Raw genomic sequence first — 144179 nt, forward strand, 5'->3', positions numbered from 1 at the left:
AAGTGTTGGTTCTGACTGTAAAATATTCACAATATTTGATGTGTTTGCTTTACAGTAGTTTGGTCCATGGTTCAAATGCCTATTAGTTTTTGTGGTACATCAGGCACAATCCTAATGCCCGTCTTCTGGCTTAGAGTCAACAGAAGGAAATCCATTGTATTTGACACGAGACCTATAATGTTAAGCAGAGCATGGTGTTGGGATGATAAGAAAATTTGTTTTGAAAGTATACTGATGATGTGAACTAAAACACAAATATAGACATTCCTTAGTTTCTGGTCTACTCTTCCAAACATAATGTTATGTGGAATAACTCATTTTTCATTAGTGCTTTATCTTTTTTGTCTCTAGTTTGGATTTTCTTTTTAAAAATAATTATTTTGATAATTTAATTTTGGAAAATTCAGAATTACACACAAAATATCATTTGAGCACCCCCATAATGATAATAACTTTTTCAATATTCAAACTGCTTTAATATAAACTCATAGCACAGATTTAAGGGAGGAAAAAAACCCTGACTTATGTTAGAGTCACCTGGATCAAGATGTAACATAAACCCTAAATTTACCTTAGTTAGGATAAAGAATCACAGGAAAAACAATTGGACCAGGAAGAATATAGGAAGGAGAAGCCATCAGTGAACTGATGAAAGGAATAGGATTTTACCTTAAGAATTTGTTAGCAGTTGTACAATTTTATGATGAACTATTGCTATTTTTTTCAGACCTATTGCAATACAACAATTTATTTGAAAATTATTTTTTACTATATCCTGTGCGGGAAATAATGTTTTCATTTATATAAAATGTTGTTTTAATCAATGTAAATTAAAATATGATACTGGTAAAGTGTCTAATATTTATCTAGTGATCTTATTCATCTGCTCTCTGAGGGCACAGAGAGATATCAGATTTGTAATTACTACTTGATATGTTTTTTCATGAAGAGTGGAATGTTCTTATATAATTTTATTTTATTATTTTTAATAGCACAATCTGACAAATAAGCAGTCTGCAGCTATGAAGTCTCCTTTACATAGGGTGTTTGCTACCAGGAGTAATATCCATGTCATTGGAAATAATTCTTTGGGCCAAACCTTTGGAAAAAAAATATTCATAACAGTGGTTCACTGAATTATAGTCTGCACAATGAAAATCAATGAAACAAATCTAATTTAGTCTACACTTTTTATCTGAAATATGGCAGACTAGAAGAATATACAGAAAAAATTAAAAAACACCACACCTAGAAAACAGATAGTTTTAGAGCTAGATTTTCTTGTCTTCTTTATGTATAGTTGGAAGTGTATATGAACCATGAATCCACTAACACATTTTATGAACATACAGTTTTGAAATGTATCAGCACATTCATATGTTGTAGAATGATTTGACAGATGATACTAATTGACAGATTAATCAGTTCTCCACCAAAGTTCTTCTCATCAATGGGTAACTCAGCTTTACTCTCATTTCAGGATGCAGTGGAGACAGCTGAATGGAACTTCTGAAAGGAGCTGACTAAAACTGATGATTTATCAGTTTAATGTTTGAAATGAAGTGACAATTAAAAAAACCAACAACAATATATCAAACAGCAACTGATTTTTTTAAAATTGGGGAATAAGAAAACAAAATACTAGAAATGTTTTAAAAAATATTTTTGTTAACCTTTGTTTCCTTTGTATGGAGAGAAAAAAAAGGGATCATAATGGATTCTGTTCTGGTTGCAGATATAAGAGGGACCTCATTTGCATAGGACTAAAAAGTTATCTAAGTGGCAATCATAAATCTTATTACCATTATAGTATGAGCCACAGTTATGACTCTGTTCATGTTTGTGAACACGATGCATGTTAATGTATTTCACTCTAGAATAGAAATTATTATATGTTTATTTCTTTTTAATAAAAGTATTTAAAATATTTTTTTTCAGAACAAAACCACCTTTTTTTGCAAATGCTCCATACAGTTTGACACAGTCTCATATTCCAGTGAAAAACTATTTTGGTATTAGAAGTGGTCAAGTTTGGATAAGAATGGAAAGTAAATGCATTTTCTTTGTTGGGCAGTTTGCTTAAAAACAAAACACACATAAAATTAGGTAGATTTTCTGGTCTAATGAGGCTTGGTTACAATCTGTGAGAAAAAAAATTTAAGAATGTACAATCTAATGAATTTACACAATTTGTTTTGAACCTTACTCAGTATACAAGTTTACTCCCTTTTATTCTCAAAATTTCCACATAGTCTGAGTTAGTTGCATCCACAAAGAAAAAAAAGAAAAAACAAAACCTCAAAAAACATCACCACCCCAAAAGAACAACCACCACCAAAAACCCCACCAAAAAAAAAAAAAAAAAAAAATCCTATGGAATATATCTTTCAATATATTTTCTTGATTGTCAGTCAATTCCATACGAATATTCTGTTCAACTTTAGTTTCATAAGAAGGACTATCATTGTGCAAATGCTGTAAGTAAAACATTAACATCAATATATAGATAATGGTTTTGTTTCTTCAGTCTTCAAGTATGTTCATTTCACAGATAATATATTTCTTAATTAAACATCGGTTATTCAGAAAAGCCCACTTTCTTCCTTCAAGATGGATTTTGTGAATAAAGTGTATAGAAAAGAATTACATTGGGGGGGGGTTGATATATTAATAGTATTGAGTCATTTCTGGCTTGTTCTTTAGAAGTTATGTGGACCTTCTTTATTTTCAGAATTTACAGTGCCCTTACTGGAATGTTATTAGATCATAAACTTGAATTTGATGCAATGAAAACCAGGAACACTTAAAGATATTATGTGTCAAGTTTTATCTACCTGGTGGTATCACAGTGTATTAAGTGAAGATCTGACCTGCAGATTTCCGTCTGAAGAGCTACCTTTTTATGTTTCAAACTGCGTGTCTATTCTTTCTGCAAAACAAATTTCCATCAAAAATAATTATTTTCCTGTAGAACACTGGAAAGAACAGGACAGTGAAACAACTACTCAGGTTCGGGGAATAACCAAATTGGGGTCTTAATTTTGCCTTTGGATGTTTGATTGTAATCCCCATTATACCAGTTGAAACTGAATTTACTAGTCTGAGGGAAACATTAGCCCCATGTGATTAATATGTCTGGCAAACTAAATTAGCTGTAGAATCATTCAATTTGTTTCCTTGCTTCTAGTGATCATATTACTGCATATGTCACTCATCATCAGCCCTTTTCTCCCAGTCCTTTTCCATAAAACTGAATTTGGTAACTTATTAACATGGATATTATTTTTCTTTTCCTGGATATATATTATATTATTGACATTATAAAAGAGGTTCAGTCTTGTTTAATTTAATTTTATAATGTGGAGAAGAAAACAAAGGCATCATATCATGCAAATTAGTCTTAATAAGCCAAATGGATGTCAAGGTGTAGTGTTCAGCGCTACTGCCTCCTACAATTATTGTGATAAAGACCAATAAAGAAGGTGTGTGTGTGGCCTCAGGGAGGCATTATCTCTTCAGGAGGTGAGGACCATACCATCATTCATATACTCTCTTTAGATGAAACTTTAATCTATGAGGAGTTCCTGCCACCCTTAAAATATAGCAATAATTATTATGCAGGGTATGTGCCATTGCCTGGTCTAATTATTAAGGTCATTGAAAGCTTTATAACTGGCTTCACAGCTTGCAGAAATAGTCTTTTTAAAAATACTACTGGACTGAAACTTATTATTAACAGGACACAAGACACAGCTAGACTGCCTGTCTTAGGTCTTAAATAAGTCTGTGCTTGGGGCAAAACTAGTCATCTTCTCCAGGTATTGTAAGGAGGGACTGAACCCAGCAAACATAAACCCATGTGAGATCTAGGTATATCCAATATTCCAGGCATGCAGCAATAGTATTTTATAAGAATAATGATAAAAGGACATAGGAAGATCGAGCTAAGAGGGGCCCCCACAGCCTTTAAATCCAGTTGCCTGCTAACATAGGCACCCATCTCGCACCTTGTCACTTGCAGTTACAGGGAGTTTGGTGTCTTTTACACCTAAGGCTGCTGCAGAACCTGGAGCTGGAATGGTCAGGTCAACCTCTTCTCAAAAGTAGACCTTGAATTAGATGATGTTTCCTTAGCACTTCTTTGATCTTGGTCACATTTGAAATCATCCTTGTGTAACATGAACACTGAGAACTATACAGAACATTCAGCTCATGATCTCTCCATAGGTTTGCTTACTCATACTATTACTAAATGTTACTGTATTTGCCTTTTCTATAATTATATCACAGTGGCAGATCATAGCCATGCTACAAAAAAGTATTACAGCCACATCTTTCTGCCATTGAGTCTTTTCTAACTCACAGGTTCTTGCTTATAGATGTTTTGTTCTTTGTAGGTTCTCTTATATCCATCCCTATATACATGACACTGTATTTTGTGTTATTGAATTTTATGTGACAGATGAGAGGTTTGAGAAGGCAGTGGTCTATAGCTCCTAGTCCAAACTGATGGACTTGACTCAAGGAGTACAAAAGATTCATGTATTCATAGGACAAAACTTACCATGTAGTCACAAATTTAAAATGCCCATCACTTTTTTCTCTCACCTACAGATGGTAGAAAAGAAACTGTGGTATATTCTTTTAAGTTTAAAGGTATGCAGAAGGAAGAACATGTGAAAAATCACAGAAGTTTACAGATCACTGTTTTATAACATTTCACTCTAAGAAAGCTGTTTTCCAAAATGGAATATGCAGAAGTGTGCTTTAAATGTATTAAGCTATGTTAAATTGTGGTGTTTGCTTTCAGCATGAATAGGTATAAGCATTTTGTATGTATTTTATGATGTATGTATTTTGGAAGTAAGAAAGTTATTTGCTCTTCCAGCAGTAGGTGTCCTATATAACAGCACAGGTTAGGATTTGTTATCCAATTTACCCATTTTGAAATGAGTTAGTCATTACCTTTTAAAAAAGAAATCATATAACAGAAAACATCTATAAAACTCTCACTTCATTTCCTCTGATCAGTTAGCTTTTTCAGTGGAATTACAAAATGCTAAATGGCTCATGAGGGTGAACCATAGCAAATAGAATCCTGATGTTCACTTTCTTATTATGCAACATGACTGTGAAAACGTCCCAATAGGTGTAACAGGGAAATGGAATGAGGTGATAAATAATTTATAACTAGAGAAAACTAATCAGAACTCTTCAATTCCCATTGTCCCCATACAGGTGCTCAATTACTTCCTCGAAGAGGCCAAGAGACCAATAACCTGACGTCTGGGATATAAATGAATTTTATTATTAAGGAAGATATTAAAACTTATATAAGTACACTAAAGTAGCTAATCTAAATTCTGTACGGATTTTCTAACAACCTTTCATGTCCCCTTCCTGATGGGGCTTGCATAGTGGTGAGACTTGCTAGAGCAGTCTGCTGATCTTATGTAAAAATCAGTGATTTCACCTTTACTACAGTAAATTTTCATGTAGTCTCTGGTTTTTACAATTTTTTTTTCAAAATATATTTACTTCAGTCCTTTAAAAAACAAAATTTTCTCTCTATATAAAGAATATATATACATAAAGAAAAGCAAACAAGAAAGTATCAGAATGTTTCATACAAGTCCATCTTCAGAGTTCACTATTCCAACTACAACAGCATATGCAAGAATAACCATGCACAATTTACAATGTGGAGTGTGCATTTAACATCTGTATATCAGATGTAGAGTTGATTTATTTGTAATATGATGAAGGATCTGAAAGAAATGTTTGATTAGAGCCAGCAAGGCTGGTTAGAGTATTTTCGTTAAACATTTTTCTACTTTTTTTTTACCAATAATACAAATTAATTGTAACTATCTTCCTCATGTTTTGTGAAGTCATTCTTTATTCCCTCAACCTCCATCAGTATACAATATACTGATGCTATTTAGGGTCAATTTTCTCACCAAAAAGCACAGTTTCCTAGCTGAATTGTGACTGGTCATTCTCAATGCTCCCCACCTTCCTCGCCCTTCTAAAATTCACTTAAAGTGTTTTGCAGTCAAACAAGTGTAAGAAACATTATATGTTTATCTTATTGAGGTGTATGCAAAGTGAAGACAAGGTCTACAATAGCATGTTGGTAAGTTGTACAGATACTGTGTGCTGGGTAACAATTTTTTTAGGAGAGTAGATGAGAAGTTATTATAAATATGAGTAAAAACCCAACAACAAATAGTTGTCTTCTTACATACCCAAGCATGAACAAGCAGAACTTACTCCACATTAGATGAGTATAAAGATCAAATTGCCTATGTGATTCCCAGGTTTTTGAAAGTAAAATAAACTTATAATGGTAAATCAAGCTTGCCAACAAACATTGCTCTTCAGAAACCTCAGCGGAAGTATTTGCTGAATATTTCCTGAATATGGTCTGTGTTCTGTGGTCCTCCATTCTGGTTTCCTAATGTATTAGTATTTTCTGTGTTTCATTTCAACCACTGCAATCTCTTCTCAAAATACTGCTCTCAAAATCACGTGAGTTTACCCACGTGTTTCACAAAAAGGATATAATCAAAAGTCAGAAGTACTCTCACTGAATTCACACTCAGTGAAATGCAGTAGATCGCTAAAGTTCTTGCAGATTCTCCTCCCACCTCAATGTCTTCTACTATTTCTTCCTAGAAAATTTTCAGCTTTATCCAAGAGAACTTGTAGTTTATAACAATTCAATGACTCAATTTATTTCCTCCTTTCAGTCCTGTCTTACCTTTATGCAGTCCCTGATCTGATTTTATTTCAGATATTCAATTTCATATCCAAAAGACTCAATTAATTTATTATTTTAGTGCTGATAACAATTACTCTGTACTAAGAAATTATACATGTAAAATAATAAAATGTATATTGGTTTCTTAACATAGCACTTTCTATACTTTTAAATAGATGTAGAATGGTCCATCTGGCAGGCAACAGAAGTCCTTCCTGGAGGAGGCACTACATAACACTTTTTTTTATTACCTACTGATGACCAAATGGACACTGCTTTAAACAGTATTCATTTCCAGTAAAACATAATTTTGGTGTAGCATATTGATGCATAGATCTTTTATGCTACATTCTCAGACAAGGACAAAATGATACCAATACCTTAGGACTTTCAGAGGTATAATTTTCCATTGTAAGTATTTGTATAGGCATAAGGCATCATGGGTCCCATCCCAAACAAGAGCATTCCCATCTGTTGTTTCTTTCCAAGTTTGTGAGATCTACTCAACTCATCCAAATACTTTAGCCCTGAGACGTTTAGCCTGCCAAAAATTGCTCATTTCAGCCATGAGTGTTGAGCATATACGTATCATTTAAACAAAAGGGAAAATAAATACGGAACAATCCAGCAATTTAATGTAGAACACACATTTTTACAAATTATTTCAAAGCTTTAATATCTTTCTCTCCCAGTTTTGAGATCAGCCTTAATTCCTTGCCCTTGAGAAAAAACAAAAAAATAAGCACATGCATCTCCAACAATGTTCCATGGCTTAGATGCTAACAATCAGGCTCGATTGAACTGTATAATCTTAAAATAAAACCAAAATGTCACTGTTATTTTCACCCTGCTTTACAGATACACTTGGGAGGACAATATGAGGGTATCTGTGCCAATTTATTTCTATATTGTTTTACCTTTTCATTGCTCTTAAAACCCGAACACTGTCAGGCCTTTAAAGTCTCTGCTTTGTGTTCTGGAGAAAGCTATGAAGAACAGCGTAACAAATCACTGATTGGTATCAGAATTCAAAGCCTAGTTTGAAGAAATTAAATTTTTCTTACTAGCATAGCTACTAAATGTTTCAGCCTTACTCTGTCCTTAATTGAATATGCTCCAAATCTTCCTGCTTTCAAATATTTTGAGACCTTATTCACACAGAGAAACATTAGCTATGCTACAACATCTACCTTGTCACACCGCAAACAAGATGCACACGAAACAAATCAAACGACTAATATCCAGTTATGCTTTTTTTTAAAAAATATTTTCTGTTGTGCTTCTTTCACTCTTCACTGCACATTTTCTGTGTGCCTCACAACTCCTACTGATTGCAAAAGTACTGATAACCGAGTTCTTTGGTTTGGGTTTTGTTGTTTTGTTTTGTGGTTTTTGGGTGGGTTTTTTTAACCCAGAAAATATCTGTTGTTTTTCACTAGCCTGTAAGTATTCATACTTGTGAGATAATTTTGTCATGATTTCCTAAAGGCTTGTATTTCTCAAACTATTACTAACTTTAGGAAATCTTTCTGGAGTGGGAGGAAACTTTCTGGTAACAGTCTCAAATGAGTAAAACTCATAGTCATGCTACTTTGATGAGCAAATGAACTCCAGCTGAAAGCAGGATGTTCTCTTGTAAATGAGATGCATAAACTCTTGCAAATTCAGGGTGTGTGAGCACCAGTGACTTTAACAAGCCCAAGAGCAGCAGGAGATTCCCTAGTATCTCTCCACAAGTTGGAATAAATCACACTGCTCATTTTTAGAAGCTGAATTTTCTAAATAGAAGCTGTTTTGGTCATTAGACCTTGAGTTTGAAGTACAGATACCACAAGAACATCAGAAACAGCTAGAAGTACTCTGCATGACCTAGAAATACATGTAAGATGAATTATCTAACATATTAATGAAGAACCAAGTTACATATCAGCCCCAAAAACACATTATAAGCATAGATGTTCTGTTTATGCTTTGATCAGTCTTAAACTGAATAAAATTGTTATCCCTATTTGTCCTTAAATTGGCATTAACCTACAACAGCCTTTCTCTCCTGCTCCCTGTGAAAATGAAGCAAAGGTACCCCACCCACCCCATAATCTTGTGTGGAGAACTACATCAATTAAATAATAAGTGAATTCTGCAGTTAAATCATAATTATATACAGTTAATCTTTCTGCTGCATACTATTGGCAACAACGATGGACAAACCTAAACATGCAGGTGATCTGTTTTTCAGAGAACAAAACATCACAAGCTCATGTCCTATTTTCCTTCTTGTTCCTTTACCTTCTTCCCTCCAATCTCTTCCCAGCCCAGGAAACCTCCGCTCTCTGGTAGTCAGCAGTCACAAGAAAACTATGTGTGTATAAAACCAGAAAGGGGAAGAAAAAAAAAGAAAGCTATAATGGCCAAAAGGCATACATAATTAATTTGGGAAACAACAATACTAAAATAATAGTATTGTATATGAACAATAAATAAAGCACCCTCTCCAGCACTGACTTGGTTATTTCATCTGCCTGGCAAATATCTCATTAGCACTTTTCATCCCTCTTTAGTGTCCAACCTTTGATATGCTTTGAAAACCAGTCCTGCAAACCCATTGCTGAGTAAAGATTACCATAGTTTAAATGAGGTGTTTGTTCATCCCACTGTTATTTGCCTTCATTCAACCTTTATATGTTTGCTCTGAAATAAACACGAATCTCCTTTTTCCTCCATGAACATTATTCCTTCTATGAACATTAATTGTGAACATGAATAAGCAGTCATATATATGCACGTTGTATGACAATATGCATATGTATGTCTGTACACATATGTATACATACACATGTATGACAATTATAATGCAGATGTTCAGTTTCTCCTGACACCCATTATGTTGGGACAGCACCTTGCAATGGTTCATTTTTGTAGTGTCTCACTGAAAAACTTGAAGTTAATCCATGGTGATGGATCTGGAGTGACTCCAAAATTCAGCTGTGGTAAATTCTGTTGGTTGATGGAGACTCCCTTGCACACATTAGGAGGAGGAAGAAGGCTCAGCTCAAATGCGTTTGGCCTTACTTTTTCCCCATTTCTGTCCAGTTTAACTTCTCAGTTATGCAACTGGTTAGGTTGTGATGGTTTTTTTTTTCACCCCTCAGATCATGGTGTTTAATCAAAAAAGAGAATTTTACCACGCCTCCTCCAACTTGATTTTAAAAGAATTTTAATTAAAAAGAACAAAGTGCCCCAGAGACGGTGTGAGAGAGAAGATATGAAGGATACACATTAAGGAAACCTCCTCACCTGTGTTGTGTCTCCTTCAATTTACCAGTAGATAGAAGCAGAGAAACCCTTCCCCCATGATCTGCAGATAACTGAGTTCAGTTTTCCTTTTAAGGAAATGCTCATTGAACAATCAAATGTGTGAACAGTATTATCTGATACAGAGTTACATTACATTACACAGAAGAAAAGGTACTTTTTGATTTGAATTTTTTCTTCTGGAGTGTATTCAATATTTCAAAATGATCATTATTTCTTTCTATGCTATTGAACAGTTTTCAGAAAATCAACATTCATCACTCCAAGTACTTACAGTACTAAAAATAAATGCTTACAATTAATCATAGTTATAAGTAAATCCCAAACCAGATATGAGGCATTGCTGATTGACATTAGTAGGGCAGAATTTCATTTCATGTGCTGGTGTAGTGACCCTATTGGTTATGTGGAGTAAACCCAAATTCTCCTTTGTGGGGCATTCAGCTATCACACAAACAAACACATACTAAATTTTCATGTCCAAGCTGCAAAAAATAACCTAAAATAAAATCAGAATAACCTAGCAGCATATCTGCCACATTAATAAAACAAACTTTTTGCTTGACCTACACTCTCCTAAATCTAGAGAAATAATCAAGTGAATCTAACGTTATCAAGTTCCTGTCAAGAAATAAATTCCACAGATAAATTTCCTCATGCTCTATTCCTTTGAATATTCAGGATATTATCTGCATTTATTGCAATTATGGTATTAAGGAATATTTGCATCCAGACGAACAGGTTGAATGTGGTATAATGTAAAACACTGATGGCATAGTATTAGCTTCTTCCTTTGAAAAGAACATTGTCCATTCAGATTTCTGAAAGATACCATCTAAGGCAAAGTGTTCTCGAATGTGAACTATATTATAGGTTAAGAGCATCCTCTGTTTTATTTTTCTTCCTCAATTTGAAAATATAAGCTTTCAACTGTCTGATACTTGGCTTTGTTGTCAGTATGACATTAGGATGAAAAGTAGTCTTCAACCACGTTGGAGCTGTTATTCTGGCCCATCTGGGAACAGAGTAAACAGTATATAAGCACACTGATTTATAGAATTAAAGCTCTTTATGAAAGCAGAAGAGCTAGAGACTTTACTTTCTTTAACAGAAGCTCACCTTTTACAGAAGTCAGCAAAATATGGAGAAAGAACCTCAGGGATCTCACATTGCTTTAATGTGCAGTGAATCAGTGCTGTAACTCATATTAACCCTAATATATTGTGCATCACTAAAAGAACAGAGTCCTAAATTTTTTGGACTAGTCTTTTTCATATGTCAGGACACAGCATTATCCTTTGGGCCAGGTCATAACTGCCTAATTCTCTAAAATTTTATGCATTCCTGTAGCATTTCTGCACCTTCTGAATAAAGTCAATTGCATTAATAATTGCATGTATTTCCAATAGATAAAAATTCTGCTTACTTTTAAAAAGACACTGTCTAGCAGTATGAACGTATGGAGGGGAAAAATAAATGGATAATTTAATATGAAAATTTTTAGTAGGCAGTCATTTACATGGGTTTTGGCAACTTTATTTTGATAGTATGAAGCTAATACAAATCCTTTACTTGAACTATATTGAATAAAATCCAGTATCTCCTTCCTTTTCTAAAACTGAGAGATTCACTAAGTCATAACAAGAACAAAAGAACTCTAGATTATTATGTCTTTACGCTTGTGTCTATGCCATCAACTGACAAGAAGTTTAAGTACTTGTTCTAAGTTTGCTGTCTTACTATTTAAGGTGTCAGGGCTGACACATGATTTCAGAAAACAGTACAGCCTCCAACATGAGGTATTTTCCATTCAAAGACTTCTGTTGGAGCAACAGAAGAAGGAAAACATAAATTATCCTTAATCATCCTGAGATATAGTTTGCATCTTCTGCAACACAGGTGATTTCTGAAGTGAGTGGAAAGTGAGGTTACTTGCAGATTCTTAAATACCTGGGCATATAATCACAGATATTGTTCACATATTTCATCTGAAACTGTGTTAAACAAAGTAAATAAAACCACATAGTCATTTCAAAAGAGAATGTGGAATATAGAAATAAACTGTAAGAAGTTTTGGGATCAACAATTTTTTCAAGCTTATTCTCAGAAATATAGTTCTTGGATCATAATGAATAGTCCTTATGCTTGTTTTTTCCAAGCTTATTTTCAGAAATATGGTTCTTGAATCACAATGAATGGCCCTCATGCTTGTTGGAAATAAGTGGTCATCCTTCATGATTTTGTCCATCACTCCCTGAGCATGAATTAATACTGAGATCTTTGATTTATGGATAGACATATTCTTCTTTACTTTTCTAGTTAGAAAGAATATTGTTGAACACAATAAAGTCTTTTTGATGACTTTAGATCTTTCTGAAAAGTATTTGGTCTCAATATATCTGCTAGCTATGGTTCTTTATTATGGGAATTGAGAAAATAGTAGGACTTTCCGTTCAGTGGCAGAGAAGGGAAGGGAAGATTCTCATCTTGGGCTGTGAATTTTAGCTTCTACTCATTTTCATACACAGTTATTGTCAACTTTAATGAGAACTGGGTATTTAGATTCCTGTTACAAGTTGCAAAATCTTAAACTGAAGTTCCCCTTTAATTGTATTACCCCAGTTTGATACTTTGTCAAATGAGATCAAGGTTCTTTAAATATCAGAATGCCAAGATACCAAGTACAGATATAAAGGAAACACATATGGTGTGAAGTAGGAGCTGGGCATATGGAAACCCTAATTAACCCAGGCAAGTGAAAAAGCAACAGCTAGAGGAACAGAAATAAGATCAGTACAGTTTCTTGGGAAACTGGATTTCACATCCAGTTGGATAAAGGAAGGACTGGACCTGGGCTTCCTATTGCCATTAAGACAGTCCTCAAAACTGCATCAGTAAATAAAAGTTGATTGCCTCATCCTTATTTCTATGAAACAAATATGAAATTTTATTTTATGATTTACATCAAAACTATTTTGCACATTCCATCTGAGTGCCTGGGTAGTTAAGTGATGACTAAAACATGCAAATTTGATGCTGGGAAAAAACAAGAAGAGAGGGTCATATTCAACAACAATAAAGCCACAAATGTAGTCACTGCAAAAGAAAATGAAAAGTAACTAATGTGTCATTTCTAGGAACTATTCAAAATTTGAGAAACTTACCTAATTATGTCATCTACACGTTTTCACAAATCCTTTTTAAACATTTTAAATTTTGTAACAAACATATTACTTTGGTAGTAAATAAAAAATATTCATGACTTTTTTCAGAACTTCTTGCCTTACAAAAGCTGTAGTAAGTTTATCATCAACATGCTGAAGTACTTAAAAGTCAAGATGAAGTACTTTATTGATATAGCTCATATAATTTGTTCCTTCTGGTTGCTTCTCAAGTGTTTACAAACAAATGTGTTGAATTACTCATATTTATGTTAGTGGGATATGATAAATACTGTACATGTACACATGACTAAAACTTTTTCATATATTGAAATGTACTCTAGAGACTTCTGGGAGTTAATTATCCTTTTACTATTTTTCAATTTTAATATCATTGAATATTGATATCAAAGCAATATAAGGAAAGATGTGTCACAAAATGTTTTAGTTACATAATCTAATAAAAACCTGCAACATCAACTTTCTCCAGTATTCCTTAAGTTCCTAATGCTTAAATTCCTTAAGCTTCCTAATGCTACCAAACTGATGTATACCTAAACATAAACCCACCATCTGAATTCCAGTTGTTTCATTTGATTCGTTCCAATTAGCTATAAAATATTTGAAAGAGATAATAACAAGTATTTTCAGTACGTATTTACCCATGGTTGAATAAATTATCCTTCTTAGAAAAAAGTTGTCCTCTAAAACTACCTTCAGGAAAAGTAAGCAGTCCTTTATTTATTTAATTTTCAAAGTGCTTTTTTCTTCCTTTGAAGGTTTTGGATTCTTGTATCCTATTCTTACTTTTGAAAAAATTATCTCCTTCAGTATATGGATGTTTACAATTTGCCATTTCACTTTACCGCAAGACTAACTCTTAGTAATGTTTCTATTTGTGTAAAAAACTTCCTGCAGTGACCATCTGAATTTGCTGCTTTTGTTCTTTCAAATTCTTTCTTGTTTTAATTTGTTTTGTTTTCAAGGAGGTGTTTCTTGTCAAGATAGGGAAAAACCTGGAAACTGTCAGAATTTTTTCTGCATAATAAGAACTTAAAAGTAACAAAATAAAATGAACTATATTATATATTCAGTGAAACTAAGAAAATAATTTACAAGTAACCAAATAGGCAATACTTGTTTGCTTTTAGGTTTTTAAACTTATTCAAATAAAACTGCAAATGTTGAAAATTAAAGTATTTTCTCTCTGATCCTTCTTCTGGATACCATTAGAAAAATTGTCTCATAAACAAGTATGCAGAAAATATATTTACAGAATACATTATATCCATTACTTTTTTTTGGACTCTCTTGCTTTTGTCTTGCAAGGCAAGGAGCTCGATAAGGATCTTTTCCCCACTGATTCCTGACATAGAACTATAATGTAGGCTCTGGAATGTAAATCAAGTAAAACTGATGTGCTGTGGAAGGCCTGAGGCCTGACCAAATTAACAGCACAGCTGGATCTTTTACAAGTTCTAAGAAAACTGGATGACACATTGCATATGCACCATATCTTGATTCCCCCCTGGTAGGGCACAAGTAAACTCTGCAGCTCTTCACTGGATGCCTTCCAAGTTCAGAAGCATACTGGGGAGAGCCTAGTGGCACTGACAGAGGGAAGCATTTCTGGGTGGAAAGGCAATGCAAAGTAAGGCTAAGAGGTTTTTAAAAAATGTAAATGATCGCTAAAGGATAATATCACTGGGAAATGACAGCATGCCACTCTTAGCTCTCTCTGCTGAGAGTGCACCAAGGTATTTTCTGCTTCTTTTCTTGCTTTTTTAGAGCACAGTTATGATTAATTTGAATATTCAGAATAAATCACTGATGAACTATTTGCAGAAATGGATGGCAGAATGATTCGAGCCTTTAGCTTGAAATATGTAGACTCTGTAAACCAAATGATCCGTCTCCTAGGGTAAATTAAAAATTAATACTAAAAATTACATTATGTAGTGATGTTATAGAAATTCTTTCATATAGGATGGAGGTCCAAGAACTCTATACAGACTAGGCATTCTACAGGTATTTTGTCTTCTGACAAAATAATTTTTCTTTAAGTATTTTCTCTCTGAATTTTTGCTACTTATCTGAAATCTTCACTCATATTGAAAATATCAAAATATTTCATAGAGCAATATTAGTCCCTTTTATTTCAAGGTTGGATTTTTATTTTATAGATTTTATTAGAAATATAAGACCAAGTCTTCACTTAAATAACATAGCGACAGAGATTTTCAAATAGATATTCAAACTTATTTTCATACCACAAGAAAGTCAGCTCTGTATGTATTTTTCTATATATGAACTTCTTGAAGTATGTCAATATGTTACTGATTTCTAGATGTTGTAGTAAGGGCATGGATAAATAACTGGGATAAAATAATACAATTTTAAAATAATAGCTGATTGAAGAAGATATTCTCAATAATTTACTCATTACTATTTAGTATAAACTCAAAACACTATTCTTCATGTTCACAAACATTAAGTATTCCCAAATTAAGTACTCAAATACTTTCAACACCTTTCAATACAAGCTAGAATGTGGAGAAATAAATTAGGGGGTTTTCCTGGTTTATGTTTTTATTTTTGCTTTCTTTTCAGAAAACTGAAGAAATATTTTATACTGATGTTCCTTTTGATGCTTGTATTGAATATTTGATGATACTTAGAGACTTACAATTTTCCTTGATAGTAAAGAAGTCAGTGGGGTGGAAACTGGCTATATTATAAGCATGATGCTCTTGGAATAAAGCTAATTTAACAGAAACTAGATAATCCTTTCTCCATCAATATCAGTCTACTATTAGTGGACACTACAATGTTTCTGATTCAAGTATTGACTCCACCTAAAATCCAGAGAAGATAATAAACCTCTCTGCCATTCACTTGTGTTCCTCTAAAAGGGAGATATTAAGATAATCATCAGTGTCTGAAACCTATAGCACTTAAAACAGAATAATAAATAATATCGAAAAGAGAGCAATGCAAGGAAAGCCTTCAGCTTTTCAGAATCTCTGAAAGTTTCTAAGTACCTCTGAAAAGTCAAGACACCCTTTTATATACCCTCAGTCTCACACTGATTTTGTCTCAAAGGCTTTTATTTAATATGCCTCTCTACCTTCTTTCCTTACAGCCATAGAGTTCATTGTTGCCTACATTTTTGAATGCCTGAAACAAATCTGACATTGTGAAATAAAAACTGAGGCCTTATTAGACTATGTCCGGATGATCCGATTTTATTACAGAGGTTATTAATGAGACAAAAAGCTTGATCAGAATCAGCCTTGGGGTGAAATATCCATGACATTATACAGAATGAACTGTGGCATATGGAATAGGATAATGGTTGGACTATAGATAATTTTCAAGGTCTTTTTCAACCTAGATGACTCTGTGATTCTGTGATTCTGTCTAGCATCACTTATAGCTATCTGAGAAGGATTTTTAAGGATGCTTTTATTTTTCTCTGACACAGTGAGGTTAACACCTAACCCCAAGATACATTTAGCTATATAGAATAATGTATAGGATTTTATGTTGGAATAACATCTCTTGAGCGCTAAATTTATTATAACTTACACTGTTAGTTTAAATTAAGGTTCCAGAAGAAAAAAAAATAAAAAATCAAAGCTTTAGCTAGGCTTCATGAGTTAAAATGTTTTGTTTTACTTTAAGTTATATCAGATATTAGTAAAACAAACCAGTTACATTCCAGTGAAAACTGCAAACTGAAAAAGTATTTTCAGACATGTAATACATTCAGAAGATAAATATTTAGATAAATATAAAATTGGCATTTGCATTCATCTACTGTACATGTGCACATATGTGCAGAAACATAAATGTAGAAGCAGAACTTTCATGCTCTTACTTACATAAACATAAACAGTGGAATCTGCAACTGGTAGATAAGAGAAAGAAAGGGAACCTCAGTATGTCAAAATACAACTCAGACCTGCAAGTTGTTAAGGAGGGTAATGAATGCTGTAATTCATTGGCAATAAAATATAAGAAAGCCTGTTAAAATGTAGATTGGTACTATATAATTGCATCATAAACTGTATTGGTGATTTGACATACACCAAAAGACTTAAGATCAGATGAAATGACATGTATGTTTCTGTAAGGTCCACCAAATTTCTGTTTAAAGTTAGAAGATATATCTGTCACCTGTATTTGTTTCATTTAATGCTCATTTACAGTAGGAGTTTTATTCCATTTGGTATTTGGGTATTTATTGAGGGTCAGTTCCAATAGATGAGGGTAATTTGCACTCACAATTAAATTCCTAATGACCTAACATTGTTCAAGATACTGATTCACTTGCTCAAAAATAAGGATGTAAATGTCAAGTACCATTTGAAATACTTTACAGTATGTAAGACTGCCATGAAGCTACCGGATACTACACAGGACTTGTAGGAGACCCGTGTCCCTCTGGCTCAGATGCTGGAGGATTGGTAACATGCCCTCACTGCTAACATTAATCTCAAGATACATTAATGACCCATCTTAAAGCAACTGAATCAAGTCTACAGTGTCTGAATTTCTTTTATAATTAAAGAAGAGAGAAAAGTAACTTTGAAGGTCTAAAGAGGAAATTTGTCCTCTTAATTTAGTGGCCAAATCTTAGCTAACAAATTTTCCTTTTGGAAGTATTCAGACACATATTTATATCCACTGACTGCACCAGAACTTAGAAATTCTGTAGACATAAATTAAATGTCTAGGTAATGCAGAGTGGATCTCAACCTGTGCATTTCCAAAGGAAGACTGTAAACTATATCACTTTTCATTTTACATTGTGCCATTATCATCTCCAATTGCAAAATAATTGGATACAATCCTTTCTCTCTCAATAACTCTTTTCCTCAAATAAAGAAATATTTTACTGAGTTTTGCTTTGAGCAGAAATTTTCTGCAGTCTCTTTAATATCATATCTGTGGGACAATCAGTAAAGAAAATGTCAACAACAATAAAGTAACAATAAATTTCCCCCAAAAAATGCTAACTCTTCCCAGTTGAAAAGGCTAGGTAATTTCTTTTGACAGATTTCAGAGCAGAACATGACATGTAAGCTTTAGCATTTTGGGAGTAGTCCCTGGAAAGAGTCTTAGAGACATCTGCTTGAATAATACATTAAGCTGTGCCAGAGAAGTATCGTTTTGGTATTGTAGTGGATTATGAATCTTTATTATTTTCTTCACCACATATCTGCTTCATAACTGAATTACTGAGGACAATTGCATTATTTCTCTTATATGTATATATGAGATACACTAGATCACCTAGTCTAACCATTAACCTAATATTGACAGTTCCCACCTACACCATATACCTCAGCACTATGTCAACCCGACTCTTAAACCCCTCCAGGGATGGGGACTCCACCACTGCCCTGGGCAGCCCATTCCAACACCTAACAAACCATTCTGTAAAGAAATGCTTCCTAATATCCAGTCTAAACCTTCCCTGGAGCAACTTGAAGCCATTTCCTCTTGTTCTATCACTTGTTACTCGGTTAAAGAGACTCATCCCCAGTTCTCTGCAACCTCCTTTCAGGTAGCTGTAGAGGGCGATGAGGTCTCCCCTCAGCCTCCTCTTCTCCAGACTAAACACCCCCAGTTCCCTCAGCCACTCCTCGTACGACCTGTGCTCCAGACCCTGCACCAGCTTCGTTGCCCTTCTCTGGACACGCTCAAGTCATTCAATGTCCTTTTTGTAGTGAGGGGCCCAAAACTGAACACAGGAATCGAGGGGCGGCCTCACCAGTGCCAGTACAGGGGTCAGATCCCTTCCCTGTCCCTGCTGGCCACGCCATTGCTGACACAAGCCAGGATGCCATTGGCCTTCTTGGCCACCTGGACACACTGCTGGCTCCTGTTCAGTTGGCTGTCAGTCAACACCCCCAGGTCCCTCTCTGACTGGCAGCTCTCCAGCCACTCCTCCCCAAGCCTGTAGCGCTGCTGGGGGTTGTTGTGGCCCAAGGGCAGCCCCTGGCATTTGCCCTTATTGAAACTCCTCCAGTTGGCCTCAGCCCATGGCTCCAGCCTGTCCAGGTCTCTCTGCAGAGCCTCCCTGCCCTCGAGCAGATCAACACTCCCACCCAACTGGGTGTCCTCTGCAAACTGTCTGAGGGTGCACTCAATCCCCTCGTCTAGATCATCAGTAAAGATGTTAAACAGGAGTGCCCCAACACAGAGCCCTAGGGGACACCACTTGTGACAGGCCACCAACCGCATTTAACTCCATTCACCACAACACCTTGGGCCCAAACATTCAGACAGTTGTTTACCCAGCAAAGCGTGTGCCCATCCAAGCCACAAGCAGCCAATTTTGACAGAAGAATGGTCTGGGAAACGGTGTCAAAGGCCTTGCTAAAGTCAAAGTAGACAACATCCACAGCCTTTCCCTCATCCAATAAGCAGGTCGTCCTGTCGTAGAAGGAGATCAGGTTTGTCCAGCAGGACCTGCCTTCCATAAACCCATGCTGACTGGGCCTGAGCATCTGTTTGTCCCTCATGTGTTGCATGATGGTGTTTAGGATGAGCTGCTCCATCAGCTTCCCGAGCACCAAAGTCAAGCTGACAGGCCTGTAATTTCCTGGATCATCCTTCCAATCCTTCTTATAGATGGGCGTCACACTGACCAACTTCCAATCTGTCCGGACCTCCCTGCTCAGCCAGGACTGCTGGTAAATGATGGAAAGTGGCCTGGCGAGCACCCCAGCCAGCTCCTCCAGCACCCTCGGGTGTATCCTGTCTGGTCCCATAGACTTGTGTGTGTCTGTGTGATGCAGCAGGTCACTGAATGTGTCCTCCTGGATTGTGGGGAGGTCATTCTCCCAGTCTCTGTATTCTGGCTGAGGAGTCTGGATTCACTCAGTAATACTAGTCTTGTTATTAAAGACTGAGGCAAAGAAGTCATTAAGCACCTCAGCCTTTTCCTCATCACTCGTTACTGTGTTTCCCCCTGAGTCTAACAGGGGATAAAGGCTCTCTCTGATCTTTCTTTTGCTGCTCACATACTTATAGAAACAGTTGTTGTTGTCCTTGATTCCTGAAGCCAGATTAATTTCCAGCTGGGCTTTAGACCTCCTGCTTTCTGCCCTGCATAGCCTCACATCATCTTTGTAACCAAGGCTAGCCCCTTCTTCCCAAATCTGTAAACTCCTTTTCTCCCTAAGTTGCAGCCAAAACCCTGTTTAGCCAATATGGTCTTCTCTGTTGCTGTCTTCTCTCACAGCACCTGGGGCTGCCTGCTCCTGAGCCATTAACTTCCTTCTTAAATAGTGCCCAGACGTTCCTGGACACCTATATACTTCAGGTCCATCTTCCAAGGGATCCTGTCAAGCAGGTGCCCAAATAAGACAAAGTCAGCCCTTTGGAAGTCCAGGATGTCAGTTCTGTTTAGCCCTCTCCCGGCCTCTCTAAGACTAGAGAACTCTACTATTTCATGATCGCTGTGCCCTAGTTGGTTTCCAAGTGCCACATCATCCACCAGTCCTTCTCTGATCACAAAGAGGGGGTCCAGCAGAGCACCTTCTCTTCTCCGTTCACTCACCAGCTGTGTCATGAATGTATCTCCTACACTTTCCAGGAATCTCCGGGACTGGTCCCGTTCTGCTGTGTTGTATTTCCAGCAGATGTCTGGGAATTGAGTGTCCCCCACAAGAACAAGGGCAAGTGATCGTGAGATTTCACCTAAATGCCTATAGAATATTTCATCCACCTCTCTGTCCTGGGTGGGTGACCTATAGTAGACTACTACTATGACATCTGCCCTGTTGGCCTTCCCCCTGATTCTAACACAAAGACACTCCACCCTGTCTCCGCTACAGTTTTACTCAAAGCAATCATAACTGTCCCCAACATACAGCGCCACCCCACCACCTCTCTTTCCTTATATATCCCTTTTAAAGAGATTGTCGCCATCGACTGGCACTCTCCAGTCATGGGGGACATCCCACCATGTTTCTGTAATAGCCATGACATCGTAATTTAACTATTTCATTATGTCTTCAAGCTCCTCCTGTTTGTTACCCATGCTGTGTGCATTGGTAAACATGCACTTCAGATGGCCAATGTTTTGCCCCCTTCTCCCTTCAAATCTAGTTTAAAGCTCTGTCAGTGAGACCATCTAACTCCTGCCCCAAGGTCCTCTTCCCCCTTTGGACAGGTGCATCCCATCTAATGCCAAAAGTTCTGGTGTCTTGTATACCAAAAAAAAATCCGAAGCCCTGACGGTAACACCAGTCTTGGAGCCACAGGTTCATCTGTTGAGTACTCCTGTATTCTTCTTCATCCATTCTCACAACTGAAGGGATGGAGGAGAACACAGTTTGTGACCCTGAACCCTTAATCAGCTTCCCCAAGGGCCTGAAATCTCTCTTAATTTCTTTAGGTCTTCTCCTGGTAATGTCGTCGCTACCTACCTCATAAACCAAGAGGCTGTAGTAGTCCTTGAGTCTCACTAGAGCAGGGAATTTTGCCTTGACTCAGGTCCCAGGGAGGCAACAGACTTCCTTATGAAGTGGGTCCGGTCTGCATATTGGGCCTTTGACACCTCTCAGAACGGAGTCACCCACTACAATGACTCCTCTGCGGTTCATCTTCCTCCTTGTTCGACTCATTTTCTTCATCCTTCTCTACTTCATTCAAAAGTTCCAGGGCCTTGTTCTGAAGGGGCACCATGGAGGGTGAGGGAGGTCAGGAGAGGATTTTCCTGCCTCCCTGAGCAGGGACCTGTTTCCAGTCTCATCCATCTCTTAGGTCCCCTGGCAGCAAGAGGATGAGGGGACTACCTGCCTCGTTTGGAGCCTCCATTTTCTCCTTTTGCTTCAGGGGTGCCAAGGTATTTCTCCACCGATAAATTTCCCTTTCACAGTCCCTAATACTTCTTAATCTTTCAACCTCTTCTTTGAGTTCCGCCACCAGGCTGAGCAGATCATCCAGCTGATCGCAGCACACACAGGGGCTGTCACTGCTGCCCTCGGCAGGATTGACAGGCTCAGGCACTCCCTGCAGACTGGGACCTGGACGGCTGCATGTCTGCATGACAGCTCCGTTTGGGTTGCCATGTTCTTTCTTGGTGGTGGTTTTGATGTGAGTGGAGACCACGTTTCAGTCCACTCGTGGAGGACGGTAAGATGAAACTAGCTCAGAGAAGTTCTAGACGCAGATGGACTACTCCCTCTCTGCTCGCCCTGCCTGTATGAACTGCTGCACCTTACCTTTCTGACATGTTTGCCCACCCTGTTCACCATGCTCCTGGTCACTCGCGCTCTCTGTGGGCTGCTCTTGTACATGAGGGGCATGGGGCATCATTAGTCCAGTCTCTGCCCACACTGAGTCCCTGTTGTCCTCATTAGCAGCGGCTCACTCTTCCTGCTCAGGGGGGAGGTGACTTGAGGCTCTCCCTCTTCCCTGGGCCTTTGCCTTCTTGACTTGTGGTTTTGCCGCAGGGTTTTGCCGCTTTCAGAATTTACCACAGCAAGAGCCCTTTTTGAGAATATGTTCTCTCAGATGTCAGTGTTTTTCCACAATATAATTCTACAGATGTTAACATAATTGACACAGTAAAAGTCATGCAGGATAGGTGGACCTACAAAAATAAATTTAAAATAAGCATGTCTAATACAGACTAATTAGTCTGACAAGTCAAAGAGTTAAGACTCTTCTTGATGTCAGCTGTGACGTGGAAGTACACATTATCTTTATTGACTAAGTGTCTCATAGCCAATGAAGGAAAAAGCCCAGATCATTCACTTCTGTCTGTAAAGTTTGGTCAACAATATTTCCTGCCTCATTTTGATCATAGAGAAGCCTGCAGAGAACAGAATTTTGGTTAATCGATCCCTATACTACTTTGAAGTTACATTATTCTTTTATTTTAGCGGGGAAAATATTCCAACAAGGTCTGGGATATCATCAAAGGCATTCTAGAAGGTAAAGAAAAATTCCTTGGCAGATAGCTGTATGGAGACTAGTTGTAGTCCTCGATTTTGCTTATTTCAGCTGAAAATTGTCAGTACTGCATCATTAAAATAAAACAATTTCAAATTTTTCCTAATATAATAAAAGAAAAAATAAAAAATTTTTGCATATTTTTTTTTCCTTGTAATCTGAAAGCCAAAAGTAACTCTTAACCAAAAGATGTAGTGAAATAATTGCCTCAGAGTGACTTCTTCCTTCTCTGAAATAACTGCTATCTGATAAATGTGCCGTGATATTATATATGCAAGCTAATACTAATGATGGACATAAGCCCCTGCCAGTTAGGCCGAACACTGTAAATGTGAAGGTGTGACACATGGATGGGAATCCCCAAACCAGAGTGCAGTTCCTATACTCACAGTTTTGTGAGGACACTGAGCCTTGGAAGGAAAGGTCAGAGTGGAGGTGAAGATAAATCAAATGATTGCAACGTTATCAGGGTTCTTTGACAACATTGGGTTGATGGATAAATGTAAGGTGGAAGGAATGAAGGAGGATGGTTGAACTCAACAGAACTACTTTTGATAATATGGCCCACTGAAGTGGTTAAAATGAATGAAAACTGAGAACAAGTGAATTTGTCACTGTTACATAAAATAAGAGATCGATTCTTAGAGAATAAGAAATGGCTTTCACTGCTCCTTGCCTCCTCTGATGTCTTTTGTCATTCTGGCACATTACCATTACTCTTTTGCACTAGAGGGCAGAATAAGATCTACTGGAATGTCCTCTGGAATGCGGCACCTGAAAAGATTCTGCAAAAGACAAATCACATTGCTGAGTAAAAAATACGTATTACTTTCATAGGTAACTTCATTCCTGTTTTGTAGGTAGGTGTTTCCTACATACATATATAATTTCTCCCACTGAAACAGACAAGTTAATAATTTACTTGTGTGTGCTTTACCTTTGGAAAATTTTTTAGTTAGCCACCTCCTAATTGAAAATACTAATTTCTTGAGGGAATAGGGTGGGGAGGCCAAAACTAGAGAACGACACCACTCCATGACATGGAGACAACTACACCATTCCATGGATTGAGAATTCATTTATTTATTAAGCAGGATGGCTCAGGTAGATTGCAATCTAGTCTAATGTTTCTGTCCTAAACATCATACTCACACCAGCCATATTCATTGCCCTTCTGGTACAGGCTAGACTGGTGGCACAGACCCAGGGCACAAGACACTCATGCTGACTGCTGGATGTGTCCTGGTCCTGGTTGGTGGCCTGGCCCCTGTGCAGAAAAGTTCCACCTTGGGCTCAGTCTTTCATGTGGTGTCTCAGGTCCACAGGTGGTGTGATGGCCTCACCTCCCATTGGGTAATTGTCTCTGCATTATAAACTGGATCATCGTCGCAGGTGGCTAATAGACTTGTTAATCATGTAGCCTGAGCCCAATCTCTTTGACTTTCTCTATATCTAAAACAGATTAGCAATTATCACTGTTATCTCCAGGGTTTCTGTCATCCACTGGTCCCCAGCCCCAGATGTATTGCAGAAGTGTGAAATAAACCATAAACACTTAAAATTTTTTTTTGCTCTGAGCTGCAGTATAAGGAAGACCTACACAGATTGTTCAGTGTTTTCATGCAAGAATGTTTTCAAAGAGCTACCAAATCTTTCTGAATATGGAGTGGAGAAGGAAACCGTTCAGTCTTTCTCTCATTTCATACATCTATATCCCTCTGCATAATCCAGTGCTTTTACTTGCTCCAGAGCACAATATTCTAGCTCTGGTTTGGATTACTTCAAAAATCAAGTGGTATTTTTTCTGATTGATCGGATGATTTGTAGAAAAAAAGGTTCCAGCTTATTTAATTGACCATTGCATCAATTAAATAGTTGATATCAAAATGCATCCATATATATTTTTCAAGAGTATTGAACTAACAAAACTTGGACTTTGAGATTTCTAGGAAAAAATGTATTCAAAGGGGTTTGAATAGGATTTTTGAGTCTCCACTCTTTTCAGATCTTGTGTTCAGATCCTTTATACAGGATGCTACTGCAAAGTCCTAAGAAAGTAAAAAAAAACCCTAGATTACAAAACCCATTACAATTTTTACCTGGTTAATAAGACTGGAAATCTCTGCCATTTCTGAGGCAGATCTAGGTATGGTCAGAGCACTCAGCTTCTTCACTGCCTGGAAACGTTAACTTGCTGCTGATGAGGAAAGGTTGATAGTTGCTTCTAAGTGGCTAGGCAACATCTATTCTTTCTCCTAGTACTGACAGGAACAACAGATCTGATTCTTCATGTCTCTCCTGCCCATAACAAGAGTGATCCAGGTCTTTCTGAGGAGTTCAAATCCCACAGCATCTTATGGAATCATCATTGTTTTATATGTTTCTTTATATGTAATACAGAATTTACTTTCAAAAGCAGTGAGGAAATTAAGCCTGATAAAAAAATAGCACCAAGAAGGTAATGCAAATTAGGAAATAGTATAGAAAAAACTTATATTTTTATTCCAAATTAATTTCTCCATCTAATTTCTTTAATGGACATACAAATGCTTGTACTGGGACAAAAGTAAGAGCAAATAGTTGGAAACAGGTGTGTGTGGGACAATTTATTTCAGCACTAGTGCTAACTAAAAGTGATAACAAAATAATGGAACAACAATCTGTGATCACAACAGTAGTTGCAGCATTGCCATTAAATTCCTCCATTCCTACTGTCTCCTTTTCACCCTTTCTTTGCTCATTCCAGAAGTGGTAGGTTCAAGATATTTTTGTCAAATATGCGTTGTTGTCCTATGTCTCAGATACTTTTTTTTGTAGCTGAACAGAATGCATGAGAAGCAGAGAGGGTAAAGTTGTCAGGGCAGACTAATGCTACTGTGACCAGCTGTATTGGAGACAAATACAGAGAGGAGGAGGAGATATTTAGGAGTCTTTCAAATGCTTTCTGATACATATAGGACAGGAGAAGCAGTACAATTGTATTGGAAGGCAGGGTAGATGCAATGTTCCTCTTTTTCTTTACTATCCTTCTGCCCATATTTCAATTCCCACAACAAAATGTGTCATCCTTTTAGCTGCGAAAGAATTGTATTGCCTGGCTTCTTCTATACCCTCTTAAAAATTGTTCTTTTTCTGCCTACTACAGTCAGAATCCCCAGTCAGAACAATTAGTCTAATTACCTCAGTTCACACCTCAGTTCACAGTGCAGACACTCCAGTTTAATGGGCTGAGACACAGATTAACTCACAGTTCAAATTATGGTTCTCATAGTCTCTTTCTAAAATCACTCTTCCATGAAAAAAAATTAGAATAAAATTTCTAACTCATATTTACCCACTCAGTTCTCATGTTAGAACACTTTTTTTTTTTTCCTTATTGTTGTTTAGTGTTGTTTTTTCTTTCTCTGCTTACCATCTGATTGTCTCACTGTGTAGCTGGCTTCTCTCCTTCAGCCAAACTCTCAGACCATCATCATTTTAGAGACTGAAAAGCAATACCTCTGGGCTAAATTCTGCTCTGCCATGCAGATATGCTTGTGTTTGTTAGTTTAAAGTCACTTAATTGATTTTCTGGTTAGAGAGACATTGGAAATGGCTAAAACAGGAGGCCAAGTCTCTTTTAGCCTTTGCCTCCAGATGCTGTTATTACTGATAAACCATTTCACAAACTTCTTTTCTTTTCAGATATTTTGCTTGTAAACATGAATCTTGCCTTTAGAAAACTGTAATCAAATAAGTGTTCTTGCTGTCTAATATAAAAGAGTGATAGCTGCACAGCACAGTGTAATATCTTTCACAGTATGTCTTCTTTTAATCTTTTATTTGAGTCATAGAAACTGCTAGGTCAGAACATGCAACAACTTTCCCTGAAGGAAGAGTCTGCTAAGAGTTTCCAAAGACAACTTAAAAAATTTCCATTAATTAAACCATACACATATTGGGTTTTTTCTTCCCATCTCTCTTCAGTGGAGATGAACTGTGAGTTAAAGAAAGAAATTTGACACCATGAGATTCACTATGTTTCTGAATTTCCTGATACAGTGGCTGATGGGAAAGATTAGTTTCATATGGGAAAAGAAATGCCTTTCCTCTTGTGTGCTTGCTCATCTGAAAGCGACAGGACTTAGGTCTTTGCTACTTCTTATAATGGAAGATTTAGAAATATATTTTTGAAGACTGAAGCTGTTTCAATCTATTGTGAGTTCTGGAGAAAGAAGAGTTTGAAGCTATTTTCCCCTTAATGTCTCAGTTGTAAAGAGCTGAAAGCAGAGCCCAGCTAAGCTGCATATTGTGCAAGCCCATAAAAAGTGGGAACATTCTCATTCTGATCTCTTGCCCCAAGCCACAGTACCCTATAGTTCCCTAGGCATCTAGAAACTGGGCTGTTTTGAAGTGAAACATGTATTCCTAAGTATGATGACAGCTGGAACAGTCACAGTTATCTAGAAGTCTGATTTCCAGAAAGTTGCAGGTCACATTTTGACATGTTTTGCATGGATAAAATTCCCATAAGAAGTCATGACAGTTTTTTAATATTTACCTATTCATATATTTTCTCCATATTATTTGTAAACATACTTAAATTACATTACAAATAGACAGAGATATATGAGTGTGGATATATGGATAAAATAATAAAAATGGTAAGAGAAAACCTAAGTATGTTTAAAGCTTCCATGTGTAGAAACACTTAAATTCAATATTATGTTTGGCATTGTAATGCTTGCATTTTACATTGACCTTTAATAGACAGCAATACTGATGAGTCTGGTTTTCTGCATTTGCTGTGCTGACTAGAAAATATGTAGAAATGCAAAAGACACTACTTAGATTTGGTTTAGATTTGACATTCCATTCCACATAACTCCCAAATATAAGGTGTTATTATCAGGTAGCACTAGCTGAATATGTAAGCAAAAAGAACAGGAAAATTACTGAAGAAAAGTTATTTCACTTTAATTCAGTTTTTAAATACTGATAGATACACAATCTATATATCATAGCTGTTTGGAATCCACTAAACTCTCAAATATTTCAGTTTTCTTAAACAACTATTACTTAAAAAACAAACCTGCAAAATGTCATATTCTTGCCTGGCTTTAAAAATGAAAAATAACTCTGCCATCTTCAGTGAATGTAAAATAAAATCCTCTTCCATCAAAATGAATGCAACTGTTTTGCACTTTAAGTTAAACATGGCCTAAAGCTGCTTTTCTTAGAGGTAAAATTGGCTAAGAGCTATGATATCTGCTTCAAAATAGTTTGTGTTAAAATGCCATTATTTGTTGAGCTTCAATCAATGGAACTGACGGCTTTTTATAAGCAATATTGTTATCAATATGTCTGATTTCAGTATAACTGAAAACTGAGAGCTTGGCTGATTTGCAATAACTGAGATCCTCAAATCTTCAAGCTGAGAATAGTACACATTCCTGTAGAGATCAGAATTGAGAAAATCTTTTTACCTGCCTCTCCTGGTCAAGATGATATGACCATTGAAATGGATTACTTTCATCCACTTCCAGGAAGTAAGCACAAAGGACTGGGAGTTGTTTTTGTGTTCTAGCCTCTTTATGGTTGACCTTAGTTTCTCCTTCCTTTGAACTTCACGAGTTCAAAAACTCAGACAACTTTTAAATACTGAAGGAAGAACTTAACATGACTAACATTTTCATTATTCCTTTTCATCTCAAAACAAAGCTCTTATCTCTTCACATGCTATATATACATTAACGATTTTATATAAAGAAGTCTTTGAATTTCAGCACTTCTGGGTGAAACCTGTCAGGCCCTGTGGACTTATGCATGTGCAGTTTAAGCGATCTCTGTCTTGGTCCTCCTCCACTGAGGATAAATCTTCTTTGCTTCAGACTTTCCTCCTGGTCTCAAGTGCCTGGGATTCCCAAAGGCATCCTTCTGAGGCAAAGACAACATTAAGTACCCCAAACTTTTCCATGTCCTTTGTCACCAGGTCCCTGTCCCTATTCAGAAGCGGGTCCTCCTTTACTCTAGTTTCCCTTCTACTGTTTACATATTTGTAGAACCCTTCCTTCTTTTCCTTCACATCCCTTGCCAGATTCAACTCCAGCTGGGCCTTGGCTTTCAGACTGCAATCTGCAATCAGACTGCAGCTCTATATTTCTTCTGGATGACCTGCCTTTGCTTCCACCTCTTGTACATTTTCTTTCAATGTCTGAGTTAAGTTAGAAGCTTCTTGCTCATTCATGCTGGCCACCTGCTGCCTTTGCTTGATTTCCTACTTGTTGGAATGGACCTTTCTGAGCTTCAAGTAGGTGACCGTTGAATATCGAGCAGCTCTCCTGGACTCTTCTTCTCCAAGCATATCTCTGAATAGGTTGAAGTATACTCTTCTAAAATCCAGGGAACTTTTCAGTTCTTTGTCCAAAACTAAGCAAAATGTTTGATGTTAAGGACATAACAACCACAAACTACTCATTTTGCAGGGTTTGCTTCAGGTTACCACTAGTCATCAGCAGTTGGAATGAGTCTCCCAGTTATGTCAGAATGTGAACCAAAGGATGGTAAGAGGGTGTAACTGAGAGATTCTTTTCAAAACATACTCCCAATCTGAAATAAAACATTAACGTGGATCCCCTGAAGTTCCTAAACTTAGCTGTTCCTAAATTTCTTGGACACCTAAACCTTCATTAGTAAATTACTACAATTCCCCCTCTCTGCGTGTCACCACACACATACTGAAAGTTGTTTAATTCTAGTGGGCTGAAAAAAACCCTCAAAACTTCAATATACATATGTTATCAGAACACACATATGTAACTACGTCATACAAACCATAGCAAGGAGGAAGTACATTCTTCATAAATCAATTCCACTAACTTAGATGGTAGAACACTTAGATCTAAGTCCAATTTAAGAGTAGATTGGAAGCTTTACCTTTCAGGATACTTCCTAGTAATCAAAGTTAGATTTCTTACAAATTTAAAAATGTACAGGATAGAAGTTATTATGTTTTTTATTGGAATACAATCAATCTGTTTATCCATCTCATTGTCAGGATGTTCAGGAGGTGAATTTTCAATAGATGAACTTGAAAGAACCTCACAGAAGATATTCAATTCCCACTTGCTATGATAAACTGGTAGCATCAGAAAGGATTAAATTGAATTCAGGTGCTTACCTCTACAGTGGCTAAGTCAACAAAACCAAGATACATAATTCTTTTCATATTGCAAATGGCTTCCCATGCTACCCACATGTTGATAAGAAGGAGAAACTAGCCTCAAGAAAATCGTGGAAATGGATTTAGTGCTTTGGTGAGATTTCACCGTGGACCATCCCACATGAAAAGAGGTGCTTTCATGATTTAGAAGGATGAATTTAAGACTTTTCTTCTTCCCTCAATGTTTTCTTACCAACATTTTGGGGATGGGATTTTTACAGGCTTCTATATTTGCCTGTTAATGCTCTGCTTTCATTAAAGTGCCTAGATCAATTTTGGTAATTTGCTCTAGCAGAGGATTAATTTATGTTGGAACATAATATTTGCCTGGAAATACGACTGTTTTAATTATTTGGTTCAGCTTCCGAAAGTTCTTTTTCATTTCATGGATGCATAAGGATGTCACACACACACACACAAGTCCAGCATTCATTCATCAGCAAGCAATTATCTAATTTAGATATCTCTTTTAATTATTATTATAGGCTCAGATGTCAGAAAGTTATTAAAACACTATTCAGAATGCAAAGAATAACAGGTTCAAGTGATCCCTACATTCACCCCTAAAGGCAGTGATGGCTCTAATGTTTCTTAGTTGGTGGACATCTCCCTCACTAATGGTCACTGTGCTTTTGCAGCATCCATCCTGTTCTGGTGTTCACCTCTAGGTCAAATTTCTACTTCTTGTTCCAGTGTGTCATGGTGTTGGGTTTGGGGCTACAAGTGCATTGTAGGTGCTAAGGCCAGGGCAAACAAAGCTCAGGACTGCCCCAAAGATCAAAAATGTCCAGTGGGGACTGACCTTGTTGTCACTGAAGAAGGGCTCTCCTGCATATAAGTATTCAAAGAGAGCACTGTCAGAAACCCAGTGTAACAAAAAAAAAAAGAATGCACCATTATGCTAGGAACACCATGAAATTTAGCAATAACTTGAAGTAAACAAGAAGCTCTCTACAAGAAGAGAGATGAAAAAGTCTTTCTCTCATGTTACTGCACATATCTTAAGTTTGGTATAGATGATAGCATGACCTGAAAAATCTTTATTTCATTATATAAATTTCTGAAAAGAATTATAGCAGCCATAAATAGCTATGAAAATTGCTACAATACCTAAAATTGTTTGGCATTCACTGCAGATACAGAGTGCAAAAAAAATTGCTTTGACTTTAAAGCCAATTTTTATTTTTGTTTCCTATGACTATAAAATAGAATTCATGAATCTTTAAAACTAAAATCTTGGGAATTTTAAGATTAAGAAGCATATATATGTAAACTGCACAAAGCTGATCACAGCAGAGATCCAAAGTGTCTTTAAAAAAACACAGTTTTTCATGGGAAAATTCAGAAAGATGGATGAGAACAGGAGGAAAGCTACAGATCAGATATGAGATGAATTACAGGAGCTGACAGGAATAGGTAGAGGGCTTCCCATTGCTTGTAAATTTTTTTTTACATTAATATAATTGTACCTTCACAAACATTGTTTTTGACCTAATAAAGAATTGCTATAGAAAAATGAAATACTGAACTATAATTTACTATAATAATTGATATTCTTTTTGTTCTAACAATTCACAGAGGTAAATTGTACCTAAGAGATATTTTTCTTAAGTCAAATGCAAATAAAAATACAACATTTGATGGATAAAACGAGGCTGAGTGTGATTACATAAACATGATTCTATAATGAGTGCTGGTGACTTGTGGATATAAAAATAGTAATGCCTTAATACTGAAGCATCTATATGATTTTCATTACTTTTGAATGCTGAAGTATTATAATGGCTGCATGAAGAGGATGAATTAAAAAAATATAAGTATTACAGAGTCTTTAAAAGCATACCATGCTAAATGAAAGGAGCAATCAAATCCTCTAATACTTTAATCTCCACCACCACCTAAAATGGCGCCCAGTCCCATTGCAGGATATGAAGGTTTCTTACATGGAATTTGACTTCTCTATTTGATCGTGACATAAAAGTGGAAGTAAAGTTGGTAACGAATCTTCATCTCATTTTCAAGCCTGTCATCATATGCAAAGAGAGGAAGAAAGCCATAAGCAAAGGTTATCATGGGTGTGACCATTGTCCAGAGCTGACCAGAGCAAAAAATGTGGATTAGAAATTTTGTGGTGTCTTAACCTAGCATTTATTAATTGGAATATATCCTGGAGAGGGTTTTGTGAGCATAAAAATTAGAGGCATCGGAAAGAAAATTGTGTAAGATTGAAATGTGATAAAATCATAGTTGTACATTTTTGAGCAAGATAGCTCCACTGTTTGTTTTCACTGCTTTGAAGTGGAATACATTTTTTTTCAAAATGCAAGATTATATCTCTGTATCTGATTTTTGTCATGGAGTATTTTGTTCATACAAAAATATCCTTGAAAGGTCTAAATGTTAACCATAAAAAAGTCAATATAGGGCTAAGCCTTAAAAATTATGGGTTATCTGAAGTTAATATTCTAATATTTAACCACAAATGAACATGAGATTTAATCTTACAGATACTGTAGAGCATGTGGAATAATGCTGAGGTGCAGAGATTACAGCTAACCGTAATAAGGCTGCTCTCAAACAGAAGTTCAGAAACCGAGAATCATAAAGCATGAGTAGTCTGTAAGCCATTCATAGCAGAACGTATGCTATTATATTGTTGACAACAAGATCATAATACAGTTAAAACAGTTTTGAAAAGAGTACTGATCCATTAGAGTAAAAATATTAACCAGTCTAGAATAGCTGTTTTAAGAAGCAGGTCATAAATCTATGGCAAATTACTAAAGTTTATTCATAGTTTCACCTGTTGGACCAAGATTGGAATCCAGATAGTTGACAAATAGGCACCCCTCCTATTTTGCTAAGGATTTCACCTGTTTTGTCCAGTGCTTTCAGCTGAAATACTTTAGCAGTTGATAGGTCCATATTAGCAGCAGAAGTCAGAGGCAGTATCTATGCCTGGGGATGGATGAGGAGCTGACTGAGACTTCACAGGCAGGAATAAAGGGAAGGCAGGGACAGAAGATGTTATAGTGGGGGTTTTCTACAGACCACCTGACCAGGAAGATTGAGCGGATGAGGCTCTCTATAGACAGATGGGAGCAGCTTCATGTTCATAAGCTCTGGTCCTCATGATGGACTTTAACCATCCTGTTAGAAGAACAAAATTGCAGTGCATAAACAATCCAGGAGGTTCCTGGAATGCATTGATGATAACTTCGTACTCACTTGGAGTAGGAAGTTATCATCACAATGCGGACACAATGAGAGGTACTGTGCTGGACCTTGTTCTCACCAACAAGGAGGGACTCTGTTAGGGAGTGTGAAGCTCAGGGACAGCCTTGACTGCAATGACCATGAAATGGTGGGGTTCAAGATTCTTAGGGCAACGAAGAGGGTGCAGAGCAAACCTGCTACCCTGGACTTCAGGGGAGGACACTTTGGCCTCTTCAGGAATCTGTTTGGCAGGGTAACATGGAACAATACCCTAGAAGGAAGAGGTGTCCAAGATAACTGGTTAATATTCAAGGATCATCTCCTCCAAGCTCAGGAGTGATGCATCCTGACAAAGAGAAAGTCAGGCAAGACTACCAGGAGGCCTGCATGGATGAACAAGGAGCTTCTGGATAAGCTCAAGCATAAAAGGAAAGCCTTCAAAGAGTGGAAGGAAGGACAGGTAGCCTGGGAGGGATACAGAGACACTGTCTGAGCAGCCAGGGATCAGGTTAGGAAAGCTAAATCCCCGATACAATTAAATCTGGCCAGGGACATCAAGGGCAAAAAGAAAAGATTCTATAGGTACATGAATGATAAAAGGAAGATCAGGTAAAATGTGAGCCCTCCCTGGAAGGAAAAGGAAGACTAGTCACCCAAGATATGGAGAAGGCTGAGGTAATTGATGTCTTTTCTGCCTCGGATCACTGACTAGTGCTCCAGCCACATGGTCCAGGACACAGAAGGTGAAGGTGGGGACTGAGAGAAGAACTGACCACTGTAGAAGATCAGGTTCAAGACCAACTAAAGAACCTGAAGGTGCATAAGTCCCTGGGACCTGATGAGATGCATCCATAGGTCCTGAGGCAAGTGGCAGATGAAATGGCTAAGCCACTGTCCATCATACTTGAGAAGTTGTGGCATTCCAGTGAAGTTCCCAAGGACTGCATAAGGGGAAATATAACCCCCCATTTTTTAAAAAGGGAAACAAAGAGGACCTGGGGAAGTACAGGCCAGTCAGTCTTACCTCTGTGCCTGGCAAGATAATGGAGTGGATCCTCCTGGAAGCTATGCTAGGGCACATAGAAAATAAGGAAGTGATTGTTGACAGCCGACATAGTGGCCTATAACAGGGTTACAGCATTGGTTCATAAGGGAAGAGCAATTGACATCATCTACCTGGATTGTGCAAAGTATCTGACACTATCGCGCACGACATCCTTGTCTCTAAATTAGAGAGACATGGATTTGACAGACGGACCACTCAGTGGATGAGGAATTGTTTGGATGCACTCAAAGAGTTGCAGTCAACAGCTCGATGTTCAAATGGAAAGCAGTGATGAATGATGCTCCTCAGGGTCAGTACTGGGACCGGCACTGTTTACTGTGGTAACACAGTACTGTATCTATCTATAACCTTCTCTGTAGATGTATTTGAACCTCAACAACAAAAAAAATGCTTTGAAACACATTTCTGATTTTTCTCACGATTGAAGTCAAAGACTTCCTTTTGCTGTATGCGTGACTGATTTAAAATATATGCTTAAATATTTTGTAAGCTATAATGTTGTAATTATTGCCTTTACAATGCTCAGTTAAGAATAGAATTATATTGTGCCAGTGGGAAAGATCCATCACCATTTTCTAATATTCCAACTTTTTGGACCAAAGAAGCAAGAAGAGCTAGAGGGGGAGATAACATATTTTCAATGTTGTCTATCTATAAGCTTATCATTTTGAGGCTGAGACTTTTTGCAGCTGAGAATTTATGGATCCTAGCTTGCACTTAGTATGTGGGCACTGTAGTGGGAATTGCTGAGACTAAGACCATGTAAAAAGCACTGAACAGTGACAAATTGTGTGTCTATACTGTAGTCGTCGCCATGATTTGTGTAATGCAAATCTATCTGCAGTAATTTTAAGCTAGGTAACTTGAGTTCTCAAATTATCAAAGTCCAGTGAAGGCTACCAACTCAAGCATTATATTTGATAGGTTTTCTTAGTTGCTAACTCAAATGTGTCTATATGTGACTATAATTAGTGTAGCTGTATTGCAGACACTGGTGGCAAAGGTTCGTACATATCCTTCATTGCTGTCCAAAAAGATTTTGAGACTTGTCTATGTGAATCCAGTGTGTCTGGAAATGCAGGTGTTCACTATGTGTAGCACATAGCATGTATGCAGAGAAATCCCATATCATAATGTAGTATGTCTGATTAAAATATAAGCCACAACTCTGCAAAGGAATGTTGAAGTGAAAATTTATTTACATTAAATGAAGAGGTTTTGTGGTTAAAATAAGGATTGAAAACACATATGTTCATTTGTATCCTAGATACTAATGTTTCTTCAAAATCCACAACAATGGAATGATTTATGAAAATTCTTAGAAAATAAAACATACCTTTATTTGTAGTTTGGGTTAACGACATTATGTTCCAGCTTTGGCTGTTACTGCCTATGATACAATGCAAGTGAAATGCACTAGAGAAACTTAGGCCATTGAGGGACGAGAAGACTGTTCAGGATTTATGATTTGGCCATAAAAATGAAAAGAAAGAAAAAATGTATTCCAGGAAGGTATGGATGAAGATAGGCAGACTAGAAATTAAGACTGTAATACAGTAAATGCTGCATTTTCTTAAATACTCACGCATTCATAATGTTTGCAGTTACTTATTGGTCTAAAACTAAGTTAACCATTCAACATTTTTTCATCTTGGGTGCTCTGGCTACATTTTCTGCTGCTGTGATGTCATGAAAAAATACAATTATAAAGTATACACTGTGCTGAAATTTATTCATCTGACATTTTTCTTTCAGATCTTGCTCAATAAATTTATTGACTTATTTTTTTGCACTCCCAGTAATAAAGTTTTATTAGACATTTAAACTCATTCAAATAGGTAAGACAAAAATGAACTACATAACTAGAAGAGTGGGTTTGATGGATGACAGTCAGGTATGGCTTTAATATGATTTTCTCATCCACCCTCCCAGAGAAAAAATAAACAAACGTATAATCTTATAAATGGAGGTAATGTAAACTTGACAGTTTATGTTCTTTATTATAGATTCCTCTGACACACAAAGCAAAATTTAAGGTTAAACTGAGACATCAGATGCTTGCTTACACATTCTCAAAATTTTCAAAGAAACAAATGTTTTATTTTTTTCTGAAAAGTTGAGATTTTATTATCCCCTTGCTCAAAAACAACCAACCAAGCCCCTAAAGTTTTGATCTCTTTTAGTGATATATAATATTTATGTTGATTTTTTTGCTCACATGGCTCAAGTATTGATTTTTGGTCATGCTCTTGAAAGTAAAAATTATATATTCAATCAACTAATTAACACAAATTAATTAGTTGTTCTCAATCACTTATTCAAAGATTGTACTGGTAGAAAACAAAAAAAATCAAATACCTGGTCCTTCCCTTTTAAACCAAAGTAACAATTGTAACAAAATTTTTTAAAAAAACCCAAGTAAAATATTATTTAAAATAATAGCAGTCTGTAATGCATAACACATACACTTTAAATATAAGTGTTCCATCTTCCAGAGATGGATAGGGTTTCCGGCTTACAGACTCCTAGTTTCTAGTTCAGAGATTTCTACTGCCTATTTCTACTGCCTTATAACACAGCTCAGAGCATCACGTCTAACACATGATCTAACATGTCTAACTGTGACCTGCAAAGTTCCTGGGTAAGTTTTCTGGTATATACACTGATATGACTATAGTACAATTGAGTGGAATGACATCTCCTTCCTTCTTTCCCATATAACTTCTCCAAGACTCTACATACACTTTGCAGGATTAGCTGCTGGCAAGGATGACATGGATTCCACAATGTACTTTTTCCAACACCCAAAGGAACAAAATGGGACAGACCTTTCTCATGATACTTATTATAACTGTATGCTTTTTGCTGATATTTTACTTTGAACAAATAAAATTGTTTACATTATTGACTGCGAAACTACAGAACTACTGTGAAATTTGTAGATTAAGTTTAATAGAAAAGCTTGTTACTTATAATCATCTTCTACATACTGCATGAAAAATAGGACTTGAAGTTTCACAAGAGTTTTAACTCACCGCATATGAATTACATAGGAGTTCTCTCAGAAATTCATTCCTGACTCTATATTCTGCTAAAAGAAAAGATCTTCTATTTGTAGTTTGTATACTAGAATACCTAAATGAAGGTATTTCAAGATGCATATTTTCTGACTCAAGAATTTATAGAAATATTGTAGTTGTAAAAAATATGTTGTAGTAAAATATGTTGGGATATGTGGGTACATGGACATGTGAATAAATATGTATGTCTATACATATATATAAGTATATATGCACATTCATAGATTTGCAGAATATCTATCATATATTTTGCATATAATATATAGAGATAACTTTGCTGATCATGAGCAAAAAGAATTATTTAGTGTTAAAAGAGTAAAAGGGCATAAAAAGATTTATTTCAATGGATTTTCCGGAGTGATTCATTAACTAAAGGCTCTGAAGGGCTCATAATGGCAGCTGAATAAACACGTTCTTTGTAGAAACTGCAAAATCATTCTAAAACTATATACTTCATTTGGAAAGTTACCACATCTTGCCATAAATTTACATTTCTTCTCTTACCATCCTTTACAAGCTATTCCCATATTAATTATCATGATAATATTTTGTGTTGTTTAAGGTTAAAGTTACTAAATCATATCAAAGGGACTTCATTCCAGTCATGTCTCCCACAACATTGCTCTGAGAGCTCACAGTGAAGCAGCCTTGAAAATTATCTCCAAATCTTTTATGAGTTACTGCTTTCTAACATAACAGTTCTTATCTGGTAGTATAACCTGTGTTTCTTTGTTGCAAAGTGCATTAATCTGTACCTGCATTTTATTAGATTCTGAAAATTTGACCAAGTGATTTAGATTAAATTTCAATAGTAAACTACCCTTCTTTTTATTTACTGTCCCATCAATCTTTGTGTCATATGCAAATGTAATCAGCTAAGATTTTATTTCATCTGCATTGTTTATAAGAATGTACTGAATAATGTTGGACCAGGAATCTCTCTCAGGGGACCTTGTTTGGAACAGCCCTGCTCATTGATATCTGTCAATAAGCCCATTTTTAATTCATCTAATGTGCGCCCTCTTGATTAAAAATCTTACATTATAATAAATTAAAAATGCCATGTGACAAAATTGCAAAAGCCTTAGAGAAGTCCAAAGATACCATATCAACACAGTTTGACAAACGATACTATTCCATGAGCCTTGAGCAGTATTCATCATATTTTTTGGTTTATGTTTTTCAGTGAAAGAGCCCTGAAAAGGTGAAATATCCTTTGTTTCCTCAGTCACTTCTTGTAGACTCTTGAAAATATTTTTCACTGTCTCTTGTTCGTCTCCAAATACTCTCATGAACTGGCAGAACCCAATTACAACCACTGGTAATAAAAAGGTTTCATTTTGAAGTCCAAAATATTGAACGTGCAATACACATGCATATACATATGTGTGCAAACACTATGTGAATCACAATCTGGATCTGTAATTATTTTCTTTAGACCCTGCCATTATCAGTTTAAGCTTTTCAGTTTGTTTCAAGAAGCAGCACATTAATATCTTATGTGTCAAAATGTGATTTCCTTACTTGGAATATTAATTACAATGGAAAAAATGAATGCAAATACAGAAATCATTTTAGCTCTCTATGGTTATTGCTCAGCCAAACTGTAACAACATTTATGAAAATCTATAAGTTTGTCTTCTTTTCTGCATTGGCCTGCAATATTTGTGAGCATTTTCTTCTATATCAAGGAAAGGACGTGAACCTGAACATGTAATCCATTTTGTCCAGTTTTGATCTTAGGAGAAAATAGACCTTTGACATGCATTTCATTACGTTTAGCATTTAATTTACTGGTAGGTTATGCAGTATTATAAGTAGTGAAGTCTCTGGTCCAAAGTATCCTTACCTGTTGAGCTCTACTGAAGTTTTACTTTTCTTTCAAATGAAGATGCAGTCATAGCTGTTCACCTTCATTAATCCTTTGAATGCTGCTTTGGATCATAAAATAAATACATGTTCTTATTTAAAATTCATAAAAGACTGAAAAATCTTTGTAAGATGCATATTTTATTTAGGTTAAAGGAAGACTACTACATATATTTGCAGCATTGAACTATTGACTGTCCAAATCAAATTCAGAAAAGTAGGAAATTGACAATTTCTATAAAAGTTGAAAGAATATTTTTAATGTTTAAAACCTATAGACATTTCATAAATGTTCATAGGACAAACTGTGCAGGTATAATTCTTGTCAATATGTAAACTTCGTACAACTAATTAAGTCTTAAAGTAAGATATATTAATAGAAAAAAATCTCAGAATAATACCAAAGATAAGTAATATTTAAAGGAAAGGACCAATATGCAACACAAATAAAAACTGAGACTGAAAAAACAGCTTTCACAGAATTAATGAAAAGCCTAATTTAATTAAGATGGTCACTTCTGATCGTCATGGAAGGCTGGTCTCCCAGCAGCAGCAATGCTGTGGTAATTTTATATTTGTTTCTTTTAATTTTAATAAGCTGATACAATTTTGAAAAACAAATATAATGTAAAAGCCTGAGCAAATTGTCTGGAAACTTGTACCTACCATATTAATGGGGGTATGAAGGAAAGCAAGGTATAGAACTGAAGGAAGAAAACAGAAATCTATTATCTCTTTTTTTTTTTTTTTCTTTCCTCTCATTCATACATGAACACACATTTAAATTAACCTCTCCAATGTGTAAATTAAGAACAGGGGCTGAAAGGAAAGAATGGCATAAAGAAGGCAGTTTATTCACACACTGGACCCTGTCTGTACATAGCAAACATAGAGTATGTCCTGTGAAGAAAAGAGCGAGCTTCAACTTTTTAGTCTTTGGGAATTACAACACAAGGAAAATTAAATTCAGTTTTTCAGTAAGACGAAGAGGAATATATTTGCATCTTGATTTGGACTGACAAGTTGCTTTTGGTCTGGCTACTCTGGTAGGTATTATGTATCTTAGTGTGTGGTGCAAGACCTTAAAGTGGGTAGATCATCCTTCTTCCTATACATAGGGTATTTTCCAGGACACATCAAGCCTAGGTTAATATGTCCTTTTTATGCATACTGATGCTTGTATTTGGTGGTGGATCCAGAAAGATAGGGTAGGCTTCTGTATATGGGCTTCTTAGTAAAGTAAAGGTTCTGATTTCCAATGAGTTAGTCTGCAAAGCTCTTAGGGCAACTAACACCTCTACCACACTCTAGATGGTCATCACTGGAAATGGCTTACCAACCAACAACTTGCTCAACTCACTTTTTTCAAAGAGATATTAGCTCATTTTAAATGAAGTCTAGCTATTGGACAGCTATTGGAGTGGGGCAACTGTTCAAAGAGATCTTTTGAATATTTCTGTGGTAGTACAGAAATTAATTAAAGATTCTTGACATAGCAAGTAAAGAGGAAGTACACAAAATAGAAGTGAAGTGCTGAGTATTACAAACACAGCCTTAACACTAATCACACACCAGAAATTCTGGGACAATTATCAGAGACTCCAGACTTCATGGCCTATGCAAAGACTGCTCTAACTGCCTGCTGGCACCATTATGCATTGGAAAGAGCTTAGAGTGATACAGGCTCAAGCCACTATTCCTATCTAGTCTGTTACAGGTCTAGTAACTGCCTAGTTTTGTATTAGAAATGGTTGGGGTCTATAATGAAGATGTGCAATGTTGTTACTGAAGCTATTTATTGCAGGCTATGAACATAAGATAAATCCTGACTTTTGTCGAAGTGTCACTCCAGACAACTGTGCTACCATGATATTTTCCTTCAACATGCTTTTCATCTTCCTGTCATGCACACTTGAACCTCTTGGTGAAGATGTTCATAGTTAAAGTACTGTTGTTGGCCTTTGCTATGAGAGCAAGTCCATGAAAACTACTGCAGGAAACACTGTCAAGATCCAAGACACCAAGATCATGAGAATATCTGACATCTGGCCTTTACAAACTTGGCCAAGGTGGTATAATATTCCTTTGCAATCATTCAGCCACCAGAAGGGTGTCTCAGCTCCATTCAGCTTTGCTGTAGCCCCAGAAGCTCTATGCAGAAGCACTAAAGGCAGAACACATTGTATACGACGTTTACAGTAAGCCTTTGACAGACAGACAACAAACAGTTCTGGAACACCCTGTCATTGCTGTGAGACCTCTAAGTATTTCACACAGTCCAGACTTTGTTCACATTCTGCTCCCTATAAAACTATTCTCATCCCTAGTTTTACAACGTACAATAGTGGATGCTGTAACCAAGCCACTCAAGCAGAAATATTAATGATGTATTCAATTTGCTATGATAAAAAGACAGTATTAGATTAGTATTAGATATCATTAGATATTTTAAGGAAGATTAATTTCACAATAAGTAAATCACCACCATCATCAATTTGAATGAAACTCTCTAAGAGCATAGGGTCCCATTTCATCAGCTGGTGGAGGCTGCTTGCTTGGGTTTTCATTTTAATGAATGTCATTTGGCATGGAAAAGAGGTTTTGCTATCTTACAGCACAAAAGACAGCAGCTAGAACTGTAAACACTGAGTTTTATTCATCTCGGAAATTTATGCAAGAACCTGCTCAGATCTGCCAAGAACTGAACAGAAATAAAATGTGTGTTTTAAACTATGAATACAGAGATTTTCTGTTTGGATAATAACTTTGTATGGGCAACAACAAGAATCTGAATGCATTGATAATCTGATATGCCTTTCAGCACTTCCACCATTTTCCTCCGACAAGAAAGCAACTGGAACAAACCTTTTTTGTTCATTATAGTAAAAACACTGCTATGTGACTTCTATTTCCATACCTGCATAGGCACGTGCACATACTACTTGGATTTAGAATAATTTATCACATTTGTCCCCAGTGATATCAAGTGATTATATTTTTGCAACAACATATGCAGTCTAGGAATATTAGGATTCTTTTTCTGCTATAAGAAAAGGAGAAGTTTTGGAGTGGTTTCATTTTCAATTTAGAATTATTTAGTAGTATTTTCCTTGCAGAAAATAAAGTTTTAAAATTGAGAATATTTCAAATTGCCCAGCATTACTAAAGCCTCTGACAGAATCTGTGTCAAAAACTCTGGCATTCATTAAAAGACATTCAAATACTTGTGGGATTCAGGAAAGCTGGGCCTCTGTTCTTCATTGAGAGCTCTACAGTTTCTTCTTCTCATTTTTGGGTCACCTGATCTTTTTTTTTTTTTTGTTAACAATTTTTAGGGTAGGTGGCAGGAAATATTTTTGTTTGGTCTATGAGGAAATGTATTATATTAAAATATTTATAACTGTATGTGATGGTTTAGGCCCTGCCGGGACCAGAGACCATGCCGTTGTCCCTCCCCCATCCTCAGCGAGTCAGGGTTGGAAGTGAGGCACAACAGTGTAATAAATAACAATCTGAACAACAATAATAGCAATATCAACAACGATAAACAGTAATAACAGTAAACAAGATGAAAGATATACAGAGAAATACCGCAATGGACACATCCAGCCCTCTGCACGTGCTTCCCATGACAAAAGCCCCCAGGAAACTGTTCCCACACTTGGTGCATGGACCTGACCTCAACATGGCATGAATAACCTGGCTAGCGCCTTCTCCCCACTGCTGGGGAAACAAGTCTATCCTAGCTGAACCAGGACAGTGTATGTAAATTAATACTTTTTTTTTTTTTTTAAATTTCTGTTTTGAAACAATGCTGAAGCAATATGGTTATAATAACCAGGTAACCATAGTAAAAAAGCACTGTTGGAGTCTGTCTCTGAGTACTAAAATAAACCAGACTTTAGCATTTGCGACTCTTCTAAACCAGAGGAACAAAATCTGACGCATGAAAACAGCATACTGTTTAGTAATGGCAATTAGTTCAATTGCTGGCATAAAAGATTCACTCTTCAGACCTGCGTTATCTTTGAAATCTTTTGCATAGTACCATTATCAATGATACATATTCTTGCATTCTAAAAACAGGGGCAAAGTGGCACTGATATATTTTTTTCCTGTTTCTTAGGGCACAACATCAGACTTGCAGTGGTGGTGGTGGTACAGGGCATCTTCCAGACTTTCACTGACAAAATTTTGCCTTGCCTCATAGCAGAGAATTATCTCTAACTCCCTTAGTTTTCACTCAGTAAAGCAGCAAGGAAAACTTACATTTGCTCCTTACATATCCTCCTCCCATGATCTTTTCCATTACTACAGTCTTTAGTGATTCAGTTTTGCAGGACTGCTCTAAGCACAGAATCTTCATCAACTTCAGTTTCCAGAAGAAACCCTAATGAAATTCTGAGATAGTTTCTTTGACAGAGTTTTTGAGAAAATAATTCCTCTGTCTCCAAATTAGAGTGACCATAACATTTGACTTGAAAAGTTATACACAGGTGTGGTAAAGAAAGAAAAATTGTGGTCTTTTACACTGTATTTCACTCCATAACTGCAAGTGAGTACCTGCCGTTGTGTCTTCAGGCTTCCCAAATTACTTCAGTATGTGGTATTATCGGTTGAGCAGCTGAGGCTTTTAAGCTGATTTTCAAGGGAATTGATCCTCAGATGCTGTAAAATATCTGCTTTTGGAAGCCTGCATCTAGATTTAGGGGTTGAAATCTGAGTTTTATCTTCAAGAACTGTGTTCAGTTTCTATTTGGCCCTGGGAGTATTTACTTTAGCTACATTTCAGTAACTCATTCCTGGTCTTTTCCAGAATTCCACATTTGCAGGTTGTTGTGGTTTAACCCTGGAAGACAGCTAAGCACCACACAGTCTCTCACTCACTCTTCTCCAGTGGGATGTGGGAGACAGTCAGAAGGATAGAAGTGAGAAAACTTATCAGTTGTAATAAAGACAGTTTAACAGGTAAAGCAAAGGGCATGCACACAAGTAAAACAAAACAAGGAACTCATTCAGACCTTCCCATTGCCAGGCAGGTGTTGAGCCATCTCCAGAAAGTCAGGACTCTATCACACATAACGGTTATCTGGGAAAAAAAGATGCCATCACTCTGGATGTCCTCCTCTTCCTCCTTCTTCCCCCACTTTTTATTGCTGAGCCAAGTCATATGATGTGGAATAACTCTTTGGTCACTTGGGGTCAGCTATCCTGGCTGTGTCACCTTCCAGTTTCTTGTGCACCCCCAGCTTACTTGCTGGTGGGGTGGGGTGAGAAGCAGAAAAGGCCTTGACTCTGAGTAAGCACTGCTCAGCAGCAACTAAAACATCATTATATTATTAACACTGCTTTAATCACAAATGCAAGACATAGCCCTATACAAGATACTATGAAGAAATTTAACTCTATCTCAGCTAAAACCAATACATAGGTATGTTAATGTATGCCACCTTAGAGCCCATGATATCTAATTCCATAAAAATTTGTGAGATGGCAACCCTTCTGATAGTAAATCAAATCAGAAGATTTAAGTGAGTTCATTAAACTTCTGTCTCACAAGCTTCTCCACTCTTTTCAGATTATCTCTCCTACGGTGTAGTGCTCCTCTGGAGAGTATACTCATCATTGGAACAGGTGATATCATCTCCTCCACTATTTCCACTCTCTTCTGCTCTGGGCTTGGCCTCAGGCTCCTTTATTCTTATGTATCTGGTCAGGGACCTTTTCTCCAGTCCCCTGGAACCTGTGACTCACTACTCATCTGCATCATCTTGATTCAAAATGTATTCTTCCCTCTACAGGGGATTGTGGGGAGTTAGAATTTTGAGAAGGTAGTCTGTTTTACCTCTGAACTTTTTTAGAGTAAGAAGCGATATTTTTGGAGCTGAAAGAATTTCTGCTTTAAATTTCTGAGACATTGATATCTTTGTAATTTGAAAGAATAGAAATAGAAAAAGAAATTCCTACATTAAAAATGGAAATTGCATCCTGTTGAAAACACTCATACAGTTTTCCCAGCCATCAACCAGATATCATTAGCTGTTTTGAGACACATTTCCCAAATTGTCACACAGAAGGAACCAATAAATACATTTTGTAAATGTGAGACAAAATGTCTGCAGTATACGATTTTTAACAACCAGTGAAATAATTTCTATCCATATGAGGAATTAGCAGAGACTGAAAGAAGCACATTTATGAAAAATAAATCCATGGTTAAAATAAAGCTTCCTTCTATATCTCAATTACAACTCTTGCAATAATGAAACTAAGTGAAGTCACAACATTAATGGGACAATCATCAATTCTACTCTAGATGCTTTGAGAAATTCCAGTTGAAAAAGCAAAAGTAAAGCTTAATGTTGTTCAGTTTCTAACCCTAGCATACATACTCTTTTGGGAGAAGTGGAGAATGACCTTAGGCTCTGGTGCTTCTCAGCTGCCAGAATAGCTCCTTGGGCAGCCAGCCTGCTGTAAATTGCAGTATGGATTAGATTGCCCTTGGCAGATTCAAAAGTCAGGGGAATAAAAATATTCCTTTGTTTCCAGTTTCTCAGCTGTGCCAGCTGAGGAGCCAGCCTTAAAAGTTCACTTCTTGCCAAAGGCATGCAAGGGTGCCACAGACAGAGCTGATAGTCATGTCTGCCTGAAGGACTGAAGGCTATCAGCTACCCTGTGAACTGGCGTATTCACTTGTGTCCTTCCACATATTGGCACAAGGCTTTGTACAGTGCATGTCTAAAGCTTTCTGGTGCCTTTAGGTACCCTTGTACTGAAAATAAATAGGGCTATGCTATATATATATATGTGAACAAGAACAAATATGCCTCAGTATTCATCTATTGTGGTTTAACCCCAGAATATCAATGCTATTCTCATACTAAATCCAAAACACAAAACTGTACCAGCTAGTAGGAATAAAATCAACTCTATCCTGGCCAAAACCAGGACATCATCCAATAAATTGTCTTATTTTACAAATATTGAATATTCTTCATGAATAGAATGTCTATGCAAGTCAAGACAGAAAAGCTAATGATATGCTTAAAAATCTAGAAAATGATAATGTTTAAAAATATTCTCAAAATATATTGTTTTCTAAGAATAAAACTTTAAAATGATCAGATGATAATGTTTTAAATTGTTTTTTAAGAACTGCAACCTGATTATTTTTTCAGAGATTTAATTTCAACAAAAAGACTTCTTTAAGATCTGGGATGTTCATTTTGATGTGTTTCAGCTCAGACATGAGCTAGTCCACAAATTCAGCTATCTCCACCCCATTTCTGTAAGCAGCAGTAGAATCCCTTGTGCGATACAGAATGTTGTGTGAGATCTGCTATATGCTGACCTCATATGTCTCAGGTCAACAGTAAAATCTATTGATAAACATGTTTCATGGATCTATCTTGGTAGCCTTTCACCTTTGATTTTTACATATGTACACTCACACGGGAAGGAGTATTAAAAATGCTTTCTATTTAGAGCTTACACTGTATAGACTCTGAAAGTATATAAAAGCAAGATGCTGCAAAATCTACAAAATGATACCAGTACCTTCATGATGCATCTATTATAGAAGAAACAAAATATTATGAGGTAAATATCAATGTATGTCTTTCTGTACCCTTAAAAATTTAGTCCCACAAAGAAACAGCTCAAACCTTTTTAATCAAGTTTTATGAGGGCTTCTTTAAATATTTAGAGTTGGGAAAGCCACTTCTTTTCCACCTCAGGCCGATGAAAGAGGAACTTTCCTTTAGTCTTTTTAAAACATGAAAGGGGCAAGATCACTAACATCAGAAGCCTCCTCCTTTTTCTCTAAGAATGGTTCTTTCAAATCTTCAAACAAGAAAATACTTTTCTCTATAGTTTCCTGATCTTTCACAAGATGTTGAGCCCCATACAGTGCTTTAATCCCACTGGGCTCTGTGTGGATGTGTGTGTGTGCTGGTGTGGCCATGTCCATGTATGTCCGAGGAAAAGATAACCCTTTCACTTTCAAACACTATGAAGATTGTAAGAAAGGGTATTTTAGTTATGTTATTACTTTAGGTACTCTATCTGCTTATGTAGTCTGCCTGCTTAAGAAAAATAAATGTTATCATTTATTACATTAAAATAAAACAAGGAAAAGCTATACCATAAAAAGGGTAATGTAATTCTGTTATTTTTTCAACAATTAATGTACCCAGAATCCCATCATTTTGCCAAATCTCACCTGTTTTTAAATACCTTGGGAAAACAATATATGTTTATTGTTTAATGTATAATGGCTACCACACATTAAAGAAGCTGATAGAACTGAAAAAGGGAGCACCAAGCTCTCATCCTCTCAGAAGTCCCCAGTCTTTCTTGTCCTACCTTCACAATAGTCTACAGAAGCATGTAAAAATGCAACATACATGTGCATGAATACAGTGATTGCAGGAGGAAAAAATAAATAAATCCTGTATCTCTGTCCCCTCTTGGTTGTATACCCTCAAAATTCAAGCAGAAGGGAATCATGTTAAGCATGTCTGTGCAGTCTAACAGTAATAGTATACTAAAAGATGAGGTTGGACTCTCAGTCAGATCCCAGCAGTTCAAGTCATAAAATCTTATATTAAATCTTAAATCTTGAGTGGTAATTAGGTCATGAAGCCTTACAATAGTCCTGCAAGCTTTCTCCTTCTGTGTCCAGAGCAGTGTCTTGCTTACATAATTAAAATGAGTTACTTTCATACACTTTTAAAGCATGTTGAAAAATGCCTTACATATACTCTTAAAAGAAATACTACTGTGGTGACACAGGGTCAGCTGATTTACTTTAGTTACATGCACTTACTGAACTTTTCAAAGTGCTTGACACTAAAAGCTACTTATACATAATTTATATCACTCTTGCTAGCTGAACTCTGTTCTCATACTTCACGCCTGCCATTCTCATGAACATAATAGCAATAATCCATCATGTATATGTATAGCATTATGACATTGTTTGCAGGTGATAAGGATAAAGATACAATGAAAAGATAAATAGTTGGTGGCTGCAGCAAAGCCCTGGGCTTATTAGAATTTAGGAAGGGAAACTTCTTTCATATTTACGTTGACTCCTGGGTACCATGTTTTATTCTGCAGTAGAGTACTGTAGTGGTAAATGTTAACTGTCCATGTTTCCTCATAGGACATGGTTAATTAATACAAATTCCAATTGTCTTTTGTTCCTATTAGGGAAATTCCAGAACTGTCATAAATACGTTTAGCTCTCTTGGAGCTACTGGGGTCTTGCAAATTCATAATATCTGTGGAGCTCACTTTATATGTATACTTTATATGTATACCCAGTAGCATCAGGGTAAATAAACAAAGATTTGTATTTAAATATTACCATCTCAAAAGCATTTATTGAGAATTAGCTGATCATGCGGAGTAAATTCCATGTTTATAGTATATAAGACAGCAAATACTTTTATTTGCAACATAATGATGAAGACCAAGAGGTATGATCCTTCTCAATGAGTCTGACAGAAAGCTGGACTTGTACAATGCGTCTTCTTAAGGAAGCATGTGGATGGCCTGAACTCCGTCTTCTTTAATGTGTCTCTATCTGATTCCTTCTACAAGGAAAACCAGAAAAACTAAGGATTAAAATAATCAGGTAGGAAAAGAAACTGGACTGAACACATGAATTAAAGCAGACCTGACTATAAATTTCTAAATATCATGAATGCACAGTCTCTTTCAATTGCCTCTGTCTCAAACCTTCCATTAAATTTTCAGAATGTGTACAAGTTTGACAAAGATTTACGGGCCTCTAATATATATAGTTTGTTGGTTCACTATGGACACCCTGAAAAACAAAACTTTTCATTTTATTTTTCAGTGGACAGGACATAATATTAACGAAACCCTATAAATGAAACCACCTCTCCTATAATGTGCTTGCATTGTCCTATGGGTAACTACTTTCACATGACAAATTGTGTAAAGAGAATGTAAAATGTAATGATTTAACTGGACTACTCTGCTGGTAGAAAATATTAAATAAAAATGTTTCTAGAACTTTGCGGCTTTGTGGTTCATAAGTACTGATATTAATGCTTGTATTGTCCAGTAAGAAAATAAAAAAAAGATCATCTGAAAATAATGTACAGTAAAACATGACTAATTAATACTAGTGGGTATTTAAGATTTATGTGGTTTTTTAAGTTATATAAGAGACTATTTAGGATATATTGAGGATATGCTACTCAGTGGCACTGCTTTCAGAGATTAGTTCTGAATAAAGTTAGTTAGCTCTGAATAAATTGCTCTGAATAAATCAAAAAATTTTTGTGGGATAAGGTAGTCCTATGTAGAGACACCAAGAAACTATGAATCAGTTTCCCACCGAGATTCAGGCTTAATTAGACAGGTGGAGTGCTGCAGTAACATGACTATGCTGCCCTTCATTCTGATGGTGGATTGGGACTCTATGCATGACACTGTTCTGCCTAGAGGGCCCTATTAAAATCTTCGCATTTTAGGATGAAATCCCTTCTCCATTCAAGTCAATGGTGAGATTCTTATAGCCTTTAACAGAACTCAGTCTTTTTGTCAGTTTTAAAATACAATCCATTAAATGAGTATGTACTCTGGTACTCAATAAAACGAAAGTGTGCATGAACAAATTTAGAAAGGCTGAGGGAAAAAAAAGATACCACAACAAACTTACATAAAAAGAAATAAGAAAAAGTTCCACAAATTCATTAAAGAAAAGATGAAAGAAAGCAAATGTCTATTACTTAATGTAAAGGAGGACCAAATAACATATGACATAACAAAGTACAAAATCTTCACTATATTTTTTCTTCATTTTTCACCAGGAAGGTTAATTGTGACCAGAAGCTTAACATAATTACTATTAGCAGCTAAGTGCTAGAACCATAAGCAAGAATTTGTTAACAGACAAAAAAGTTCTTAGATGAACCAGATCTGTTCAAATCACAACTTCACAACATTTTTTTTCCTAAAGTATTTATGAACTAAAATCCTTTCTGAACCATTAGTAGTCACCTTTGAGAACTTTTCAGAACAGATAAAGGCTGAGTGGACATCTAATGGAAAAACACAGCTAGTAGACTAAAATGGAAAATACTATTATGTGTTATCTGCCTAACTTTTGCATAAAATGATACTACAATAAAAAATTAATCAGTGATTTTCTCTCTGAGTACGTAGAAGATCTGAAGTTGATTAAAAATAATCACAAGAGTTACTGAAATCACAACAGAGTTATAAATCACAATAGACCAATCCTTCCATGAGAGCGCAAATAAGTGGGTAACGGAGAAGTATTTACATACTTTTTTCTTTGCTGACATGTGATGATTCCATATAACACTGTCAAAATTATGGAAATATATTCTTACTGGAAATTACTGTAAAATCAGTTGAATCACTTAGCAGAGACATCTTAGCATCTGTTCACTGTCAGACTGGAAGAAATACTTGAATGCAGTGTGAATGCAATATTTGCATTTACAATTGAAGTAATAGTGTTTATGGATAGCATTAACCAGGAAGGTTACAGACATTCTGGAAGGTACAATTATATTCATCATGATTTTGATAAACTGGAGAAGTGGTACAAAGAAATAAAATAGCATATAACAAAGACGGATGCAAACTGCCTAAGAAGGCAAAGAAAATGTGAAATACAGAATGGCTCACTAGGCAGATATACTGCAGAAAAGGGTCTAAGGATTACAATGGGTTGCAAATGGAACATTAGTCTATGTTCCAAAGCAGCACAAAAAGGATGATTTAAAATATTGAAGTCCTGAGACATACAGAGTAACTATTTCACTTGAGTCAGCACTTGTGAAGCCTTGACAGGATTACTGAATGCAGTTTTAAGTACTAAGGAAAGAAGGGGATGAAATGGAAGCAACAAAAGGTTAATAGATGTGGAAAATATGACCACTGAGCAAAGGCTGCATGAAAAAAATAGAAAACCTTTCTTACTTGGTCTTGAAAGGAGAACCTTGGTCTGACATAATAACAGTCTTCCGATATACAAATTGTTGTAATGAGAGCAATCATTTGTTGTCAATGTTGCCATCAAAAGCAAAACAAAAATAATCGGTTTCAGTAGAAGAGATTTATGTTATATGTCAGGAACACCTTCTTATTACAGTTAAGAATGGGTTACCTTCATCACTTCTGGAATGCCACTCATTAGAGAATTTAAAGAGTAGTTTTGATGGTTTAGTGTTAAGATTGGTTTAAATATACCAGACTCGAAGTGAGATATTCTGAGTTCCTTTGTAGCTCCATGTTTTTAGGATTCTTTGAAGAATCTTTTAGTTTAAGCTTATCGATTGCTGTTACTCTCAAAATGACTTTTGCATATTTAACCAAATGCTAAGAATTTTTTTGCTCCACCAGAAAAAAAAGCGCATTAAAACTAATGTATAGCCTTGAACTCGGAAGATTTAGTTTTTCTACTTCTTTGTTTATTTAGTGCAACATACTGTATAAGTGAGGAAATACTATTTTCTGTATACTATAAATAACAAAATGTCTCAGTAAAAGAGTTTAGTAAACATTTCTCTAGCTCACTGCTGAATGAAAGGAGCAATTTTACAGCATAGCAATTGTAGAAGTAACCGTTACTTCAGCATATCTTCTCTGATGTATGTATTTATATTTCACCGTAAAAAGATTCTTCAGAGTGACTTGAATCATGAAGTTTCTTGAAAAAATTCCACAGTATCTGTGTTTATAACTTCTCATAGGTGTCCATACAAAATAAAAGTCACTAAGACAGGAACTGATTTTACTAATTTGTGTGCAAATGGGAAACAAATCTTTGATCAAGACATTTAGACACTAAATAAATAAAGATTATCATAATAGATGAAAACTTGGCAAAACTTCTCTTAAGATCAGTGCAACACTGACTTAGTTGAATGGATTCATCTATGCCTTTAAAGGTGTATCTGTTTCACTAAGAGAATGTAATTAAAATGTGAAAAGATAAATTGAACTGGCTTCTGTTTTGTGACTCGTAAAATCATAAAATCATAAACAGAAGGAGAGCTCTCATGTGTGAGGTGGTCCAGGACGAAGAAAAAAAAAAAAAAAAAATTACTGTTCCACATTAACCATGGATCTATTAACATTTAAAAAATACATTTATTGATGTTTAGAGAAAATATTATAATGGCTCTTATATCAAATAATTTCTGTTAATGATACTGGAATATTCTTTACATTAGGTTGCAGTGCTTTTCATTCCATCCCTGGTATTTGTGGGATGTTTAGAGTCAGACATAAGTTCATTATTATTCTGATTTCTCACAAGTATTAATGGTTAAACTATGTGGGCATCTTACATTGGTCTCTAACGTAACACCTCCACCAGGATGAGATCTGCATTGCTCTAATTGTGAATTTCAAGTTGCTTACAATGAACTGAGAACACCATACACTTTTTAATGTACTTAGAACTTTTTTTCTGAGTTAAAACAAATTGAAAAGTCCATGTATTAAGCTGCCTCATTCTTTGGGTAGTCCTTTGAAAATACCTGTGATCTTAATAGGTTCAATCATTAATCAGACACTTAAGAGTGGCTTAGTAATAGCAGTACAGCTTATATTTGCATTTGTTTTTTGTGACTGTTACTTGAACTCATTCTGGACAGCATATACCAAATGGATATAAAATACCTTTATTTACAACCCCTGAATTTCACCAACATTTAAAAACAAATATCACTGAAATAAATGAACGATGTTATAACAGAAATCACTGCTTTTACTGTAATAACATTGTTAAAGATTAAACACAAAAACAGGAAAAATAAACATAATTTCAAAATTATGTTTTAAATACATTTTTCCAATAATGTTTTTGGTGTTTATTTTTAAACACTTCGCAGACTAAGAATAGATTCTGAGGGGAATAAAAGTTACATTTTACTGGTTTTAATGTTCAAAAATGAGATAGGTGGGCTTACCTTTCAGAGAATGTGACTTATAGACTAGGATCCAAATAATGACTTTATTTGGTCTCTATGCATATATATATTAAGAATAATGGAGAGAATAATTTCAATAAAGCCTCCATACTTAAGGTTGTAATGATCTATGTTGAAGTAAGTACTACTTCTGTGCAAAACAAATGAGTCGTCAATCATCCTATCCAGCTTTCATATTTGTCTTTTTAAAGGTGCTTTACACAGCCTACAGAATTTTAACATCCCTGATCAGGCACCAGCTGAATGGGGTTTTTTTGGTGTACAAGCCTGTTTTAGTTAGCTTCTCTTCACCTGATTCTTTTGTTAGATCTGGTATTAAGCCTGACCATGATATAAAGTTTCATCTCCATCAGTATACAGCTGAAGTGGTTATAGAAATAATGAATATTTTTCTTATAATACTTTGGTCACAGAATGTATAAAAATGTCTGAAATAAGAACATTCCTTAAAATATTTTCAAATATTTTCTAATTTATCTTGAAGCTATTTAACTTGGACAAAGTCATGATGAAAAAGGAGAAGAAAGTAGAGGCTTCTTTGACCATTTGTTGTACTGAAAAATACTGAAGCAATGTATTAATAATTAATAGTCCATAAGGCATTTGGTATTTCTGGTCTCTGACTGAATTAATGAGTTTAGAATTTTGTTTGTTATTGGAAGCACAAATAATCCTCTACCAGATTTGAAAAAAAACCCAAAAATCACCTGACTAAAATAACCTTAACTGTGTTTCTCTTATTATTTTTTTAATATAATCCAATATTATTTATCTGAGGGATTATTCACAAAAGAAATAATAAATTTATTGGAGGTGAAATGTTATTTTACAACACACCTGAGGAACAGGACTTTCAAATCCTTCTAACTGTCTTCCTACTGAGGCAATTAAATAAGTCTAATAAGAGATCTGACTGCACAGTTCACTACTAAGAAAATATATCCAAATGAAATTACTTCCTTCCTAGAAACATGACAAGAGCAATTAAGTGTGTTAATCCCAGTTAGTGTACCTTGCCATAGCCTATGCAGTCCTCTGGATTGTAAAATTAAAAGATTTAACAGATTTAAAGTTTGTTAAAATTACTTTCTCCTGTTTTTGTACAGTGTATAAACAGATATTTTTTTTTTTTTTTAAAAAGTTTTACTTAAAAGAGACCAGAATACAATATACTTTTAGACAAATCTTTATTAATCAATATATCTTGACTTTTTGGAAGTGAACATTGTCAAAACCTTGTTATTGAATTCCACTTTGTACACTCAATCCTTTGAAATAGTAATAATTTTTTTAATTCTTGAAAATGTCATTAAAGGTCATTAAATGTTATCTGTGAAATCTATTTGTTGTCATTCAGTGAAAAAAATTTAAGAAGTCATTGCCTGACCAGTTTTCTTGTATTTAAAAATTATAAATATTGGAAAATATGTATATAAATAAATTAATAGATTAAATAAAAAGTATTCAAATTAAAATAAATAATAAATTATGAATTTTACATGTTTGAAAGATTATATGGATTCCAAATTTATTTTGAACAAAAATCAGTGGTAAGACACAGTACAATCATAATGTTTGGAATTATTTGCAGCTGGCTCTTGGTCACCATGGATAATACATTTTGGTTAGTGTGTTTGCTTTGAAGAATCTTTTAGAACGGAAGTGACACATCAGACTTCCTAGTATGGATTTATTTTTCATGTATATGGACACATTTTTCAGTTGTATTTAATGGTACATTGAATACTACAGTTATATAGGGATTTGAAAAGAAACATACCACAAAGCAATATAGAATTATATATTACAGTACAAAATGTAAAGTAAGACCAAAAATAATTTGTGGTATTGAAGTATATTAAAGGATTAGGATTTAGGTTTAAAAAAATATTTGTATTTATAATAGCACATAATTTAATTATTAAGTGATGAATGATAGCTTTCTTCTAGATGATAAAATAGGGGTGTATACATTATAGAAAAATAAACAAAAGCATAAAACCACTGAAAAACCAACAATTGTGTCAGTCTTTGGAAGGGATGCACTAACTGGTTTTAAAAAGAGATGGAATGAAACCGGTATGTAACATGGTACAACACAGAGCGTTATTCTGATTCCAAGAGTTATGCAGATGGTTCATGGAGCAGCTCTGACTCTTCAGAAAGACACAGAAGTGGCTCTAAGGGAGAGCACTTCCACAAGCATCTCATACATGTTTCCAGCAACTGTTTTAGGGCCAGTGGGTGCATCTATACCCTGTCATGGAGAACAGTATAGAGATGTTCAAGCTAATGTCAAGTCAGTTGGGATAGCTGCCTGGCACAGAAAAACACTGTGTAGGAATACTAATTCAGACACTAAAATCAGTGCAGATAAACTAGCAATATTAATTGACAGTCAGTGACTCAATGAGGTGCTTGTACTGCTTTTGGTACCAGTGCTACTATCTGACAAACTTTGGTGATCACTTGCATCATGTGGTACCCTGAGCACAGAATATTTGTTCAGGTGGAACTTCTTTTGAATCTACAAGAATGTTGAGTGTTTTCATATCTTACTTTGACTCTAAAACTCGATTTATAGGGACAAAGAATATTAGGAATACCAAAATAAAATTGCTATCAGGGCATATATGTCTAAACTTAACTACAATTATGGAAATAATTTTTTTAAATTGGGAAAATAAGAATTATTTTATACATATTACCTAGATAAGAAATATTATTTTCCCTATAGCCTCTGTGGTCTTAGAATGATTTTCATTTTTGAACTTAAATATACATTTTACCCAGAAAAAATATCTCAAGATATTGTCTTGATAAAGTGTAATTACAACATAATCATACGGAATTTTCTAAAACAATTATGCTAGCCAGTCATCAAAGTAAAAATTTCTATTGAATATGTTTATATCAAAGTGTGATAATCACTAAAGCCTCCACAAAGTGTTATAAAACCAAATTACTGAGAAATCTGAAATTTCTCAGAAGGACTTTTAAATATCTTTTAAATATATACCTCTTCTGAATTTTTGATTTTCTGATTGTGCTTATGAATCCTTATTTATTGATCTTTAAATACTGATAATCTGCTATTCATGTCGTCTTTGAGATCTCTTTTTAGTTTTAAGCAAATTATTGCAATCTGTTTGCTTAGAGTCCCATGCCAAAAATACGCAATGAGAATACCATGTGCTACTGTGTTATATTAGAATTCAAGCAATAGGTGTTTTTCACTTCTATTCACCAGAATTTGCATTTTATGATATGATTGCAATTGGAGTAACTACAAGAGTTGTGTCCATGCAGCAGAAAATACATAAAATCTCCCTTTGTAAATGCTATGATGATTTCTTTAAAGCACTCTTATGTTGAAAGGTGACTTCATGTTCCAGTCTGCACTTCTTGCATTAGAGCTCGTTTTGTCAGACCAACAGTGCCTTGAATGTGTTTAGCACCAAGGGAGGCTGATGCAAGGTTCTGCTTCGGGGATTTGTGAGACTCATTATCATACTGTATGAATTATAATTACACTTCTTGAGAGTAGGAGGACGCTTTGTCAAAATCTCCACGATGCATAAGATCACATTTTGAGACCTATTTGTAGCTCTGGAACAACAGACAAACAGATATATTGAAAATATAGTATGGCTTTCTTTGCTGTGCACTATGCAGGTACAGTTGTTTTTATCATAGTATCTATAGTTTCTCAGGGTCCTACTGTCTCTGCCCCTGTTTAGAGAAGTTTTCATGATGTTCTATGTCTCATAATGCTTTGCAGCCCAAGTAAAATTTGTATTAAATATATTTTAAAATTAGATTCCCCATAATGTTATTTTAAGGCCTTTCTCCAGGCTCTGATAATAGGCGTAAGAAAAAAAAAAAAAAAGGATATGATAAAGGAATTCTTTCTTTTGTGCTCTTGATTTAGCCTTACTGCAGTCAGTGAGTATTCACCTTTGAATTACCTCTAAATTCAAGCTTTTGCACATATGGGACAGAATAAGTCATAAAAGGCTACAGTTTGATAAACACTTCTTTCAGTGTCTGTGCTGACTCAAGCAGTCCCTACATATCTCTCACTGCTTATCTTAATATCCTTTGGTTAAAAATAACCAGGGAAAATGGCTTATTTTTATACTGGATCATTTTTTCAGTCCCACGGCACAGATCTGCAAACAATTGTACTAGGTTAACAGAGGTGGCATAAAGGCTACAATGATTGATAAGAATTCCTTAAGACAACAGTGATGCAGCAAGAAATGTTCTTCCAAATACACTGCAAAGACATACATCAAATGAAATTCCTTCTATTGTCTGTAAATGTGAATAAGAGAAAGGGAATAATTGTTTGGAAACAACTATGCATTGATTTTTCTATTGTGCACTATTAATTTTTTGGCAATCCTGATACTTGTAGTATATACCTTGATTATTTTGGTCAATAAATGAATCAGATTTTTTTAAGTGCAAAACCCAAAGCAGTTAAGAAATGAAATCCTATTTTAACTGCAACTCCTCTTCCTATCCATGAAAACCAGTGTTTATTAAATTGCCTTTTTTATGTTTAAGTTTATTAAACTGTTTGGGGTTTTTTGGGTTTTTTTTGGTTTTGTTTTGTTTTGTGGTTTGTTTTTTTTTTTTTAATGTCTTTTGAGAGCTTATTACCCTTTTTATTCTTGAATTCCTGTAGCATGATTTAATGTGATTCTTAATATGCTTAATAAATTTTGAATAGATTCTCTTAGGTGTAAAAGTACTTCACTGATAACTTATCAAATGTACTCAGGAAAATGCTGGATAATAAATACACCAGGAGCCTCTGTCCTCACAGAAAAATGTGGCCTGAAGAATTCTTCTTACTAATGAGTGTGCCCATCAGCTTCCACAAGTCAATCCTCTACTACATTATTGGTTTATACTGCATTATTTTACTTGTAATGGGTTATGTTAGACTAACACAGCATTGTATATGGGCAAAATAGATACAGATATTTGTTTAAATTAAAGTTTAATCCAGGTTCTTCTAAAATGTTAGTCTTAATATATTATCTTTTCCAAGGAAAAACAGGTAACAATGTAATTGATTCTCTTAAAGTTTCTGCCCCTGAATACTTCTTTACAAGGGAAATAAAACAGCAGTTATAGTGGTCCACAAAGGAGTCTGCAGACTAAGGGACTATTTCAGATGTCTTCTTTTTTTAATCCCAGTAACAATATATTTTTAAGTGGTTCTTCAGCATTCCTATTCAATACCAGATATATCTCTTTTTCAGTTATTTTTTTTCCACACTAGGTTCCCTTTCCTTCATCTGCGTGTCATCTTGATTTTTGCAAAAAAAATTGGAACAAACTTTGGTCTACTTTTCTGTATAGTGGGGTGCCAAAAGGTTGCCTTGCGTTTGACATCGCTTCACATGGATTTTCCTTTAATGTAAGATTAATTTTTATATTAAAATATCAGAAAACAAACACAGTTGATTTTTGACCCTCAGTCTTCAGACCTCTTAAGAAATATATTCATAGGGTCCCATTGAAAAAAAAATTCTCATCAGTAAGACCAGGGCCACAGAGCTGAATTCTGAAATAACACACAGATTTTGGTTCTTAAAGACATTTGCCATTCACCTCCTTGTTTTTCTCTTCTAATTCAAAAAAATTTTCTGACAATCACTTTCAGCTTCATGAAACATAAATTTTCATTGTTACATGATCAGAATTAAATTAAATTTTCTTGTAAAAGTACATTTATTCTTCTCTGCCTTATTTTATTTACCATTTCAAGAGATTATATACATTTATCTCAAGTTCTGAAAAAAAAAAAAAGTTCCAGGATGACTTTGGAATAAAACTGCTCGTATTGTCATTTCAATGCCAGAGCTATAAGTTTTTATTCCACTGCTAAGCTTGTTACCTCTTTTACTTCCAGAAATCTGACTTTAAATATTCTTTTGAATTGGAAAATTGCATGTGGCCTATTCCTTTTAGCATCTTGTCAGGATGGATTTGCCCCCTCAGCTCTAATCTTGGCCATTTTTATTTTTACCCTGTCTGACTTAATTTTTCTGTGTCAGCTACAGTGTCTGGTTTTTTAAATACCAAGAAATACTTAGCTAATATTCCATGTTGATGATCCAATGTGCTATTAATTCATAGTTCATAAACTGAAAGAGAAACAAGGAAGTGTGTAGAGGGCAAGAATAATGAGTCTGGATTTGGACTTAAACTGAAGTTTCTATAGGGGATCACAGTTAGGAGACTGATTCAGATGTATGATGGCTTGCTTTGGTTGCTGCAGAAAATCTTGACCCCACTATGTGCCCTGCCTTTCTCTGCCTCCTTTATGCATAAAGAGGTCAGCCAACACAACATGCTGAAATACCTTCACTTCAGAGCTTGGTATAGTAAGGCAAAATAGCCCGAGTAAAAGTATCCTTCTCTCTATGAGTCTGTAGTTTGCTCACAGTGCAAAGGAGTGCAAACCTCCAAATTAGGAGCAGAATGTACAGCTGTGGATAAAGTTTTCTATTTTTATTTATGAATCTGTTCATTCATATATGCAAGGGCTAGCATAATTCACAGATCAAATATTTCTCAAGGTCACTTACAGCATTCTTCACTGCAGTGACTTAAAATTTGCTGGTCCCTATCACTTTCAAGAAAAGTCTTTCAAATTTTGTAGATAGCAGACTTAAACAAAATTTATTAGCAGATTTATTAACTAACCTAGTTATATTTTTGTCAAAAATAATAACCTCTCCATACTGCTTGTTTTTGTTTTCTAGTTAGTCAAATAGTTTAGTAGCTGTAGGCTAAAAAATCTGTCATTTATTGTAAGAAATGGGGTGGAGTAGAATTCTTCCTGTCACAGCTGATGACACCTAATTATATACCAGAAAATAGAACTCCCTGGGGAGGAAAAGAATTCAGATCATGCTCAAGTGCAATTGTTTAAGGCTATTTTGGATGGTGTGAGTATTTATGAGCTCTATTAATAATAAATGAACGAATGTTGTAGCTCTACAATTTGCAGACAACCTCATCTGACCATTGAGAAGATACTGGCTTTCTGCTCATAATGAAAGTACATAAATATTAATATCTTAATAAAAAAATATCACTCTATAGTAGTTGAAAGTACATAAAATGTAATGAAAAATATGAAAACTCTTGGGTATTGTAATTTATGGTAGCTAACTGTTTCTTCATTTATGGTTTAAAAACCACATTAGGTATTCTCTTAGTAACAAAAGCCATTACATTATGTTTTTACCCTTCAACCAGTTGCTTAACCAAGTATATTAACTACTCGTTGAATCACAATGTTGCACAAATATACAGATGCACAGAAATGTTGTAAGCCTTTGCACATAACTTTTTGCTGTACTTTTTACACCTACTTAAAAACTAAATGAATGCTACATAATTCCAGGTAAGTTAAAAAAAAGAAGTGACTCCCATGTAAAAGAGCATTTATTATGCTCACTTGGTAATTTTATGTTGACAGACAAACAGAAGCCCACTCAGATGCCAAAAAATGTCTTCTAAGCCCATGTTCCCAGTTTGAAAATGTTGTTACAAAGCTTGTTAGCATTTTGTTTGGGGCTGTTCTTACATTATTATCTAATTAATTCCACAAAAAAATGTATCGTATCTAACAGGAAAATAGTTCATTTATGCTTTCTAATGTTTATCATCATCATAATAATGCCTATGGAGCAGGACAAAATGTAAAACTAAACTTTGCCTTAATTTCTTAAAATCTGAGGACATGCATTTACCCACTTTGCTCAAGGTGGATATCTACACTTGTAACACGCTTCATAAGTACAAAAATAAGAAGCACCCTCTGAATTTTGATTCAGGATAACTCTATTCCTTCCACTTGGATTTACAAGAGAGAAAATTCCTGCTTGCTAAGGGATTTCTATGTCAGTATGTGATGTAGGTGCATCCTGGAGGTCACACACATCCTGGGAACTGGGTCAGGAGTGGAGAGAAGACACAAAAAGTGTTAGAAACTTTTGTAACTCTGCGTGTCTTGTAGGCTTGTTTTCTTGGTGGAAACCTTTTCTTCTTTGATTTTCCTACAGCTAAGCTGTCATTTATACCAAACAAGTACAGAATATTTTCATCTCGGAATTCAGTCAGCATAGACAGGGACTGTGAAAGATTAAAAAAATTAATAAAGACAAAATAACAATGCAAGCTAATTACTTTTATCTCTGGTCAGTGAATTTAGTAATTCCTTTCAGTAGCATAAACATGTATCTTTATCATGGTACAATTTCATATGACTACTCATGTATTTATATATCAGGTCTAAGTGTAAAATAATGGAAGGGTACCCTGGCAGGACAGGACAGATATAAAAGCACGAGGATATAGAACCGTATAATTGTTTAGTTTGGAAAAGAACTTTAAGATCATCAAGTGCAACCATTAACATAACACTACCAAGCCCACCACTAAACCATGTCCCTAAGTGCCACATCTATGGGTCTTTTAAATGTCTCCATGGATAGTGACTTACCACTTCCCTGGGCAGATTGTTCCAGTGCTTGAAAAACTTTTCAGTGAAGAAATTTTACCTAATATCCAATCTAAACCTCCTTTGGCATGTCTTGAGGCCATTTCCTGTTGTTTTATCTGTTGTTACTTGGGAGAAGAAGCCAACACCCACCTTGCTACCACCTCCTTTCAGTTACTTATAGAGAGCCATAAGGTCTCTCCTCAGCCTTCTTTCCTCCAGGCTAAACAACCACAGTTCCCTTAGCTGCTCTTGATAAGACTCTTTCTCTAGACCCTTCACCAGCTTCATTACTCTTGTTTGGGTGCACTCCAGCACCTCAGTGTCTTTCTTGTAATGAAGGGCCCAAAACTGAACACAGTGTTTGAGGTGAAGCCTCATCAGTGCCTAATACAGGGGTAAGATCATTTCCAATTGTAACCCTGAGTCCGAAATGCAAAGCAGTACCAAGAGTACAGCTATAGTTCAAAGTCTACACAAGCAGCCACATAACAGATTTTTTTTCTGATTTCCTCCAGAGCTTGATACATCTCTACATATCAAGCCACTTTATGAACTACACTTTAATCAAAAGATACAGCTCAGAGAAAGTTAGTCTAATAAAATTCCTTTCTTCTCTCAGAAAATGTGCATTGTCTATTTATTTAGGTAATTTATCTATTTTGTATACCAGCCCTCCAACCCAGAGCTTTCTCTTTCAGAGAGTTTAGGAGAATCAAACACAATGAATATACAGGAACTAAGAAACATTTTTTTTTTTTTTTTTCTGGTTCTTTTTCTATTGTCAAGGTCTGTTATGTAGGTACTCTTGCAACAATCTGGGTACCACAATCCATAGGAAATATGAGAAAGGTAGCATGTGTCATAGGCCTAAATTGGGATTGTACTGGTTATCCCCAAGCTCAGAGAGTTGGGCATTTGGTAACACAGGTAGAGTGTAGAAAGGGACACCCAGGAACGTGTTACAAAATTATTTCTTTTTCAACATGTAACAAATTTTAGTCTTTCTTAATATTATCTTGTTGATGAATAACCTGTACTGATGCTTTTTTGTATGGCGTTGTTCTTTAAACCTCTATTGTATTATAGGCACAGACATAGATGTGCATCCACATAAGCATGTGAAAGCAAATTTTTTCTGTTTAGACCCACCAGCTAAAAAGCCTTAAATCGTTCTAATTATTCTATAATTCTTCTTGCCTAAGTACTCTTATATAGCTGCTATAATCGAACTGTGTGATCCCCAAAATTCTAGACATACATTTTATTTCTAACAAGGCATTAACAAGGTCAAAGTTTCACCCTTATTCACTGAGCAACATTAAACATGAATAATTGGAGATACTCTTGCTATTTTTAAACAGCTAAGGGAATCTCTATACCAATAATTTATTTAAACCATTAGCAGTGAGATGGTAATATTAAATCCATAATAATATCCATTTTATGAATTTCTGTTTTACTTTTCTGAATCAGAACCTATCCTACTTATATCAATTTTCAGAAACCTGAGGGACTTCTCTATTTTAATTATGATAAAGCATGGGATTCACTGCAGATAAAAAGTACATGTTAGAGGAGGCAAGACATACTTTTATTTTCTTTGAGATATTTCTATTAGGAAGAAAAAAAAAAACAACAGGTCAATGTTGGTATAACCAAGATCTACCAAATACACCATTCTTCACTGAAAATAATTTTCAGACCTAAACGCAGATGTCCTTGTTCATGAAGAACTGAGGCTTATACCACTGAAGCTAATAAATCCAGGTCTTCTCATAACACCTCCACATCTCCCTGTGGTCAAAGGAGTTTCCCTCACTTGTGAAAGAGGGTTTTCTCTTAGGGCAGGGTACTCTTCCACACACAGAGGAATTAGAATCTGTCAAAGTGTTCTATCACATTTATTAATACATAATTTAATGTTTTCCTGGTTTTAAAGTGTTACATAAACTATAGTGGTTTTTTCCCCCTTCTATGACCAAAATAGTTCCATTTTGTTTCAAACCAATTACTACAGCAAATAATGTACTAAAGACTGAGTATAGACGGTATAACTGTTATCTAGATAGACAATATCTACATGGACTATGAGCCCAATGGCTTAGAGTTCTGCTTTTAAACACGATGTTTTTTCTGAGTTATTTGAAATCTTTCCTCTTTTCTACCTGTAGCTTACCTCTGTAAAATCTTTGCATTGTTTAACCACTTACGCTTTAAAAATATGGCAAAAAGAGGCATAATTTGAAGTCAGGTTCTGACTGAATATAAGGGAAAACATTTTGACTATTAAGAAAGTCAAGCATTTGGAGCAGGCTGCCCAGACAGGTTATAAAATCTCCAGCCTTGGAGTTTTCCTAACCTAGATGGTCACAGACATGGGAAACCTGGTCTGATCTATCAGTTGATCCTGGCTTGAGCAGGAGGTTGGACTAGAAACTTTCTCAGGTTCCTTCCAGACTGAATTATTCTATTAACCTATGCTTCTAATACAAGTAATTATTGAATACTAGGTGTATTAAACTTTTCACTTTCTTGTTGACTCTTATTTATTCCTAATCTCTCCCCACAGTTTCCCCCAAAGTTTTCCCCTCTCATGTATAGAAAGAGTAGCATTAACATCTACCAGTGACAGGAACTGTGGAGTTTAGCACTAGTCTACTATCTTGGAGAACAGAAAGTACTTTCCTCCTGTCTTAGTGTCTGGATGTTTTGTGTCTTAGGTACCCTGAAAAAGACTTTGAGTGTGATGTTTCCCACCTCTCCCTCTAACACCAGGTGGCTATAGACAGTTGCAGATTTAATCTTACTTTGGTCTGCCTTAGATTGTTCTTTAAAAGAGACTTCACCATGGCACTTTTGCTTCATGGCCTAGGATAAAATGGGGATGGACAATTTAGCATAGCTTTATTTGCAGAACACTGGGCGTTTCTGTTGTTTGGTATGTTTTATATGAGATGGAAAGCTACCTGTGGAAAAATAATATCTCTGGATTGTCAAAAATTTCCCACCTCTGTGCTTAGTATCCATGACAAATTAATTGTTGAAACTCAAAGCTAAGATTTAGTTTTTTGTCACTCTGTCTGTTTCAATGTTAAATCCACACTGCTATTTCCTTTCTATTCTCTCATTTACCCTCTCTGATCTCTACTGGATTTCACTTGAACTGGACAGTTTTTTTCTGCTACAGCCCAATATTACAGTCTCTAGAAGCACATCATCAACAATTTACAATTGCTGTTTAACAATGTCCAAGGAGCTGAAAATTGAAAAGAAAATAATTCTTTATACTAGACTAGAGAATGTTCTACACAAGCAAAGGTGTATATGGTAATAGTTGCTCATCTTTATGTTGTATATTAACTTTAGTTTTTGAAAAGCTTCTAGTAGAGTAGAAGCTTTAAAGGAATATCTTTCAAACAAAGACCACTCCCAACCAATTTCTAAATAACTGCTCCAAGTATGATGCTCTTCTATGTTTTAAAAAAGGCTGGTAATTTTTTAACATTGGCAAACAGTATATTCTTTTCTGCTTCCATTCTCAGAAATAAAGGAACAGTTTTATATGACATTAAAGTTAAAATAAGGAAAAGAAAACCACAAAGAAAATCAATCTGAAGCCATCATTTGGAATGGAAAATGTATACACAAGTAGATGAAGTTTATTGATATTCTGAGCAAATGAAGGGAGAATTTTACAATAAAAATAATCAGACTACCTTAAAAATAAGTGGTATCACCATCATCTAGTAAAATATCTGTTCAGATATGCTTGGAGAAGTTAATGTTCACAATTATTAAAGGCCAATGTGGTTGCAGAAACAAAGACAAATCAAGCAACATTTCCCTCGGCATTTATATATGATTGTGTTGGAATTATACAGTTTATGTATGGCCTAGTATTGAAATCCCAGCAGTGTCCTGCAGTATCCATCTCTGGAGTATTCTGTGCACATGCTACAGTCATTTTGCTTTCAGTGACCTTCAGTCACTGTCAGCTAAGGATCATTAAATATTGAGCATAGCATGCCATAAGAACAGATTCACTGTCTAGGTCTAGTTCTGGATGAGAATAGTTTAGCATGCATTGATTAAACATTGTGGAACTTGAGATGGAGGGTAACAAGCAAGGCACTTTCAGTTTCACTGTATGAAAGAAAAATAAAGTACATATGTAAAGAGCTTTTCTAGATCTCAATCTGTAATCTCCAAGTGAGACTCATTCAACACTTAATGCGTTCAACATGATCAAAATATATGTCACCCAAAACATTATGGAAATCCACAAGGTCATTCAACATATGGTCTGCCCATAGCTGAAAACTCTACGTTTTTACACAATCATTGTAGAATTGAACTGAAGTTATTTTCAGGACTTAGTGGAGACATAAATGTGACTCACTCCCATTCAGCGCACTCCTGCCTTATGCATCTAATTATTTGAATAGAAAGGACTATCAAGTTTCAAACCAGGAAGAATGTTTGCCCAGGGACAAATGTCAAACTCTCTTGTTGCGGGCATGAATCTTGTATGCTCAGGAAATTTATAGTAGCATCTACAATTTATTCATGTGCTGGTGGGGATCTTATAAAGTCTGGTAACCAAATATGGCTTCGACTGGCATAATACTGCCTGTGCAATTTGGATTATAATTTCTTCATAAAAAGTCTAGGAGATTCTTGGAATGTGTGCAAGATAACTTCCCAACACATCTGGGGAGTGAGCGGTGATGGTCTGATGAAACCATAGTTAATGTCTCAAACATCTGATAAGAACTTTGGTAAAGGATATGGTTTCTATGGAAACGTAGGGGCTGTGCAGGTAATGACAGTAAGACACGGTGAGAGGAGGGGTCCTGCAGATGTGCGACCACAGTTTTTGGAGGCTGAACTTCCCTATCTTGAATGACTCCATAAAGAGACAATAGAGAAGCTGTTTTCATGACACATGTGCCAAGAAGAAAGATCAGACAATAGTCATACCTGCAGGAAGGGATGAGTAACTCCCCAATGACCCCAGGCCCACTGACACATTTCCAGAAGAATCTGAAGGTACAAACTACACATGCACCAAAACAAGGAGAATTCTAGAATCAGAGACTGTGCATGATGTCTAATTAGCCTAATGAGTCCAAGTGCCTGCCCAGAGGAGGGGCACAGATTTATAAAAGGACATGAGTCAAAGCCCTGGGTGGTGGCACCCCTCTGGAGCTGGATCCATAGTCTGGCTGGACCAATGCTGGAAACAAGACTGGTGAAATCTTTCTTTTTTGCCTTTCTCTCTCCCTTCCTGCCACTCTCACTCTCTTTTTCTCTTTTCCTCTCTTCTCCTTTTTCCTCTTATTCTCTATTCCTGCATATAAGGGAAGTCTTGTCAGGGTATGCTATAAGATTTGCTGTTTGTTGGCATATGTTGTAAAGTTTTGAGGTTTGTCTGTGTATGTTATGAGGTTTACTGCTTGTTGCAGAGGTTGAAAGGTTTACTGTCAAAATTTCTTGCCAATGTTGTGAGCAAATAAAAACTGAGTTTTGTGAATTGAAGAATTCCTGGTGTCTTTACCCTCTTGTCCTGACCTGGAAATGCAAATCTTAGTTGTTGTCTTGGGAAATTGGGATGTGAGAGTGAGTCAGCTAAGGAAGGCGTCCTGCTGGACCTGTTGTTTGCAAACAGAGAGGGACTTGTGGGTGATGAGATGGTTGGAGGCCATCTGGGGCATAGTCATCATGAAATAATAGAGTTTACAATCCTTGGAGAAGGAGGAGGGTCAGCACAACTCCTACCTTGGACTTCATGATGGCAGACTTTGGTCTGTTTAGGAGACTGGTTGACAGACCTTTGGGAGGCAGTCCTGAAGGGCAAATGATTCCAGGAAAGCTGAACATTCTTCAAGAAAGAAATCTTAAAAGTGCAGGAGAAGGTTTTCCCCATATTCTGAAAGATGAGCCAGCAGGGAATAAGACCAGCCTAGTTGAACAGAGACATTTGGCTGGAACTCAAGAGAAAAAAAAGAGAGTTTATGAATTTCGGAAGAAGGGGTAGGTAACTCAGGAGGACTACTAGCATATCATAAGGTTATGCAGGGAGAATATTATAAGTGACAAAGCCTAACTAGAACTTAATCTGGCTACTGCCATAAAAGACCATAAAAAATATTTCTATAAACACATTAACAACAAAAGGAGGGTTAAGAAGGGCTAAGGAGGATCTACATCCTTTCTTGGATATGGGGTAGGAGCATAATGACAAAGGATGAGGAAAAGGTAGAGGTACTTAATGCCTTCTTTGTGTCAGTCTTTAACAGTAAGACCAGTTGTTCTCTGGGTACCCAGCCCCCTCAGCTGGAAGACAGGGAAGGGGAGCAGAATGAAGCCTCTGTAATCCAAGGGGAAATGGTTAGAGACCTTCTACACCACTTACAGACACATAAGCCTATGTGGCCGGGTGGGGTCCACTCAAGGATACTGAGGGAGTTGGTGGAAGTGCTCACCAAGTCACTTTCCACCATTCATCAGCAGTCCTGGCTAATTGGGGAGGTCCCTGTTGACTGGAGGCTAGCAAATGTGACATCCATCTAGAAGAAAGGACCTTGAAGATCATCTAGTCCAACAGCTGATGGTTTATCGTTCTTCTAGTGATAAAACTGCCTACTATTTCTCTATTGTCCAATAAAAACAAAATGAATTTTAAAAGAGATTTAAGAAATGGTACACATTTTATTCTGCAAATATTAACTATAAAATTCAGACTCATGCAAAGCCAAACTACTTTCAATTTACTACTATTTCAGCTCAGTACAGTATAATTAGAACTAAGTAAATGTTACAATTCTCCCAATAACTGCATCAGTTACAACTTAAAATGGCCTGATAAGATAGCAGCTCAGTCTATTTAGACAGAAGGAAGTAACTTTTCCTTCTATCCCTTTTCTGAGCCTTCAGATTCTGTTGAATACACATGAACTAATACTGTTCCCCAGTAAACAGTCCCTTTAGAATGTAAATATCTCCCAAAATAATTTTGCCACATTGAATCTGGCTTCACTGAGCCCCACCCTGTAAGAGTTTATTTGTCATTTAGCTGAAGTAGATATGAAAAATACATTGCAAAACCCAGATAATTTTTAAATTCTATTAACTCATTAATTCCCACAACTAACTATATAAAAGGTGTCTGCAAGGAATGTGTTGTATGGTTTGTCAATTCTTTGCTCAGTCATCTTTTGTGAGCAGTACTAACCTAAGATAGAGTACTCATAAAGTAATTAGAGTCAATAATGATGATGGAAGGGACCTCTGGGAATCATCTAGTCAAATCCCCAAATGTAACTCAGGTTGCTTAGGACCTTGAACAGTCAACGTATTTCCAACAACTGATATTTCAAAACCTCTCTGGTAAATGTGTTCTGTTTTTTAATCACCTCCTAGCAACAGACTGCTCCAGCGCAGGCTTCTCTTGGAGTCTTGGCCTTCTTCAGGCACAGCCACCTGCTCCAGCATTGGGTCCTCCATGGGTTGCAGATGGATATCTACTCCACTGTGGACCTCCATGGTCTGCAGGGGGACAGCCTGCCCTCTCACCATGGGCTGCAGGAGAATCTCTGCTCTGGCACACCTCTCTGTCCTCCTCCATCTTCAACTGACCTTGGTGTTTGCATAGGTATTTCCGTCACTGCTACACTTAGGTTTCCCTTCTTAAATATGGTATCACAGAGGCACTACTACCATTGCTAACTGGCTTGGTCTTGGCCAGAGTTGGGTCTGACTTTTAGCTGGGAGAGCTTCGAGAAGCTTCTAATGGGAGCCACCCTTGTAGCCCCTCCCTCACCACCAAAACTCCACCACACACAAACCCAATACAGTTCTCCAGGCTAAACAACACAGCTATCAGTCATCTTGTGCAATGTGTATTCTAGTCATCAACATTCACAATGCTTCTTTACTGGATTTGCTCTAGTTTCTTCAGCTCTAGCATTGATGACCTAAAAGCCAGATACCACATTCTAGGTGTGTCTTGCTAAGTGCTAAGTACAGTCAATAATTTTCTCTGTCAACCCAAAAGCTGTGATCATCCTACTGCAGCCCAATAAGCTGTTAGCCCTCAACACCAAAAGAGCACAAGCCGATTCATTTTTTTCTTCATCTAACAGAAGCCCCAGCTATCCACCAGCCTGTGCAATTGTATGGGATTATTCAGAAAGGGTTTGGCTTTTCTAATTCTATCCCTATATGCCTGAACAATGCTGCCCCTGTCCTCCTTGATAACACAACCCTTTAACTGCTTTTTTAGTGTTCAAGCTCAGAGAAGAGTACTGTGTTCAGCCAAGGAGGTTTGTGCCTTACCCTCTCATTTTATTGCGCATTAAGCTAGAGTCTTGTGCTTTGAAGATGCTGTCTTTAAAGAGAAATCACTTAATTTGTGCTCTTCTGTGCTTCAGAAAAGACCCCCTTAGGATCCAGCCTATCAGAAAAAGCCTAAATACTCTCTTCGGATATCCAAGGTATTTATTTATGTGCCACTTCACTCAGGATCTTAAACTATTCTGTCTCATGATCACTGCAGTCAAGGCTGTCATTAATTGTCACACCAACAGAACCTGTGTCAAAAAATTGCTCTCAACACATCGGAGAAATGAATTGCCAGTTCTGCTGTTCCACCAAATCTTCATAATCCTAGCAATGCCATACTTGTGCAGATATCCATGGATTTCCTATTCTATTTCCTCATGTCTGTGTAGAGGTGAGGCAGCAGTAAGCTGCCCATTCTACCTCCCCAGGAAGGAGTCAGGGGCAGTGCCATCTTAGGGCATTGGACATCTCCCTGGGGATTTGCATGGGCCAAGGCCAGGCTGGGATATCAGCCTACAGGTGGAGGTCAAGATCAGACCTAGTGAGGGGAACTGAGGTCAGACACAACCCTGGGATAGCTGGGCAGGGTCATGGGGACAGGGATGGGACAAGGGCTATTGGGGATGTCAGCCTCTGGATCAGGGACAGGCCCTCTGTGTTCCTGGGAAATTGTCTTATTTTGTATTACTTTGTCAAGACGAACATGAAAGCCTCCCCTGGGGCCATCTCTGTCAACCAGTCATCCCTACTGCTATAGCTCTGCAGTCAGGTCCTGGAGCAGGAGGTGAGACTTTGTCACAGAATCAGTTCACTTGGCTCCCAGGAAGGGAGAAATCAATAAGTATCACTCGTTGGCACCAAGTAGCCATAAAGTCTTGTTCACTTCAGTGGACTACAAAAAGAGGATAATGGGCAATAAAGGAAATCTTATACTCCCTTCTTCTGAACATATGTGAAACTTGGTATACTGCTTTCTACTCATCACAAAGGAGGAAAGAGTAATGTTAACAAACTAACTCTGAGTTTATAGTGATTTTTAACATTATTCCCACTATAAAAAACAGAATCAAAACCTCTCAAGATACTATTATTAATATTATTATTGGTTTTTAACGTATCCATTACATTAGACCCACTCATGTTCACACTGACAAAAAATTCTTGAAATTAAAATAAATGCACTGTTGGGACTGTTTAAAACCAGCAGTAATATTACAGCTCAATGAATGCAAAAATACTGAAAGTGCTTAATATATTTTATTGATTATTTATTATGGATTACCATAAAGGAAGTGCAATTTATAATAACAAGCCCAGAATAGAAATAGAAGGTATTGAGATACAGATTCAATTCTTAATACTTGTCAAAAGACTAGATCTGTTTTATTAAATTCATCTCCTTTATATTTGTCACCAATAGAATATATTAAAATGTTATGCTTAATATTTTTATGACTTCTACTAATACATTGTTGTAACATAGCACATTATTTTACTATCTCATTTTCATGAGTTATTTTTTTTAAAGTTTCAGTTACTTGCAACACACAAAAATGGAGTGGTCAGTTGAAAGAAGCATAATAATAACAACAACAACATCAACAACAATAACCTAAATTAGACAGGGAACCAGAAGAAACAGCAGGCAGTAGATATTGCTGTCTTTTTCTGAATAATAAAAATGAAATCTAAAATATCACATCATTAATCTATTTCTGGTAAAATTAAAAATAAGGGAAATCTTCTGTAGTTTGCTATGATTGTGATATTACAGCCTGTGAGAGACTGAAGTATCATATGATTGTCTCAAAGCTTGGCTGTGTGTGTGCTTTGAGTTACAGGGTGGTCACAGTAATGCCAGGACCAGCTGTGACTTTTATGATTAGTCTAAGGAATGCTAGCTAAGGAAGCAGAAGTGTATTGAAGGATGTACCCTCGCACTCCCTTGCAGTTGTATCAACAAACCCTTTAGACAAGTCTCAAAGAGGGGGAAATGTGGACTGAGTGAAACCAGGTGTTTCTCATGAAGCACAAGGACCGCTGATCACTGGCTCCATTGTGTAAGCCCAATGCTTTGTGGCTCTATTGCGTACACCAGATGCCATGCATGTCTTGCAAACGACTTTGTGACCAGTGAGGAGGTGATAAGAACAGATAAGAGGTGATAATTTCTGCCCCAGAAGTCAGATGATCGCTTAAGAAGCATTAAGTCATCAGATCTGTGGGAACTGAGGAAAAAACAGAGGTGGGCAGGGTGAGCACAACCACCAACTCAATTGGACAATGGGCGGTGCACCCCATTCCCCTTCACTGTATGTGCAGAACCCATGCTCCACCTTTTTTCCTCATCTCCCATGGAAATGGATACATGGAATACCTGCCTCTCTTTGTCTAGTATGCAAATCAGCTGATGAGATGAACTTAAAAGGCAACAAAAAATTTTACTCCGTGTGCACCCACCACCAAAGAACTGAAAACTGAGGACCAATGAGATGGTGCTGGATTCATGGTGGTGACTATTCTTGCAACTCTATTCCAGATGCTTGCTTGATTTCTCTCTTTTCCTTCCGTTCTATCCTATCGCTACCACTCTTCACTTTTAATAACAAAAACTATTCTGAGTATATGGCATTTGACCTCATTTGTGTCTTAGTCTCACTCTTGGGATCATATTGAAATCTCCCCCGACACTGGATTGGGACACAACCCTGTTGTCCTTTCTAAACACTTTAATAGCTTCCATTTAAAAAATAACTCAATTAGCTAATTAACTTTGTTTTCATGAATTTTAATTACCTAGCTTTTAAATGATATAATTCATTGCTAAGGAGGGCTAATACCCACATATATTCTCAGTTTATGAAGTCTTCTACATGTGACATTATTAACATTAAGATGCTATTGCTAAGACATATATCACCATAGAACATGATGACATAAAGCCTTAGAAGCAGCAACACATTTCTTTGGGGTTTTAGTTAAAACTCAGAATTAAAAAGCTGGTGCAGATTTACAGGTTTTCAAGCTTCAGTTCACAGGTCATATGTAAACAAAATAAAAATCTTGCAGAATTTCTTCTACTTCAGAGCAGTAAAAAAGTTCAGAGTCTGGCCTTCAAGAGTGAAAAGAGTCAAAGAAGGGACTACAATGTTATTATATGCTATTTTAAGTCCACAAAACGAGTTTGATGTCAGTGTATTAAATGGTATGAGTCAACAGATAGGAATAAAGCAGATAAAAACTAAGACCATATTACCCCCCCCCCCCCCCCCCCCCCCCCGCCATTGCAGCACAAAAACAAATATCTTCCTGATCACTGGTCAGCACAACTAGTGTGTCCTGATGACTCTCCTCATGTATTCCAAGCAGGGAAATAAAACATGGTCGTTGAGAAACCTTCTGACTGATGCCTCAAGAGTTATTGTCAGGGAGAAAATTAGTAGTTAGTAGAGGGAGTGGGGAAATACAGTAGTGTCTGTGAATTCCCCAGATATATTTGAAGATTGCTAGTAGATTAAGAAAAGGTAACTACTAGAGGTTATTTATATTTGGTTGGTTGTTACGGTTTGTATGACTTTTACCTTCTGGTTAAATGTGACTCTCAACTGTTTTTGAGCGCTTAGATAGGTGATACAGTCAGTGTCTTTTTTATCTCAATTTAACTAGAATATTAGAATCTTATCTTTCAAATTGTGAAGAAAATGTGTCAAATATTTCAAGGAAATATTTCTACCCTCTAGCCTTTAAATCAAAATTCTGCTGACTCACTGTATTTAAACTCACTCATTTCTACATGCAGAAATCCACATTAATAATGTGTTAAAACTGTCACACAGAAAGTCACAAGGATCTCCCTCTTTCAAATAATTGCAGAACCACAGAAAGGTAGAGGTGGAAAGGGACCTACATCATCTACCTCAACTCCCTTGTACAAAGAAGTCTGCTAGAGCATATTGATTAGGGACATGTCCTGTCAGGTTTTGAATATCTCCACAACATCCACTGCTCTTCCCTCCTCCACTAAGTTCATCATTTTAGCATAAAAGGGGATCAGGTTGTTCAGGCATAATTTTCTCTTTGTGAATCTGTGCTGACTGCTTCTAATCACCTTCATCTCCTTCATATGCCTGGCAACGGCTTCCAGAGCTTTTACTTCATCATTTTTACAGGGATTGAGTTAATGCTGACAAGGCTATAGTTTCCCTTATTGGTCCTTTTTTGCTTTTCTTGGAGATAGGAGTGACATTTGCTCTCTTCTATAACTCAGAAACCTCCCTGAAGCATCATAACCCTTTAAAGATGGTTAAGAGTGGCCTTGTAAATACTTTGGCCAGCTTCTTCAACACTTATGGATACAAACCCTTCTCTGCTGAGGACAAGTCTTCTGGACTCTGGACATCCCTACAGGTCTTAAGGCCCAGGAATTCCTGAAGGCAAATTTCACTATTCAAGACTTAGGAGAAGAGGTTTTGAGTATCTCAGCCTTTTCTGTGTTCTTTGTCATCAGGTATCCTGCCCCATTAAGCAGTTGTCTCATGTTTTCTGTAGTCTTCCTTTTGCTGCCAATGTACCTGTAACAGTCATTTTTGTTGCTTTTCATGTCTCTCACCAGATTCAACAGCAGGTGTGTTCTGGTTTGCACGGGCCTATCCCTGCACACTCAGACAGTATCTCTAGAGTTCTCCGGGTCACCTTACCTTGATTCCACCTCAAGTACGCTTCTTTTGCATGTTTTCATATCTCCCTGTTCATCCACGCAGGCCTCCTGCCACCTTTGTTTGACTTCAGTGAACATTAGGATGGACAATTCTTGAGCATGGAAGAGGTGATCTTTGGCAATCATAGAGATCTCCTGGACATGTTTCTTTATCAGGACTGTATCTCATGGGATTCTTCCAAGCAGATCCTTGAACAGCCCAAGTTTGCTCTCCTGAAGCCCAGAGCTATGGTGCTGCTATTTGCACAGTTCCCTCATCTCAGGATTCTGAATTTAACATTTCATGGTCACTAAAGCCAAGGTTGCCTCTGATCTTCACATTCTCAACTAGTTCCTCCTGTTTTAAGTGTCAGGTCCAGCAGAGCATCTTTTGTCATTGTCTCCTTGTTCATTGGTGTCAGGAACTCTCCTGGTTCAGCTAGGATAGGGTTAAGTTTCCCAAGCAGGGGGAAGGGATCTCCAGCTGGGTTATTCATACCATGCTGAGGTCAGGTCCGGCGCAGCAATGCAGGAAGTTTTCCTTTGTGGCTTTGGTGAAGGGGAGCACATGGCGGGCTGGCTGTGTTCACTGCAGTATTTCTCTGTATATCTTTTGTCTTGTTCACTGTTATTACTGTTTGTTGTTATTATCGCTATTGTTGTTGTTCAGATTGTTTATTACACTGTTGTATTAAATTTCTTCTTATTTTAACCCGGGGTTTGTGCCCTACTTGTGTCCGAGAGTGGGGGAGGGACAACAGCAACGTGGTCTCTGGTCCCAGCAGGGCTTAAAACTATCACAGGAAGTCATCATCAATACAATCCTGAAACCTCTTGGATATGCCCTACAATATCTGCAGCAGGTATTGGTGTGGTTAAAATCTCCCATGAGGATCAGGGCCTGAAAACATGAGGATTTTTCTAGTTGATTGAAGAAGTCCTCACCTACATTTGTAGCAGACATTGACTAAAACATCACCCATGTTCAACTGCCCACTGTTCCTGACTCTTAAGATCTCAGCTGGTTCACCATACATGCCTAAGCAGAGCTCCACATATTCCAGCTGTTCTCTCACATCAGGAATGACTCCCCCTGCTTTCCTTCCTGGACTATCCTTTGTAAAGGGCTTGCATAGCCCTGCAATACTGCAGTCATATAGGATACCGTATGTCTATGATCTCAATGAGATCAACATCTACCCCCCACAGCAATTCCCAGCTGGAGCTGCTGCATGGCTGAGGCTCTGCCAGCTCAAATACTTCACTAGATAGAGGTCCCAGCCCCTACTCAGCTACCAGGGCACTGAACCTGCTGAGGTTGTTAAGGGAGCCACCAAATCCAGGACTCCTGCGTACCCAAAGCCCATCCCATCCTGAGATCCCAGGGGTCTCTTCGTCAATGTCTGACTGGCATGGCTGTTTATCTTTTTTGAAATTTGGCCAGTAAAGAGGCTGAGTGTGTATCCCAAAGAAGCATACACACATACACACATGAACACCACTAGCACTTGTCTGGCCACCCAGTTTGCCACAGACATGCCACTGCTTTTAGTAGAACCTGCATCGCTATCAAAGCACACATAAAAGATAACTATATAGTCAAGCCCTGATCCTTTGTGGTTGACCAGGACTGAAGCTCGTTAGTGAAAACACAGAATCACAGAATCAACTAGGTTGGAAAGGACCTTGAAGATCATCTAGTCCAACTGCAAACACATATGCTTTCACTCTCTCAGTTTTCAAGGACTCTCATAATCACAGCTCCTTTGAATATCAGCATGGCCTCTACATCCATATAACACCATTCTCAGACCCTGGACTCTACTCAGCCACTGGGTCCTGAACACAGTTTTTCCAGATGTGGGTCTTCTCCAACACACCTGCTAGTTTAGCTTGAAGTTTGCTAGTGAATTACATATGCACACATATACAGACACCGGAACTAGGAACAGAGCCAAGCCTTTCTAGTTGCTGGTACTTAGATTTCTCACACTTACATACTCAACTTATAAACCAGTTCTTCTCTTTCTGGTTCATTACTGTCTCTGAATAATTCAAAATTAGATGGTTTGCACATTTTCTCTTTATTGGGTTAATGCTACTGAACAGGTAAAGGACTGAAATTGGATGAAAGTCCTTGTGATTTTGAAAACTAAAATAACCTCTTAATGTCAGTGCTCTGTAGCAGTATATCTGTTTTTGACAAAAGAACAGAGGTAGATTTTTATTTAACAAATGAAACAATAATTACAGTCTTTTTAATCTGTAAAGCCTATGTGATCTTGTGTTGGTTTAAGGCCTGCTGGGACCGGAGACCACATTGCCGTTGTCCCTCCCCCACCCTCGGACACAAGTAGGGCACAAACCCCGGGTTAAAATAAGAAGAAATTTAATACAACAGTGTAATAAACAATCTGAACAACAACAGTAGCAATGATAACAACACTGAACAGTAATAACAGTGAACAAGACAAAAGATATACAGAGAAATACCGCAATGGTTACAGACAGCTCGCTCGCGTGCTCCCCTTCACCAAAACCACAAAGGAAAAAGTTCCCGTGCTCTCGTGCTGGGACCTGACCTCAGCATGGTATGAATAACCCAGCTGGAGATCCCTTCCCCCTTCTCTGCTGGGGAAACTTAACCCTATCCTAGCTGAACCAGGAGAGATCTGAAGGTGACTTTTTTCCACACAACTTTTCTAAACTGACAAGAAGAAAATTCCTTGGTTTTGCTTGCAGTGAAACACTATTTTCACACTGCTAAACTGCAGCCAACATACCATCAAAGCTTCAAGAGAAAGTCAGTATGCCAGGTCTTTCTTCTCAGTTTAATATCCCTGACAGTAGAGCGAATATCGATGACAGCATTAAATGTCTTCTGGCAGGGCTTTGCTAAATCTGAAAAAAAAAAATAAAATCTAACCACTCAGTAAAAGCATGCATGAATCTTTAAAGTCAGTAAAAGAGAAAAAATCTCCTTATGTGCAAACTGAAACATGAAGTAATTGAAAGCTCTGTATTTTTTCTTTTTTAACTCTTTCTGGAATGGTTAGTGATGAAGAAAATCTAACCAAATAAAATACAAAATGGCAGAATGGGTAAAGCAGAAAGTGATATGCTAATTTTAGGACAGTTTTGAATTTTTAGTATATACTTTTTATAGTATTTAAGGGATACTGAATAGAATGACAGTAAGAAAGTGGCAGGTATTGCTCTAATAACTCCCTTAACAGCTTTCTGAGGAGCATATTGAAAAATGCATTAAATTCTGAACAAGACAGAAGTCCTTCTGCTGAAAAATGAGTAGTTATTTTATATACTGGTTTTAATAAACACAGCAGAATACCAAACATGAAAAAGTCATATACCCTGGTTACTGTATCTGGTGTAGTTAATGCTTTTTCCAATACTAGCAATCTGAACAAGAACACAAAGATACTCAGTACAACTGCTAGTGCCCTAGTAGGTCATAATGCAATGTGTAAAAAAAAAAGCGCTCTATCTAGGACCATCTTTTTCTTTTCTGACTCTTATTTTTAATCCTCAAATTCTATGAGTAACTCCAGGAATAAACTGTGGCCCAGACTTGAGAAATATACATATTCTACTTCTGTATCAAAACTCAGTAATTGATTACCTTTGTATTGTTGGAAGTCACCTAAATAATGATAAAAAAGCACCATGGGAAGATACCCCCTGCATGCATTCATTTTTGTATCAGAAATTATAATGAGTCTCAAGTACAAATACTGTCAAGTATTTAAACTACCCTTCTCAAGTGTTTATTCAGACTTTCATAGAGCAGGTGAGGTTATATATACTAGACACTAAGGAATGCCAGAATACCAAGAACATTTTTACAGGCAAAGAGAAAGGTTTTTTTAGTCTCAGAGTTACTATTATTGATAAGGCTGTTGTTGGTGATGCAGATTTATGGTCAAGACACAGGTTATTTACAATGTTATTGTAAAATAACACTGCAAGTATTACCATGATTTACCATGTAGTTTATGTAAAATACCAGGTGGTATTTTAGAGTAGCTGGGGAAATAATGTCACTGTTTACTGTAGGTTGCTGACAGTGACAATGATTTATGATGTCACCTGAAGATGAGAAGTTATAGAGTAAAAAGAAGGCCTTTGTTCATGTATCTTTCCTTGCATCCCACTACCACTTGCGTGTCTCCACATCCTTGAATTAAAGTACAGAATAAAATGGCCCCACATGGGACTGGCACCATTTTGCTATAAAACCAGTTATAGTTTACCTATGGGGAAAATATTAATAGAAACAGATAATTGAATCATTAACATTATCCTTCATGATTTCTTAAAGGATTAATGACTATTGTCATATCCATTTTTAGATGCCTAACTTAGCACCCGGCTCAGAAACTAGGTATTTTACAAAACAAGACACATTTCTGGTAAAAAGTTCTTACTGTGTCACTTCCAAAAAAGGACAATGAGAGAAAGGATGAAGGAATGAAATGAGAAATTTCACAACAAAAAATCTTGAATCACAGAGACAAAAGAATAGTTTGAAAATGGGATCAGCTCATCTGTGAGTATTTCTTTCCTCACTGACATCTCACTGGTTTGAGTTTGCTTGGAAATGTCTTTCGGTACATTGAGACTTATCATTCAGTTTGGTCTAAGTGCAGAAATAGACTGTATGACATATGCTTAGGTCCTTAAAAGTTAACTTGTAGGTCTAATGTGATTTTGAGATCAAGAGAGTTCTGGTTACTGAGCTCCCTTTGAATATGCAAAACAGAATTTGATGGTGTCCTGTCCTGTATGAAAAGAGACTGATGGAGAATTGCAGAGGTGCTAATTCACAGCCAGGTGTATCTGGGGTGGCTGAAGTGATAAGCAGTCCTACTTCTTTACCTTGACCATCTGGCTTTTTTTTTTTTCTTGGTTTTTTTTTTTTTTTTCCTGATCAAATGGATACCCTGAATCTGTCCTGAATGGGATGTTTATATCCTGAATGGAATACTTGTTCACTCCTGACAGGTTTACAGACTAGAATATTAATATAAGCTGCTTAAAGAAATTTAGGAAGCTGACATAAATCTACTGGTGGCCTAAATAAGACCAATGTTACTTTAATATACCATCTGCAAACTGATGACCCAAGAGTGAATACATATTCTGCTTAGCCATTTCTGTTGCCAGGGTGGCACTTTATCAGACGGAGCAGGGCTTACGTCAGTATTCACCCGAGCTATGCCAACCAATACAGTACTAAGTATCAGTCAGTTCCCCTGGATTCCAAATGCAATTCAAGTAGTTTCATTGACAAATACACAAGGTTTATGGCTAAATTACAGGAAAGAAAACAAATATCGAAATACTAAGAGTCATGCAACAGAAAGTGCTTAAAAAAATTAAAAATGCATTTCATAAAAAAAAAAAAAAGTCCAAAGAGAAAAGAAACCTCATCTGTCCAGTATTTTTTAACAATAGAAACTATTAAAATATCTTTTTTCACAGTGCACTCAGTTGTAGAAAGAACATAAACTTTGTTCCAGAAATAGTAGTGGTTTTTTTGTTTGTTGGTGTTTGTTTTTTGTTTTTTTTCTTTAAGAATATATTAAGATCAGTCTGATTTTCTTCACTTATTTGGATAATATAGCTGATAATAAAAATTGCAATCTTATGGAAATAATTAATGCTATAATCTGAAGAAAAGCTGTCAAGGGTAGAAAAGATATGGAGGAACTACAGAAACGTTTCCCACTGAATAATCCTCCTGGAGAAAATGTAAAATTAATCTGATATCTTTATGTTAATGGTTCGGAGGGGATCAAAGATCTGAGATCTTAGTAGATCACTGTTCGGACTGTAGGAATATGGGAGTCCTCTATTACAGACCAGAAATTTGAACTCCTAGAGGGTGTTTTACTTCCATTTTAAAATCAGATATATTCTAAACAGCAGGTTTAACTGTGTGTTGATAATTTATTTTTATTGCTTCTTTTTTTTTTTTTTTAATAAGGCCTTTATTCCACAATCCAGCTCCCACATGTAAAACTTTGGTCTCGATCCAAACTGTAGACTTCATGCATTAGCAAAAATGAAAAATTTGATTAATTTGTGATTTAAGTTAATTTTTCAGTCAATATATATATATTAAGTCAAAATATTTTTTATCTCTTTGAATCCAAGAAACAAATTCCATTGTATCCAGATGAATTACTATCACCAGTACCACTGACCTGACTCTGTGTAATAGGTGTGAAGCTGTTCATCTCTGAATAGGCTGAGAAGATGATTTTGACTTAAGACATTTTAATTAAGTCACTTCATTGACTGAGTAAGAGAGAGAAAAGAATCTACTTATATTTTCTTACAACTTTATTACTTCTACAGTTCTAACAGAAATAAATGTATCATGAATCTTATTACCAGTAGTAAAATGCAGAGATATGCCTAACAATTAGACCAGGATGAATATGTTGAATTGTTAACTGAAAAATCTGCTGATGAATTTTGCTGAGATTCAGCAAGTAATGTTTTCAGTTATATAAATATTTGTCTATAATTGTTCTACAGAGTAAAGACAAATAGCATACTTCAAGAATAAAACACTGCCATTACACAATTCTACTGCTAGCAATACAAGTGCATTAATCTTTAATTACAGAACATAGTATACATTAAAAAACTGAATACAGTAAGGCAGGTGATTATTGATGGTGTTTGGTCTAATATGTGCACTGCTAAACACAGCAAGTGATAGAATAGAATAGTTAATTTTCATAATAGGAAATATTTCAAAGGACAATCTCTTTTTATTTCATACAGTGAAAATGATAATTAGTATGTTCTTGTAAATACAAATGTGGTTAATCATTATTGATTCTAGCTGAAACATATGCTTAAAGTCAGAAGGATTTATTTTAGTTTTAACAAAAAGCCTGTTTAAGCAGAAAATATTTGCTTGCTTTTTTGTTTTTTGGTTTTGTTTTTTTTTTTTTTTAATCTGGCTTAGATATATATTTTAAGTCAACCTATTCCATGTTTTATTATCCCATAATAGACTACTATCAGTAGATGATATCATAAAAATATTCATGCATGTTACATAAGAGAAATTAAATTTGTTTACATTTTTTCATTTCCACCTCTCTCCAGATATTGCAATCTTTCTTCCTGTGTCTGCAGGAAACAGATTTCTTACCTGACGAATCAGCACTACCAAACCATATTTTAATGTCTGAACAACTCTTTGAGTAATGATGGAAACTCACTTCCTAAAAGGTGTTTTGCTAAATCTAGTGAAAAAAAGAAACTTTACATGTGGATTTATACTGCTAAGACTTAGTCGCAACTTTTTCTTGTTCTGGTTGAAATGTATTATTAATAATGTTAATGCCAATTATAACTGAGTAAATTAATTTGTTCCTTATTTTGATATCTATGCTTTGAATTATAGGGTAAAAAAACTAGTCTTTAATTGCTAATGCCTCCAAGTATCTGAACCATTAACTGTGAGCTATCAGCTAATCAAAATTTTTGGTAGTCCATAGATAACACAAGTAGTATAAGAATTTCTACCCAGAAACTACTAGCCTGTTCTCTTGTTCTTACTTTCCTTTTGTTTTTTCCCCTTCTATCAGCTTATAAATTAATCCAGAGTTGATATTTTAATGGCACCACTGAGAGAAGATGGAAGGATGACATGGGTATTTGTGGCATTAGAATATTTTGGACAAGGAAGATATTTGCAGTCCTGTTTACAGATATTTTAGACATTATTGTCTTTTCCATCTTCTAATTAGGAAGGGGCAAGTTCTTACGAATTTGTATTGAGCAATGGAAAACTGTAAATGCTCTTATGTATTTACCTCTTCTTTCCATTGTAGTTCCCCTTTACAGAGAACCATGAGATCCATAGACACATCTATGATTGTCTTTACCTAACAGAAATCTACTGTATTAGAGTATCCTTAAAGCTAGTATTCTGGTTCAGTCAGTCAGACTATTTGCTGAGTAAGCCCTAAACTGCAAGATTTGCTGTGAAATGCTTTCTATTCCAATGTCAGATTTCAGTTAGACTCCATATTATGGGAAAATATTAGAAGTTCTTAGCTAAAATGGAAGAGTAAAGGAGATTTTAAACAACTAGGCAAAAATAATTATAAATCACCAGGTTCCAAGAAAAAAGGGGAAATGAAAACCAAGAAAACAACTAAACAGGTGAGATAATATTATTGAAAATTCACTTTTCTGAGTTTATCTTAGGTGCAATATTAGATCACATCTACAATTATAGCTCTTTAGAAAATACAGAAAATTTTTTATGTTCTAGATAGGCACAAATCACAACTTTTTACTTTGCAGAATTACTTTTCACTTTTGTATTTAGTAAACACTGAGCATAAAATTAAGCGAGTAGGGTTCAAGAGAAAGTGTGGAGAAATACAGAGCCCATTTTTTAATCAATACCAAGCAAATGAAAATGGTACTTTGATGTACTGTGCCTTTCAAATATTCACATATGTGAAGCTCCAAGGATATCATTGCCTCAAGAAAAGTTCAAGAGAAGGGAATATAGGAGTAACACCTATAACTACCTTCCTAGTGCAAGAATTTTTCATCTTTTGTAATATCTGTATGTCTTATTAGAAGCACGTATGTAGGACCTTATATATTCTAGTGTTACCTCAGCTGATTTGAAATGACCCTAAAATGACATAGTTTTAGCCCAAAACTACATGAGAAATGCTTCACTGTATCAGATCAAGAATCTTCCATAGAAATTGTAATCTGCAACTGAAAGCTACTGTGAGATAGTATGCAAGTCCTACCACTTCTGCAACTCTTTGACTTCCTTTTTTCTTCACTAAACACTGGATTAGAGATAGAAAATACATCGCCTATATGCATTAATATATGCGCTGTTCTCTTGCTTGTGAATTGTTTAAACTCTATCTGAACATGTAGGTTTTGTCTGCTTCTGAAGACTCACATGGCAACCAATTCTAGACATGTATAATTTGTTGTTTAAAACAAAACAAAACAGAAAACTTTTCTGTTTGATCACTGAAATTCTTACTGGTTTTGGTAAGTGTCACCTAATTACAAAACTGTGGGGCTATGTGAATAACAAAGCTATATTCACCCCTTCATTATTTTATAAGGCTTAGTCAGATCCCCATCCCTCCTATCCAAAAAGAGTCCCAGACTCATTAGTCTCCCCTCATAAGACACTTGTTTTATACCTCTATCACTTTGGTTGCCTGCTCTTTGTCTTTAACTTTGTGTCTTTATTGAGAAGTGAACACTAGAACTGCAGATAGCACTCCCCAATTATGTGTTTTTATATAACAGCAAAATTACACCTTCTGTTTTGCTCAACATTTCTGATGTTGTGCAAATGTGTTTTTTCTGCCTATTTTGATTCCTCTGTACATTGAGCTTATGATTACAAAGATGTGGCAGTGGTCTTTCTAAGATCTCTTTCTTAAAATATAACTTCCTGCATTGAGTTCAACATCATGTAAACACTGATTAGAGTATTCACAGTCAAGTGTAGTTTCCAGTGACTTGAGAAAAGGTAATACTGCATCCATTTTTAAAAAGAGTAATAGGGGAACTACTGACCAGTCAGCCTCACCTCAGCATCTGTGAAGATCATGGAACAGATCCTCTTGGAAGTTGTATCGAAACATACGGAAGACGGGTGATTAGAGACAACCAACATAGCTTGACCAAGGGCAAATCATGTGGCCTTCTATGATGGAGTGACTGCATCAGTGGACAAGAGAAGAGCAACTGCTGTCATCTACCTAGACCTCTGCATTGCTGCTAAATTGGAGAGATATGATTTTTATGGATGGGCTGTTAGATGAATAAGGAATTGGGTGGATGGCTGCCTCCAAAGACTTACAGTTATAGGCTCAATATCCAAGTGGTAACCGCCAATGAGTGGTGTCCCTCAGGTATCTGTACTGGGACTAATATTATTTAATATCTTCATGAATGACATAAATAGTGAGATTGAGTGCATTCTCAGCAAGTTTTAGGATGACACCAAGCTGAATGGTGCAGTTGATACTCTAGAGGGAAGGAATGCCATCTAGAGGGACCTTGACAGACTTGAGCCCATGAGAACTTCATGAAGTTCAACAATACCAAGTACAAGGTCATGTACTTGCATTGAGGCAATCCCCAGTATCCATACAGACTGGGGAATAAATGAATTGAGAGTCACCATGTGGAGAAGGACATGAGGCTACTGTTGGATGAAAAGTTGGACATGACCCAGCAATGTACATTCACAGACCAGAAAGCCAATCATATCCCAGGCTGTATAAAAAGATCTGTGGCCAGCAGGTTGAGGGAGGTAATTCTTCTCCTCTACTCTGTTACTGTAACACCCTATCTGGAGTACTGCATCTAGCTCTGGGGCCTCCAGCACAAGAAAGTCATGGACCTGTTGTAATAGTTTCAAAGGAGGACTACAAAAATGACAAAGGAGGACTACAAAAATGACAAGAAAGCTGGGACACTTCTCCTATGAAGAAAGACTGAGAATGTTGGGGTTGTTCAGCCTTGAGAAGGTTCCAGGGAGACCTTGTTGATGCCTTTCAGTACTTAAAGGGGGCTTATTAGAAAGATGGAGAGAGACTTTTTACCACAACTTATAGTGACAGGACAAAAGACAAAAAACCCCCCAAATGGTTTTAAACGGAAGGGGAAGGGAAGGGAAGGGAAGGGAAGGGAAGGGAAGGGAAGGGAAGGGAAGGGAAGGGAAGGGAAGGGAAGGGAAGGGAAGGGAAGGGGAGGGAAGGGAAGGGAAGGGAAGGGAAGGAGTAAAGAAATCCGGATCACCACCCCTGGATCCAGTGTTCTCTCAGGTCCTGTAATCTTGGGTAGTGGGTGCACACACAGCAAAGATTCTGTCGCCTTTTAAGTTCATCTTATCAGCTGATTAGCACACAAGACAAAGAGAGTCAGGTATTCCACAAACTCATTTCTATGAGAAAAATCACTGTGGTATTCCACAAACTCATTTCCAAGGAAAAAGGTGAAGCATGGGTTCTGTGCATGCATTGAGGGAGAATGGGATGCACTAGCCCCCTTGTCCAATTGAGTTGGTGATTGTACTCACCCTGCCCACCTCTGTTTTTTCCTTAGTTCCCAGATTTTTGTTGTTTTAATGTTTCTTGAGCAATCATCTGGTTTCTGGGGCAGAAATTACCACCTCTTATCAGTTCTTATCACCTCCTCACTGGTGAAGTCATAAAGTCCTTAGCAAGGCATGCATGGTGTCTGGCTTACACAACAGAACCATGTAGTATCAAGCTTACACAATGGAGCCAGTGATTAGCAGCCCTTGTGCTTGATGAGAAATATTTGGTTTTACTCAGTCCACATTTCTCCCCTCTGGGGTTTATCTAAGGAGTTTGTCAATACAACTGCAAGGGAGTAGGGAGTACATCCTTTGTACACTCCCACTTCCTTGGGTGACATTCCTTAGACTAATCACCAAGGCCATAGCTTGTCCTTGAGTAATTACTTCCTTCAGTCCTTGGAAGTATTCAAGACTGTGTTGGATGAAGGTTTGAGAAACCTAATCTAATGGAAAATGTCCCGGGTCATTGCAGGTCAGTTGGACTACATGATCTTTAAAGGTCTCTTCCAATCCAACACATTCTGTGATTCTATGCTATGATCCTATTTTTAATTCAGTACATTACTTCATACTTTATTTATTACTATTACTTGAAACTCATGTGTCACAATTCTAAGCTGTATTATAAGATCCTCTGCATCACCTTTCTATTTGCACAGCATTTAACTAACTGAAAAAGCTGCTACATGAATGAAGTTTTATCTAAATGAGATTTTGATTGATTTGTGTTATTATCTCTCTAGGTCACACCACTTTGTGTCTTGAACATTTTTTTTAACCTAAGAAATAACTACTCAGATGATTTAACCCAGAATATTGCTATTTGTTCTTGCTAGCACAGTCCTTGTTACGCAGTCATGCCATTTTTTGAGTCCCTTGTACCTAAAAGTGCCTGTGCCAGGGTGATAATGGGTATGATGCCTTGATGTTTTATTCACAGTTCACAGTCACTCAATACATAAACTTGTTTGTTGCTGCTGTAGTTTATGGGACTTTTCTCAAGTTCTGTCTGTGGATTCCTTCAGCTCTGTCAGCCCATCATCTGGTACTTTTGCCTCAGTGTTACTAGTATGGCTGCCCAGTGCTGACTTTGCACTTTCTAGCCCATCCCTTATTTAAACAAGCTTAGCTCCTTCCTATTTGCTCTATAGCTACTCAAACCATTCCTACCTTTATTCTTACCTTAGTACTAGAGTCCTTTCCTTGATCTGTTACTTTCTATCAGCTAGTCTGTGACAATCCGATCTAGAGCTCCCATGGAAAAAGCCCTTTACATTCTTGAAGGCCTTTTGCTATTTGCTAACTCAATGGATCAGGTAAGCTTGAGTGAGACCAATAGTTTTATAAACCTTGTGTGAACCTTTTAACTTTTGCAACAGCATCACTGCTAACTTATTAAGCCAGACCAGTAAGGGTCAGTCATGCCTAAAACCACAGCTAAACATAAAATACTTTATACATGGAGTTAGAATAATCATAAAATAATTGAAGAAAAACCAAAACCAAAACCAAAACAACCAACCAAACAAAAAAAGAAGTTTGAGGAGAACCCTAGGAAGTGGTGTGGCCTCAAAGCAGAGCCAATTGCAAAGTCCAAGTGGATTGTTCAGGGCTTTGGCCAGATGAGTTCTGAACATTTCCAAGGATAGATATTCCTTAATGTCTTTGGGCAACCTGATTCAGTATTTTATCACTTTCACTGTGACTCCCCCCCCCCCCCCCCCCCCAGTATCTAATCACAATCTCCTTTGCTGCAGGTGTTGTCTATTGACCTGCATCCCTTTTTCTGTGCACTTCTGAGAAAGAGCTGACTCTATCTTCTCTATAACCTCCCACTAGGTAGCCAGAGAATAAGATCCCCTCTTAGCCTTCTTTTCTTAAACCTGCCCCCACAGCATCTTCTTACTCTTTACATAGTCCATCTCCTTTTATTGTCTTGCTGACCTTCTGAAGGACTCACTCCAGTATGTCAATATCTTTTTTTTACTGAGGATCCAGAAAAACTCACAGTGCTCCAGGTGTGGCCTCCCAAGCAGTACAATAGAAAGGAATAACCACTTCCCTTGATGGGCTGGCTGCACTCTTGTTACTGGAGCCCCATATGGGGTCAGCTGCCATTGTCACAAGGTAACACTGCTAACTTGAAACCTCTTGAAAGTAAGCACTGCATTCCAATACCAACTGGGAACAGGTGAGAGCCCTGGTTTCTTAAGTGACTTATGCTGTCCAAGCAGAGAAGAGGTACTTTAGATATCTAGGGATAAATATCAAAACGTATAGCCCTACTAAGTTTCTTGATGATGAATGTGTGTCAGTGTCATGACAGATAAGATGAATAACGAAGAGGCACTAATCCAGGGTAAGTAAATCAGTCTCGTCTTCTGAGTAATTATTAATAAATGATAAATAACTGATCCTTTTTCACTTCCTCACATAGGAAGAAATTCTGTAACATTATTTGTCTTCTTTCAGATCTCACTGTAGACGCACCTTTGTGGTAATAATGTGGCTGTGAACAAAACATTTACATGAGGCTCACTGGCACTATACCGACAAAGGCTATTGTCTTTTGTTTGAAGGGAAGACTGACAATTGTGCTGCATCCCTAATTATGCAATATGTCACTTGCCACCTTGACAAAAGTTCTGGTTGTAGTATATAATATTACATTTTCTAACTCACAGAATGCTTATTTAATTGGAATAGCTTGCTGGAAGTTCCATGAAGAAAAAAAAGCCCAACAACCACCAACCCAAATATTTTAATCCTTGGTGTGTCATTGTTTAATTAGTTCAGTATAATTGTACTAGAAAGCAAACATGGTCTTTGGTTTCTCCACTAAAAGAATGAACATAACAGGCAGGGGGATTTGGATGAACAGAATTTTAGACTGTATTTAATAATTTTCTTTCCAGGTCACTTGAAACACCTCTTTCTTGAAATTTCACCATAAAAACTTTATTTTTCTTTCAATGTCATATGAACAAATTGCACACAATATCCTTACTGTCCCTCTTCTAATTGGTGCTCTCAACAAAACCAAACATAAAATCTCAGATAAACATTGGTGAGAAAGGAGAAACTTCTTCCTCATGGGGAAAATCAGGCAATTGAACAGGCTACCCAGAGAGGTTGTGCAGTCTCCATTCTTGGAGGTTTTCAAGATGGGACTGCACAAAGACTTGAGCAACCTGGTCTGACCCTCTTCTGAACCTAAGGCTTGACTGTGTGAACTTCTGAGGTATCTTCTAATTTTCATTACCCTATGACGCTACAAGCAAACTGAGAATGGTACTGACTTAAAGATGAGGATTAATCACTTGTGTTCCTTAACACCTGAATTCAGTCAGACCATATATCAAGCCAACATCCATCATTTTATACTCCAAATAAAAGTAGGCTATAAAATTGAAAAGTTTCAAGGAGTCTAAGTTTAGGGATATTTGGTTGGAGATTTTGATTAGTTTATAGCTGTGTATATCTTTGGACATTTTTAGAATTGTTTTCTAGTGTTCTTTCAGCCCGTCAAGTAAAAAAAAAAAAAAAAAAAATTCTGTCAAAACAGAAACAAAGAGTAACACTAGAAAACTACTTGGAAATTTATGAGTCAATGTCTGTTAAGTTGGAAGGATAGTAGTCTGAATATCTTAAACATATTGGACTTTTAAATTCAGTCTAACCTAACAATAGATGAATTGAAAGATGATTCCTTTCTCTTGTACATGGCCAAGGACAGTAACTAATTAAAACTCATTTGTTATAAAATATTTATAGTTATGGAAATTTAACTGACTAAATCAAGATTTTTGAAGAGAATGAATATTCTTTTTTATAAGGGGGTTAATAATACAAGAAATTAAATTCACTATGAAATTCAGTGCTTTTGGATATATGCAACAGTATTGAAATAAAAAGGAAAAGTTTTAATGAGATAAATAAAATTTGACTGCAATAACAGGAATAAGTGTTTGTAGTTTTTTCCTAATTATACCGGTTTTGAGTACTTAATATGGTTTGCTATGTAATACACACAAATATAGTTAATTATTTCCATAACATTAAAAAATCACTTGTCAGGAAATATCCTATAAGTCTTATAATCATATACCACAAACACATTTATGTTCTCAGTTCTGTCATTAATTCAAATAATATGTAATTGTTAAATTGTTAAATTGATGACAGAAATATATGTAATTGTCCATTTGGAGGCCTGGTTCACCTGGATATAACTATTTTTGAACGTGTGGCTTTTGAGATGTTGACTATGATACTAATGGAATGCATCTTAAGGAAAGGTGTGTTCTCCAAAACATTTGGCAACTTAGACAAATTAAGGTGGGAGCAAAGAGAGGTAAGTAAATTGGCTTTTTTTTTTTTTTTTTTTTCTTCTTCCAAGAGCTAATCAGTAGCTTAGTACCATGAATTGGACTAAAATCCTTTGCCCAGTGATTCTTCTATTAACTCATATCATTTAAATACACCATTTGCTTGCTTGGAAATCAGCAGCAAATGCTAATAATACCAATGCCAAAACAACTCTGTGTAAGGAATAAAAAAAAGAGGTGTGTTTAATGTATTCTCTTGCTAGCAATGTTCATTCAAAAACATATGTACCTTATAGTATAGTTTTGTCTTTCACATGGGTGCTTTGTGATTATATTGAAATTTTTTCTTTCATCAGCATTACGTGGCCCACAGTGGCACTCCACGGAATGCAGTGATAATCATTACTTTCATACAGCCTTAGGTACCACAAGAAAATACTCCTAAGACAACATTCCTTTTGTCAAAAATATTACTGAATATGTGAATAATAACATAGAAATGAAAACAGAAAGGTTGCTAGTTGGTTCTCTTCAGGAAGTTTATCTTTTATTCTGATATAAGGAGTTATCACAAATCTTGATAATAAGCAAGAATATAATATAAAGTACAAACCAAATTATTATAAATATAAAAATTGTAGCATAATCATATACTAAAATCCTTCCCTCTGTACCAAATCATACGAGTATAGAACATTTCTAAATAAAGTGTAGTTAACCTTTTTAACTGTAGTTAAAATACTAATAGCATGTTTTTACATAAAGAGGTCCAGTTCTTTTTTCAGCATCAATAACGTACAATAGAGATAAAACAAAAAGTAAGTAGAATCACTTCTTAAATACTTATTTTAACTGAGATATGAATGTCATCTTATGATAATTTTTTCATCTTAAAATAATTAAGCTGAAATTGCCATGTTCATTTATTACTAATTCTACTGAAAATAAAGGCTTCTGATTACCATAAGACAGAATGGCACAATATGTTTAGCTACAACCACACTGTGCTAGAAGGAAAGAATGCAGCACCACTGTATTTAAAAAATGAGGTTTCCTCTGAGTTCACATACCCTTCAAGCTAAAATGTGGTTTGATGTCTCATGGTCAACTCATGTACTGGGGATTAAGTTAATTAAGAGTTGCCCTAGTCTATTAAGGCTCCCTGTAGACTAATTATTAAAATGCCTTGGACCATTACAAACCTACAGCAATAGAAAGTCACAAAAAGGGTTGCTTATATTATGAGCACTCCAGTACCCAATAGATTATCTTCTGCACTAAAGAACTTCCACGATATAAGAAGATTGCCTTCTCTGCTTTTCTGCCATATAAGGAATAGAAAAATATACCAATAGGAAATTTGCATATTCATTACTGTTTCTTTTTTATATATTCACATCTATATGCTTTTATCACTTCTCAGATCCCAAAGGTGGAAAAGGCCTTCTTTCTAATTTACTATTTTTGTTTTCTTTTTCTAGATTGAGTTAGCATATATACAAGGCTTAGGAATTTTAAAAACTCTAATTATGAAATAAAAAATATACAGAATCATTAAACAGAATTTCTTACAGAAGTGCTGAAGCTGCCTACAAGGTCACTCTTTAGAAATAACAGGGTTTTTTCCTATACATTAAAACTTTTTCCCATATATACATATATATATATATTTTTTTTTTTAGAAACCAGAAAAGCATGAGGTCTCCAGGCAAGGGATTATATTATCTCACCCCAGTTTCATCCCAGCATAGTTCTGCTCATTTCAGTAAAGGTTGTGTTAGTTTAAACCCATGTCATCGAGAGAGCAGTAAGACCAATGAAGCAGTAGAAGTGATCACATAGGCAATATTCTTAAAATCTAATTTTGTTTACCATATCTACATATTTCCTCTTAACTCTTAACTGAACTCAATATCTCCTAAGGTAGGTGTGTTATATCTCTGACAATGGATTTTCACTAATAGAGCTGACCGTACTTGCTTGCTAGCCACATGAGTTTATCAGATACTTCAGAAGCATCCAGGACAACTCTGTGTGCTTTTCAAAACCCATATTGGGATTTCCCCTAAAATTTCTAACTACAGGTACTGCTTATGAGTCACTCAGCATGAAAACAAGTTGAGTGAGTAATTATGTGACCTTTCTTAAAGGGAACACTCATTTTCAAGAGTGTTACCAGAACAGAGAAACAACCCTGTACATAGCTCAGTACACTAGAAGTAATGAGCTTCGAAAACACTGTTCAGTATAACTGATTTATTCTTATGCTTTGCTATCATACTGTGTGATTTAACAGTTCTGTTTACTTGCTAAATATGGGCCATTTAAGATTGTACTGCATGGGTGAGAACGTCCTCTCTCTCACAGGAATACACAGTGAACAAGATGAAAATAATTTCATTCCACAGCCTGACTAATTGGAGACACACAGAAAGAAACTTCCGTATTTAAAATACAGATTACTCTTCTGATCTTTCTATAATATCATCTTATTATTTAATTATTAATAGTATTTGTTAATCATAAATTATGTATTATAAATTATGCTTTTACAGTTTTAAATAGATACAATAGCTGATTGATCTGACAAAAATAACCTTATTACCTTTAATTGTGAATTTGCATAAGTTTGCAGTGGAGAAATATTTTAGAGTAGTTAATTAATCAACCGTGGAGACAAAAGCTGCAATAGTAGAGCTGAGTGACATAAGACTAAATCTTGTAAATTACAGCCATCTCTACAAGTGAAGGTGTATCCTATTAAACCTGTTTCCTTTAGCTTTAGAATTGTCAAAAGGCTCACCTAGGACAATTCATATAATAGACGTGTGGAGTATTATACATGCAGATCAAAAGCTGACAAATCCAGTTCAAAATACAAATTCAGAATCATTTTTGAAATAGAAAAGACATATAAACAATGTAGATATTCTAAGCCCAACAGAACAATTCTGAAGCCCTCTGTTAAGCTACTATATCACAGTAATTTAGGTCATTATTTTCCAGTCATAGAATGGTAGAGGTAGGAAGGCAGCTCTTGGTATCATCTACTCCAAGACCCCTGCTCAGAGTCAGTTAAAGCAGATTGTCAAGGACCTCATCAAGTCAGGTTTTACTATCTCCACCACATCTTTGTGTAACTTCTTTGACCATTGTCTTGTGTTTAGATGGAAATTCATGTGTTGCCTTTTGTCATGTCAATGGGCACTACTGAAAAGAGCCAGTCTTCCTCTTCTTTAATCCTTCCCATACACATTGATAAGATCCCTCGTGAGCCTTGCCTTACCTTGCCTTGCCTTCTCTTCTCTTGGCTGAAGAGTCCCAGTTCTCTCAGCCTCTCCTCATGTGACACATACTGCAGAATCTTAAACATCTTCATGACCTTTTGCTGTCTCACTGCACTATGTCCAGAACTGGACACACCACCTCAGATGGGGGCTTACCAGTGACAAATGGAGGGGAAGGATCGCATCTCAGTCTGTTGTCAACACTCTGCCTAATGCAGCCCAGGATGCTCTTGGCCATCTTTGCCATAAGGGCACATTGCTGGCTTATGATCAGCTTGTGCACCATGACTTGCAGGTACTTCTGAGAAAAGTTGGTTTCTGTCAGGTCAGCCCCAATATATACTAGCACCTGAGTTTATTCCTCCACAGGTGAGGGACTTTTTACATTTCCCTTTCCTGAACTTCATCAGATTCCTCTCTGCCCAATTCGCCAGCCTGCCAAGGTCCCTCTGAATTCAAGATAAACAACGTTCACCACTTTCCTCTTGTCCACCAAGACAATCTCCTTATTGTCAAAACGATCAGAAAATATTTCCTTTTTGTAAATCCATGTTGACTAGTCCCAACCACTTTCTTGTCCATCATGTGTTCAAAAATGATTTCCAGGAAGATTGTCTCCATCACCTTCCTAGGGATCAAGTTGAGGCTGACTGACCTGTAGTTTCCCAGATCTTTCTCTTCCTGCGGATGAGATTGAAATTTTCTCTCTTTCAGTCTTCAAGAACCTCTCTTATTTACCATTGTGTGGCAGGTGGACCTGCTGATGAAAATAGGTCTTCTTTGGCTGCTGAAATGTAGTGGCTATTGATTGCCTTTTTCAGTGTCCTTGTTCTCAGGGCTTTATGGTATCTGTGGCCTTCAGCCAATGGGAGCTGATATTGATCACAGATCAGATTTGGCTCAGGTATAAATGGAGTCCCCTGGGGGAACCATTTTGAGCTAGTCATCCCTTGAGCAGTGTGCTGTGCTTAAGGACTCCTCTTGGGTTGGGAGCCTGCCCAACGAAACTCTTTGAGGTTCCTGTGGGTTGGGACACTGCCTTAAGGAGTTCTCTGTGGTTGAGAGTCCTCATTTTCCTTCAGGTAAGTGACTGAGTGTTTTGTGTTGTCATTAAACCCTAGGAGTTGTGGTGATAGTTTTGTTCTCTCATGGGTATTTGAATCTGCTCTTTGAATGTTTGTGAAGTGATGGTTAATTGTGTGGAAAATAAATAATTTTTGTTGTTATTTGCTTGTTTGAGGGTTTCTACAACACACGACCATTCATAGATTATCAAGAGCATTCTGTCAGTGTTATCTTCCAGCTCATTCAACACTTGTGGGTTTAACCCATGAGGTGCCATGGACCTATATGTACATGCAGGTTTTTTTAAGTCTTCCTTGTTCTGATCCTCTTTTGCTGAGGGTAAGCCTTCCTTTCTTCAGACTCCCCCCTGGTTTAAGGGGTCTGGGATTCCTGGAGGCTAATCTTACCAGCAAAGATTGAAGGAAATAAGGCATTGAGAGACTTGGCATTTTCTCTATCCTTTGTCACCAGATCACCCTGTCCCATTCAGCAGCAGGCCCATGTTTTTACTTGTTTTCTTTTTTCTGTTTATGTACTTGTAGAATCCTTTTTTATTGCCCTTCACATCTCTTGTCAGCTTCATCTCCAGGTCTATCTTGACTTTCCTAACCCTATCCCTACATGTTTGGCTAACACCTCTACACTCCTCTGGGTCACCTACCACTACTTCCATTTCTTGTACACAACCTTTTTGTCTTATTTCAGTTCGGAACTTCTTGCTTATCCATGACAGCCTTCTGGCATCTTTAATTTCCTGAATATTGGTATGGACCTTTCTTGATCCTGGAATATCAACAATCTCTTCTGAACCTCTCTTGTCTCCAAGGACATATCCCCCTTGGAATCCTCCAAGCAGATCTCTGAAGTGAAATCCAGGGTTATGGACTTGTTTTTTGTTCTGTTCCCTCTCCCTCAGGATTCTCAACTCCACTATCTCATGGTAACTACAGTCGAGGTTGTCCCTGCCATTCATATATGTTACTATTTTTTTCTTGTTTGTAAGTATGAGGTATAGCAGAACACCTTTCCTTGTTGACTTCTGGATCAGCTGTGTCAGGAAGTTGTCGTCAGTGAACTCCATGAATTTCCTAGATTGTTTGTTCCCAGTTATGTTGTCTTTCCAGCAGATATCAGGGTGGTTAAAGTCTCCCTGAGGACCAAGGCCTATGAACATGAAGTTTCTTCTGGTTGTTTGAACAGTTTTGAACACAAAACTCTCATCTGGCTACTGATCTGTCCTAAGACAGAGTTCCATGCATTCCAGCTGCTCTCTCACATAAAGGGCAACTCCATGCCCTTGCCTTCCCAGATGTTCTTCCTTAAAAGCCTGTATCTCTCCAATAGAGCAATCCAGTCATGTTGAACTATATCACCACATCTCCATGATCCCAGTAAGGCCATAGCCATGTGTGGGGATTTGCATGATATTTCTGAGCACCATGCACACAAATGAATGTGGGGTTAGTACTGCCTTACATGATACTTCCATGCACTGTGCACATGAAGGGGAGCACTGGCACAGAAGGGAAACAGAGTTGGTATGGGCTAACTGTTAAAGGATTTTACCAGATTGTGGGTATCTCTAGGTTTGCTTTATTAACAACTCAGAGTTGGGCCATCACCTCAGTGAGTGGCAACAGCTGACAAAAAGTGTCTTTTATTTATATAATTTTTCATAACATGCAATGCAATACCAATTCATCATCAATTTCAAAAGTCCATTATATTCCACAGTTCCGATTAGTTCTTCTCGTTCTGCTCCGGTTCCTCTTCTGACACCACTGTTCACTGATGCAGTCTTTGGTCATCATGGTTACTTATCGTATTGTTCCAAGAGCACCTGTGCATACTGCATTGAACTGTTAGTATTATTCCTAGAGCACCTGTGCTGTATTAATCAAACCTATAAAACAACATCTAAATATTAATTATTTCTACCATTAATAATATCCTAAGAAAAAAGAGTTTTCTAAAGCTTGCTCCTTTTGCACTAACAAGACCAGATAATGCTTCCATGGTTCAACAGTAAAACAGGACATCCTGATCAGGGAAGCTGGAATTCTCTGAGCCTGTGGACCGGTCCAAGTCACTCTTCCAAAGAAGAAGTCATGTCCTGCTTCCTGATAGCCTGCCTGATTACCTTGGCTATGTGAGTCTTTGCATGCTTAGATATTAAGGTTAGCCCAGAATAAGTGAATTACAGGATTATTTTTCATTGCAACCAGGATAATTGTACTACTGAAACAACCCAGATAATTGTAATACTGATTTGTATTTTTATTTGTTACTGTGCTGTTATTTGGTGATAAATTGTTTATCCTTAAAGCTGTTGCTCTGGTGTCTGTTACCATGTCCCAAATCTGTGAATTGGTGGGACAACCTTTAATCCTTTCACCCTGTAACTACAGATAGACCTCAGTCTGTCCGTTCAGTGTTAACATTCCCAGGTAAATAAACTACTTAGAGATGCATTAGTTTTTAAAATACTGACCATATCTGCATAAGGCCCATTCTTAAACCCCCAATAGTTTTTAAAAAATATATTAGTCTGCATCTACATACTCTGCAGGGTTTAACCTAATACCTATTGTCCTTGGGTTCTGGCTTTGTATAGAACCTGTGTATCCTAGGCCAGATATATAATGGTTCTTCTGAAGATTTCTGTAGTTGTGGCATTAATGTTAACAAAAGCAACAGCAAAACAAATAATAATAAAAATTTTGGTGGTAATGAAATGTCCCACTCTTTGGGGGGGTTTTGGTTTTTCTTTTCCATAACAGAGTAAGTATGGTTTTAATTTCTTGCAATAAAATAAGCATACATTTGCCATTTGGGAGGATACAGCAATGGACAGTGTGTAAATAATGTGGACATTATTTACAGACATAGTACCACAATTACCATTGTTAACATGTTTCTAAAAGTTGACAGAAAGATATAAACATCTACCTAATAGTGTGGTGGTATGTATTGTACAAACCTAAAAGTATATATTTCCTGCATAAAGATAATGAAAATCTCATCTGTCCAGTTGCAGTATTAGTGAAAATTACAGAATATGAAGAAGAGCAGACCATTGCTGCTGTTATCATGAAGGTGATAAAGTACTGTTTTGTTTAGCTTTCTGGTCCACACTGATGACACATTTAATCAAATTATTGTAAGTTCAGTGGGAAGATAAAGCTTCAGATCAAGGAACAAGATGTCTAAGAGCAGGAGGAGCAAATCGTAATGATAATGAGAGCTACATACCATCTAGATATCAATTTCATTAAATTGCCAGAAAGCACTGATAACTTTTTTTTTTTTTCTTCCCAAATCACCAATGTTAATAGGGATTTTTTCTGGCTTATGTGGTAAGGCTTTGGTAGTGGGGGGAGCTACAGGGGTGGCTTCTATAAGAAGATGCCAGAAGCTTCCTCCATGTCCAAACCAGACAGTTTCAAATGGCTCCAAGATGGACCCTCTGCTGGCCAAAGAGAGACAACTAGTGACAGTGGTAGTACCTTTGTGATAACATATTTAAGAAAGAGTAAAAACTGCTGCACAACAGCAACTGGAAAAGTAAAAATATGTGTCCCAATCCAATATCGGGAAGGGTTTTTAAATGATCCCAAAAGCAAGACTAAGACACAAATGAGGTCAGACGCTGTACAATCTTGTGAACTTTATTATACACACAACAGGTAATAGAGATAGGACAGAGAGAAAAATAAAGGAAAAGTCAAAATCCCTAAGCAGGAAAGCAGTAGAGATGCAGCAGGATTAATTACCACAACCACAAATCCAGTGATGTACCATTGGCTTGGTGTCAGTGCAGGTGATGGTGCTCCAAGCTCCAGGCTCTGCCAAAGTCTCAGCTCTGAGGAAGAGAACATGAGGGATAACAAGACTACAAGAGAACAAGAGGGATAACAAGAGTGATTCTGAGAGAGGAGTACGCAGTCCTTTTATTGTCCCAGTCCCCACAATTTCTCCGAAAAGTCCACCCATTTCCATGGAGCTCACTGTAATACGTGCTGCCCCGTGTTCGTCCACGAGCGCATGCCCAGGTGTTCACAGTGGTCGTACTGGCAGGGGATCAACCTGCGGTGCCTTCAGCCTCTGCACATCTTCCTAGCCCTGATTTCCTCTCCACCCGGCTCACGTGCAGGTCCAGCTTGGTAGGCACCGCCAAGGATGTTGTTTCAGCTTCGGACAGATGTCGTGGTTTCATCGGGGACAATTTGTCTCCTTCAGAGCATAGTCTTCCCCGGTGACAGGATGCTGAGGCCAGGTAGCGGTGGTGGTGCAGCAGCAATGTTGAAACAAAGACAGACCAACACAGTCCCTTACAATATGTGAGAGAAAAAACTGCAGACACCAAGGTCAATGAAGAAAGAGGGGGCAGGAGGTGCTCCAAACTCCAGAGCAGAGATTCCCCTACAGCTCATGGTGAAGACTGTGGTGACACAGGTTGTCCCTCTGCATCCCATAGATGTAAACAGTGGAGCAGATATCCACCTTCAGCCCATGGAGGACCCCACACCAGAGCAGGTGGATGTGGCCCAGAGGAAGCTGTAACCTTGTGGAGAGCCTGTGCTGGAGCAGGCTCCTGACAGGGACTACAGCCCACAGAGAGGAACACATGCTGAACAGGTTTTCTGGCAGGAGCTGTGACCCTGTGAGGGAGTGACACTGGAACACTGTTCCTGAATGACTATACCCTGTGGAAAGGACCCATGCTGGAGCAATTCTCAGAGAACTGCAGCCTGTGGGAAGGTCCCACATTAGAGAAGGTTGTGAAGGACTGTGTCCCATGGGTGGGACCCCACGCTGGAGCAGGGTAAGAATGTGAGGAGGAAGGAGCGGCAGAGACAACATGTAATGAAATGACCACAACTCCAATCCCCTATCCCCCCGTACTGCTCTGGGGGACGAGGTAGAGAAACTGTGAGTGAAGTTGAACCTCAGAAGAAGGAAGGGGTGGGGGGAAGGCCCTTTTAGATTTGTTCCTATTTTTCATTATCCAGCTTTGATTAAATTGCAATAAATTAAATTAATCTCCCCAAGCTGAGTCTGTTTTGCCTGTGTTGGTAATTCCTGAGTGATCACCCTGTCCTTACCTTGATCCAAAAGTTTTTCCTTGTACTTTCTCCCCTGTTCTGTTGAGGTGGGGTGTGATTGATCATCTTGGTGGGCAGCTGACAGCTAGCCAAGGTCAACCCACCACAAAGGATCACAAAATGTAAATCTGTTCTTTCTTCAGACAGCACAAAGCAATCAACTATCTCTATTGAAGAGCTCCTAGCTCTCAAGACAGTTGAGAGATTTATATATTCAAATAATTCCTAAAAGAAAAATAATAAAAAATCAGACATTGATTCCATCTCGAAGGTATTCTTTAAAGTCATCTTATCATAACTTTATGCATCCTACAGATCCACTGCTGTATCACATCTGGACCTTAAAGTCTTACACATGGCTGCTTGGTCAAATTACAAAAAAACACAGCAACTCTGAAGGGAAAAAAACCAAACCCAAAGGGAAAATCAGAGGAAAGTAATTGTCTACTGTTAGTGACAGGAGTCTATCTGAGTATTTAAATGGGCATGGAGTACCTGTTTTTAAATTTTTTTCTTTTCAGAATGTGCTATACTTCTCAATCCAGTGAGCCAATTGGTTACCATAGGAACAGCTGAAGACTTTCAAGTTCTGAAGGTTGAATCTGTAATAGTTTCTATATATGGCTCCAAGAATAGGTCTAGCCTAGTCCTGTATAGGATGTCTATGATTGTTAGACCCTTCTGACACCCTGTAAAGCTACCTATATGCCTAATAAATAATAAAGAAAAGATGTGAGAGAAAAATCTAGTAATTACAGGAGGAAGGCTATCTAGTTAAAGGAAAGACTATGGTGGATCAGCAAAACAAATGAACCCCAAAAGAATGCCATAGGAAAGACTGAGAACAACCAGAAACTTTCTAAGCATATCAATGGGACATCCTTCTATTTTCTTAATTTCTAATAAGGTTTCTATATTTTTAGATCCTCTAGGTTTCATTTCATTGACACAATATTTATAGTTGGATAATTATGCATAATATGTTGTACTCACTGGCAACTGTTGCACATTTTTACATTCAACACTTTAGAAAACTTGGGGAAAAAAGCCAATATGAAGAATGTAAAAACAGAAATGTGTATTCTTATTCCAAAAATATATTTCAGTCTGCAGTGATATGTTAGGCTTAGGATTAATGCACTTATCACCCTGCTAAGGCATTCAAACAGTCTTTGCTGCCCTGACAGGCATCAGCTGGGTGGAGTAGGATCAGCCTTTGCAGCTCCTGGGGATGAATCCTCAGTGTTACTCAGCTGGCATCATCCACTATCTCTTTTGACACAGTTGACTTGACCCAAGGATTCCTCACTAACCTGAGCACCCTTCCTTGCTTTAGCATTTTGTACCCTTCTATGCTGGTATTTTCACTCCCGAATTCTCCTGCACCAAAGAATTCCATCTTAACAACCCTGTTCTGTAATTTTGCCTTTCTTATCTCTCCAGACTTTCTCACAGCAATTTCTTAGCAGTGTGAATCAAGGATGGGCAGCTGTGTCTTATCAGAATTGATCCTTGACAAATATCTTTGAAGATTCCCCAACCACTAAAACAGGGAGGAAGGGAAAGCTTAGAACAGGTAAGTTACAACACTCTTCCCTAAAATATTTATAAAGTAGGTGATGAAAAGCACAAGTGAGGAAACAAATGGGAAATAATAGTTGCCTTGGAGTGGAGATATGAAAAGAAGTACTGTGTCTACTGTTATCTTCAGCAGTGTTTGGTCCCTTAGGCCATCATCATAATGAAATCTTTAACAAAATAGTATTCTCAAAAGCAAGATAGGACATAATGTTAAGAGAAAGTAAGGAGGCTGAAAATCACTAAGGATAAAAAGGAGAGGAAAGTCAGTCTTTATTTTTGTAGTTATTTGAATGTTGTATGTAGATTTTAGAAATTTAAAATATTAAAGAAAAAAACAAATGAGCTTACAAAACAAAGTGCTAATGATTTATGTCAACAGATCCTGTGACAGACTCACATCATAGCTTTGTGTGACTGCTTATCTATTATTCTGTTTATCCTTAATAAAAACTACTGCTGTATGTGTGTTTTTGTTTTATGTATAAATCCAGTTAAAAACCAGGGAGAAAGATTTGGAAGGATGGGAAACATTGAAGTATTGAAACCGTTTTATTAAAGTATTAATTGTGAACAAAAAACCCTATATGCCAGATGTTGTGAGCTATGATTATTTAGGCAAAATTTGGATTTCCTGATTTTTAGCTCATGACGCTGTTGCCCACATTGCCTTATGTTTCTATGTTTCTTTGTTATGCTCTGGCTTACACAGTCTACAGAAATGACAATTCACGTGTATGGTCAAATTTTTGTAAGCAACACCTTCTTACTTTACCAAAAAATTTTAATATTGCTTATTTTGCTTGAACATATTGCACAACTCATTGTCAATTTCTAATTTTTTAAATTATGTTGGGGTCCTTCAGTCAATGTAACCATTCTAAAGAGACAGTAGGACTTCACAGAGAAATTTTTGAATCCTTACATTGACAAGAAAACTCCTGAGATCTAAAGTTGCCCATTTTGTTGTTAGATAGGTCTTTAACCTCTTCTGTGTTGTTTCCTCTGTCTGTAAAAATCTGACTAATTTCCATCTCTGGAGAAATTTTAAAATATTGAGGTTTACTTGAGATTCACAATTTGAGTTAGTGTAAAGCAGTCATTATATGGGTACAAGCATATTACAGTTCTTCTGGACATGTAAGCATACAAGAAAAAGTAAGAGTACTTCTCAGGGTAATCATAATGGCAATAAAGAACACCTGAACAATAACTGGGCTGTAATGGTTCTGCAGTCATACTCTTCATTTTTCATGAATCAAAACAGCATCTTTTAAAGCAGCTGTTGCTCTTTTACTCCTGCTGTAAACTCCTAGCTACTGCTGCTACCTCTCCAATCAGATAATACAGTGAAAATCTCAATGAAAATATTGTCTTCCTTGAGATTTTCCCACACAGTGACTCTTCATACAACTTTTGATAGAAGACAGAACCATTTAGGACTGTATAATATCAGCACGGTGAGCCTCACTATCAATAACTTTGCAAGTCTTTTAATTTCTCTTACATTCTGATAGCTCTCAGCAGTATCATCTAGTAACTTTTGAAAATATGTAGGCAAAAAATTTCAAGCAGAGGAACAAGAGAGTTAGTTTTCTGTACTATTTTGGATAATGCAAAATTGGTTAAAACAATTTTCCTTGAAGAGACTTTGAGTACTTTTGTCCATTAATGAAATCATGAGATACTATCTATGAGAGGAATTGAACTTTTCCTATGTTGATGATATTTTTCTTTTTATTTACATCAGTAAATTCACTAGTTTGTTACTTTCTTACTCTTTTTGGGAAACTACTTTGATCCCAATTGCCAACTAATTGCAACTAAATAAATTGCAAAGTAGTTGTGTCCTTGTTTAAGAAAAACTGTAATTTTACTCTAATTTGAGTTCTCGTTCTATCACCTCAGTTTCTCACTTTCTTCTCTTTGTCTCAAGTCTAACATGAGTTCCCTAGGACAGAAAATAAGTAATTTTAAAGTAGAAGTTGTAGATGTTTTTGCATTATTTGTATACTACTGAACACAGCTCTGATTCATCACCAAATCCATTTTTGTAGTACAGCTTAATATAAAAAACCCATCATATTTTAATTTCTTACTTCTATATCTGATATAACCACTCGTACATCTTACAGCAATTGAATTTTGAACTTTTTGGAAGAAATATTTCCAGATCTGATCCTAATTCCTATTCAGACAATAAACAAATCTTCAGTGTCAAAAATAATAAAGAATGAAAACAAAATCAACCTTTCTTAGGAAAACTCCTTTCTTCTGTTTTCTGAGACAATAGTGTCATGGTTTGAGCTCAGAGAGCACCGGAGCACCACACAGCTGCTCACTCCCTCCTCCCCCCAGATCTGGGAAGGAGAAAATAAAGTCTTGGCAATCGAGATAAGGACAGGGAGGGATGATCTATCCATTATGGTTATGGGCAAAAGACAGATTCATTATGGGAATTAAAAAACCCCATAAATTTAATAACGACACTAAAACCAACAATAATAGACAGAGTAGGACTTTGAGAAGCATTACCACAACTTGAAACACCTTCCCCATGCCTCCTTTCTTCCTAGGAACAGCTTTGCTCCAGATATCTCTACCTCCTCCCCCTGAGAGTCACAGGGGGCAGGGAATGGGAGGTGCAGTCAGTCCTGCTGCCTCTTCCACCTTGTGGCAAGGTGGGTGGGACATCTGTCATTCCTCCCCTGTTCCAGTACAGTCCCCCTCTAAGAGGAGACAGTTTCCACAAGCTGCCTCTGACATCAGTCACTGTCACGGGTGTGTGGGTCACTTTTGCATGTTGCAGTCCTCCCAGTGCTGAAATACAACAGTGGGCCCTTCTTCCCATGGGGTCCCAGACTTGTGTGCAGCCACCTGCTCCAACGTGGGGGCCCCCACAGGCCACAAATCAGTATCTGCTCCACTGGTGACCTCCATGGGTGGCAGGTGGGGGTGGCCCTGACATGTCACCATGTGATACAGGGGAGTCTCTGCTCTGGTGCACCTCCCTCCTTTCCTCCTCCTTTCTTCCACTGACCTCTGTTCACACAGATGTTCTCCTCACAATTCTTCCTCACAAATCCCACTCCTCCTCCTGGATTACCCTTCTTAAATATGTTATCACAGAGCTGCAGATAATTGGTCCAACCTTGCTGCAGAGATGGGTCTGACTTCGAGCTGGGGGAACTTTGAGAAGCTTCTCACAGGGGACCACCACTGTAGCCCCCTCCCCTGCTACCAAAACCCCTCACTACTCACTCAAACCCAGGACACTTCTGTTTTCTGAGACAACAGTGTAGGGGAGAAGATTAGATTTATCCCTTTTATAGATTGTTCCAAAAGGTATCTGAAGCTTACCTACAGAAAGAGAAATTTTGACAGGACTTTTGAAGGAGGTAGAGTATTTTTTGTTCGAAAAAAAGTCTACATTTTTTCTCTATAATCTGGCAGCAAGTCAATGGATTGAAGACCTCTCCTACTGGAAAGATGGGCAATGAGACTTGTCATTGATTTAATTCATTGACTTGGTGTAGACTGGGGAGAGAGAAAGATGCAAGAGATGAAAATAATAGATGTAAACACTTAATGACATTCTGTAGATTATCTGAATTAAATATATTTCTTAGATATATATAGATATCTCTACATGGAAATGTCTATATTGCTTATACACATCTATTTGCAGAACCATCAGCTGCAGACAAATTCTGACAGTGTCCTTTAAAAGAATGACCAGTGAGAACTTTCTCTCACGTAATTTTGTGTGTTGAGTGTGTACGTTGAACATCTGGGATCTATCTCTAGACAGTAAAAGACAGAGTGGCACTTCTGGAAGGTGAGTCGTCCAACCTGTTAGTTACCTACCTAACTTCTTGCAATCTTTTCCTTTTATAGGTCAACAATTCCCAGAAAAGATTTCTGACACATTTGGGTAATCTAGGAAGATCTTCTTTCCTTTTCTCTTTTACTTTTTTTCCACAGTCCTTAGAAATACCAAGATAAAAAAAATCTCCTGCAGGCAATGTCATAAGTGAATACTTAATATTCTGAAAATCGTATGATATATTTCTAAACTCATATAGAGATGACTGAATTTCAGCAGTACTTTCTATACTTAGGGTTGCAAATACATAAATAAGAATTACCTGGAAAGGAATTGTTAAATTTCTATAGTTTGTTGTTCATGCTGATTTTATGTTAACAAGACATCATAAAATAAGTCTGATGATGACACCTACTTTGAAAGAAAACCCCCCTGGCAATTAATAGATAATTTTTAGATATAATTAAATTTATTCTGTTTCTATCCATCACCTGCTGACTTCTCCCATCTCATTTATTGTGTCATTTATTGGCAAAAGGATTTTATGTTCCTGATCTCAGTATCATCTTTGAATCAGATTTGCTCTTTAGGAACCACACTACCCTGTAGTTAAGATTTTGCTACTTCATTTCAGAAATTTAGAAAAATTATAATCTTGGCTCTCCTGGTGAAGAATTGAACTTCTGTTAATTTATGTAGAATTCTAAACCCAAGACTGTATTTCTATGGTGCCTCCTGTATAGAGTTCTCCATGAAGGATATTTAGTGGACAATGAGAGCCTGAAAACAGGCTTTCCCTTATATTGAAGCACTTGAAAAATTACAGTCTCTGTTCTTTCAAAATGGATTTTGTAATATGGGTTTTTTGTTTCTAACATTAAAGAACAATTTTGTTGAAATTCATATTACTGATGTGTGAACTCTTAACATACCAGTAAATTCTGATTTCTTTAGCAGACAAATGAAGAAGAAATAATATATTTATAACAATTATTCTCTGTTTTTCGTCATGTCTTTAACAAGATAGAAATTTCTTATATATTATTGAATTTCAGCACTAGACTACGTAACCAAAATGATGTCATTCAGAATATTCTGAGATGACAGAGAATGGATTTTACTAGTATACAGTAAAAATCCACAATACAAATATCATGCTGTTCATATCAGGAAAAAAGAATACTTTCAATGTGGCCCAAGTAATCTGCAGATATTTTGCTTCATATGGGATCTACTACCAGTAATTTATACGATCCATATCATGACTCCTTCTTGAGCTGTTTCTAGTTATGGTATTTTTTTGCGTAGCTACTAAGTCTGGCTGCAGAAATACTAATGATTTTGGTTTTGTTAGAAAATGTTCATTTCACAAAACCAAAACTTTCATTAAAAAATAACTTCAAATGAAAATATAAGACCTTAAAATTTTCTTTTTATCAGTTTTGACTGTGATTAATACCTGAACAAATACATTAGTTTGTAGGACCTGTAGGTGAGAGTAAAAGCATACATATAAATGTTTCCTCCACAGGTTTGGTTTGGGTTTTTGTGGTTTGATTTGGGTTTTTTGCTTTTCTTAAATTCTTTTATTTCTTGCTAATCACTTTACACCCCATTCCCCCATCACAAAGAAGTAAACAAATAAACACATTAATGTCTTGATCTCTATAAATAATTAAAAACACAACGCTAAATTAATTTTATAATAAAACGCACATGTTTAGGTTTCAACTTGTTGAAAAACAATACTGGTTATATTGTTGTTTTGTTTGTTTAATATGAAGGAACTTTAAAACTATTCAAACTGAATTATCCAGCTCTACTGGCAATTTTGAACAGTAATGTTTTTCCTCCTTCTCTTTTTTTCCTGAAGTAACTTATTTCAATACAAATTGACTGATTGCTATCTAGTTTGAAGATTATTTTATAGAGCACATATGTACTTAACTGCAAGTGTTATGACTTCCCCAGAGAAAACATAAATCTCAAAATGTAGCAGTAGAGAGCAAAATGGATTCTGAAGAAATAGAAACCAATCTCTACTCTGCCCTTAATATCCCCTCTGAGAGCTACACTTTATATAGGGTTTAGCTTGCTCTCACTGCAGCTGTATTATATTTCTCTTTAGTTAGTGCACAATATTTTCTTCTCCTAATACAGAAACTAAAGAATAGCAGTGGGTGATAAACTTGGACATGTGCCAAAAAAAGGCTTAGGAGAAATAAAAGGAGTAAAGCATCAGTGAAAAACTTGGTTAAATATCATAACCCTACCCTACTGTACATCCCTGTCCCCAGAGGAACAATTCCAAACTCAGATTACATATACAGACTGATTTGAACGCTGTGTTTTACAGTCTGATGTAAAGGGTCATTCAACCTCAAATGTTCTTCTAGTTGGCTTCTAGAAATATCATCCAGTCATTATTTCTAGAAATCTTGCGTCAATGACAGAAAAAAGTTAGTTGTTTCTTTTTGAGGTGGCTTCTGCACATTCCTGCTAATGGGATCCATCACTGAAAATGTATATCTATACTGATGATTAGTATGTCTAGAGGCACAACTTACCTAAGGACATGCAGAAGTTAATTAATCATTGAAACTGTAGATGAATCTTGAGTTTTCTCGGTGGTAAATGTGGGTTTTAATTAGCATTTTATTGCACTGCTTGGAAAGGGATAGAGAGAATACAAATACTAAATAATGCAAATTTAATATACCATAGAGCATATATGGTATTGCTACAATTCAGTGAAGACTATTATAAGTTCATGAATTTTTAAATATGATTTGTGTGTTTGTTAAACTGACAGTTAAAAAGCATGATGGACTTGCTCCATTAACTTCAACTGATCCTGGTAGGAATTAAAACTACCTTTCTATGTTTTGAAACTTACATAAGACAATAACCAGTCTGAAGAATTCATATCCTATTACATCTCAAAAATACTCCTGAATGTGTACTACTTCTTTCACAGTTGATAGCTCCAAAGGAGGGATGTCATAATCCCCAAACAATAATATCCCTAAATACATTTATGTCTCAGTCTTCCCCAAAAGATACAGAAGTTCTTGTAAAAAATGCTACTAATAAACTCTGCAATGCTTGCATCAGTTACAAGCTGTGGTAAGCCTAGATCTTTTTAATGGAATTTTAAATCATGATCAGGCAGAAAGTTATGACAGTTTCTAAAAAGCAATTCTGCAACTTCCATGAAAGCATAGGCAGAAAATATTTAATATCATTCTAATTTAGGTATCATTGAAATACAAAAAGATGCAATAGTGGTGGAGTGGCAATAAGTATTTATAAATCAGTCTTATATTAAAAAAAAAAAATTATTTGAAACAAACTTTTGTATGTTACAGCTAAAGTGTTATGGTCAAACAGATGGCTATGACAAAGATTTAAGCTGTTCCCTTTTAGATGAGCTATAGACCAGAAATGCCAAGATGTGAAATCTGTGATAATCTGCCCCTGAAGTAACAAATATGTTTACCAGTCTTTCCAAATCTTTCACAATGAGCAAAGATCTCAACCTGGCAATATTTCTTAGGTAATAAGAAATATTCCATCAACAGATTAAAAAACATGTCCATAGGCAAAGCAGAGCACAATGTAGGTAGATCTCTTAGTCAGTCAGGAAATGTTTGAAAGAAAAAAATCCCACAAAACTCTAAATTAATTTAGGATTATGTTTATGTAATTGTTAACTTTTCAGTTAGTATCATATAAAAAAATGACTGGAGTCTAGCTAAATGGCTCTGCACAAATAATAGACAAATAGATGAAACAATTTATCAATTTAACAATACAATAAACATTAGCAATAAAAATTACATTTTTACAGTTACAAAACATAGATAATACCATAAAAATACTAGTGGCAGCACTTTAGCAGGAAAAACCTGTTTCTTTCTATCATTTCTCGTTTCTGTTCTGTTAATCTACTTTAACATCTGGGTTAAACTTTGTGGAAAGCTTATTTTCTATTTTAATGTACTTAAAAAAGAAACTTGAAATGGCTACAATTTCAGGATATTTTAAACATACTATTTATTTTAAATATCTATTATAATACACACATGCACAACTTGCCCTGAGTATTAGGCTTTAAATATACTTCAGGGTGACTAACATTTTGCATTCTTATGTACCTCTTTGGATTTCTCTTCAAAGCTTCTATCTGTTTTGATGCTTAAATGTATTATCACATGTATTCATTATTTCAGGAGCAAGTCCACTTTTGATGAAGTTACATTAGGATGCTCAGCTGTGACAGTACTTTAATGCTGAAACTATATGCCAATACTTAGAAATGTAATATAACATAAATGACTCAAGCTGGTAGTAATGGAGTATCTGTGAAAGGTGGTATCTTTTTTCCTTCACTCGTACTGGTATCCGTACCGTTTGGGGGCTTTTTCTACTTCTAATCCTGTTAACTACTCTATTACTAAAGACAAAGGGAGTGCCATCATTTCCAGATTAGAATCCTTTCAATTAGAATTCATTTAAATCGTTTGAGAATTATACGTGACACAAGCATTTTAAGATTTGTGTTGATGAGAGATGAAAAGAACACACATATGAAAGTCTACAGAAAATATTCTTATGATGCCAGTATTGATTTGCACACAGAATTTGATTTTTTTTTTTTCTGTAGTTCATAGATCTAAATTAATATACTGAAAAGAAATGAAATGTTTCAAGTACCAGTATCCTACATGGAGCTAATGGTATCTGCCACACAGGCACAATAAGAATTAAATTAATAGCTGGAATTTGTCTGGTTTCATTTATTTGAAAACTCATTTGCAGTACATGGCACCTAGCAATCTGCCTGGTTGCTTCGAACCTGCAGTCATTCATTACATATGGTTTGTTTCTTAATGGTGCCTATTTGATCAGAATCTGTATTTCTAAAATGCTTTACATTCCTCAAGACGAATGAGATACAGTGCCCATAATACGTATGTCTTTACTCAGTCAAAACTGTTTGCTTTTACTTGAATACAGTTTTGTGAGGAGTACTTTCCTCCTTCTTTTTCCATCATATAACCCCTGCCCTTAAGCAGTGAGGGTCCATCAAACTAATTCTTTTCTACAGCACACCTCTACTTTCTATTACTGTGTATGTTCTTAATGATTTTCATCTTAGAGAGCAGCAAGTTCAAGATATTCCTGCTGCTTGTTAGTGAGAAATGTGTTTGTGTAATACCTGGTAAAATCAAACTAAAGATGTAGAAAAAAGAATTACATTTCTATTCTGTTTGACTGATATGAGAACTAATTACTCAGTGCATTTCACCTCTGTCCATTTTGGTTATTCTGAGTTATACAGGGCAACAGATGTACCAATGACATTTCTAAGGTATATCTAAATGCATGCAAATATTATTCATATTGATAGAGGATCTTAACAGTTATATTTTTATCCATTATTATCTATTTGTGAGAGACAACTTGTAACTCCCTGAAACAGGGCCTGGGAGAAAAAAACCAGCCTGAGAAGGGATGAGGGGGAGCAGAGGCCCTCCGAGCTGAGAAATATCTCAAACACTTGCAAGTAGAGAAACTATAGTTATGGGGTGGATAATGTGGAGTTTGGAGCTGATAAGGCTGCCTGGACAGCACAGGATGCAGCTGGAGGAGGGAGCTCTGTGAAGGCAGGACGTCTCTGCTCTTGTGCATCTTGTAAAGTTTCCAGGGCCATCTGTCTGGTTAATGACCTTTGCTTCATTATCCACAAAATACATATTAAAACTGACATCCCTGAATATGCTAATAAAGATCATGCTAATTACATCATCCCATGAAGCACCTTGCCCCTCCCCATACAAGGGACATATAGTTGTGTGGGTTGGCCTAGGGGATGGACCCAAGGGAAGTGTGTATAAATTGAGGGGGAGGCAAGGAGTGAAAAAAAAAAAGACATGAAGAAGTGAAGAAGATGAATCCCCGACGAACTTGGATGGGACGAACACAGGAACCCCGACCACTGATGTCTATTTCCTTATTCTCTCTATCTCCCTCCTTTTTTTTTTTTACCCTTTTCCCTCACTACCATTAAGTAATGCAAGGCATACTATATCACTTGCCAAAACTCCTTATATACTTAGTCAATAACCATGTATGGAATTAGTACATTATGGGAAACTAATAAGTGTCTGGACTTTGAGACCTGTCTAACCATTATCTACTCTGCTGGAGATTTATGGATCTGAGTCACTTACCTCCCTAGTCTAAGCGGGACATGACATCCATTTTAATCCATTTATTTCTCAAAGGAATTAAAAGGACTTGTTCCTTAGCTCAAAAAAATAAAGGACTACTTCTAGTTCTTCAGGATCCATCTGTGATGTATAATGCCAAATTAACCAAGAGGAACGTCCAAAAGAAAGTATATGCATGTATATTTTTCACATATGCTTCCATGACTATCACACCAAAAGTTGCTGAGCAGCTTGTAAGGAAGATGACGGACCTGCCACTTTTGCTGTTGATCACAGAATTGTATTTATCCTGGAAAGTCTCTCTGGAGATCATTTAGTCCAATCATCTGCTCGAAGCAGTGCTAATTTCAAAGTTAGGTCAGGTTGCTCAGGACCATATCCTGTTTTCTTTTGAAAATCTCTACAGATGAAGATTCCCCAGCCTCTTTGGACAACCTGCTCCAGTACTTCACCATAACTGTGAAGCACTTTTTCCTTCAATCATACTTCCCCTTTCTGCAGCTTGTTACCTTTGCCTCTTGTCCTTTTGCCACACACTTCGGTGTCTGGTTCCATCTTAAAAATCATATGAAAAATATGATTCCCCACCTTAATTTTGGACCACTGTCATTAGTTTGCCCTCCCTTAGTTATCCCTGCAGGATAAATAAACTCAGTTCCTTCAGCTTCTTTCCATATTACATGTGATCCAGGCTCCTGATAAGCTTAATGGCACTCCACTGGACTACAGTTTGTTTATGTGTCTCCTGCTGGGAGCCTCAAATCTGGACAATGTTTCAGATTTGGCCTCATGAGTGCTGAGTAGAAGGAAATAAGCATTTTCCTTCAGCTGTTGTTTATGCTCTTGTTAACACAGCCCAGTAGGCAATTATCTTAAGCATGCATTGCTGATTTGTTCATTTTCTTGGCCACATGGGCTCAGAGGTCCTTTTCTGAAGATCTGATTTCTAGCCAGTCTGCAACCTGCATTCATGCATAGAGTTGTTCTGTCCCAGATACAAGACTTTCACATGTCTGCTGAATTTCATGAGGATCCTGTTGGCTCATTTCCCCATCTTGCTGAGGTTCTTCTACATGGCAACATTGTCCTCCCACATATTAATGGCTCACCTCAATAAGGTGTCACATGCAAACACGCTGTGTGCATTCTGTCTCAGGAACCAAGTGCTCAGTCAGACAGAAATGAGCATATACTAAGGAAACAATTCCCCATATTTTTAAGTTTTAAAGAATAAGACCTTCATCTCGTATAGCTAGATCAACTTTATGTATGTTTCTAACATTGCAAGCATACCCCCTGCCGTCACTGTTGAAGTCCTGAACAGGCGTATACCCAATCATCATTTTGGTTTGACAGGACTTCCTAAATCCTAGGAGAGGATCCTGCTAGTAAGAATACTGTACTTTCTTTATCTAACAATAGTGATCCTTGTGGTGCTGTTGGAGATAATGCCTTATGAGGGAACATCTATCACGATGAGCAAATAACATCCAAGTGACCACCAGCCAACCTCCCCCTCTATTAGTTTTTGGTGGAAGAGCTTAATCCTCCCAACAACAAAAAAGTAACCAGCAAACATTCCCTTAACATTTTGGATCAGTTTTTATCATCTCCCCCATACATTTGGTAACTACGATCCTCTCAACATACTATGGCTATAAGTAGTTGGTCATAGGAGTGTGGTGAACTTATCCATTCTTATTCAGTAATAAATCTTGTGGAAATCTTATAGAAAGGGGTCTTATGTCTCCATATATCAATATTTTTCCTGGTTTTGTAAAATTATTTTCAGCTGAGTTAACAAATATGACAAGTTATTTCAGAACCACAGTGACATTCCAAAATTAAAAAATAGCTGTGTTCTTTAAAAAATGAATTGTCATGATAATTTATACAAAATCAAAGTCTAACTTATGAAACATCAGATTTTACAACTATCCACTTTCTGAAATTAATAACCATTTTTTATTAGTGATGACAATGACAGATCTAAGGGTGCAAATGTTAATGACAAAATAAAATCATGTTTTCAATATAATAAAATATGCGTGGGTTGGTTTTTTTTGTGTTGTTTTTTTTTTTTTTTTTTTTTTTTCCCTAAGTGGGTGAATAATGTCCATTTATCCAAACAATGGGCAGAGTCTTCAATAGCTGAAATTGGTAAAACCTATTCTGGTTAACTCAGGATCAAGTTAGTAGTCCTAATCTAAGAGAAATATATTAAAATCTTCCTATTTTACACTTTATTTTTTTTACAGAGGTTGATAAATTCAGTATAACCCATTAGGTCAAAGGGGAAACTGATTTTTAAACTAAAATGTTAAGAAACCAATGTATTTGTCACTGCACATATTATGGAAATATCTAAGCACTTTGGGGCAAAAACACTGTATTTGGTGGAAAAGGGAGAGAATGAAAAAGTCAAACCAGGCAGACACAAACAGCTAAGCTCAATTTAACACCATATGTGAACTGAGCAACAGTAATGAGCATTTCATGAAAAGAAAATGCCTGAGGAAGTCTCTGAATAGAAGTCACTTTACTTTCCAGTAGTGACTCATCCACAAGAGTTTCATGAGGGGTTTTACTTTGTTATTTCTACACTGAAGGGTTTGCCCAAGAATTGTTGGTCTTAATATACCAGATACTTAATATAATAAGATTTCTAATTTATGGAAATTCTAGATTCTAGATTCTTCAGTGAATGACTCATGTACCACCTGAAAATAACATTTAGTGAAATCCTCATTCTAATTTTGCATAGGTAAGATGAATTTTAAATATATTTTTTCAAGAAGACTGAATTGTCACACTATGGGAAATTTTCTATGCTTTTTACTGTTCTTTGCAACTCCCACATGAAAATAGTCATAAATGGTTAGCAAGACACCTTACAGGAACATTGTTACTACTACAGGCATACATAGTATAGCCAGTTCTTATGCCTCTCTTCCTAATAATTCTTTTGAGGAAGACTTATCAGAGGTATGTAGTTAAGATCCTTGTACTGTGATTATTTCTGATTTGTATATTTATTGTAATTTTTCAAGTGTCCAAGTTCCTGACATTTCAATGTAGACTTTTACTATCTTCTCCATTATCAAGAGAAGAAAGTTTCAGAATAAAGCATGCAAATATTATTATTAATGTCTTACTTTCCTTTCTCCTTACCAAATATCATGCCTCCCAAAAATTACTAGGTAGCAGCTTGCTTCCAGAAGAGGTTCTGTACAGCTTCAGCTCAAAAGACTGTTAGGTGCAGAATCTCCTGATGGATATTCTGCTTTGAATACACCAGTTCTTTGGTCCTCGTCATCATGAAAAAACACTGGATCTTTGGTGTAGTTCAGGCCATGTATTCTGCATCTTAAGAAACACTTTTTCTTGAGGACTATTCTTAAAACTATCACCGATGAAAAGTTAGGTATCCATCTTAGATGGTTAAAAAGATATTCTATCTATTTCTCAGGTATTCTGAGCAATTACCATAAAACTCTTCTTGTATTTGTCTGTAGTGTGGTATTTACATTATAGTCACTAGATCACTGATGGTTTTATAGAAGTCAGATAACTATGTGATTAAAAACCATATCCTATTCCAGTGTGAACTATAATAAACAACTTTGCTTGCCAATAAATGGAACTTACAGCCAGAATATTTATCAGGTATGCTGGGCAGGGGGAGAGGAGCGAAATCTCTTAAAAGAAAGAGATTGTCAACAAAATAAAAAACTTGGAAAAATCAATGAAAACATTCCCATCAAATGATCCTTGAATTAAACCTTGTGAATATCATATGACTCTTTCTATAGTGTTGCTTTCAAATGAAAAATGTGGAGTACTTTAGGGGATTAATCATCTGCCTTCAAAATTTCAATAAACGGATTTTATTCTTTTCAAATTGGAAGGAGAGGAAAGTTAGCCCAATATATATGTAGTCTAACTGTCCTATTTCTGACATATAAGAAGTCTATCCAGCTAACATGTAATCAAAGGAAAATTTACTGCTATATCTTTCTGAATTTTTTAATCAGATAAAATGATAATAGAAGTTAAGCAAACATTTTCACAGACTGTTGTGAAAATACTTTGTTGTCTCTGCAGTTAATGATAAACATATTTAATCACTGACATTGGTCAATGATCTAGATTTGGCAGCCTCAGTATCACATTTATTAACAATCTAAAATATATTTGAAATTAAACAATAGATTTATGTTTACATTTAAAATGGTTGTTTCTCTCAGTCACAGCTAACCAAAATCTATTTTTAATGAACAGGCAAATGTGTCAGTACTTGTAAGACAGAAGGCACCTTTAAGGAGGCTGAAGTGCTGAGAAAAGTGAGAAAGTGGAGAAAATATTTTCTAGATCTTTTATAACATACTTTATTGACAGTTCTTTAGAAGACTTCTAGTAGAACTTATTTTCTAGATCCGCATCTTATGGGAAATCCTGATGCTTTTCCCCAGAGAGTGAGAAAAGCATATAACATTGGTAACAAAAATTGCAGTTTTCCCACCATCAAGCATTTACTTCACTGTTTGTGTTATGCCAGGAGAAAACGTTTTATTTCAGCACTGAACCATCTCTTCATCAAATATTTTGCTTTCATTGTGTGGAAGACCATTTTGAGAAACATCTTTATTACATGAAAAACAAATCAGGTATTTTTTTAAATTTCTCATTCTTATTTCTACGAAGGACTTTTTATTTTTCTCCATTTTCTTTAACCTGCCAAAAAAATCTATTAATTAACTTTTCTTTCAGTGATATAATTTTGAACTCATTTCTGCAAATAGAATGTAATATTCTTCAACAATTTATTTAGTGTTTAGACTGTTTATGTTTGGACACAGTTTACAAATGGCATAAAAGATGTAAAACACCTGAATTAAAAAAATAGTTACTTCTTTCATAACTTACCTAAGTCATTCTATTAAACTTGTGTTGAGGAGGAAATCAGAGCAAAAAAATAGAGAAAAATCAGCAGCATATTTTGAAATACTAATTTAAAAGTCTGGTGTCAAAGAGTAGGTGGTTGTACAGATGGTAACAATAGTGTTTTATCATGTAGATGTAATCAGATTGATTATACAACATGTGCTTTTGGTCTGCAGATGGCAGTCAAAATAAAAAGGAATTGCACATCACAAGATGAAAAATATACTTAACATCATAGAACTTCTGGATATATGAATGGTCTTGTGCTCAGAAATGTGTACCATGAAAAAGTACAGTTAAAAATTCCACTATTTTAAAAATATTTTCTGCCACAGCGTCTTTAGTCATGCCAGCTTTCTGATAAAACTAATAAATCTGATAGTTATTATGTTAAATTTTTGAGGAATAAATGTCATTAGAGTGAGGTTTCTGTGGTTTTGGACATTATTCAATACTTTATTACCAAAGTAACCCTTACAACAAGATTCATCCTGATATCCACATTTTTTCTTCCACCATGTTTTACTGTTTGTAAGACACACTTTGTTTCTTAGTATCCTCACATACATAGCTAAACTTTATTTATTTTCCAGTTCTACACATATTCAATACAGAATTTGCAAAAGATTCTACACAAAAGAAAAAAACAATCAAACTTATAGTTTTAATATGCTAAAGTTACATGTATGAATTTCTGTTATGGTTTGTAGAGGATGACAGATGAACAGTAAAGCAGTAAAGCTTGGAGGGGGGAAAAGTGCTATGTTGTTTCAGCTTTTGGTGTTCTAGAGCTAGCTCTAATCACATACCAGCAAAAATATTCTTCAGTCACTACTAGAGAAAATAAATCTGATCAATGAATATCCATATTTATTTATCTTTTGATATTCTACCATATTTGTAGAAAAGGAACTTCTGTTATGTACCTCCTTGTCCCAATATACAAACTTCAAAAAATTAGACTGCAGATTTTAAAGAACAAGTATGTGGTCTGTTTTAGCTTCTACACCATCCAGAACATACATACAGAGAAAAATAGATGTAACAAAGATTGTCTGAAGACCAACATAGGAAAGATGGTTTGGAGTTGATTTGGTTTTTTTTTTTAGGTTTGTTTTGTTTTTTTGTTTTTTTTTTTTTCTTTTTTTTGTTGTTGTTTGGTTTTGGTTTTGGTTTTGGTTTTGTGTGTTGTTGCTTTTTTTTTTTTTTAATGAAGATGCAATATGAAGAATCCAAATCAAATTCAAAATTTACTTTTCATGTAAAAAAGGGGTTTGCTGGGGTTTTCATTACATTACAGTATGTAACTGGTTTCACAGTAATAGTGCAAAACACATACTTGCTATTGAAGTGACAATGACAGAACTATTATTCTCAGTTTAATGCAAACTGACATATTAGCTTGATTTCTTAACTGATTTTTAATATAGGAATGTAGTAGATATATACATTTTTCATCTAGTACCTGGAATGGTACTGCACAAGAGAACATAATTAAAATAATAGAGTTGCCAAACATCTTTAACATGGAAACTAGATAAAACAGAAGTAGAAAGAGGTAGTGTGGAAAGAGGAACTTTCAGGCTTAGATGAGATTATTGTTAAATTCCTCAATATTAGCCTTGGGACCAATCTTGGTTAATAAATTCATTAGTTACATAGAGATAAAAAAGTGAGTACAGCAGTGAAATCTGATAATGACAAAGTTAAGTGATATTATTAATATGGAACAAGAAGAAATAATTGGCTCATGTAGAGAACTAAAATAATAAAAATGCCTGATATTCAATTACAAATAAATTAAATACAAATTCAACAAACGGAAACCTCCTTCAGGAGTAATAACAAGAATTTTTACGGCAAGTGTATAACTCACCTACTGGAAACAGCAGATGAAGGGAAGCTATAGGAGTACTATCGGATCACAATTTCACTTTGCAGATCTTGTGAGATGCACCTATTTGGCAGGAAAATGCAATTCTGTGATGTAGGAGATAAATTTTATCTAGAATAGGGATGAATTATCTCCAAGATAGACAGGAAAATATTTATATTATTTTTTTCAGAGTGTTTTTGACATATTTTCTGGTATACTTATTTGGAACAATCTATAAAATTCTTAATTTCCTAGGAAAATTAAGTTTTTAGGAACAGTCACAAGAAATTATGAAAAATTCTCAGACATTCTGAAGAAACTTTCCAGTATGAGGATACATTAATATATGAATAAATATATGCATAAGTAAAACGAGTTCCTCTTTAGTTTGAGCACCTTATGAAAAAAATTTTATGAGTCAGTAGTATAAAATGATGAAAGAGCTGAACCAAATGACCTGGGATATATTCTACTTCTATAGTCCTATATCTATAAAATTATTTAGACTGTTTGTACTCCATTCTTACCATCTTCAACTCTGAGTTAAAAAAAAAAAAAAAAGTGGTAATTTTTAAAGTACATCTTACAAAAATCACACTGAGTTAATATATGAAATATTATTTTAGCAATTTCCCTGATAAACCTGCTGACATCATATTACATTATTTTGTGAATTGTGGATGCATGCAGTTCTACATCTATTTTTGGTCAGCTTCCTTAACAGACAAAAGAGATATTGGAGTTCCTGGAAACTGATGCTGCATTCAACACAAGTACAAAAAGAAGGGCACAATGAAGTAATATTTATACCTCAGTAATTTCTGATATAAAAGAAAGAACTTCATATTATCCAAAGAGTGATGATCTATTTAGTCATTACACTTTTAAGGACAAGTGACTTAATTTTCTATAAAATCATCACATTTTAATGTCTCTGTATACTTTCCAGAAAATAAGATTGCAGAACTGAAAAATCTTCGGAAATCAAAATATTATTTTCAAAGTTACACATTATCTAATGATCCCAATAATTTAATTTACATTCCCATTTTGTAATGCCTAGAAAAGACCAAAGGTTTGAAAAAGTTTGCTTACTTATGAACAGTGGAAGTGCTCTTAGAAACCAAGGGCCAGATGAGGATCATGGTTTTTAATGATGAAAGTGTGATCTTACGTACAGTAATTTAAGCTAATATATGTGGACACAAACAATGACATAAGATATCTATAAAACTAGGATTCCATGTGTGCATTAACAAATTTAGTAAAAGTGAAAGCTTTGAAGGGTTGGATTAGGTGCTTTTTGATTTTTACTGGCAGTTACCATTTTCTGAAGAAGGTAAAACATAGGGTCTGACTGTTGCTGAGAAATAGGGAAATGTTTGCATGGTAAGGCTAACTTTCAAAGACATTATTATTGCTGAAAATATAAGGCCAAGAATGTTAGAAAATAAGACTATTTACCAGCATTTTTTAAATTACTATTCTTGAATATAATGGTGTTATGACAAATCCCTAGCATGTAGCACATGGAGGGATCCAAAGTAAGTCAGATTATATTAATAGGACAAAATCCTTGGATGACCCTAACTGTAAGAATTAAAGTTACACAAATTTACATGTATGGAAAATCTGTAAATAAACTTATACATATATTCACAAATATAATTTCACATCAAGTTCAAAAAATAATTCCTAAGAAAATTAAATAATTGTTTTAATTTGAGGAGTTTTTTAATAAAAAGAACAAAATTACCACAGTAAGTAAAGCATTTGCCTGTACAGCATTTGTCCATAATTAGTTATTCATATACATACACATTCTCCATATGTGCACACAAAGTATAAAACATATACTAAATGATGTATTTATCCCTCTTCTATAAATACGATGTATACATATATATGCATTCACAGAGTAAACACACACACACAAATAATGATATAACTACATATATATCAAGTGCAGTTGCAAATACAGGTGCTTTTAACATGGTTTACTGCTCCATATAGGCTGATGGAAAGCTTTTCAAAGCAGCAAAGATTCTTGATTCATTATGAACATGTTTCAAGTGAGAAAAATTAGTGTCCATGTGCTTGTCCAAATGCTACTCATAATCCTGCTAGTAAGGAACTTTTTTTTTTTTTTTTTTAATTAACATCTCATACTGTTAGTCTTCTACTAAAAAAACAGTCTCACAGGAGTAAAACCAATATTTTACCACTGACTTCAGTGGAAAGAGAACCTACATACTTTATTCAGAGACAAACTAGGTGTTTTACAATCTGCTACATGGATCATCCACAAAGAAGTTTGTTCAAGATGCCATTCAAATGTTCAAATATTTTAATGGTGTTATTTCAACACTGAGTAGAAACAAGAACATTCTTTTCTTTTTCAGAGAGCAGGTGGAATACATTATTTTAGGAACAAGTATCAAGATCTAATTTTTGCAATGTTCCCTGGTGTTCTTGTAGTTGGTCTGTCAGTATTTTCATGTATCATATTATTTTTATTTTTACATATTTGTAAATCAGGTCAAAAAATTTACTGCAGGCTAAAATTTAGAAAACAAAATTTCAGACAAATAACAGTTTATATATTACATTCTATTAAAAAGGTAATGTAGACAATTTTCTATAAAGATAGCATCACATACAGCTCCTCATACATCTGATACATAACACAAAAGGAAAATAGAATTCCCTAACTGTTCTCACTTTTTTTTTTTTTTTTTTTTTTTAAACCCATTGATTGGTATGTAATCTTTATTTGAACCCTTTCAGATCATAATGAAAGTACCATTACCTTCACTACTAATTTTAATTATGGAATGGCCCATCAGCACAAAAATGTGCTATCTGAAGAATATTTAAAATAATCACAGAAAACTAAAACTAGATTTTAAAGGAAACTACAAGCCTAGAAAAACACTTAAAAGTTTTGTGACTTAAAAACTGTGGGAATAACAGTTCTGAGTCATAGATTGATTATAGCAAGCTAGATATCTCAAGAGTGGGATCTGCACAATTCAGTACTCAGAGGACTTCCCAGAGTTCCCATAATATCCAGAGGCACTTGAGTTACCTTCTTCAGAGTGGATTCTCACAAAGAACCTCAACTCTTGAAGCAGCATGGACAATCCAGGTTTTCATGTCCCATGAAAAGTCCAAAATAAACTCTCTCAAATTCTTCCATTTCTTCAGAGAAAAAGAATGTCATCATGAATGTTTATTTTCCATAAAAATGGGAACAACTTCACAGAGGAGACTAAAGGAGCCTCAATGCAGAGTATCCATGTACCCGCAAATAAGTGCTGCTGTCACTGCTTATGGGAGGTATATCTGGTTCTTTTTCATTCCCGGGAACACTGCTGTTGCTGTTGCATTTAACATAATTAGTACTACCTCTACTAAATACCATTCCAATTTCTTTTCCATGAAGGCTGATTTATTGAAATGCCCCCTAGATTGGGAAAAAAAAGATAAGAGATACAGTCTGAGGAATTCAGAAGGTCTTAGAGAGGGGTTGAGCTAGGCCTCAGCAGCAAGAGTAAGAATGCTTAGGTCCCGAACCTAATCCTCAGACGTTTTAAACCTCCAGGTAGTCTTGATAATCAAAATATTTGGACTGGTAGCCAGCTACTGAAAGATAGTTATGGATTCACTCTCAACAGAGTTAATGTCTTTGAGGATCTGGATTATACAGCCATCTACCAGGTTAAGCATCGAAAGGCCTGAATAGTTTTGAAGGTATTAAAAGGACAAAATGGCAGTTAGGCACTTGTACAGAATGAGTCCTTAGCATTTAACATCAGTAACAAAACGAAACAACAAGGGCAAAAATTGCTTCTTTTCATTTCTAGTAATGTTACAAATTAGTAGGAAGGTTTAACATAAAGTCTGTGAATGGAAGCAGATCTGAAGACAGGAATTGGAGGTAGAAGACAGCAGTAGATTGTTGTAATGTTCTGTATTATCTGTGAACTGCAAAAATGCCCCTGCAGGAAAAACACTGCACTGGGGCTTCAGAGTGACAAGATGATACTAAAAGAGAAAGACTATAAAATGTGATAGGCAGGGCTGTCTGTAGGCACTTTTGGTTGCCAAGGAAGCTTGCTATGTTCATAGTGTTCCCAAGGGAACATTTTAGTCATTCATTTCACATAAGCTGTGGATGGTAACAGTGACAAAGCTGATCTTTCAGGAAGTTCATTCTTTTGCCTATAACAACATACCTCCTGCCTCTGCCAGTAGTCTGTCCTCCACAGTCTAATAAAACACTAGAGCTTACTTAATGCATGTTTTTTTTATGTTTATTTACAATGGGCAATTGAGTATGACTTAAAGTCAGACCAGTGTTTTCTTCACAGTAGTCTTCTTGAAAAATTTTGTATTTTTTAAAGAAAATGTCTATATTGTAAATAATACTTTCTATTCTAGTCTATTAACAATTTCCAGTATGATCTACTAGTAAATTGAAATAGTGTATACTTGTGAGGGTATTATTTTTAAATAATTTACATATTCATAAGTGTGTAGTTAATGCATCAAAAAAAACCAGTCTACAAATATTCTTGTATCATTTGCATAGGACATAGTAAAACTGTTGTGAAAGAAAATATAATTATCTACAATATATATACATCTCAGGTAATTAGATTCAGTGTAGTAGAATATGAATTCATTTTATTGATATTAACTTCAAAACATAATTTAAAATTAAGAGATGAAATAATTGATGTAAACTGAAACTTTTGTTTTGAAAATTATGAATAGTACTTAAACTGCAGGTTAAAGATTGTATTTATTTTCTCTCCTCTTACTTTTAAGTCAACTAATACCTTTTGACACTAACACATATTTGGCAAAATGCAGAGAAGTACAAAAGGAACTCAGAACTACTCATTACAAATCATAAAATAACAATTAAAATATGGTAAGAATTTCTGTTTTTCACATCAGAAAATATTTCTACAGTTGGATATAGTTATAAATCCCATTAATAAATCTCTCACAACGGGAGTCCTGTTCTATTAGTTAGTCTCCCAGGTGTTATAAAATAACAAACAATAAATGTAAGTTTATTATAGAATTAGAAGTAAAGGCGCCTAGGAAGGACCTCAAAGACCATGTGGTCAGTCCCTCTTCACTAAAGTAAGAGTACTCATATTCAGAAACAAACCTGAGAGCATCCTTTTAATTTTCCCTTAAAGACCTTCTATTTAAGGGTAATTCTCTGCAGTGCCATGTAGCCTATTGCATTCTGCACCAACATTACAATTAAACCATTTTTTTTTTTCTTATTATCAAACTGAAATATTGTCATTTGTAAAGTGGTATCTTTTGTCTGCCAAGACATTCTCCTTTGTAAGGACAACTTATATTTTGGAAGGTTATTAATATGTCCCCATTTTTCTCTCATTCTGTACATCACCCTTTTTTTTTCCGTGTTAAGTTCCTTTAACCTTTCTTCCCCGATTAAAATTTTGAAAAAAAAAAAGAAAAAAAAAGAAAAAAAGGGAAATTAAGACATCTTTGATTCTTCTCATTACTACTATACTCTGTCTGAGATTTCCAAATTGTGCAGGACTGTAATCACAGCAGTATGTCCAATGGCACTCTGATGTCAGACTGCAAAATTTAAGGGTGCATGCTGCGTTTGCTTACTCAGAACACATGTGGTATGGCCACATAATACTTCCTATTTAGACAGCGTCACTGATCAAAAGCAAACAGAAATATTATCCTCTACATGTGATAAAATATATTTCTCAAGTATAAGTGAATCTTGGAATATAACTGCCTTTTTTTTTTTTTTTTGCCACAGCAGCACTTAAATTTTTGTTTAATTAATGGTCCCACTGTGTTTGTATATTCTTTTGACAGCATTAATGCCTAGACAGATAATTTCCTTTCATATTTGTACACATTTTATTTATATCTCTTAATTCTGACATTTCATACTTTGATGATTTCAGATCGGGTTCCATTTTTTCAAGATTACACTGAATTCTGATCTTCCAAAATACTTATAATATCTTCTATCTTGATGCCATCTGTACACGTTCTTGTATATCCACATCTAATTCACGAATTAAAATAATAAACAGGATCAGTCATAGAACAAACCATGGAAGTACCTCACTTGAAATCTTTCCAACAGACAGTGAATCAATAATAAGTACTAAGTGTAGGTTTTACATCCAACTGTACATCAATTTTATGCTGATAAAATATGAATCATACTTCCTGAGGTTGCTCATGAGATCATGTTGTGTAAAAATCCCCAGATCCTTACTATGACCTTGTTAAATATTGTACTCTTTCCTTCTCCCTATTTCATTATCCTGCTACCATAACAGGAAGAAAACTGGATTGATATGATATAATATGTTCTTGACCAAGAGTAGGTGCTTTTTACCACATATATCTTCTCGTTCTTTCATAACACTGTTCCACAGACCTTGTGAGAAAAAACAGTTGGGTTACTTTTTTTTTGTTGTTTTAAATTGTTTTCTCTCATTTTTATTTCCCTTTCCCTCCAATTTTGTGTCCTTTTCTTTCTTTCAGTTCTCAGACATGAACACAGGTTCAGATTATTTCAATGTTTCTAATGTAGTGTTGATTTCTTTAGTTCCTCAGCTCTTCAATGTCTTCTTTCCACATTCTGGCCTACGGTACTATTTCTGTGCTAAAATTAGTGTTGTTTCGTGTTTGGACACACTTAATTTTATAAAGACTGAAACAATTTCTAGTTAAGCCTCCTTTGTTTAAATCACAATTTGTTCTCTTTCCCATACGTAATTAACCTATATATTTTACTTTGTTCTATAATACATTCATAAAAATTTATTTTCATCTTTTCCTTCCATTACAAAGAACTCATTTTGTCTCTTAGTCTTTCTAATTTTATCCCTTTTTTGTAGAGGTATGTTACATAATGAAGGCTATTCACTAAGGAACAATGAGTTATGAAGAGGCACATATTGCAAGTGTAATGAAAGTCAAACTATTTAACTGGACTTTCCATTTGAGTAGGGTGATGGAAGATGTGTCTGTGAGAACAAAGAACAGCTTAAAAAGAATGGAGAAAAAAAAAATATTTCAGAAGAACTCACATTCAAGAAAATCTCTGTTATCTACACGGGCAAGAAGGATTCTGAAATCTTATTACTCCTCTGCTGTGAGCATGTATCTGTGAAATTTCTGAGCAAATATCATCAAGTTCCTTCTTCTTCTTCTTCTCCACGTAACTGATGAATGTGCACTACTATTACGTTATTTTAAGAAACAGATGTCTCTGTGATGGATTGAAAGCTTCCAACCTTAGTAGTAACATGTAGCACTGGCAACTATGTCAAATTTCATAAGCAGGTGTGACCTTGTTCAGCCCATGCTCCAAATACATGAAACCTGGTTGCTCCAAATATCTGTGAAACCTTGTCAACACAGCACCTATCATTAACCTCTATATTAGCAAACAGTGTTAAGGTTGGGTGTATTGGCTTCTGCTCAGTGCTTTGCTAACTCTGCTCATTATTCTTGTGTAGTAAACACACATGGAGCTCACACATGTATGTAAAGACATTGACACACTTAAAATAGTTAAGAAGTCTGTTTTTATCTTGTGCCTTTTCATAGACATTTTCACTTACTAATCCCTTCATGCATATATGAAGTTTGAATAAAGATTCAAATTTGAAAACAAAACCTCGGATATTATTGAAATGTGAATGTTTATGTTTTCTGTAGAGTACATCCTTTGATTGACCACAATCAGATAAACAGGAAGCATAACCTGTACTCAGGAATACTACATTTTGCACCTAATTGCACTTATCAGTTGAATGTACGCTCTACATATGGGAATTCTTGAAACACAGTAAAGTTATGTTTGTTCTCATTAATGAAAGAAATCTGGCTTGAAAATTAATCCTTCCTGTTGGGTGGCTTGCAATTTCTCCTGCAAATAAGTAACTGCCAGACCAGTTCATCTTAGAACTTAGTAAAACTGAACTCATTATATCATAAATTGCCTCTGTCTACTTAGGTCTATTTTATGGTTTTATTGATGGACAAATATGGGACAAATATTCTTTGTGCATACTGCAGTGTATAATGAAGTATTGATATGCCATTTTCTGTTCTCTGTGAATCTCAACCCATGTAACTTCAGAACATTATCCCTCTCAAAGCAGAGACAATGCATCTTAGCAGCTGAACAATCCTCCCAGTTGGGATATTTTAAGGCTTCAGAGTGCCAAACAGATTATTCTGTCTAATTACTTCTATGTTACATGACTTTATGGCTACAGTTCTTCAGTAATGCCCTGGGGAAATAAAATAAATAAAAAAATAAAAAAATAAAAAAAAAAATATATATATATATATACACCATTTAAAGCTTTGAGAGTTTACAGCTAAGTGTATTTTTCAATAAGAAAGCTAAAAATTATGATTCCTTTCAAAGTTAGTCAGATGTATGAATGCAAATTTCAAATATAATTTAGACAGAAATAACATTTTGATTTTACAGAACATCATTAGCCATACAGTGGAAATACACTTCATATCTTTTCCCTTAATCAGCTTTGCTAGAACATAAATACCTGGACTAGTCTGACTACATTGTGTTCTCTGGAAAACTGCTTCCATTATCAGCAACTGTTGACACTGCTTTCCCTCATTTCTGTTTGCAACCATTGATACTGTCTGCTACTATTATGAGCACATCAGTGATGGTGTGCAATACAAAAATGTATTTTCCTTCCACAGTACTAAAGAAACTTGCAGGAGTTAGGCAATTCTGAAAGTTCAGTGTTTATATGGCTTTGCACACGTTTCAGTTTCAGCAGTAGGTGAACTCATTGTAAAAAGAGGAAGGAAAAAACATACAGATCCTTCACACAGGAGTTTTGCTCAGCATAGCTTGGGAAAAAATATGGGGAAGATTAAGTTCTTTTATCCCAATGCATATTTTTTTTCATTTTAGTTAAAAAACCCCAAAACCTTTAAAAATGAAAATCTAAGCTTATACAGCATGCATTGTTTTCAGACTGTTTTTGTTTGGATTTTGCTGGGTTTTTACTATGGCTTTAATCTTCCCTCCAAGTTAACTTATGCTGTTTTTCTAATTATATAATATAAACCTACAAATGTTCAGCCTGTTACAACATACATACAATTAAACTTCTTGATGATATTCTTCTGTTGCTTTAAAAACAGAAATGCTATTCAATTGCAATTTATTTTTAAATAATTCAAACATTTGGAAATAGGAAAAGAAAGGCTTCATTAAATATGAGGTTAGTCTCAACAAACATTAATATTGCATTTATACCATACTTTTTACAATGAAGTTGTTCTGTTTCATGAAACCAGAGAATGCTGCATCTAGATTGAAAAAAAAAAAAAGCTATGAAATAGAATTGTGTGTCTGCTATTGTAATGTTGTATCCAATTATTCATTGAAGCTTTAAAATAATTTATCTTGAGTGAGTTTTCAGCCTATAGTTTTTCCAGTTCACTTATCCTAATGAATATGCTTGTTAAATTATTTTCTAGCAAGAGAACAAGTCTTGAAAAACAACCAGAAGACACTTTGAACTTCAAAATAGCTCTGAAAGCCAGAAACCTGATACTGTAAGATTTTGCTAATCCAGTCACACAATTCAACCAAAATATCTATAATTTTATCTCACTTCCCAGACTAAGAATATTATTTATTACAGATTATATGTCATTAATAGTTTCAAATGTATTGAAACAAAGCTTTCATCAAATTGCTTCAATACACGTAAATAGGCATAGAAAAACTATATGAAAAATAGCCCTCTATCATTAATTTTGATGACTGAAGAGTAAACCAGAAGTTATTGTAAAATATGTATTTCTTTTTTTGTGACTTTACAAAGCTGCAGAAGTGCAACTGCTTAATGACTAGATGATTTAGATGATGTATTACATGCATTGCCTGAGTCGCAAAACTTTCCTTTTATGAGTCTTGTATTTTATAATTTCATATTCAAATTCATGAAGAAAAAATCAGGCACAGTCAGTATGTTTTAGTTATGAAACTTGATTATCTATACTAAGGACTTTTTTTAATGAGCATACTTCTTAGGGTATCAAACAATTTCCTCAAAGGAAATATGACTAGTGGTACTGTAATAGTAATCCTTTGAAAGTTATGCTAGATTAACGAAGCTTTCTCATCTTCCCCTTCTATTTTTAGCTAGACTTGAAAACAAACAAGTGACATCATAAAATACATTTCAGAATTTTATTGAAATTTAAATTGTTGAATAAGAAATGAATTCTTGCACAAAAAAGTTTCTCTGATATGTACTCCCCTTTATTAATTGCTTGAGATGTTGTATGGTCAATGGAAAATCCTTATAGTTATAGATGCATTAAGCCATACATATTCCAGTCATCAATATATTCTTGAGCGAATGATTACAAAACCAGTCAAAATCAGACCTAACAGGGTTTAAAAATATTCACAGAGAGTTTTCTTTAAGCATCATCAAATCCTGAAATAGAAAGCAAAGCTAATGAAAAAAATATGAAATATGAATAGAGAACATCGAGCTAATACTGAATTTCTTAATCCAGTGAAGAAAATTTCTATGGAGAGAGAAAGGAAAATTTATTGTTTTTAAATTAAACTCTTTCAGTTCTTTTCACATTATAAAAGGAAATGGAAATATTTTTAACCACTCTTTTCAGTGAACCATGAATTTTCTAAATTCCTTGACTTGATGCATCTTTCTTGACCTCTTGTTACACCCCATTAAAAAAGAACATTTTGTTTCCTTGCATAATGCAGCATGTTGAAATAAAAGCAGACAATATATCATTCTGATGAACCTTCAGGATTAAAAATTTTGGGAAGCTGTGGTTCACTGAAAACCAGGATTTAAACAAACTATTTATTTTATTAAACTTTTCAGTGTCACAGTTTTGTAATTTTTAATATAGATTAAACGTTATATGAATTTCCTATATTCCTTCTCAGAAAGTTATTCTTCAGAATATAACCAATAAAACTGTATAGTATTGTGGTGGTTTGACCTTGGCTAAGTGCCAGGTAACCACCAAGTTGCTCTATCACTTCCCCCCTTTTTTTTTTTCCTCAACAGGGCAAAAAGGGAAAAGAAATTAAGATAGGAAAAAAGCTCACCCTTATGGGTAAAACAAAAGCAGTTTTAATATAAGCAAAGCGAAGCAAAGGTCCATGCACGGAAGCAAAAAGAAAAAAAAACCCACCAGATTTATTCTCTCCTTCCCATGAAGAGGCGATGTGGGGCCTTCTCAGGAGCAGGGCTCCCATACGCGTAGTGGTTGCCTCGGAGGACCAAGGGTGACCCCACCCCCTTCCTCCTTTCTCCCAGCTTTACACTGAGCAGACGGGATATGGTCTGGAATATCCCTGTGGTCAGTTCGGGTCAGCTGTCCTGGCTGTGTCCCCTCACAAGATCTCGCCCCCCCGTCCCACTGGGGGAAATGTCGGGAAGAGCCTTGGTGCTGTGTAAGCGCTGCTCAGCAGCGGCCACAACACCAGGGTGCTATCAACACCCTGCCAGCTCCCAGCATAAAACACAGCGCCAGGAGGGCTGCTGTAGGGGAAAACCAATGCCGGCTCAGTCAGACCCAGTACAAGTATATAACTCATACTTTAACAGTTGTGCCAATTTCAAATGAGTTCACTGGAAACACTTTTCAGGATATAAAATCTACATTATTCACTAGCATTCGTAGCTTCATATCTAGCACAAAACCTTGTTTCCTCTTCATTCTCTGGTAGTCCAGGGTAGTTGTGTTGCCAGACATATAAGTATGCAACATACTAACTCTTGTGACACACAAAGCCAGATTGCAACATCTCAGGTACTGCTATTAGATTGTGTTCCATAATGTCCCAACAGCCAGGGAGAACCACACAGATTGAAATTAATCTGTGATAATGTGCTAAACAAATCTTGTATTTGAGATGTCAATTTGCAGATTGCATCTTTGTATGCTTTGAACTTCTGTACTTTGTATAAAGGTGATCAAGGGACTGGATTATTTGTCACATGAGGCAAGGCTACAAGAGCTGCTCAGCCTGGAAAAGAGAAGATCCAGGGGATTACGATCAACATGTGAAAATATATAATGGGAGGGCTCAAGGACAACAGAGCCAGACTTGTCTCAGTGACACCCAGTGAAAGAAAAAGAACAAGTGGAGACAAACTGAAATACAGGAAATTCTTTTCAAACATAAGGGAAAAAGGGCAGATTTTATCTTTTTTTTTTCTTTTTTTTTTTTTTTTTTTTTTTTTTTACTTTGAGGGTAGTCAAACACTGGAATACATTGTCCAGAGAGTTTGTGGAGTCTCTGACATCTGATATATTAAATATATGACTGGACATAGCCCTGAGCAACCTGTTGTAGCTGATCCTTGAGCAAGTGTTTGGACTAGACAATCTCCAGAGGTCACTTCCTACCTCAGATATTTATTCATTCTGTGACCACTTTTACTTCCCTCTAGAGATAGGAAATGTAGTATTTTAATTAAACTGTAGAAAAGCCTCACCCCTTTGTAAAAAAGGATCCAGATTCTGCAAAATGAACTGTAAATATTATGCATATTCTGTATCTATGTTTTCTTTCCCAAGTCCAAAGTCACTGCAAAAAGCATGCTATCTCATTTTTGCTGACTTCTTAGTGTTCACTTTGTAAATACAGGTTTTAAATTACATCTGGGTAGAAAATAATAGCTTTATTTCTGAATATGGCACTAGAAATTATCAAAGGGTTTTTCAAGGAAATGTTTTTCATGGATTTTAATGAGGAACAAATGAGATGTAAGAGGCTGAAACTTTACATAGTGTATTGGTTACATTTCAAAACTTTCTGTTATTTAGAGACTAGAATCCAGATTGACTCATCAGAATTATAGAGGATTTAGTTTTTTCCACATATGGAAAAATTGTTCTGTGTTTTTGTTGTCTTTTGTCACTGTATAAAAAATTCTAATGACTTGTTGAATTACTGTTTTTGAGAATTTTCTTCCATCTTTAGCAAGATTGATTTTCATAATAAACTTAGTAGAAAGGTAAATTATCTGCATATTTGGCAAACATCACAGACTTGTTTAAGAAATACTTCTGCTTATGCATGACATGTTCTTAACTATTTCAGAAGTTTGTGAGCTTTGCAAGTGCTGGTTCTTAGACTCCTCAGGATTTCTTGCTCTCTGCATGGGGAAGTATGTAGAGAGATGATATTAAAACCTCAATGTCTACTGCAGTCTAAGACCAGCCTCTCAATGTAGGTCCTAGTTCTCTCCTTCAGCTAATGCCTAACTTCCTCAGTAGATATATATATACCCGCACAGGCAGAATACTTGAGAAGCCATACACTTTTTACAACATGAGGTTTAAGTGTTCATTCATAGGTTTGTATAGCCTTGCTAATAAAATATTTTTAAGGAAAAAAGTTTAGAAGAACATGAAAGTAGCACAGGAACAAGCAGTAGGGCAAAAGTATATGCCATTTAGAGTAAAAGAGTAATTTAAATGCTTTCACATGATCTTTTTCTGCTCTAGATTTCAGAGCATTTCAAAAGGACAGTTGCTATTTTACACATAGAGAAGTGTTACCGAGAAATGACTTGCTAAAAGGACCTAATAAATAATATTCAAAAATCAGGTTTCCTTATCTTAGACTAAATTTTGTTGTAGGGTTATCTGAAATAGGAATTGATACAGAGCTTTCTAAGCAGCACTTCCAGGAGACTTATTGCCTCAGGAAGACAGAACATACTTATCCATCTATACTTTTTTGAGAATGTATAAATGACAGGGAAGGATGTGTCTTGTTTTAGAGCATTATAATATCAAAGCAATCAGGGAACAGATCATTTGAAGTCAAGGAGTGTACCAAGGTATGACAACATGCCTCATTAGGCCCTGAGATTTTAGGTTTTTAGGTTTTGCTTGTGAAGAGTGGATGTAATATGACTCTAAATCAGTGTTGAATATGTGGAACAGGAGCACAACATGACACAATCTACTCGCTTGCATGCAGCCTGTGTTTAGTGAAGAATTACGTTGGAATACTTTTTCCATTTTAAGGTGTACCTTTCTTGCAGAGTCACTCCATTGTACAGTGTTGTACAGTGCTAGCACAGAAACTAGATGTGGATGATAAAAATAAGTTATATTGTATGTCTTACTTTTAAATTGACACCTTGCAGCATAAAATGGTACATAAGAACTAAATGATACATCTCTACATAAAAAGTAGAATGAGTGAAGCCTCACAGTCAGATTAAAGGCTTATTTACTTGTTTAATCTCTCTCTGACAATGGCCAGAGAAGAAAGTTTAGGGAAAGTGTGTAAGAAATTAGTCAGGTACAGACATTGATTTCCAACCTTACAACTTTCTCAAATGATAGAGGTCAACATACAGAAAACATCAATGTGTTTGTGAACAAACTATGGAGGAGATTCAGAGATAAATAAAATTAAAGCTATATTAGCTTCATATTTGTTAAATTAATATATTTAACAAAGATGAGTTGAAATAAATATAAAAGAGACAGTGTTGGTCTATCTTGAAAACAGTGGAATTTCTGCAATTAATATTTTAATAAATAATTATGTGAAAGTATCTCAGAAAGGAATTATTCTCACTATATTTTATTATAAAGGAATGAACCAATGCAATAAATTCTTTAATATAAATTCACATCTGAAGATATTCTGATTTAGTGCTGGAATGACAAATTCAGTCTTTCCCTACAAAATCTGTTTTAAAGGGGAAATGCAAACAAATGTGTGTCAGCTGGCAGTACATAAATTTAAAAATAAAATCTTGCATCAGCCTAAAAAATCTCTCTAATCAGAAATGCTTGCACTGAAGAATACTAGAGATTCAATTAAATAGTTTATGAACTAGAATTAGTAATACCAGTTAACATGTACAATTTAATGTATTTATTTTAGAACTAGAAAATATAGAATTGAAACTTTAATGATCAACTCAAATTCAAGTGCCTTTTTCAAAAAAATAATTACTAGTATTAATTACATATATTTAGGAAGGTTTCTGGCAAAAATTCTTACAACCTAAAGTTATTCCAACAACCTGATATTAAAGGATAGAAACAGTCTTGTTCTCATTAAGGGTTTGTTTGTTGTTTTTTTTTTTTTGTGTAAAAACACAGAATTTGATGCCATGTGAGCAGGCAAACCCAAATAATTTTATACTGACAGTTTTCTCACTTTGGCTAGTATATTCTTTATTTAATTAATATCACTGAGAGTGCTGGAGTCAACAGTGGGAGGAATTTACCACCCACGGAAGAAAGGACTACAAAATCCATATCACAAACATTAGAAGTTACAACATGAATTTAATGTGTCTGGATTTAGAGTTTTGGTGAGCAGGAATGACAGCTGATTTGGAAATTTTTTGTCAAATATCGATTTTTGTTACAGGAATGTTTACAGAGGTCATGACAGATTAAATATATATATATATTATTATTTAAATAAAAAATATATAGTGCAGAATATTTAGAAGTTACAAATGAACTAGCATTCTCCTAAAATACCTGAAAATTCTGTATCAATTAAAAAACACATTAATGTTGCCTGACACCAGTGTAAGAAATAGAGCTACCTGATTCTGGAGTTTATTAAGCGATAAAGAACAACACAATGGGCTGAATCACATGCATCTTCATAATTAATATTATTCAGTTTTCCACCACTCACTTTTACCCAAAACAGTGATAAAAATTGATTTGATTTTACTAAAATTGTGCTTAACTTCAGTCCTCACATTCTAAATGGCCTAATTTCTTTATGTCTTCTTTTTTATCTATATAACTCTTGGTATTTATTTTGACATACCTTGCAAGGACTAAATCAGTTTGCCATTTGGTGGTACTGATTTTATGTATATTTGTTGACATGGGACCTGGTTTTGGCCAGGATAGAATTAACTTTTCTTGGGCTGAGAAGGATAGAGGACTGGGTCCGGATCAATCATTGGAGCATTCCATGTCATGTGACATCATTCTCAGTATATAGGTGGACACATGCTCTCACACCCCGTTTCTGTTTCCGGGTCAGCATGGTGGGATTTTCTGGTGTGGTTGGATGGCTGCTGGGCAGGGGTAAGCTGTATACCTGTCACTGCGTTTGGTAAGCCATTGCTGCATTTTTACTCGTTTTCAACTTACAGTTGTTACTATTGTTTTTGTTTCTATTACTATCTTTTTTTTAATTCAACCTACGAATGTCTTCTTTTGTCCCTCCTCCCCTGTTTCACTGGATGGGGGCGAGCATGGCGGGAATTAAACAACTGGCCATGTGGTGATTGGCTACCGGCTGAGTTCAAACCACAAAAAGCTGTCAGACATAGCTTTCTTCATGTACCAGTTTCTTTATGCATTAGATGTTTTGTTTACAGTTTTTTTCACCATATTTGGAATAGATGTTACTATTCCGGTTTAAAGAAACTTCAGATTCCTCCTAAATCTCAATTTAGTTCCTCAGTTCCTCAAAATTTGCCCTTTTGAAATACAGATCTATTTGTTTTCCTTATTGCAAGATCACCCAGACCAAAGGCTTTTTCCTCAATCTCTTTTCTTGCCAAATCTACATAAATCTTAATCAAATGTTGACAAAGTGATGGAGAATCAAGGCAATTATTAAATATAAAAATATCTGACCCATATTATTGTTAATGTAATTTACTCTCTACTCCAAAATAACACACTTATCTATAATATTTATTTGTTATTCCTGCAAATCCATCCAAGAAAAGCTGCAAAGGTCTATCAGAGATACCCCCAAAAAACTTGTTCTGACTTCCTGACTGTATTGGATCAGGATGGGATGGAGTTAACTTTCCCCATAGCAGCCCTCATAGTGCTGTGCTCTGTATTTGTAGTTAGAAAGGTGTTGATAAGACACCAGTGTTTTGGCTATTGCTGAGCAGTGCTTGCATAGCATCAGGGCTCTCTCTCCAACCCCACTCCCCTCCAAAGGTCGGTAGGCTGGGGAGGGCAAGAGGCTGGGAGTAGACATAGAACAGTTTACCGAAGATGATCAAAGAGATATTCTATACCACATGAAATTGTGGTGAGAAAACAAAAACCAAAACCAAAAACAAACCCCAAACCCCACAACAACAACAACAACAACAAAAACCCAAAACACCAAAAAACTAAGATAAAGGAGAATACAGGGAAGCAATCGTTATTAAGGAATTTCTCTTCTGGAAAAAACCACTATACTTCCAGAGACAGTACTGACACAGGAAGTGGCTGGACATCACCTATTGATGGAAAGTAGAGAATAAATCTTTTGTTTTCCTTTGATTCCATGTGTGGCCTTTACTTTTTCTTTATTAAACTGCCTTTATCTCCACTCATGATAGTTTTAGTCATCTTAATTTTCTTGCTCCCTGTCCTACTGAGGAGGGGGAGTGACAGAGGAGTTTGGTGGTCACCTGGAGGCCAAGTCAAGGTCAGCACTGACTCAGAACTATCCTGATTCAAATTTATTGTGTTTTATCTATGTTATCCATTCATATTTCATTACAGATAATAACATACTGCTCTGCTTACTTATGTCTTTCTTTCTGGACACAACATATACTTTATTATTGTTTTCTAGGCATGATGTTTTGTTAATTGCGATGTTCATGTTTCTATTACCCTGCCATGACTGATTGCTTCAACCTCCTCCATTTCGTCGTACCGTATATTCATAATTTATGACATGATTTTATGAGTTGTTCTTCTCCCAGTAGTCCATTTCTTAGCTTGATTTGGCGTAGTTTTTTATCTGTCATTATCTTACTCCAACTGCCTACTATTAACTTTTTCTCCATTTTTTCCTTATTCATTTTCTCTTCTGTAAGTAAAAGCAAATCCATTCTGCTGAAGCTGTTTCCCCTTTTATTTAAAATAGATAAATATTCATTACTCTGGGGAGTCCTGGGGTCATTTCTGGTTTTATTCACTGATTATTAGTATAAAATGCATGAACAGACTTGACAGCAAGACTGACTCCAGATTATTTCAGAACTGCAGGTAAGTAGATGCTGAAGATCTCAGTAATATTTAAAAGCTGGAATAAGAAACTGAAATTCAGAATTGGTTACTGTTTCACAGGAAACAGTGGAATTAAGGAACATATACCCTGTGCAAAATATCATGAAGCGTCTAAAAAATTTTAAAATGTGTAGCTTTAATCTAAGGAAAATTATTATCCTACTCTTGTACAAGTTTTTGCTTTACACTATCCAAGGTTATTGACTCACTAGGTATAATAAATGGTAAAGGACTTAACAGTTAGTTCTATATTTATAATTTATTTTAAATATATATTAGCTACATAATAATTATGAAATTTAATAAATAAATAATGATTACTAAAATAAGTAATAGCTTGAACATTAAAAATACACAGATGATCTACAGATATACTATATGGCTGATTAGGCTCCTTATTAATGGAAAAATAAGTATAACAATAAAATATGATACTGTTGAAGTGAAAGAAATTGACAATTTATATTATCACAGAGATGGCAATACACAATACCATAAAGAGAAAATTATTACAGTACTTAATCTGTGGTGGATCCATCTTTGAACAGCAACCAACTGATAGAGTTTATCCATTCAGATTTTTCTCTTATTCTAGAGATCAACTTGTTATCGCCAATTTAGCTACTCCATTCTTCAGCTAGATATTACTTTCTTGTGCCTTTTGAACACTGCAATTATGCTATAACTAAAGATGAAAGGAGACCTATTTGTCAAAACCTTTAAAAATGAATGTTTTATATTAAAATCTATTTATGGAGAACTAAAGGGAAAAGGAAAGGAAAACCTGTGTTGAAATGGGGTTAAACACTGAAAGCTATCACTTATTAACTTTTCTCTGGAGAACCTCAATTTGCAGATAAATATTTGCCTGACTGTGACATGTATAGTCTACTACAGTACTGCCAGGAAAATAATCCTTCAAGATTTTTTCAATTTCAGTCAAAGTAAATATGTAGTTCATCTGTATTTATGACTCACTTTAATATGTTTTTTGCATAAAGTGAAATTAATTTAGATAAAATATTTTTCACACTGTTTAACACAATTTTAAAAGATATATACATTGCATTTACCTTACAGTTTAAAAGGGCCCTTAATAATCATCCACTGAAGTCAATCACTGAAGTCACTGACTTCAATAGGACTGGAGCACAATTTCTCTGCTTGGAGAATTTTATATAGCAAGTGTCATTTGTTGGTCAAGCACATAGGATAATATACACGTGCAGTAATTTCAGTGTGTCTGGAAACTTCTGCATTGCATGCGGCCTTGTATCAATGGCAGAAACATAGAGTGGTTTGGGTTGGAAGGGACCTTAAAGATCATCTAGTTCCAACCCCCCTGCCATGGGCAGGGACACCTTCCACTAGACCAGGTTGCTTAAAGCCCCACTTTGAGCACTGAACACTTCCAGGGAGAGGCCGTCCACAACTTCTCTGTGCAACAAGTTCCAGTGTCTCACCACCCTTACAGTAAAGAATTTCTTCCTTACATCTAATCAAAATCTACCCTTTTTCAGTTTAAAACTGTTAATCCTTGTCCAGTTGCTACACTCCCTGATAAAGAGTCCACCCCTGTCTTTCCTGTAGGCTGCCTTTAAGTAATGGAAGGCTGCTATAAGGTCTCCCCAGAGCCTTCTCTTCTCTAGGCTGAACAACTACAACTCTCTCACCATGTCCTCATAGGAAGATGCTTCGGCCCCCTGATCATCTTTGTGACTTCCTCTGGACCTGCTCAACCAGGTCTATGTCTTTCCCACACTGAGGGCCCCAGTACTACAGGTGGGGTCTCACCAGAGCATAGTAGAGGGGGAGGATCACCTCCCTTGACCTGCTAGACACACTTCTCTTGATGCAGCCCAGGATACATTTGGCTTTCCACGCTGTGAGCGCACATTGTTGGCTCATATTCAGTTTTCCAGCCATTAATATACACAGGGCCTTCTCTGCAGGGCTGCTCTCAATCCACTCATGGCTCAGACTGGGTTTGTACTTGGGATTGCTTCAACCCATGTGCAGGACCTTGTACTTGGCCTTGTTGAATTTCATGAGGTTTGCCTGGGCCCACCTGTCAAGGTCCCTCTGGATGGCATCCTTTCCGTCTGGGGCATTGACCCCATCACACTGCCTGGTGTCATCAGCAAACTTGCTGAGGGTGCACTCAATCCCACTGTCTATGTTGTTAACAAAGATGTTTAACAGTGCTAGTCCCAATACCAACCCCCGAGGAACACCACTCATCATTGCTCTCCACTTGGACATAGAGCCATTGACCATAATACTTTTTGTGTGACCATCCAGTCAATTAGTTATCCACCGAGTGGTCCGTCCATCAAATCCTTGTCTCTCCATTTTAGAGAGAAGGATGTTGTGTGGGTCAGTGTCAAACACTTTGCACAAATCCAGGTAGATGACTTCACATCAAGGTAGAGTCTTGGACTAAGCCAGTACAAATCTTGAGAAAGCACACATCATTTCTAAATGCTCTCAAACTTAACATGCAAACCTACAGAAAAATACATAAGATCTGACAAATGTAAATCAACAAACGTTAAGACTCAGTAACTTCAGATTATTGGTAGTATTTTACATTAAAGCAGATACCACTCCAGTCTAACTAATGACAGTCACTATAAACAAACAAAAAATTAAACAGGATTTTTTTTTAGTATTTGGCATGGATTTTTCCTTTTTTTTTTTTTTTTTTTTTAATAGAAAATGAACTTTTCCTGTGTTTTATTATGCATGCTATATTTAACATAAATATTTTACTTATAGTTTATTTTCCTGGTGTCTTCAGGAAAAGGAAATAAATCTCATTTCTACGATATTAAAATTTGCCTTACCTGTAAAAATCTCAAATTGCCTTTTATTGGGTTAGTAGGCATTCTATGAATCTTCTCATTGCCTATTTTTATTAACTGTTTTGCTCTCACACGTAAGTTTCACCAGTGATAAATTTACATAGCTGTGATGTACTTAGACTGAAAAGGGTATGATACAAATGTTACACTAAATGTGATTACGTTTGTTTACTCACCTTTGAAAGTTTATATTTCGACATCAGATTTTACATATTTTCTTCACAATTTAAAAGTATATATACTTGACATTTTGTGTTCAAATTCACTGTCATAAGGAACTTCAAAGACATTTTATAAAACGTTCAAGTATAACCTTAGATATCAGACCATTGTTTGGGATGGAAAGAATTAGTGTATCAACTGTCTCTTACCTTATTACTTTGCACACTATATCAGACCTTTGCAATCTGGGGTGATATACTTGTACATTTTAGGCTGAAATATTTTTAAAGTCTACTGATTAAAAACCCAAACCAAAATATTTAGACTGTTTGTGTACATTTCCAGCAAATAATCAGACAGGTGAATGTCAAGGGTAATGAATCCCAGCAGTGCAGTCCCTTAAGGACAGTGAAAACCTCCTGTCACATGTACTACTCACGGTTTTGAACAAGTGACTGAAGATATCAATATTTAACATTAAAATCATCATTTATTTATGAAGTTTCATAAGGGGGAACCACAGTTTATAGGTAAACAGAAAGAGAATGTTCTAGCCTTCTGCTCTAACATTAGTTATGAATGCTTAGTTTCATAATGGCATTATTTGAGTAGGTGGAAACTTGTAAATAAAGAAGATATGCTTTTCTTCTTCACAGTTTAAAATATTACTCAATTATTAATTAATGGAAAAAACAATTCCAGGTTCTTTCTCTGTATTTCAGTCCATTCTGCTTCAGACAACACATTCCTCAAACAGATATGCAAATCTTCCTTCTTTTATCATATTAGCTTCCTTCAAAGATATGATTAATTTTGTCATTTATAAGGAATAGTGACTTAGTGTTAAAGATAATTTGCACTTAATATCCCTATACTATTGCTCTCTATCACCAAAGAAAGACAGTAATTTTTAAAAGTAGGTTCATAAAATAATGATTCAGGAACTTTTCCTTTTTGCTATAATTTGGCAACTATGCATATTTGTTTTTATGCCCCTTTACAGATAATGTCCTAAAACATCACACTAGAAAATCCAAAGTTGTCTCTAAAGAGAAAATCTAACAACATATGGTTTATGTTTTCATTAGTAATAGATAAGTAAAACTTCTTGCATATTAAAAGTACAAATAATCTAAAATGTCTCTAAAAATTTACACAAGTATAGTACTGGAAATATTCACCTTGCACGCCTGTGGCTTACTGTGACAAGGGTATTCTCCTGCAATAGAAAACAGTAATATAACTTCAGTTCTTTTAGAACTCCAGAGATAAATTAAGCCTCACAGTGTCTCCACTCTTGGCAGCACAGTGGCAAAAAATTTTTAAAGAGAAGCCTGGAAGACATGTCCCTGTGTGTAGGCAGCCATACCACTGCCCCAGATGGGGTGAGCTATAGGCTGGTGACACACAGGAGAGGGATTTCTCCATTTCTACACAAGCACACTAATTCTTAGCTCAAATCCTCTCATGCAGTCTTTATTTGTTTGTTTGACTGGGTTTTTTTAAGGAAATGAACTGAACCAACTATTCAATTTCTGTGGACTATTTAAGCAACAAAATCCCAAAGAGGGTTTTGTACTTGGAGATATTATCTCAAGGGCCCTATTTGGAGCTACAAGTAGGCAAGCACTTACCTTTGGGAAACAAATGCTTTCTTTGTCCCTTCTTTTTTGGTGAGCTCAAAAAGAGCTACTGCCTACTTAACCAGTCAAAAAGGACTTGGGAAATACTTTGTCTGTGACATCAAAATACTTTTATCTATCATAAGACAACTCAGTAATTTATTTTGGACATGAGATATACAGTAATATGAATTCCTTTTGGGAGAAAGGGGAACTTGGGGTGGGATATGCTGAGCATCTCCTTGTTTTGATTTCTGTACCCAAGCTATTAAGGGAAGATAACAGCAGTCAGGCTCTCACTTCTGAGAAATAAGAGCATATTTGTATCTCTTTTAATTGGAAACTTCAAAGTATGAACACGTGAAAACTCTTCTGTCTCTATGGCTAAAATCACATACTACTTTAAAAATTATATATATCTTGAAATATGACTATTTTACTGAAGAAATAACTTTTAAGTTTAAAACTGGAATAAGTCTTTTAAATATAATTTTGTAGTTGAAATGCCTCTACACCCCATGCAGTGTTAACTAAGGTATGTTCAAAGATATTTCTCGGTTAAAAGTTTTACCACTTTCCTTAAAAAATGTTATATGTCCAGTTATTCCTATTCATGAGGCATCCAATTCAGTTTCAGAAATGATATTCATATTTACATAATCTGAAATAAGAAGGTTTACTGGCTACATTTAGCAAGGTATTAGCAGCAGGGGGCTGCAGGGGTGACCTCTGCGAGGAGAGGCTGGGCTGCCTCGTGCTGGACACAGCCAGTTCCAGCCAATTCCAACAGACCCATTGAAGGACACAGCTGAACCCACCAGTCAAGCTGGTGGCACCTCAGTGAAAACATGTTTAAGAAAGCACAGACAATGCTGGACAGGCAGAAGCAGATGGAACAGAAAGAGTGAGAAACATCATAGGGAACATCATGGTCCAAGAAAGACGGGGAGGAGGTGTTTCAGACACCAGAGCAGGTATTCTCCCTGCAGCCCTACCAAGTTTTTGAATAATCCCACCAGGCCCATCGTATATCCCATAAATGTGTATCCCATGAGTACCATGGTAATCTTGTTTCCCCCTTCCTATAATTTGCAAAGTTATGGTTGAGCTTCTTCAAGGTGACACTTGGGTGACTCTTTCAGTAGCCCATCCATCAGTGGACTGAGAGTTCTCATCTTTGTAACAGTTCCCTGTTATCTCCTGATTTTTAGGGTTTGTGTATTTACTTATTTTCCCATCTCCTGTTTCTGTTTACTAGTAAGCTACTCATCAAATACCCTCACAAAACAGCTATCCTTACATTTCAGGTATTCATGTATCCTTTAATTTCCACACATCTTTACAAAGCTGACCCCATGACTTTAATCTTACCAGTACAAAATGACTAGGAGAAATAAAGTGATAGCACATAAAAAATAAAACACACAGTGAACATGAAGTACTATAATGAACTAAAAAACTGGTTAAATTCAAACTGTATAAAGGCTGTTCTCTAGGATCATAGATGAAACATTTTTTCCACTTATTTTAGTTTTGTTTACTTTAATCAGATTCAGCATAGGCTTTTCTCTTTGGTACGGACAAAAAATTAATAAAAAAGGAAGTGAACTTTAGTCAGTTTTCCATGTTATAATTTTAATAGCAAAAAAAAAAGACCAGTTATAAGCTTAACAAACATTATATGTCAAACTAGAACAACAAAATAGTTAATATTAGAATATTTAGTCCTTTAAAATGTTAGAATGATGAAGTAATAGACAAAAACAATCTCTCAGAAACATTTATTAAAATTTGTATAATTTTTTTTCTCAAGAGATCTACGCTTATATTAATTGAATTTAATACTTTGTATGGTATGAACTATGAAGAGGCCTGCGTTGTTTGTTTTCTGTAACACTATATAAGTCATGGTAGAGGTATAGATATGAGGTGATATGCATTGAACTTTTAAACTATTTCTTTGTTGGTTTATTTCTTTCTTTGTAGCTCTCATCAAAAACTCACTATATCTCCTTAAACTCAGTATGCGATTCATGCACTATATTAAAACCACTTTCAGTACATTTGTGATAAAGATGTTAAAAGTTGAGAGTTGTTTTATCTACCTAGGTCCAACAAAATCTCTCTTCTACTTAACTGCATAATAGTGCTAATTCTGTGGGGAGAAAGTCTTACTTCAGATGTGAAGCACTCAGAATGTCTTGGATTTCTAATTAGCACACTTACAAAATTTTGTCTTTGGTATGCAGTGATTGCAGCTAGTATATTTACTAGCACTAGTATACTTCTGAGATTAAAAAAATAAATGTATGCAAATACAGGGAAAGGATATTTGTGGCAGAGTTTTTGTGGAGACAGAGAGGAGAGCTAGGAACAGACATTATGCTTTGTTTGTGTGTCCCCCAAAAGACGAGAAGTACTCAGTCAGAGGAAACTTCATAATGATAACCAAACTCTACTGTCTCAGATAATTTACATTCTTATTCATCTTCCCTAGCTGTTCCTGTTACAGAAGATCCAAACTCTTGCCAAACCACCAAGTGCAGTTCCCAGTGTTTTCTGTGTTGAGATTTTAAACATCAAGTTTACAATGCAACTTGAATCTCTGCTTCTGACTTGATTTATGTGCAATTCATTCCTGTGAACTCACAGTTGATTGCATGTGCTAAGTGCCCAGGCTCCACTAAAACCCATCTATTATACCTGTACATGTGTTAAAGCTGTGCTGCTTCTCTTTCCACACTCAGCCATTCTTGTTGCTAACTCAAGAGACGGCAAGTGATGAAG

This window comes from Athene noctua, chromosome 4 (assembly GCF_965140245.1).
Source record: "Athene noctua chromosome 4, bAthNoc1.hap1.1, whole genome shotgun sequence".
Lineage (NCBI taxonomy): Eukaryota > Metazoa > Chordata > Aves > Strigiformes > Strigidae > Athene > Athene noctua.